This window comes from Vanessa cardui, chromosome 25 (assembly GCF_905220365.1).
Source record: "Vanessa cardui chromosome 25, ilVanCard2.1, whole genome shotgun sequence".
NCBI lineage: Eukaryota > Metazoa > Arthropoda > Insecta > Lepidoptera > Nymphalidae > Vanessa > Vanessa cardui.
Genome location: NC_061147.1, coordinates 8,901,685 through 9,026,124, shown reverse-complemented (window position 1 = coordinate 9,026,124; position 124,440 = coordinate 8,901,685). Strand labels below are relative to the sequence as shown.

The following is a 124,440-nucleotide window of genomic DNA, read 5'->3' as shown; positions in this document are numbered from 1 at the left end:
ATAGATTTACATTCTCAAGTTTTATAAATTAATTCATAACCTAAAAAATTCTAACAATAATCGATGAGTAAAACGTTTATTACTTAAAATAAGTTATTTCATATACAGTCAATATTGATTTTTATTTATTCAAACATGAGTTAACGTTTGCTTGTTGCGTATTGTAACTACACATTATTTCGTTTTTTTTTTTTGTATAGGATGGCGGACGAGCATATTGGCCACCTGATGGAAAGTGGTCACCATCACCAATAGACAATGACGCTGTAATAAATATTAACTATTCCTTACATCGTCAATGCGTCACCAACATTGGGAACTAAGATGTTATATCCCTTGTGCTTGTAGTTACACTGGCTCACTCACCCTTCAAACCGCAACATAAAAATACTGAGTACTGTTGTTTAGCGGTAGAATAATGAGTGGTTGGTACCTACCCAGACGGGTTTGCACGAAGCCCTACCACCAAGTAAAGTAAAATGAAAAAAGGATTGATGTCATTTGCGTTATTCACCGTAACAGTGGTCACTTTATCAAAATTATCTGATAAAATTAAATCGTTCATTCTTGATATGAGATTAATATTACGTTTCTCGATAATATCAAATATTTATCTTATCAATTTACTTAATAACATAACATAATATTAGTTAAGGGTGTTGTTGCAAATTCGCAAATAATCTCAAAGTACTATTTTGGCCCTTGGGCACTAAATACACACATACTAAGATACTAAACTTGGCCCTTTATTTTTATTTCTTTTGACTGGGTTTTGTGAGAGAGAGTATAAAAACAGGAACAAGGGATATATCATGAAAGGGTTATACTTCTCAACGCTGGTGGAGAATTGATGAATAAGGGATCTGTGGGTTGTAAACATTACCCTCTTTATAATAATAATAATCTTTATTTGAAAAATAAGCATTACAGTATTTACACCAAGTCGCTTATATTTACACTAATTACTAAACATTTTTTTTTTTTGTTTTAAACATTCTTACTAATTTTAATTAAACATACTACAAAGACAAATGAAATAAAATTTAGTAATAAAAAAAAATAAAATTTATAAACAAAATAAGCTTAAATCTATTTAGGAACTACAAAATTATTAATTAAAATTTAGGAATATGTAAATTTGTTTAAATATAGTATAAATAGGATCATAAAATATGTCTACATCTCGATAACGTATAAAGTTATTCAAAAGTTTAACAGCCCTAGCAGTGGGGCTGTTGCTAGCTTGGGCTGAATGCCACATAGGTGGGTAGCAAAACAATCCACGAGTATGTTGCCGTCTTCCAACACCACGCATATATTTGTCGGGAACATATAAATATATTGCTTCGCGTACAGCAGTGCTATCCACCCTATGTACTAAAATTAAATAATAAAATTTTATATGTGCGGAGTCTCGCCTAAGCTGAAGTGAATCTAGACCAACCATACCTGCCACAAACATTGAAGGGTATAGAAAAGGGCTTTACCACAGGGCACATGGGGCTCGTACCCAGGGCCTAAATATCTACTGAAATGGTGCCAAATTCATGAGTGCTCAAGGGCCCCAGCATAGCATGAAAGGGCTCCGCCTGTAATACCTTACCACCAGGGATCCCATTTGCCGGTATGCTTACATTAACACTTAATAGAGAACACGAAAATCTTAACCGAAAAATCTCTATATTTTAATCAACCTGAATAAACTTGCACGTATCAAATGACATTGTACCCCATACAAACGCGACGAGGAGTAGCCTCGTATAAATGCTCCAAGCTAATCTTCATAACAAATTTGACCAGCAGTTCATTTACGAGCTAAAGCTAGAACAGGATAGGTATTAAAATAAAACGATAGCATATAAGAATATATGTTTATTTTAGGCATATAATAAATTGCTCCTAAGCGTTTGTATTATCTATTGCTTGCATTCATCTACTCTATGACTATTATAATAATTACGTATGACATATATATAAAAATAATAATTGTAACAAATGAAATTCACCTTTATAGTTAGCACGATACATGAGCACAGATAGACAGTTGACAGTATAGGAGGTAAGTTCACGCTTCTATCCTTTCGGGCAAATGACAGTGGAAGAGTGACAAGTGATCGTCCAATAGGCGTCGAGTATCGACTGACGGACCAATCACGTGCCTCGACACCCGCGGTTTCATCATTACTCCAAGACCTAACAATGCTCTACTGCAGTATATATGTATTATCTATGTCCACTGCGTAGGTCAAGATTGTGTTCAGAATTAATGCCCGTTACTATATGTAATGTCGTCAGAGTTTCTATTGGGTTTTATATAGTAAAAGATTTGGAATTTATGTTCAAAAACTACCTGTTTTTGGTTTTACTTTGAACTTAAATGACATTTAATAACACATATTACAAATAACCACATAATTTAACTAGCATTGTTAAATACTGAAAATTTAAATACTTTTCATTTTACTAAAGTTTGACTAATTATTTCTAATACAAAATAATACTATTTCTAATACCTATTTTTTTAAGCCGAAGCATAATGGTAAAATGTTTGTATATTTTTTTTATTAATTATGTTTATATAAAGAACTATTACCTATTTCACAGCCTACTATAAACTATAAAATTAAAAAAAAGCAAATTATAAATTGAAATGAAAAGAAAAATAAAAAAAACATTATATACTAAAAAGCTTTATTAGAGTAATTAAATTTATTTATATAAACAAAACAAAGTAATAAAAATGTAAAAGACAGAAAAAAAATATTAATAACCAAACGATCGCTTAAATAGATACGATTTTTTCATTAGTATAAATAAATAAAAATCTATAAAATAATACAAGAAAAATGATAATATGAAATTTCTTGTAGAGGCGAGTACCTAGATATATAAAATTTTGATGCACCACAAAATCTTTATCGCTTAAATACTATATTACATACACACATACATTCATACAAAAATATATTTTACTTTATTATAGTCTGAAAAGATACAATGACAAGTGGGTTAAACATGATATTTAATATATATACCCATGAAAAATCAGATCCATTTATTTCTTTCCTAAAAGAAGTCATAAAATCAGGGATGTTATAGATATTCAAAACGGAAACTTTCGATGTATAATAAATAAAATATATCCCTAACTAGAAACTGTATAGATATACTTAAAGATTAAAAAAGCTATATGCATTTTAAAGATATTTGTTGTTTTTTTTTCAGCAATCGTTACAAATAATTAAATAATAAATTAAATTAAGACAAATTTACTTGGTGGTAGGACTTTGTGCAAGCCCGCCTGGGTAGGTACCACCCACTCATCAGTTATTCTACCGCCAAACAAGAGTACTCAGATTTGTTGTTCCGGTTTGAAGGGTGAGTGAGCCAGTGTAACTACAGGCACAAGGGATATAATAACTTAGTTCCCATGGTTAGTGGCGCATTGACGATTTAAGGAATAGTTAATATTTCTTACAGCGTCATTGTCTATGGGTAATGGTGACAACTGACCATCAGGTGGCCCATAAAAAAATTTAAAATCTTGTATTTTATAACCAATTCACACTCTTATATCTGTAAATGAAATTATCCGAAAGATAATCGGATAATCCGACATAAAATCATATCCATCCGAAATTCCATATCCATAACATCCCTGAGACAAATGTGACAAAGTTTTATATATATTAAGATCATTGAATCCTACGCTCTTTCGAGATGTCTCTTATAACTAAGTCAATTTTATTTGTATGTAGGTATCTCCGGAACTAATGATCAATTATATATTTTTTTCTTATACAATACATAATTACTGGGTGCTAGGGTATATTATAGTATCATTTTCTTTATTAATAATTACAGATTGATTTATGTTACATCAATGATATAAGATGTAAAGTAATTGTTTTGACTTCTCAGTTCAATATTCCTAGAACTAACTTCTCAGCATTAGTAATTTTTTTTAGAAATCTAATTATTTGTGGTTATCTGTGATGTATTGTGACCAAAAAGGACGATTATTTTTTCTAATTCGAGAGTCAAAAATTTGAGAGAATGACGTTTTTGAATCACAATGCTTTGCAATTTCAAACCATTTCGACAATCTTATATTTTTAGTCTGTATATTTTTATTTAATTAAAAAAAAAAATCGCACAGATTATATAGTGACTGAAAGTTATGTTGAATATACAAGTTTAGTTTCAAATTATTTATGTTAACCTTACTCAGTACACTCAGAACATTTTTTTTTTAAATAATATTAACGGTAAATCCTTCCAAAATAATGTAAACAGACGGAAAGAACTATTACATAAATATGATTAGAAAAAAAGTACAACTAAGTATTTAATAATAAACTAAAATGTATTAACGAACTATATATTTTTGTAAACAAAAAAAATTGTAGACAAAAAAATTGGATATAAGTTTAAAAAAAAAGATATTAAAGTACAGTACAGATTATATAATATATATTATCAGACTAAATTATCGTAAACTTACAAGACTACAAGTTGCTGTTAGAAATATATAAATATATATATATCCGGCCTTATTCTAGATTATTCTATAAAGCACTAACTAATGGCACTTTCTTTCTTTAATCACACTCGAATTTCAAACTAAAAAAGTTCAAAAACAACTTTGAAAAAAAAAATTACATGACGATTAAAAAGTGGAAATTAATTTTCACAACAAAACCTCTACCTTTTTTCAACTGTTTTCGGATTATAAACGGTAGCATTTTGAATATAAATAACTTTATAAAAAAGTAACTAAATGAACAATTATGTATGGTATATATATTTGACGGGTAATATTGATTGACCAAACCTTTCGACTCACAAAATTTATACACACACATACACAGTATTAGTGAGCACTCAAATGTGTATAAGAAATTGTGGGTAGTCCGAAAACTAATATACGCTTGGTCATAGACTATCTCTCGACATGAATGTACAAAACTAGCATCATAACCCATGATAGATGCGGCAATTAATTTTAAGCTATAGGATTTCTTATTAGGAGTCGCGTTGCCAATTTAATCCCAAAATTACCATTTTTAACTTCAGTAATCCTATTCAAAACAATTAGGCCTATCAATACCAAGTTTTTATTCCATTTAGACTTTTGTGTGGAAAGCTTTTGTAAAGTAACAGCCTGTAAATTACCCACAACTGGGCTAAGGCCTCCTCTTCCATTAAGGAGTGTTTGGAACATATTCCACCACGCTGTTCCAATGCGAATTGGTGGAATGAACATGTGGAAAAATTTCGATGAAATTAAACACATGCAGGTTTACTCACGAGATGAATTAGAAACACAACTTAAGCACATATATATAGTGGTGCTTACCTGGGTTTGAACCCAAAATCATCGGTTAAGATGCACGCGTTCTAACCACTGGGTGATTTCGGCTTTTGTGTGTAATGGTATATAATAAAAAAATATAAATATTATATTATAATAGTAACTATTGAGTTTCTTGGGGTTTTACTGTCAATTCTACAATCTAAACCGGTAGCTTTACCTTATATGTAATTATATGATTCAAATGTGTAAGAACTATCTTGAATGTAAAAAAATGACATAAAGACTGTGCCACACATTCGCAACTTTTATGCCATAGGCATTATGCCATAACAAAATATTGTTACAGCTACCATACTATATTGCTAATATTAAATCATATTGCTGTTATAGAGTCAGTTTATACATAAATTAAGACAAGTATATAGTTTATGTATATTCTTCATGTCACCGTAATCTTTTCATTGTCTGTGTATTTTAAAATACTTTTTTTGACTTAGTGGCGAGATTAGACATTTTTTGTTTAATATCAAGTGGAAAAGATACAATAAAGATTGATCGGTACGGTCTTACTGAGAGAAAATATTCTTATAGTAACCAAGTTTGATCACATTTGACAGATTAAGTGACAGTAGCAAACGTCACATTTTTATTTTGACATTAGCGGCCATATTGTGTCACAGATGTAATAAAGTTGATTTTTTAAAGTTGTTTTATTTATATTGTACTGTTGTTATGTATTGTCGTTTATTATATGGAGTAATTCAGTGTGGGTGTGGTGTCTATATCTGGTACCAGGGCGAGCGACGCACCCAGCGCAAACGGTACGCGCCTTGCTCTGTGCGAATCTTGATCGATGCTCCCTCAGCTGCTTTCACTGTTTCTTTCACCTGTTGTGACAAAATATTTTATATATAAGAGTCTTATATTAAAACTGTCACACTAAAGGGATTTGTTAAACCTTATTGTTGTGCAAGCTATTTTATTTTTTAAAATACACAAAACTTATACTTGTATATCATACTTTTCAAAATAATTTAGCTCAGTAAATTAACTTTACAATATTAAAACAAATATTTTAATTATATTTGATCAAAATAACACTTGTATTGTTTATTTTTAGGATATGACTTATTTACATTATGTTGTACTATACTAGAAACTTAACTAAAGAGTTAAGTTTCTAGTATAGTACAACACAACTTAGATGTAGCATCGGCAAATTCAATAAAAACTATTACTGCTGATTTATACAACCAATAGAAATAGCTCCGTATCGCGCCATTCGACACTATTTGTAGCTATAGATTCTCTCAAATGGTTCATCTGTCACAATGCTGTTATATAACTTAGAGGTCAACTTACACTTTGCATCAAGTTCTGCGCGTTGCCGACCAACATTTCCGTCGCCTCCTGATCTTCTTCGCTACCTATAAACATACACACATATTATATTATTATTAAACATTCAAAGCTCACTGACTATATAGTCCAGGAGCCAATAACCATTGTCTAATATCTCGCCATAGTATGTTCGTAATTCAAAATCCAACAACTGCTTTGACAAATATATGACCTCCGTGGTCGAGTGGTGTGTACACGAGGTCCCGGGTTAGATTCCTAGCTGAGTCAACGTATATTATCACTAGTTTTCTACGTTGTTTTGGGTCTGGGTGTTTGTGGTACCATCGTTACTTCTGATTTTTCATAACACAAGTGCTTTAGCTACTTGGGATCAGAGTAATGTATGTGATATAGTGTCTGATATTTAAAAGTTATTCTAGCTCAAATATAAGGTAATAGTTTTTTGGGACTTATTATGGTACATTTTAATAATCGCTGATATAGGCAAATATTTTACTCCAATACAAGCAATATATAATATTAATAATGTTCGCTTCCAATGTGATTTTTGATAATTTCTATCGACGGTCCTTTAATGTCTGAATTAAATAAAAGCCTGTTATTATGATAGTCAATTATCTGGCCACAAATGGAGTCTGAGAAAATGGTATTAATTTTGACACATATTTTTTTATATATAATAACCAATATGTAATATTTTTTGTGTACATAAAATTGCTCTATAACACGTTAATATATTTCATTGCTTTTCACATTATCATATTGTCTATCAACTGATTTTGATACGTCAAACTCAATATTTTGTAAAAGTCTTTTACTATAAAAGAGTTGCCTACTCCTGGTCAGTGATAATTATTTTAGCTGATTCTATTTAGATCTGTGGCAGTCTCTTATAAATATTTCTTTAGAGAAAATAAAATTTAAATATTAATGATATCTACTATACATATAATTTTAACTATAGTAGCGGCACGCAATGATGGCCGTTTTGACGTTTGCCCGCTCATGAAGTTTCGTATTTAATAAATAATTACATCAAAGGAGCAAATTATTGTTCTTTATACCTTCTTTATACCTGCAGTTAGTCATACAATTTAACGAATGTGATTTCTAAATTACAAATATTAGGATACGGCGAAGATAACTTTTTTTTTTGTTTCTTTTTTTGTATCAATTTATTTCTTGTATGCAATGTGTTCATAAAGTTATTCATTCTAATTCCAATTTTTGATTTAAATTGATTTCGTTCGAATATATTTACTTAAGCTTATTTTATATATTTTTTATTAAACCTCTTTAATCAGATACTACTTGCAACAAAAACCGGAATTAAATTACTTGCAAAAAAAAACAAAGATTTGAATATATTATATCGATAATAAATTTACATTTCACATCACTTTTTTAATGTGTCAAAACGGCCATCGTATCTTGCCGCTAGAATAATATTACAAATGCGAAAGTAAGTCAGTCTCTTGGTCTGTTGCTTATTTACGTCCAAAACACTAAACCGAAATTGATCAAACTCTGTATGAAGCAAGCTTGAGAAACGACCAAAGATGGGCGACAACTACTTTTAATATATAGCAAAAGGAATATCGTTTCACACCTTAGTCTAAACTGTCAGCAATAAGTAGTTAAATAAAATATGAGATATCTCTGAGGCTGACTATGAGGCACGTTAAATTTTACTTTATTAAGCAAAGCCTTACCTTTATAGTCCGGCATGCCCACTGGTTATGCGTTAAGCGTTATGGAGGCGTTGAAGAAATTAAATTATATTAATATGGCACTACGCATTATAATCAAATAAATAAAAATATATATTTCATTTATATTTATTAACTACAAAAAATATAATATTATAAATGCTGAAAGTAATAATTCAACTCAGCTTTGATATATTGTTATGTTGGTATTGTAATATTAGTATAATACTTGTAATTAATACTATTGTGAGATTTTAAGAACATACCCAAAGTCATACACACTTTTCAATAATATATACATACATAAATATATATTTAAAAGAGGATTGTTAGTTTAATTACGATATATTAACTCACCCTGGGCTCCTAACATGGTTGCTTTTACGGTAGATAATATCTTGAGCTGTGTACCAATCGTAGGAATCCTTTCGCATACTTGCAGCAAATTCTAAAAAAAAACAGCTTTTCTATAGACATTTATTGATCAAGTGAAATTGTTTAACTTCGCGGTTGATAGATGGCGCTAGGTGTATAATAAATCGCGCTGTCATTTGTTAGTAATTACTTCATAAGTAGAATGCTTGAATGTCATTGGTCGATTGATACGTCGTCAACTTCCGCCAACCAATGACAATTCAAATACAGTTTTCAGTAATTTAGAAACTTCAGAGATGTAGTGTAACGTTGACTAAAATCGTGTTTAAAAATATGATTTAAAAATAGCATATTGTCATAGAAGGCATGAGATGTCGCAGTGGTTAGAAAGCGTGCATCTTAACCTATGATTGCGGGTTTTAAGATTGCGTTTATAATTCATCTCATGCTCGGCGGTGAAGGAAAACATCGTGAGGAAACCTGCATGTGTCTAATTTCATCGAAATTCTGCCACATGTGCATTCCACCAACCCGCATGTACTGTACTGTACACCATCCGCTGCAGCGTGCTCCGCCAAAGGTAAGTGATAGCGAAAAATAATGCGTTAAATCGCAATCATATTTCACGGTTCGCAATATATCGATAGTTTACAATCTCACGAAATAGATAGTAATCTAACGATGTTTGCAATCTTACGGTGACATATATATGTCGGAAATGAAGTCAAAACCACAACTATTGGGACGCCAGCTCCATCTACAGGAGCTCGACAGAGTCTACGTCGTGGTAGTCGTCCGGGCTGAGCTCAGTTTTGCTCAGTCAGGCGGACAGCTTACTACTAGAAACTGTCTCGCGTTCTATATAGTGTATATAGTGAAAGTGAAGTGATTCAAACTCAAACTCAACAACATCCTAAAAATTCCCACTGCTGGGCTAAAGGCCTCCTCTCCCTTTGAGGAGAAGGTTTTGGAACCACGACGCTGTTCCAATGCGGGTTGGTGGAATACACATGTGGCAGAACTTCTATGAAATTTGTCACATGCAGGTTTCCTAACGATGTTTTCCTTCACCGCCGAGCACGAGGTGAATAATAAAGACAAATTAAGCGCATGAATCAGCGGTGCTTGCCTGGGTTTGAACCCGTAATCATCGGTTAAGATGCTCGCTTTCTAACCACTGGGCCATCTCGACTCATAACTCAAACTCAAATTCCTTTATTCAATATAGAAGCATCACACTTATTGATTGTCAAATAAACACTACCACCGGTTCGGAAAAAGGAACACCCTGACCTGAAAAGAACCGGCGAAAGAAACTCAGCGGGTCTTTTTTTTGTAATTTAGATTAAAATAAAGAAGTTAGAGTCAGTGTTATAATTAAGTGATAAGTCATTTTAATTGTTCTAACTGTTGTGTTCGTAATAACGATTTAAAATATAATCTTTGATTACCAATTGCTTGTTATCTGGACCAACACTTCTCAGCCCACAGTATATACTATGGATAAGACTCGAGAGATCGAAAATAGCGATAATCAGATATATATATTAACTTACGGTACGAATCCTCTTGTCCGTGCATTCGAGAGCCAGTTTCTTAGCGAGACGGGTAACTTCCTCCGAGGCTTCAGCGATCGCCTTGGCTGTTGCTATCAGCTCACGTTTACTGCCTGTATATAATCAACATAATTAATTCATTATAATTATATGTATAGTGTGGCTACACCCTTTTTTATTGTTAATTTAACAAAATTACATGCTTAATACGCATACATCAACATGCAAAATTAAAAAAAGAAATTAAATTTAAATAACGTGGAATCACTACATAGTATAAAATGAAGTCGCATTCCGCTGTCTGTCTGTTATTGTGTACGCTTAGATCTTTGAAACTACGTTACGGATTTTGGTTTATATGTATAATACATGCATAATCAGACAAACACTGTCAGTTTTAGAGGTTTCTAAAGTGATGTCATAAAGAAAGATTGTTTTTTGTTTCTTGCTGAAGCCAGTATTTGCAATATAGGCACAAAATTGCTCGTAGGGTTCACCCTACCAGATAGATCAAATTAATTTACCATATATGTAGGTCCATAACCATTTATTTTCCTTTACTTTTCACGATAAAAAATGTCTTATTTAGTAAGCAATTTAATGCAATTCAAAATTAAGCCTTACCCAATTAAGTGCCTCAAATTCATTGTGCATTTAATATAGATAAATATAGCTTTAGTGCATGTAATTTAAATAAATATTTTCGAAGATATGACGGATTTAAAATACAGAGACATTACACTAATCCTAGGCGACACAATCAAAGGGATAATTTTAAAATAAGGAGGTTACTAGGTGCAGTGATTGACTTACATACTATTTACATACAATACAATTACAAACAAATATTTATACAAAAAAATATAAATAATATATTACTATTTATACATAAGTTATTTGTATCGTTTTGTATGAACTGGATGGTATATAAATCAGTAACGTTACGACACAAAAAGGGGGGGATTGTATCGGATATCCACGCGGCACAACTACTACATATATCCAAAATCAAAATAAACTTTATTCAAGTGGGCTTTTACAAGCACATTTGAATCGTCATTTAACAATTAAGTGAAGCTACCACCGGTTCGGAAAGTAGATTCTATCGAGAAGAACTGGCAAGAAACTCAGTAGTTACTCTTTTTCAACATTTACTAAAAGCCTTTCTTAACATCAAAGCTGTAGAGGCATGACTAGCATCATATTATATAATGTGGTCACAGAGTAAAACTGAGTTCAATTGACCAGCCACAGAGTGTTTTAAAGCACATTCAAGATAGATTTATTTTGTATTGCATTACATATACATTACATACACATACATTGCATTGTAGAGTTTACTGTTTCATTGCAAGCAAAGAATAAATAACCATACGGCAATTAATTAATATATAGTTCTTAAATTTATTAAACTGTGTGCATGCTCTACTTTACAATCATAATGAAAATGGTTGCGCAATCTGTCAACAGCACAGACACTGAACTAAGGGAATTAAGCGCTTCTAGCGCTTTAACTGCTCTCTATAACTACATATAACATTTATGAAAATAAACTATACATTACTATATACTATATTTACAGTGTATATAACTCACCGCTTAGGTTCATAGCGACCTCTATCCACGAGAAGCAATGAAAAGATACACATCAACGATAGCATAATTAGCAAAGCTCATATATACACATATATATATAAATATACATATTTAATAACATCACTAGCGATAATAATTTTTGAGTTCACTAATATTCCTATTTAGCTCTCCCAAGGTTGATTCTTTGTATTCAGATCCTACTACTAACGATCCTCTATTAGATTATTGTATATGTTTAATTTACATAATTAATAGATTGTTTATGATTCCTTTACGTTTCGATACTACATATCAATTACTATTTATGATATGTGAGTTGGACCTGTGAATTAATTTCGAATAGCTGTTATGATACAAAAACGAAGTGTCCTAAAACTTATTTGTATACCTAATATTTATAGAATAGGAAAGTGACAGATCGTGTAGTATTTTAGCTTAGCGCCAACTAATCCCTTACAAATCTGATAAGACAATGCTTCATAGCGAAAGCAAATTGTACGTTATAATTCAACCGAACATTACTATGTTTTACTTGTGTACTAATTAAAAAGGTTACCGGATTTATTCGGAAATGTCTTGTATAGACCATTTTCTTTTTACAAAATACTTGTACTGACTTACTACTAAGTAACCAATTGACAAAACGTTTTTTTAACTCTTAGTTTAATTGCATAGATGTGACTGCAGCGTTAAAAAATCGATCGTCTCTGAGCCGAGAGACATGATCAATCCTTTACATAATTAATTATTTTCATAAATTCTCCAGTGTTACTAGATCACAAAGCCTTAAGGGTAACATTTAATAAGTTCTAGAAGCTTCTAGAAATTTCAATAATTTTCTTTGAAAATATATTCATTACAAAATTCAAAGTTTAAATATTTTCTTGTAATCAATTGATCGTATTGTAATCAAAGAGATACCCTTGATTAACAGTTAAATAATATTTAGAAGCTTCTAGAAATATAACTAAAGCACAAAATATAGACAGGTGTAGCGATAGCAGAACAAAAATAAACACAATGTTTTTTTTTAAAATATCAGTAGCAGTGTATGACACATAATATTTACAAATATACTATAATTATTTATATATTTATAATATATTAAAAGTAACCAAATGAAAACATTTTTTAGAATATAAATTAAATAACAATATTTATATTTTAGCACACCTGTACAAGTTAGCAATACTTATGCTGTTTTGTTTTAAGGATGAGTGAGCCAGTGTAACTTAAGGCACAAAGAACATAACAACTTCATTCATTTGGTTGGTGGCATATTTTTGATAAGCAATGGTTAATATTTCTTACAGTAACAGTCTATGATACTGACCACTTGACGTCAGGTGGCTCATTGGACAACTTGTAAACATATTTGAAAATGTTAAAATTACTTAATGTACAGTCCGCAAAACAGGTTATATGATCAAGGTCATATCATATATCAGTAGCTTCACTCGAGTGAAGGAGAATACTGACGATGTTATAACCAACAAGAAATTGAACCCTATGAACCAGTTATTCTTTTTTTATGGAATATGTTGGCGGACGAGCATATGGGTCACCTGATGGTAACTATCACCTATAGACAACGACGCTGTAAGAAATATGAATCATTCCTTACATCGTCCATGCGCCACCAACCTTGGGAACTAATATGTTATGTCCCTTGTGCCTGTAGTTACACTCGCTCACTCACCCTTCAAACCGGAACATAACAATACTGCGTACGGTTTTTTAGTGTTAGAATATCTAATGAGTGGATGGTACCTTTGTGGGCTTGTACAAAGCCCTACCATCAAGTGAATTAATTGTATAATTTTATTAGGTCTGTAAATACAAAGGTATTAACTGCCATACAAAGTTTGCCCTATGATTCTATAGTTCGGACAAAGGAAGCATACTACAGTAATACCATTTATACACGATTTATTCAAAAATGTTACCATGAATTGCTTTACTCAAGTAGACTTTTACAAGGACTTTGGAATTACATTTAACAAACTATATTAAGTGAAGCTACCACTGATTCGGAATGTAGATTCTACAAAGAAATACAATACCAAGTCATGTTAGTCAAATACGATTGCATAGGGGCAGGGGGGGGGTGCACTCACCCTTGGAGTCGGAGCGCACGAGGTCGGAGAGGCGCGCCATGAGGATGGCCATGCGCTTGGCCGCAGCGATGATCTCGTTGTCCTTCGACGACCACTCGCGCACCGCCTTGTGCAGGTTGTGCGCTGCCACCTGCCAACACCGCCCACCGTCACCATCGCACTCTCACTCTCACTCTCACTCGGGCGATCGCGATACAACAAGCGACTTGGTCCCATTTAATTGTGTAACCCGAGATACGGAAATTATTGAAGTGATTTCGATTTCAAAAAGATTATTTCTGGCAGTGATGCTATTTTGGGTGATGTCCTCCCAACAACAACAACAGCCTCTAAATTCCCACTGCTGGGCTAAAGGCCTCCTCTCCCTTTGAGGAGAAGGTTTGGAACATATTCCACCACGCTGTTCCAATGCGGGTTGGTGGAATACACATGTGGCAGAATTTCTATGAAATTTGTCACATGCAGGTTTCCTCACGATGTTTCCCTTCACCGCTGAGTACGAGATGAATTATAAAGACAAATTAAGCACATGAATCAGCGGTGCTTGCCTGGTTTTGAACCCGCGATCATCGGTTAAGATGCACGCGTTCTAACCACTGGGCCATCTCGACTCGTCCTCCCAATTTGAGATAATTTTTACTTTGGATGGCATCACTGCCCTCGATATTTCTATACAGGCGAGTCCTCACCAGTATGGGTTGGCTGGGGTGTGGCTGGCGGCGGAAGATGTCCTCGCCCTCGTCGTCTGTGTCGGGGGGCGGGGGGCGCGGGGGGGCGGCGCCCGACGGCGGCGGGGGGCGCGGGGGGGCGGCGCCCGACACTCGCAGCGCTGACAGCGCTGACAGCGCTTCGGGCGGCGCGGGGGGCGCCGGCGCCAAGCTGCGTGCCAGCGCTTCCTCCACGCCGCTGGCACCTGCGATGATCTGCACACACGGGGTCACACTAAACTCCACGCTCAAATCATTCCTCAACTTAGGAACATTTTTTTACTAGCATAGCTAGCCTTTCGTATGTTAAATGACATTAGCCCACCTTGTGTTACCTGTTACCGGGAGCCGGTATGGTCAACAGACAGCCCAATTTTGAGACGGACTTTTATTGTAACTAGATTTTCGCCGTATATAGTACGAATCAAGTCAATTCAAGTTATGAATCTTATTGTGAAATTGAATAATCTTTATTCACTTTCAACCATTTCTATATAAATACTCAATCATAGCTAATATATAAACTTTCAACAGAGGGTACTTCAGAGCGAATAACAGAACACACTTAGCCATACCGGCTCCCGGTATGTCAACAGTTGCGGCCAAAATGTGTTTATACCGGGAGCCGGTGTTTCAACAAACAAGAGAAAAAAAAAAAAAAATTGAGACAACATCACATACATTACTCTGATCCCAATGTAAGTAGCTAAAGCACTTGTGTTATGGAAAATCAGAAATAACGATACCACAAACACCCAGACCCGAGACAACATAGAAAACTAATGATAATCTATATCGACTCGGCCGGGAATCGAACCCGGGACCTCGGAGTGGCGTACCCTTGAAAACCGGTGTACACACCACTCGACCACGGAGGTCGTCAAAGCTAGCGTGCTAGCGTGTCGTTTGGGGGGGGGGGGGGTCAGACCTCGGCGTTGGCCTGGCGCCAGACGGGCGGCGCGGCGGGGTCGGCGAGCGCCACGCGCTTGGCGGCGCGCACGGCGGGCGGGATGGCGGCCTGCAGGCGCGCCTGCGCATTGGCCAGCGCGGCGGCGAAGTCGCCGTCGTCCGTGTTGTCGCGCTCGGCGCCGCCTACCAGTAGCACGCGATTGGCCAGCCTGCACGGACGCCGCTTGGCTAATTATTACAGCACAAATGCGCGGTACAAGAACACTTTCTTCGTGAATTACTTAACTTTACTTTACTTGGTGGTAGGGCTTTGTGCAAGCCCGTCTGGGTAGGTACCACCCACTCATCAGTTATTCTACCGCCAAACAACAGTACTCAGTATTGTTGTGTTCCGGTCTGAAGGGTGAGTGAGCCAGTGTAACTACAGGCACAAGGGACATAACACCTTAGTTCCCAAGGTTGGCGGCACATTGACGATGTAAGGAATAGTTAATAATTCTTACAGCGTTAATGTCTATGGGCGATGGTGACCACTTACCATCAGGTGGCCCATATGCTCGTCCGCCAACCTATACCATAAAAAAAAAAAACCTTACATTCAAATCCAACCAGCCTTCGAAATTTCCTAAAGACAATTACCTTCTCCGAAAATAAGTGTTATTAACTAGGATACGTACCTCGCAATAGCGGAGGTATTGTCAACCATCTTCTGAGAGTCATTGTTTCTGATAGCATCTTCACAGAGGTACGTGTGCTTCTGCATCAGTTCACCTGAAACAAATGTGGTTTGTAAAGTGATATAATTATAAAAAAATAAAGTAACATCCTGTTCAAGTCCCACTCCTGATCTAAGGCCTCCCTTCTCTTTTTGAAGAAAGTTTTAAACCAAACTACCTAAAAAAAATAAAGGCAAGAATCAAATAGGAAATCAGACAAATAAAAGGACCAATATAAAACTTACGAACACCTTAATCAAAAAAAAATACAGACGAATTGATAACCTCCTCCTTTTTGTAGTCGGTTGAAAATTAAGACTACTCGACTCTAACGCCCCTGAGCTCTGTGACCGGAATTTTCAAGCTTTTTAATTGTCGATTAAGAATTGATCAAATTTGATGAGATGAGTTGAATTTACTTGGAAATTTGTAATTGACAGATGATATTATTAATTTGTCTTCGGAAAATATCCAGCATTGCATGTGAAGAAGCAGTGTATACTTTGCCATTTAGTTACGGTCGATTGAATATGTTATCTGTGGTACAACTACCCCATACTAAAAGACGGTAGTAGAAAATCCAGCGAGGACACGGTTAACCGTTGGCACTTTGATGATCATAGCGTTGTGTACTTTCGCCGAGTGTGGGCGTATTCCGAAAGTATTTAAATAATCTGTCGAATATTTCGAAAAATAATTTTCCGAAGTGATAGTTAACTAATATTAAGTGTTTTATGATTAACGAGAGTGCACCGTAAAACATGTAAAAGTTATAAGTGTAAAGTTATAAGTGGAGTGCATCGTAATGAATCACGTGCCAAGTGAGGTTGATAAAGCCATCGAGGCAAACAAGCCAAAGGACTCCGGTTCACCGACGACCGAGAGGGACCGAGGACGCAGGAAGAGTGGAAGAGTCTTCCTGCGCCAGGAATGCGGCAAGCAGCGACTCTGAACCTCCGCGAAAGAAATCTAAACGCGATGCTCGGGTAACAGTCGATTCAAGGATCGACGTGTTACACGAATAGATCAGTTTCGTTACTAATTTATTTATGAAACAACAACGTGCTTCATCTTTAAACACGAATGTAACCGGTAAAACTAATGACGTGTTTGAGCAACCTGAACAGAGTAAGGGCGATTTCTTGGTCAATCCTTGTATTAGTACACCAAAATCATTAGATTTAGGTATTTGCAAAACTATTTTCGATGAGAAAAAAGTGTTAAAACCAGCCGACGAACAACGTTTAAAACATTTAACAGAATTACAAAATTTTAATTCGTCTACGTGACATCATATTCGATATATAAAAGTATTAAAAGACATGCTTGCATTCTCAGTTTTTGTAACTTTGACGAAATATGTTGCCCAAATAGAGGCAAAGATTTCCTGGCCTCAACGGAAGAAATTATGGCTGCAATTACCAATGCTTTATTATTCCAAAGATAATTATTACAATCAGGCCTACAAGAAATTGTTAATTGGTCTCACACTCCTACAGAAGTCACTGCTCAAACATCGTCAGTAAAATAAGCGAAATTTTCGGAACAACATCGCCATGTTATAAATTATCTGAACAAACATTACAAATTGTGTGCGGTAAACGAATGTATTGAAACAAGACGTAAAAGAAATTCCTGATAAAAATATTCAAACAGCCAGATTTTTTTCAACCGGGGGACTGGATGATAAAATTAGATATCTCTCAAGCATAGTTTCCTGTAGCGGCAGCAAAAACACACTGCCCGTTCCTTCGAATCAGTTACCTAGGTAATTTGAACGAAATGACATGTTTGCCTGGCCTCAGCGCGACATCTCTTCTCTTCCGTAATATGCTGGGTCGCGGAGACCTTGCGTGTCAAGGGATGTTGTGTACTAGTCTACCTAGACGACTTCCTCTTGGTCACTAAGACCAATCCAAGTTATGTCTTCAGGCCTCGGAGGCCGTGAGGCACTTGGAAGATCTGGGCTGGATAGTCAATTACAAAAAGTCGATCTTAACTCCGACAAAAGACCTAGAATACCTTTCCATCCGCTAGGAAATTTTAAAGAACGGGATGTCGTTATTAGTAATGACATTAGAAAAGAAGATAAACAGTCTCAAAGCAACCATATATATCGTTAGTAAGAGGTCAGATCACGCTTCGCGAATTACAGTGTCTGCTGGGCCAGCTCAATTTCGCCAATTTTGTCATACCTCGGGGCAGGTTACATTGTTGTCAAGCACAAATCTTGCTTCAATATTTCAAAAAGAAGAAAACACGGGAGAGAAAATTCATACCCACACGGTGTATCAAGAGATGAGGTGGTGGCTCGGCGCCACACTTCACTCTTCGGCAATACACAAAAAACCGGTTACTCATTCCCTAATGACGGATATTTCCGATTTAGGTTGGGGTGCCCATCTAAATGAGCATCTAATGGGGAACATGGTCTCCCCAACAACGAAGATGGCACAGCAATAGGAAAGAGATCTAGGCAGTAATGGCAGCTATCAGAGCAAACACTGCAGCCCTGTGCAAAACTCATATGCTCATCCAATCGGACCATCAAACCTTAATTGCTTACAGTCGGAAAGAAGGAGGAACGAGATTGTTGACACAACTTGGGTTGACATACGAACTTTTAACTCTTACAGACAGTTCAAGATAATTCTGTCGGCACAATACCTACCAGGAAGGTACAACACAATAGCAGAACGAGAAATTTGTCACTGACAAAAATTTATTGACAAAATTGACATTGTATGCACATAACGCCATTTTGATTTTCTGATACAAAAATTTAAATCAATAATATATCTTTCTATACATAAGCTATTATCTCACCAGCTGTCCGAACGAAGTCAAGTGGGTCGACGGCCTGGTCGCACAGGTCTCTGCAGCGAAGCACAGCGTCCGAGTACTGGTCACGGAGATTGTTGAAATGTTCCTCGGCAACCTGCGGGTAGGGTGACAACAAAACAGTCAGGACTGCTAACTTCCATCATTAAATAGGATGTAATGTTTGAAGTTTACTTGGTGTTAGGGCTTTGTGCAAGCCCGTCTGGATAGGTACCACCCACCCACATCAGTTATTCTACCGCCAAATAACAGTACTTAGTATTGTTGTGTTCCAGTCTGAAGGGTGAGTAAGCCAGTGTAACTACAGGCACAAGGGACATGACATCTTAGTTCCCAAGGTTGGTGGCGCATTGACGATGTAAGGAATAGTTAATATTTCTTACAGCTTCATTGTCTATAGGTGATGGTGGCCACTTACCGTCAGGTGGCCCATACGCTCGTCCGCCAACCTATTCCATAAAAGAAAAGTGGTACAAAAAAGAGTGACATTCTAAGTACTTTTTACTTTCAGGGTATTTGGGGAGGAATAAGTGGGTCCCACATATTTAAACACGCTGGCAAATTATATTCTGGGTGCATAATGTACATGACCATATTTCGGTCACGGCACCCAATTCTAAAGACTGGCCATATGAGTGAGGAAGATATTGCAGTGCACTCTCTATCTCTTACTTTCTCTCACTCTCACAAAGAACCAGCGTCTTTATAGAGGATATTTTGCCACTAACGAATATTATTTATTTGACAAATTCTCAGCAGAGGTTCTGTATTAAGAACTTGACACAGTACTTGGTCAAGTTCTTAGCACGTAGTGACGCTTACAATTTGATAAAACTCAGAAACATCAACAGAATCAACCGTATGAATTATTACAAGTTACAAGAATTTTCGTTTTTTTGAAAGAAAAGAGAAAGGACTTGTCCTCTCTTTCTTTCCAAAGCTTTTTGGTATAGACACGATATCGCCAAAAAATAAATATCTTACATCCATTTACCTGCAATTACAACGACATAATCTCTCTTCAACAAATTTAATAAGAATGGGGTATTAAACCTGGCATTCTCGTTAATAAATTGGTATAGAATAACTTAGTAGCTCACCTTGCTCTCGGGATAGTGGAGACGAATCTTCCCGGCGCAGATCAATTGCGGTGACAATTTTTCTACCTAAAATTAAAGCACAATATTAAAATCTTATCACATTGTTTTACTTTATAAAGTAAGTAACATTTGCATACAATACACTACATATTTTAGTTTTTTTTTTGTTTTTGTTGACAGTCTGGAAAAAGGACCATCTCATGGTGAGTGGTCACCACCGCAACAAACATTGACACTAAGGAACATTACTCAATATTACGTCCGAAATTCACCACCAATTTGAAGAAACTGCTCGACTATACCACAACAACAACAACCTGTAAATTCCCACTGGGCTAAAGGCTTCCTCTCCCTTTGAAGAGAAGGTTTGGAACATATTCCACCACGCTGTTCCAATGCGGGTTGGTGGAACACATGTGGCAGAATTTCTTTGAAATTTGTCACATGCAGGTTTCCTCACGATGTTTTCCTTCACCGCTGAGCACGAGATGAATTATAAAGACAAATTAAGCACATGAATCAGCGGTGCTTGCCTGGGCTTGAACCCGCAATCATCGGTTAAGATGCACGCGTTCTAACCACTGGGCCATCTCGACTGTAATTTTATTAATGTTTTTTTTTCCAATTTTAGAAAACTACTCCACTATACTATTAAAGTTATTAATATCGGGATATCTACCATGTTTTTTATTTTTGTTCGTTTGAGCTCGATATTTCGACACTATCCACTAATGTCTTCTTCACGAGACTGAAGTTTGCGGGTAGATGTTAAAAACTTCAAATGCGCAAACTTCGTCCCAAAATTAATAAGAAAAATAATCATGTTACTTTAAAAAAGAAAATGCTCCATTACACATTGGAACTTTAACCAAAGCCTAGCATACTTATACAGCATACTTGTATTGGGTTTTACTTGGTGGTAGGGCTTTGTGCGAGCCCGTCTGGGTAGGTACCACCCACTCATCAGTTATTCTACCGCCAAATAACAGTAGTCAGTATTGTTGTAGTAAGGGCGAGTGAGCCAGTGTAACTTCAGGCACAAGGGACTTAACATCTTAGTTCCCAAGGTTAGTGGCGCAGTGACGATGTAAGGAATAGTTAATATTTCTCACAGCGTCGTCTATGGGTCGTCGTTGTCTATGGGTGATGGTGACCACTTACCATCAGGTGGCCCATATGCTTGTCCGCCAACCTATACCATAAAAAAAAAAAAGGGGAGACTGACCTCCTGTGCGTTGTGTATGAGCTGGTCGGCCAGCCTCTTGTTGTGGCGCACGCCGGCCGCCACCATGCCGGCGGCGGCGGCCGCCTTGTGGCTGAAGGCCGACAGCGCCGCTGACTTCTCCTGGAAGTTTTGCTCGCGACCCGGAGTACCTGCCAGGAAAGAACTATTCTCACAAATCTTTCCCTTAAATTCCCTTCTCTCTCTCAAATCGACGGGTCCCAAGAACATAATCGTATCTGCGAAATTCCTACTTTACAGTGTGATGGCTTAATGTTTTGTAAAACTATATTTATGAATAATTTCGTTTGATGAATAAATTTCGAAGGTTTTTTGATCAATGGTCATTCAATCAAATCAAACAATCAAACACACTACCGTGTAGTTAATGTTATACAGGTTAATAATTAACAATAAAGTCGATTTTGTCTTATTTTTCCATAAGATTTTGTTCTTGGGACCCGTCGAAATGTTTATTCTAATTACTTTCTGAAATAATTATCTGCAAATAGCTAAAATATTAACCTTTTGTTATCTGTCCAATTTGGCATTTCAATTTTAAAGCTATTCATGTTTTAAATTAACTTTAATCCTGGCATTTAAATATATTGAGTAAAATGCTTTTTAAAGACCTTATTATCGTATAGCAACTAGGTTTACCCTTGCATGTATAGTGTTGAATATACAAAGAGGTTTGACATTATTCCGTGATGAGTAAATAACCAATAAAGAAGTTTTATGTTACCGCTCCTTTGGACGGTATCGACAAGGCTGTTGCAACGTTGAATAATGATTTGGCAAAAATCTGTGAATGGTGTAGATCTTACGGGCTCCAAGTGAATCCGAGGAAGTCACAGGTAGCTGTTTTTGGCAGTGTTAAGCTTCTGTCGAGGATTAAAGAAAAAAATCTACCTCCAATAATGTTTGATGGCCACATACTACCACTGCAAGAAACGGCTAAAAATCTTGGGCTAATTCTGGATGCTTCCTTCTCCTGGGTCCCTCAGGTTGCAGAAATAAGCCGTAAGATGTATGCCATCATTGGTTTTTTAAGGCGATGGAAAAATCTACTGCCAATCAAGGCTAAGATCAACTTAGCCAATTCGTTCCTGTTTCCAATATTGGATTATGCCGACGCCTGCTACACTGACTTAACTGAGAACCTTCTAAACAAATTAGAACGACTGCAGAATTTAGCCATTAGATTTATCTTTGGTCTACGTAAATTCGATCATGTCTCGCAGTATCGGTCTCAGTTAAAGTGGCTGCCAATCAGGCTTCGACGAAATTTGCACGCCTTATCTCTTCTTTACTCTTTGCTATATGTTGAACATACACCACCTTACCTGAAAGAACGCTTCAAATTTCTTGGGTGTGACAGTATACTCAACCTGCGTTCTAGTAACGATAATAAGCTTGTAACGCCCTGCAGCCGGACACAAACTTACAGTAGCTCTTTTACTGTGAAAACCGTCAAACTTTGGAATGCACTACCCAACGATATTCGGCAATCGAAATCCTTGTCCATCTTTAAACATCGCTTGAAAAACTATTATCTGTCCATATCCCAAGAATGTATGTAAGTATGAAATAATATGTAGTTTATAATTATGTATATATATTGATATATATTATATGTATATTATATTATTATATGTGTATTATTTGGATGTAGTTGTGTGTAGTTTATTATTATACTGCAATATTAGTCTACTTAAATTATAGTTATTATCTCTTAACTATTAATTCTATTTGCACTTACCTGTTCTCTCGTCTTAAGTTCCTGTCACCAAAGGTTGTCTGTGAGAGATCGCTATAAGCGATAAGACCGCCTTTGCGCACCATTTGTTGTTTTTTTGTCTCTCTATTACCCATTGTCGTGTAATGTGTTGTGCAATAAAGTATTTTAAATAAATAAAATAAATAAATAAAGAAGTTTAGTACTTCTTATTCCATATTTGAAACAAAACACCCAATAGTCCACCTAATATCAAATTCCGTTACATAATAAATATAAATAAATATTAGACAACATCACATACATTACTCTGATCCCAATGTAAGTAGCTAACACACTTGTGATATGGAAATCAGAAGTAACGACGGTACCACAAACACCCAGACCCAAGACATAGAAAACTAATGGTAATCTACATCGACTCGATTGGGAATCGAACCCTGGACCTTAGAGTGGCGTACCCATGAAAAGATTACCTCAGTTAAGATAAGTCTCAGTTACCTTCCGGTGCGTTAACGGCATCAGTGAAATGTCTCAGAGGAGCTGCAACGTCGATGAAGTCTTCGACCACACGGTTGACCACAGCGCGTTCCATACCGCGTTTCAGCGCGTGGAGTTTGTCCGTCAGTTGCCTGAGGACAATCAGGTACAGGATAGCGTTTCTTGAATAATTTCGGCCACCGTAGGATATATATGTATTTACATATATATCCTACGGTGGCCGAAAAATAATATACATATTTATGTATATTATTTTTTCAATACATCACAATAGAACATAGTGTGGATAGAACAACATATCACAATAGCGGTTCACAAAAAACAAGATAATTAATAAACGTTTGTCACGTGACATAAAACGCTCCTGATTGGCTTATATGTCCCATTATAATACTGTCAAGTGACGTCCCCATTGCTACGCCGAATTTTTAATTAGCTATTTTCGCCAAATATGTACTAGGAATAAAAAAAACTAATTTCACTGGTTATTTAAATTCTAATAAATAATATAGAATGGATTTTAAAACCAATTTTATTTAACAATTTTATTTAATTTGATTTTAACAGAAGTTACAATTCGGTGTTAGTTAATTCTTATGGCCTTTTATCATAATTAGATTGGTGTCAAAGAATCTTTTTTACTATATACATACATATGTATAACATGAGCCATTCCTTTCATCGCCAATACACCACCAACCTTGGGAACTGAGATGTTATTTTCTTGTACCTGTTACACTGGCTCACTCACTTTTCAAACCGGATCACAGCAATACAGAGCACTGTCGTTTGGCGATAGAATATCTGCTGAGTGGGTACCTACCCAGACGGGCTACATTAAGGCATTACTAAAGTACTTGTAAATGTGAATCGGTACCGTGTGATGGCGGCGGCCTCGTCGGAGCCGCCGAGGCCGCGCTGGCAGAGGTCGGCGAGGTCGTCGGCGAGGCGCTGCACGTCGGCGCACAGCTGCAGCACCTCTGCCTTCTCGCGCCCGTGCAGGTTGTCCGCTATCTGCGACACACAAACCCTCAACCACCTCAACGATCAAGGTCACAATTCTGTTTTATTATTTATTTGTTGTTTTTTTTTAAATGGTAAGTGGTTACCATCACCCATAGACAAGGACGCTGTAAGAAATATTAACTATTCCTTACATCGTCAATGCGCCACTAACCTTGGGAACTAAGATGTTATGTGCCTTGTGCCTGTATGTACACTGGCTCACTCACCGGAACACAACAATACTGAGTACTGTTATTTGGCGGTAGAATAACTAATGAGTGGGTGGTACCTACCCAGACAGGCTTGCACAAAGCCCTACCACCAAGTAAAACTAAAACTAGATGTAGCCAGCGGCTTCACTCGCGTTTTAGGGCGTTGATTGTCATGTGTCAGGCAAAAGACATAGCCTATGTCTTTTTGTGAAGTTCAAGTTTGCTTCATACCAAATTTCATCAAATTCGGTTTTATTAGTTTGGTCTTGAAAGAGCGACAGACAGACAGAGTTACTTTCACATTTACAATATAAATATAGATAGCTAAAGCAAACCCTACCTCAGAAAATCATCGTGACTTTGAGAAATATTGACCATTCTGTGAAATGTTCCTTATTGACCGGCCTACCCTGTGGCAACAACTCATGAGTTCTTGCTATCATGTATCATGATGCACCACGCCCCCGCAATCGAAGAAAACTGTCAGCAAAACTTTCACATTCGACCGAACTTGGCGCGCTTTAATCGGTCTTGGTTCGTGCGGCAGCTTCCATTGAGATGACCATAAACCCACGATACGTCACCAGTTATGAGTCCAACATCTCATTAGCAATGTTCATGCGATGCTGTTTTCGGTCGCAATTGAGCAATTTTGGTACGAATTTCGCGACGACCCGTCTCATGCCCAAATCATTGATAAAAATCGAATGGCACGAACCAATCGATATGTTTTCACAAAAAAATTGATAAACTTTGATCCATTTTTTTTGTAACAGGTAAAATTTGAAGACGATCCAAAACACGTGCAAGGAAAGCAGCTGTCAACAATTAAGTGAACATTCGAAATGGCCGAGCTTGTCGGCATAAGTGAGAGACATGAGTACCAACATAAAGCTACAAAAAGATCGAAATTCGAATATTTTTGAACACACCTCGTATCCACGACCACGAACACAGCGTCTACCGGATTTTGATACCCAATCACTCATGCCCACGAGTGCTTGGATTATTTGTATAATTAAAATTTAATTTAAATGAGTGTGAAGTTGTCTATTAAGAGCGAGATGACATTTAATTGAAGGTCTTCACAGCAACTTCATTATGTCACTTCATTAAGTCACCCTAAAAGCATGCATTATGATTGACTGTCATCATCTAAGTTGTATAACTTACTCTTTGTCCTTGAGAGATAATGCTGTTGATCGCCTTTTGTCCTTCGATCCTGGTGGACGGATCAGCGGCTGGGTGCAGTAACCACTTATGGGCCGTCTCTAACCTGAAAGGTTATAGGTAAGACATCTCTCTTTAACATTATAGTAACTCATTTGCGAGAAAGAGATGAAGCGAATGTTAAATCGATATCACGTGCGTATATCGTACAATGTTAAGTTAAACAAAGTAGAGTAAAGTAAAAACTAGATTTTTAGTAGGTAAGCTGGTTGCTTGTCCGCTGGTTTTTTAGTAGGTAAGCCTGGTGGACCTGGGCGCACTCGGCTTCCAGGGAACTGGGGAGACCCGCACCCCCCCCCCCACCTTCCATCACGTGTGGGAAGCGCGTAACGGGTTTTTCTAGCGAGATAAAAACGGATGCTTTCCTTCACCGCCGAGCACGAGATGAATTATTAACACAACTACGACATACGATTAAAAATATAGGAAACGACTTGTGTTGTGTAGTCTCGTATAGCGACGACCTCCATGGTCGAGTGGTGTGTACACCGGTTTGCATGGGTACGCCACTCTGAGGTCCCGGGTTCGATTCCCGGCCGAGTCGATGTAGATTACCATTAGTTGTCTACGTTGTCTTGGGTCTGGGTGTTTGTGGTACCGTCGTTACTACTGATTTTCCATAGCACAAGTGCTACAGCTACTTACATTGGGATCAGAGTAATGTATGTGATGTTGTCTCATATTTATTTATTTATATGCTTAGTAAATTTCAATGACGTATTTTACTATAATCTTCTAATATGTCTGAGTGTTAGGAGTATACATAAGCTTCCGTACCTGGCCGCTATAGTCTTGCCGCCTTGCTTCTCCGCCGCTCGGACGCCCTCATTCACGATATTCTCCACTTCGTTTATTTGATTGCGTAGTTCAGAAGCGAGATTTTGAGCCTAACCAATAAGTAAGTACTACTATACAGGCTGTTCCGTATTACCTTTATTTCTTGTGTATGTAATACGATTTGTGAAGTATTCTTGTATTGATTAGGCTCAAAATGTACATACACAAGAAATAAAGGTAATACGGAACAGCCTGTATAATAAAATTATATTATACAGGCTGTTTAACTTAAGACTTAGTTTTGTTTATTTCTAGATTTATAAAAGTTAAATTGTATTTTACAGATACATTCTGAAATTGAAATGGTGGAAAAGGGTAATTACTTATTTTCTATAGAATCTTATTTCCGAACCGTTTTATTCAATAGTAAAATTAAACATTTTTCCAAAATGCTTTTATGAGCCTATTTAAACAAAGAATATTTCTATTTTCTACCGGTTCGGAGTTCTTGATAATGGGGTCCAGTTATGGGGTAGTTTTACATTTTAAACATGTCCTTCATCATTGAAAATTAAAACAATCATTAAGTACGGACAATGACGTGACCCGTTTGGATTTTAACCCTTCGGTTAAGTGTTACTAATGATTACTTAAAATCAGTTTCATATTATCAAAATTAGACCAATAAAAACTTTATTTAACATAGTTGATTTAAGATTAATGTATATATATATATATATATATATATATATATATATATATATTATATTCATACCTTCGGCTCCATCCCGTGTCCGTACTGGCGCTCGTCGCACAGCATGTCCGCGTTGATGCCGCCGGAGCTGGAATCAGCAACGGATTACTATAATGCATGCACGTGAAGTATGTGTCTGTGTTTGGACGTGTGGGTATCGGGTACTACGCTAAGGTAATGTATGATAGCAGATAGATAGATTTTATAATGTTGTCTTAGATGTTCGCGATTATTTCACATTGAAATAAAACTAAAACTACCGCCAACAATTTCTTTACATATATGTAGTAGTAATATATAGTTGTAAATAATATTTCTTTTGTACTTCAAATAGACAAATGTCACCTCAGTCTACCCGTGACCACGAACACTGTAAAGTGCTCGAAACGTTGGGATGATAAAAATAATTAAATCCGTTAAGACTAGCTTTATTACAAAAGTTACATTTAAGTTTAGATCAGCACGTCCGGTGATCTGTCTGGCTAGGTGGTGTTGGGTGTATAATGTGATATATATTTTCATCAGAGTCTGTTACTCGGTGGCGTCAATCACAAGGGTTGGGTCGATGACCCCACTTCGCACAGTAGCAGGCAGTCGGGAGTCAGAGTAGTGTGTGTGTGTGTGTTACTTGGTGGCGTCTATCATAAGGGGTCGGTGACCCCACTTCGCACATTAGCAGACAGTCGGGAGTCAGAATTGTGTGTGTGTGTGTGTGTGTGTGTGTGTGTGTGTGCGCGTGCGGCGCGTACCGCGCGGTGTGTCGCAGCAGCTGCGCCTGCGCGGGCGCCACGTGCTCGGCGGCGCGCTGCGCGGCCGTCAGCACGCCGCGCAGCGCGCGCTCGCCCGCGCTGTTGCGCGACGCGCTCGCGTCCTGCGGGGGGGGGGGGGCATTAATGCACATCATTTAAATACGCTACATATTACGTATTCAATAACGTCCTGCGGGGGGGGGGGCATTAATGTACATCATTTAAATACGCTACAAATTACGTATTCAATAATCAACACGATGCAATAAATCATCCCGTATTATCGATGATCTTTCCCATTTATTTAATTCATAGAGGAGCGGATGGGTAACGACTTTTTTTATTTTAATTTTACTTTTCAAATATAATAACATTAACAACTTTACACAAAATCGCCAAACTTGTCGACAGTTTGTTGGCGAAAGAGACGCTCTTACTTAACATCTATGTTACCGCTTATTTTTAAGTTTACTTATTTCTTAACAAATATAATAATAATAATGTATATGTACACACACACACACACACACATACTCACTCTCACGCACATATACATTCACACAATTAATTCTACTTACATGTATCCCAAATATCGCATCCTCATCATAAATTGATCAAGGAAATAAGCACACGGGCACCAGAATTTTAATGATAACTGATAAGAGTATTTTCATTGACTCACGTTGAGAAACTCGTGCGCCGCTGCAGACTTATTGTGGATCATACTTTGCAGCGCTTTCAGTACCGCGATATTGTCCTTCTCACCTCCGTCCTCGACGTACGATGTTAGCTGAAGCACTCTAATAAAAAAAAATAATCATATCAATTATCCAATCTATTTTTAGCTGTTTGTGTTAAATTACTAACATTATTTCACCATTCCCAAATTTAGCATAATAAGTAACATCCTATCCCTGGGAGTACTGGGATAAGACCCCCTCTTTAAAAAGTTTCGTAGCAAACTTTACCACGCTTTTCCAATGCAGATCGATGGATACATGTGGTAGAATTTCACCGAAATTAGACATATACACGCACCATTAAGCTTTCCTTAACCGCAAACGATACGGCTTTGATCTCGCAGTCATCGATTTTAACCACTGAGTCATCACAGCTCAAATAAACATATGCTCAATGGATAATCCTTAGCTATAATATCTCTCAATGACATTCATTAGTGCAATTCATTAGTGTAACTATGTCTGTCTGTTTATCGATCTTTCACGACCAAATCGCTGATTTGAATTTGATAAAATTTGCTATGAAGCAAACTTGAACTCCGAGAAAGAACATAGGCTACTTTTTGCTTGATACATGACTACTACTAGTTTTAAAAAAAAACCACAAATATTTAATGGCCATTTGCACGAGAGTGTACTACAATAAACAAACACACAATAGATAAACACTTACCGTATAATTTCGTGTATCTCGTCAGCCATTCGCTGCGCTAAATAGTTTCTATTTTCGGCGGCGTCTTCAATGCCTTTACCTCCTGGAAATTTACAAAAAAATGTTTATGGTATAAGTTGGTGGACGAGCATATAGGCCACCTGATGATAAGTGGTCACCATCACCCATAGACAATGACGCTGTGAGAAATATTAACTATTCCTTACATCGTCAATGTGCCACCAACCTTGGGAACTAAGATGTTATGTCCCTTGTGCCTGTAGTTACACTGACTCACTCACCCTTCCAACAGGAACACAACAATACTGTGTACTGTTATTTGGCGGTAGAATAACGGATGAGTGGGTGGTACCTACCCAGACGGGCTTGCACAAAGCTCTACCACCAAGTAATCTTAAATTTTTGTACTTATTTAATTTTAAATTAAATCAAATAAGTACAAGACTTTCACAGACTTTAATTTAACAAAAAAACACATATTTTCTGGCTTTCAGAATACAGTTACTGAAGTCATATTAAAAGCATACTTGGCTTAACAAAGGTACATAAGGCGCAGTGATGTGCTTGAACTTATTACACTGGCTAACCAGGCATTTGGACAATATTGCTTGAAGGTAACTGTTGTATCAATAACTGTGATTAAAGCGGCCAGTGAAAATCACTTGATTTTTATTTGTTGAAAATATGGTCATATGTATTACGAACAATGCGCTTTGGACCTACATATATCGGTTAAATTGGTCCCAAACTAAATTGGTACTACTAAATTGTACCAATCTAACTTGAATTAATATTGACTGCATCACTTACATTGGACCAACCCAACAATGTCAACTATATTGGTTTACATTTTGCTCTAAAAACTTATGTAAACGTTTCTTCAATTCGCAATGGAACATTATAGGCTTCTAGTATTCTTTACTATTTTGACGGTAAAATAGGAACATGATAAACAAGGAAGATTTAATCAGCATTTCTGTATTTAAAGAACAAATATTTCCGGAAGTTTAGTACACGACCTACGTTGTCAGAAAGCACGAAATTTCATGCTGGTAGAACTTTCTTCAATGCCGTTTGGGTAAATACCACCAAACAAAGCAAACTGATAATATACCGCACAGAAAAACTCGTTATATGTTAAACTCCGATTTGAAAGGCGAGTGTACAATGTAACTACAGGCACAAGAAACATCTTAGTTCCCAAAGTTGGTAACGCATTGGTGTGATGTAAGGTTTGCTTAATATTCCTCACAGCGCCAATATCTTTGGCTGGTGGACCACATACCATCAGAAGGCACATTTGCTCATCTGTATACCAATACATTACAAAAAAGGAAAAAGTGTATTATAGTATTGACTTCAAGACAAGTCTTTTAGCTGCGATCCTTCATTAACAACACAAGACAAAATTAAGACAAAAATATTATAGTAGGTATATATAGATAGGTATAGTACGACAAAACATAGATGCTGCATCGGCAAAATTCGTAAAACCGATCAAATCCCAACTAAGTATGCTAACTTAAATTATCAATATTTATTTCTTATGTGAATATGATCTTTAGACAAACGTAATAACCTGTAATATCATATGACCTAATGTATTCGCAAATTTGATACGTCGACATGGTCAACCATTCTCGAGTCGGTTCAAACTGACTCTAGATTCTATAAACGAATAGTGTCGAATAGCGCGATAGGGAGCTGTTTTATTATTGAATCGGCAGTAATCGGTATCATTGCATTTTCCGATGCTACATCTAAGTTGTGTCATACTATATGTATATATGGCTCACCCTCGGACAGTATGTGTATGTATATCTTCATGGAGCAGATGAGTACGGGAGCGAGCCGCTTGACACTCTCCAGGCAGCGAGTGAGGGTTTCCGCGTGAGGGGGGTGCGTTAATTCCGCCGCTCTGGAGGCGACCTACATGCGTTATTGGGATTACATTAACGTTTGATCGCAGACCTGACGCTTATTCAATTCTATACTTACTTTATGCCTATATACTCAAACTCAAATAAGTTTATTCAATATAGAAGCATTACACTTTCTTATTGATGGTCAATTGAAACACTACCACCGGTTCGGAAAAGAAATTACCCTGACCTGAGAAAAACCGGCGAAAGAAACTCAGCGGGTTTTCTTTTTTTTTTTGTTTGTCTCATATATTATATAAATAAACAATTTAATATGAGATGAAATAGCCAGGAGACGATCGTTTCATTCCCAAGGTGTGCTATCGATCATAAACTCATAGTATAATTAAATAAACAAATAAATATTAGACAACATCACATACATTACTCTGATCCCAATGTAAGTAGCTGAAGCACTTATATTATGGAAATCAGAAGTAACGACTGTACCACAAACACCCAGACCCAAGACAACATAGAAAACTAATGGTAATCTACATCGACTCTGCCGGGAATCGAACCCGGGACCTCAGAGTGGCGTACCCATGAAAACCGGTGTACACACCACTCGACCATGGAGGTCGACAAAATTAAAATATTGATATTCAATTTTCCTTTTAGGATATTGTTCGCAAATCTTCAAAAAAAAAACGTCCAATTTAGCGTCACTTGAGCTCTGTCGTATCAACATGGATAGGGCATCATTAATATTAGCCTCTTAGACCCTTGTGGCCTACACAGAGTCAATTCAACACTAAATTCTCGAAGTGATATGGTGTCCGAGATAATGTCATTTTTCAGCCGTCAATTGTTAATCACTAAATTAAATACACATTTATTATTTTCACACAGTTTGGACTTTTCTATGAACGAAATCTACGCGTTTTTGTCCATCTCACTCATCTGAAAGCGACATAAGTAAGTTCTATAATATTAAATAAGTACATACATCAAATTTTAAGGAGCTATATTTCACGTAATATTATAAATGTGAAGTTTTGTGAGGATGTACATATGTATGTTTGTTACTCTTTCACGAAAAAATCTACTGGAGGGCTTTGGTTGAAATTTTACAGATTTGGTTGTAATGTAACTATACATATAAAGTACCGGTGCAAAGCCGGGGCGGGTCGTTAGTGTTATATTGCATCTTGGCGAAAATTAGGCATTATTCAAATACATTATTTTCATTACTAAAGAACATCACATCGAAATTGTTTAACTAACCTCTCTAGCGGCTTTCGATAACGCAGGTGAAATATCTCTCAAGAACTGGACCAGGTCTTCCATTGTATCTATCACCTCTGCGACTCCTAGATAGTCTAGCACCTGCAAGAAAAACAGTCACAAGTCAGTTCATAATACCATATATAATTGTAGTAAATACATATTTTTTGCATTATTTTAAAGAGCTTGGCCACACAAATGACTAAGGCATTCTATAAGTATCAGATATTTTAAAAATCGTCGTATTAATAACACAAAAGCTACCTTTTTGCATTCTTTGACAATTTTCCTAACTTCCGATTCATCGAAGCAGAGAAGTAAACCCGACGTTCCTTGAAGGATACCGCGGGAACCTTCGATGAGTTTTTTCCTGAAAACATCCAAAACTTATATTACAAAGACGAAACTAAGTTAAAACAGTCAAACTAAGTTTCAGACGGACCAATACTCCAAAATAAAACTATCAGTATCACTTCACACACAAATAAATGCTTTAAACAAAGCTGTATTACAGAATACATATAAAAGATTCCAAATACAGAAGTGTAATACCAAAGATCTTTACATGCACGATAATTATGTTCATCAACGAATTGACCAACTATTTACAAAAGACCGTTTGCCTTATTGCCTTCCAATTATAAATAAAATGATTACATTACATGAAACATTTAGTTGAAATGATAATCCAAAAAAATTGCCACTCACCTGGCAGGTCCAGAATAAGGATCTGCCCTGAGCATATCCGAAGCCTGCTGTAATAGCGTGGCTGCTCCTTCCACTCTCCGCAAGGCACCCGGCATATCGGTCCGGAGCACTGCATCATCAGACGATTCGATTGTTTCATGGCCCACCTGTTTAAATCTCGATTTATGGATCGGTTTCAAGACAGCATATCGACGTTCCATTAGAACTTTAGTTAACGACACTGCGCTCTCATTACTTCAGAATATAAACTTTATTTATAAAATCACAAATAATTGGGAGCGTCTATTTGACACAGATTCATATTTTTTTCAAAATCACTACACGAATATGATCCAAATATACGGTTGTTTATTTCCCATACGGCAGAGTATTTTTAGCGCGTCTTACTCCGCGATACTTGAAGAATATACTGCAAGCGAATAAATCCTATTTGTTCTACTTACGTCATCTTAACTCTGAAAAATACTCTTGTTTACTTTTATAGAAAAGAATAGTAGACAGATCTATGCCTTAATTTTTTTATCTGTGACAAATTGTTTATTTGTTGAACTAAAATTGAACGTTTGTAGGGTACTTGCGTTTCATCATATAACGCAGAGATATTTTTTTTTATAATCCAAAATGAGCAAATCCCTCTTACCTTAGAGGGCTATATCAATTTTCATTTTTTAGCTATAACAACCTGTGTGATGATCATTGTCGACGTATACCGAATTAGGGATACATCCACGCCGCTTTTGTGTTTTGCTCACAAATTGGTAGAGCTTTCCTCAGGGCAATGAATGTAACCTAAACCACCTCCACCACCGAAGGTCTGCAAAACTAATTCCATTTTGTTCACAAATCATGATCCTAATTTACACTTTTCCAAACAGAACATATGTACAAATTCTTGACACCAACATTGAACAATTATAGCAAATCAGCTACTAGCCTGATATCTACATACTTAAGATATTGCAGACTTTGTAATAAATATTATCTAATAATACCTAATTAAAGTAACATACCTTGACTAAGTTATTAACAGCCAGCGACACGGCCTGCACCGGCCGAGCCAGGTCGGGCATGGCGTTGCCATCTTCTGCCTCTTCATGAAGTATCACCAGACGAGAGACCTGAAACAGAGAAGTCGTTGAAATATTGATAAACGTAGAGATAAGTTTAATTCTTTAAAATTAATGACTTTTGCTGATAATATTGACAATGATTTGGCCGGCTTCAGCCAAAGCAAGCAATCTGAAGAGACACCAGCTAAAAGACAATATGGTACATTTGACATATAATAGTCCACAAAAATGGATGCACCAAAGATTTTCTCAGTCTCGTCATCCAATGGGATAGCGCATCTTGGACTGGACCGGACTGGTAAGGGTTCACGCGCCGGACCATTCAGCAGATCCAAGGCACGGAAGTGTAAACTCTTCCAAATAACAATGGGCTATTAGTAGACATTTTTAGGCGGAAAATGCCAATGATTTTTATTATATGGTCTAAGGGTTTCAATCTAAATTCTCGGGATCTGGGGCATTATTTTCTGCCACTACACCAATGAATCAGTCAAATTTTGATACATCTTGAAAACGGTTAGTTTCATGACATGAGCATTTTTCAAATGCTTGAAAAGGCCGATTAATTTCTTCTGAAGGTAAGTCAATATTATTTTTTTATATCAAAGTATTTGGTCTTACTTTGCAGATTTAACAAATCAAAAACATGACTGAAATTTAATTATTTTCTGTGAATATTTTTAAGCATCGTTATTTTCCTGGTTCATGCTTGACACATTTATCTATTAAATTTCTCTGGCAAAGGCTGCCTTTTAACAGCATTACTTAATTATTGGTGCAGCTATAACCTTATCCTCTGATAAATTTTCCCTGGCATAGTCAATTAAGCCATTTTCAGTATCGAAAATTAAATTATTTATGTAATCGAATTGAACTTTCAGCAAATCTAATCAAATTAAAATATACTTTATTTAAGTAGGCTTTTACAAGCAGTCTTGAATCATCATTTTAGAAAACTGCATCAAAAGCTAGCACCGGTTCTGACTGTAGATTCTGCCGAGACCAACCGACACTTAACTCAGTTGTTACTCTCTTGCAAGTTGAATACAAGTATATATACAGGGTTATTGGTAACTCGACGTATTCCCGTTAGGAGGTGATAGGGGTGACTATTTGCAATAATTTGAACCCCCATATGTGTCACTAGACACGATAACTCAAAAATTAACCATTTTTGAGTTATCGCGTTTTTTAGCTTTTTTCCAAATTTCTCAACTGCAACTTCAAAAATTTATTTAAACAATATAAATCAATCTTTTTCTTCCTTTTTATAAAAAAAATGATTAAGTACTGGATATTTTTCATTGTTTAAATAATAATTATCTGTCCAAATTTAAAAATGCGAGAAAAAACTCTCGATTTCAATTTTTTTTTCTCAAAACTGCCTTAATATCAAAAAATATCAGTATCGAACTTGGTCTGCAGATTATTTTAAAAACATGCCCGTTTTCTATGCTTTCCAAAAATGTATAAAAAGTAGGAATTTATTTCAAAGCAACCGAAATAAAATGACCAGAGAGGACGTTTGGGGAAATTCGTATTCGAACATAAACGAATTCGTACTAAAGATCGCTCTTAAAAATTTCCACAAAATTAACTTAAAATAATATCCAATAAACACATATATGTATATATATATTATCCGTCATCAAATAATCAAACCCTCCATATAAATAAGGTACAATAAAACATATTAAAGGAATAGAACTGAAGCTAGAATAGAATATTTGTTCTACATAGTTTACTTAACAATAATACGTCAAAAACAAATTCGATTTTTAAAGTTAACATTTCACTCGCATCGCATGCAAAGGACTTTCTAGAACAATTCCTTCCAAGTAGCAGTTAGGTATGTGATAGTATGATAGTGTGCATAATTATTCTCGATAGAATCTCGTTAACGCAATGAGTCATTACTGTCAACGACCTTGCTATCGAAGGGCGAGCTCCTTACGAGACAAATATAGTCATTACTGAGGAAACAAATCGCTCCACAGTCAGCAAAGATGAAATAATATAACTATATGTATCTTTATAATAAAAGCTTAGACATTGATTGGTTGGTCTACTGATTGAATTTGTAAGCAGATCCAGATGTGCCTCGATTAAACCCCGTATAAGTATTATTGAAACTGAGATGAGATGGCCCAGTGGTTAGAACGCGTGCATCTTAATGGAGGAGGAGGCCTTATCTCAGCAGTGGGAAATGTACAGGCTGTTACTTTACATTCTATTACTACTATTGAAACTCTTTTGTCCAAAAACTTCACAGTTGTTTGGAAGTTGTGTGTAAACTAAGAGCAGAGATGTCTCTGTGTTCAGAACGCGTGCATTTTAACCGATGATTGCTGCTTCGGATCTAGCCAAGCACCACAGAATTTTTAAGTGATGAATTTGTGTTTATAACTCATATCTATCCTCCAACAGGTAGTGGAGCAGCGTGATGAAATATTTTACAATCATAATCCTTAACCTAATAGTGGAATATTTACAGGCTGTTAAAAACCTAGGAATACACGTCAGCCGTTTAGGTATCCGGTAGTGTGAAATTGCCTTCCTATTCGATTTCGATGGATCTCACGAAGACTTGGACTCTCAGCCACCGTGTAAAATCGGGGATCCAAAAGATTATGTTTGAAGAAGAATAACTATTAACGACCTCCACGGTCGAGTGGTGTGTACACCGGTTTTCATGGGTACGCTACTCTGAGGTCCCGGGTTCGATTCCCGGCCGAGTCGATGTAGATTATCATTAGTTTTCTATGTTGTCTTGGGTACCGTCGTTACTTCTGATTTCCATAACACAAGTGCTTCAGCTACTTACATTGGGATCAGAGTAATGTATGTGATGTTGTCTCATATTTATATTTTTATTTATTTATTAGAATGAAAAAACTAAAAATAATGGCACTTAAATAATACCCCGTTGGCATATACAAGAAACGAATAGTTTAACCGATAGATAAGATTGTATACGAAGCTCAACACAAGCGACCTTATACGTTTCATACAAACGGGAAGAGCTTTGAAAGCTTTACTCATAAGTAATGTTTGCTTTGTAATAGGACTTTGTGCGAGCCGGTCTGTGTAGATCATATCAACCTACCGCCATATAACACTTAGCAATACTGTACCAAAATCAAAATGCCTTAAAGTTTATTTAAAAACTAGCGTGCGGCCCGGCTTCGCACGGTTGCAATGCTAATACTAAATATACTGCAGACTGTCTTACAATGTTCACAGTTTTTCAGTAATTCTGTACTATATTGTGCATGTATTATACGTATAAGCCTTTCTCTTGAATCAATCTATATATTAATAAAAACAGCTTCAAAATTCGTTGTGTAATTTGAAAGATCTAAGCATGCATAGAGATAGACAGCGGTAAAGTAAATAACAGCCTGTAAATTTCCCACTGCTGGGTTAAGGCCTCCTCTTCCATTAAGGAGAGGGTTTGGAACATATTCCACCACGCTATTCCAATGTGGGATGTGGGTTGGTGGAGTGCACGTGTGACCGAATTTCGATGAAATTAGACACATGCAGGTTTCCTCACGATGTTTTCCTTCACCGCCGAGCACGAGATGAATTATAAACACAAATTAATCACATATATATATATATATATATATATATATATATATATATATATATATATATATATATATATATATATATATATATATATATATATATATATATATATATATATAGTGGTATTTGCCTGGATTTGAACCCAGTTAAGATCCACCCCTTCTAACCACTGGCAATCTCGGCTTTATATCATTATTCTAAATGTAATGATTCATGAAGTCGTAGTTTCTTTATCATTATTCCCAATATAGACAGCTGTAAGCGACTTCATTTTATACTATGTGATGATTAAGGGGACTACATGAGCTAAATGCAAGTTTTAAAATGCCAAAAAGTATATAATCCAATGCAATAAACCAAATGAAAAAAATATATGTTAATCTTCAGGATAGATGCTAGTTATTAATTGTGTTGAAAACATGATGTAATTAATTTGGTACGATAGAAAAAAATCGCAAAGTTACCTCTAAAAAAGTCTTTTTTTGTTTTTTAACTACACTTATATACCTTCAATAATTTTGGTCTTTTGTCAGATTATTCTACAAACAATATACTAAAAATTTATTATCTTAATTATTTAGTAAAATCAATAGATTTTTTTTTAAATCAGATTTTCTTATTTTCGACCAAAATGCGTAAGCATGTGTGCGTGAGCGCCTCGTACAGACACTGCCGGCCGAGGCCTGTTGCTATACAGACGTGTCGCTCTTTTCAGCGCATCGTTGCGAATAAAATCTCGTAGATTTTATTTTTGTGTAATTTTAATTGTAAATTAATTGTCGAATATTATTCTTTTATGTTAATAAATATATTAAGTTAAAATAGTCTAGTTGTAGTTAGCCATTTATTTTTTTGTTAAGTTATTTTTTATAAAGTTTAATTTTGTAAACATGGGAAATAAAGTACAATCTGTGAAGAAAACTAAAAAACGTTCATATAAATTAAAAAGTCGAACATATGATTTGGAAACATTTATTAAAAACAATGCAATTAGTTCGCATAGAATCAGATTTTTCGACAGATCTTACAATCACCATGGAGTATTTGGTCAATGCAAGCAAGTCCAAGAAGAATGTGCGGGTTCGATCCCCGCACTCTGAACTAAAATTTTATTATTTTTAAAGGACTATATTTAAAAATATATATATATTTTATAATTATTAAAATTTAATTCCTAACAACTATGCATTTATTTTTTCAGAATTAAGAAAATCGAAAAAAAATAACACGGAAGCTATTTCTATTACGTTAGAGTTTAATTTTATCAATTTTGTTTATAATAGGAAATATAGTTATGTATGGATGAAATTTAATAATAAAAAAAAAAAAATACAAATTAGCACATCACATGAATATTTAGTGGTGCTTGCCTGGGTTTGAACCCGCAATAAGATGCGCGCGTTCTACCCACTGGGCCATCTTGAAATATGTAATTGTTGTGAACCAAAGAACTAAAATATTTAGAAATGTCATACACGTAATTCAATATTTTTTAAAGATTGGAAATAGTATCAATTGAAAAATTTTAGCTCGTAGCTTCAGTGAAAGTGGGTGACATATTGATTGCAAGTATCCAAGATATTTTAATAACGAACGACGACGAACGAATAATTAAAAAAAATATTTTAATAAAAAAATTTAAACGAAATTTATTTGTTTTTTGTTAAACCAAAAATAAATAAAAATATTTGAATTTAATTGAATCAGTTTTATTTCAAATATCAGTCAAAAACAATACAAATAATTCTAATATCCAAACTATTTTTATGAGATTTATGACTAAACCCACTGTGATTGACCGAGTTAACCAATAATTCTACTAAACCGACTTGACGATTTTATTTTTATAGTAACTTTTTGATGCTGACTTTTTTAACTTAATTTTTTTTCTTTGTGTACCGATATTAGTAAAACGAACAAACTCTACGCTTTTTGTCAGTGTACAAATTACGAAAAGTTCCAATTTTATTTAATAAATCGCTTAACAAACTTACAAAATTTAAAAATAGGTACGATTTAATATTTTGTATTACAACTAATTGAATTGATACAGTAAAAATTAAAGAAAAAACTGTTTAAATTAACTATTTTTTGTACATAAAATAATAATAATTTAAGTTTAATTAATTCAGTTTAATTTTATCATAATTTTTTAAATGACACAAAGAAATTAAAATAATTCTGTTGTCCTGTCTATTTTTATGAAATCTATGATTGATAGAATTGATAGAATTGACTTCGCTTCGCTTTCGCTCGGCGCGGCGCGCGGCGGTTCGGCGCCATCTATTGGAATATTGAGGCGTAACCTCGCCGCATCGCTAAGCGTAGTTCGCGCGGGGACATGCCGTTTTTGTCGTTAGTGTAAGTGTGTGCGCGTGATTCTCAAGGGCAATTAGCTCCTGTAGTCCCCTTAAGAGCCCGTATACTACACTACTAAAAATGTATAGTTAAAAATCAAGGTAAATTATAACAAGGATATCTGAATCGCATGTGAAAGCGATTGTTTTAACATTTCGAAGTCGTTCATCCACGCTAGAGCCGGTACAACGTTACGTGCATCATATCTCGACATTAAATACCCCCTCGGCGCTCCCCTCCCGTTTGTTTAGCGCCTCGGGCTGCAGACTGCTTAACTAACGATTACACAAACCACGTTGCTTTTTCCACCGCGAATTTTGCACTGCCAATTTTATTTTGAGATATTTTTACGGTCAGTTTTTACGAATCAACTTCGGTTTTCTAGTATTCATTATTATTATAAGAGCTTTATTTAATTCCACACAAAATTGTAATTCAAAAAATCAACAAAATATGTATAATACAACAACATGGAAAAAAAAGAACGATCTTATTTAATTATTGAGCATTTCGGGTACTATTGTATTATTGTGTGGGCCCCCTACGGGTAAAAGTCTCCTCCAAGGAAGTCCATCTATCTCTATCCCTGGCAATTACCATCCATTCCTGGCCAGCCGCTGACATTAGCTCATCTGCCCATCTTGAATATGGCTGGCCGCTTGTTTAGTATTCATTAGTTGATATCAAATATCTGTACTTATAAAAAATACGAAAGTAATAGTATATCTGTCTGCCTTTAAGTCTGCTTTACAGCCAAACCAATGAACTGAATTTGATGGAATTTTGAGTAAAGCAAGCTTGAACCTCAAGACATGGGCTACGACCATTCCAAAAACCCTAACGAAACTGCGGGTGATAACTAGTAGGGTATAATACGGACATAGTCATGTAGTTTAGAATTGTTACTCTTTTCCAACATTTAAGATATAATGTTACATAATTAACTAAAATACAATTGTATATATAGTATAAGCCGAACTTATTGAGGGTAGTTGGCGTACTTTCCGACTCGTATAAAAACGATCGCTCGATAGACTGCAGGTCACTTTGTCATCAGTCGTCGGTCGGTAAGAGTGTCAAGTCTCAATATTTTTAATTAAATTAGCTATTAAAAATATATACTATATATATATTTTTAATTATTTTTCCTTCTGATTGCTAAAAATAGTATATCCTGCCTTGAAGTCATCGGGTAATAAGCACGCTTTTTATCATCTGTATAATCTAGTGTTTCAATCAATTGCTTTATTTATTAACGTATTTTTTTAAATGGATCAGCAAAGTCAACAATATCTTTTTTTATGGTATAGGTTGGCGGACGAGCATATGGGCCACCTGATGGTAAGTGGTCACCGTCACCCATAGACAATGACGCTGTAAGAAATATTAACTATTCCTTACATCGTCAATGCGCCATCAACCTTGGGAACTAAGATGTTATGTCCCTTGAGCCTGTAGTTACACTGAAATAATATCTATGAAATTTTATTAAAGAAAAGTATTCGAACTTGCTCCAAGAAGGATTTATTGACTTCGCGGAGTCGGAAACTGGGCTTTATAAGCTTATCCTTACGTCTCATGTATATACAATAATTATCACTGATTCCATCAAAGTGATAAATTTTACTATGTATATACATAACATAGTTGTAAATCTCTCAATCCTGTGCTCTATATAATGTCATTAGACGTGAAGACATACAAAATGACATACAAATTATTATTAGGTCCTTACATATGAAATTAGTTTAATCTGAAATATCACCTCTTTGGTTAAGAATTCCAAATTCAAATTTATAAATTCATTTAGCTGGTACGTTTGAGTTTAGAAAACAGTCATTTGTTTTTCCATATTATTATTTCTTTAGCGTTGCTTATTAACGCACAATGGAAAACAAGAAAAATCGGTATATTTACGAATACGAGTTCTACCGTTGCACCAGTGCTGCAGAAACAGCTCGAAATATTAATGATTTACAATTCTCGTGTCGCAAAAGAAAGCACGGTAAGTTTTTGGTTTCAACGTTTTCGTTCTGGAAATTTCGACATACAGAACCAACCCCGTGGACAACCGAGACCAGTGAAAAATGACCTAAAGTAAATAAATAAATATTGGACAACATCACATCTATCACACGCGGCAGCGTGTCAGCCAAGTTCAGGTAACAGAACTGGCGAGTAGCACCGTGTGTAATTTTACACGAACTATTTGGAGCCACTTTTGTGGCTTCAGTCAGACCTTAGTCTACACTACATTATTCTAAGTTATAAGGAGAAATGTTATTTTATGTAATATAAAATTAATTTCAGGAAAGATAATGGAACTTGGCACCCATTTAGTTCTCACTTTTTTTGTCGTTGAAGTCAAAAACCAAGGTATATTTCATAACACTGAACTTGGCTCTTATTTTTCATTTATGTTTTTGATGGGATATATTACTTCAATCCCAATGTAAGCAGGTAAAGCACTTGTGTTATAGAAAATCAGAAGTAACGAAGGTACCACAAACACCCAGACCCAAGACAACATAGAAAACTAATAAAAATTTTCTACATCGACTCGGCCGGGAATCGAACCCGGGACTTCAGAGTGGCGTACCCACGAAAACCGGTGTAAACACCACTCGACCACGGAAGTCGTCAAAAGAACTAATATTTCCTATAAACTCAGTTAAGCGGATTATTTTAAGCAGAGGTCTCATGATAAGTTCTTAACCATACCAGACTCAATAACTTGAAATAAATCAAACTAATATTATAAATGCGAAAGTAACTCTGTCTGTCTGTCTGTCACGCCAAAACTACTGGAACGATTTAAAAGAACTTTAGTTTACAAATAGTCTAGACTTTGAGAAAGGGCATAGGCTACTTTTTGGGAATCAAAGAGGTAAGACTTCTTTGTATACCAATCGTCAACGTAATATTTTAAGACTAATTTGTAAACATATTCATATTCTACGCAAGCAAAGCCGCGGTTAACAGCTAATCACTACATAGTATAAAACAAAGTCGCTTTCTCTGTCGGTATGTCCCTTTATATGCTTAAATCTTTAAAACGCAACGTGTTTTGATGCGGTTTTTTTTAATAGATAGAGTGATTCGAGAGATAGGTTATTGTATATGACATATTTGACAATATAGTAAAGAAACACTTTAATTTTTGGAAGTTTGTAATGTGACGTAAAAAAATAAAGTGGCCCAGTGGTTAGAACGCGTGCATCTTAACCGATGATTTCGGGTTCAAACCAAGGCAAGCACCACTATATATATGTGCTTAATTTGTATTTATAAATTATCTCGTGCTCGGCGGTGAAGGAAAACATCGTGAGGAAACCATGTGTCTAATTTGATCGAAATTCAGCCACATGTGCATTCCACCGACCCGCATTGGAACAACGTGGTGGAATATGTTCCAAACCATCTCCTTAAAGGGAGAGGCCTTAGCCCAGCTGTGGGCAATTTACCAGGCTGTTAGTTACTTACTAAATAAATAAACTATAAAGTATATTTAGTATCAGTATTGTACCCGTCCGAAGTCGGGGCGGGTGAACATATATTGATGACCAATGATGTTCTAGTAAACAGATATGTCATTAACGCGCAAAAAGTGAAGACTAGAAAACGTCCTAATTGAGACGTTTGCCTTTAGTCGTTTTACGTAGTAATACGTTATAATGCATCATAATTACGTAGTAATACGTTTTGCGTAATTAAAACATCTAGTTATCCCTTTTACTTATTGTTTATATCAAGCTATCCTTTTTACTTGTAACGAAATGTAAAATGAACGGTCCCCGGCGCGGCACACTTTTTTCTGTTGATTAGTCTGGGTAGTATGGGTATAACATATCTGTTTATTAGAATATCATTGTTGATGACGTAACTGCGTAAATATTTGCTCTCATAACACAAACGACCTAACGACTATCGTGATATTATGACAATTTGAATTTATAATGCTCGGTATGTCATTGATACTCGATATTAATACATAATAGTTGACAGATTGTTTGAGCAAGCATTCTCAACGCTTAAAGGCCTACCTATACATATATTAAAGTTTGAGAGTCTGTTTGTAATATTGAAATAACCGCTTTTAACTACACCACACATAACATGCACCACATAACATACACCAAAATATGTTTTTTACAATTTATTTTCTGTCTGTTTGTTCCCACTGATCTCTGGACCGGCTGGACCGATTTTGACAGGACTTCCACTGGCAAATAACTGATATAATAGGGAGTAATTTAGGCTAAAATATATATATATTTTTAGTATGTTCAAAAGGCGTCCAAGGTTGCGGGCACAGCTAGTACCTAAATATAAGAGTCCAATACCGCGTGCGGCCTTCGCACGAGAGCCTCCCACTGACGACTTAATACCACAAGAGCTGATTAATACAGAATTTAAGAGATATAGTTAAATCTGCAAAAAATAAAACGCGCTCGAAGTTGAGGGCACAACTAGTTACAAATAATATTTTTACTTGAGACTGCCAATTTATTGAGAAAGAAAGTTATATAAGATCATCTGGAGTTGCGCATTTAGAAACAACTACAAAAGAACATACTGGCGACCCGCCCCGTCTTCGCACGGGTATATTATATGTATCGTTATATAATGACCAAATAAAATAAAATCATTATAAATTGTAGCCTATGTGTTATTCTGTATAATCTATATAACTGTAAAAATTTCATCCGAATCTGTCCAGTGGTTTTTTAAGTGAAAGAGTAACAAATATCCGTACATACATCCTCACAAACTTCCGAATTTATAATATTAGTTGAATTAGTGGGTTCATATTATAATGAGTCCTTTTTTAAATTTCGACCACAGATAATAAATTAAAAAATATATATAGATTAAATTTATGACATGTAATCAATATTCAACAATAATCAACCCACGTGCTATATATCTGGCAGGCGTCGTTGACGTGTGTTGCGCGAGCGCAGGCGCCATATAAGGTGCGCGTACGCAACATGCCGTATAGGCGTACATCAGATTCATTCACGAGTTTTTATACGGAATTGTGTCACGTAAGCTTCCTATAATTAGTTCATTTACCATTTATAAAAATAAACCAATCACAACTGTCGGTTATTAAACGAATCAATGGATCTGGAACATAGTATAATTTATTACCTTCGTCTGTTAAGAAATTGTTATTTCAGTGGGACGAAAAGGGCCATCGGAACATAAAGGTAAATGTTAATGAAATGTAGCTATGTATTGACCAAAACAACAATACTAAAATTGTTCAGTTCTGAATGAGTGAGTCAGTGTAACTACAGGCACAAGGGATACAACATCTTAGTACCCAAGGTTGGTGGTGCATTTAATATTTCTTACAGTGCTAATGTTTAAGTAGGCCCATTTGCCATTAACTTGTTTAATATAAAAACAAAATAACATTGATTGAATATTAAATGACGACGCAAACAATCTACTATTGTAACACTATACACAAGAAGAGTTATCATCTATAATACTAGTCATTTCTTTCTTAGAATTAATTTTAGATGACGTTAATAAAATCCAACTCACTAAGAAATGCCGACTGTTTACAAATTTAAGATACAATACTCTACTTGTAATGTCAAATAACATAACGGATTATTTTTATGTAACAAGTAGGCGGACAGGAAAATGTGCCACCTGAAGGTGAGTGGTCACAGCGCCCAAGGGAATCAACGAATCGAAACAATTGAATATAAGTCGTATAGATCAATAGTAAAAGATATATTTAGATGACAACAACAACAACAACAGCCTGTAAAATCCCACTGCTGGGCTAAAGGCCTCCTCTCCCTTTGAGGAGAAGGTTTGGAACATATTCCACCACGCTGTTCCAATGCGGGTTGGCGGATTTAAATATGGCGGTATTTGAAATTAGATACATACAGGTTTCCTCACGATGTTTTCATTCACCGCTGAGCACGAGATGAATTATAAAGACACGCATCAGCGGTGTTTGCCTGGGTTTGAACCCGCAATCATCGGTTAAGATGCGCGCGTTCTTACCACTGGGCCATCTCGACTCTTAGATTCTTAGACTCGATTTAGATTAACCTGACACCCATTTGATACCCATCACGGTGCATGAAAAACTGTTTTTATTTTCTTTACTAGGACTCTCTAAGCACCATTTTATTTTATTGAACTGCCATTCTGACGTCACATTGCTATAACCATTGACTAAGTGCTTTCCTAACGGTATTCTCGTCATTGGACAAATTATACGCTATGTAATTGAAAGATTTCCTAAAACAAAGCATACGCATACAGCTTGTTCGTCTTAACCCTCATTTTGGTATGTAGGTATATGTATATACAATCAGATCAAAATAGAAAACACTTAGTTCCGTAGCTCCTAATGAAATTTGGACATGCACATAGCAATTATACTTTTAAAAGTTCAAAAATGAAATAATATCCCAGTAATAGGTATTGCCTTCAATTAAAATATCAATGACGTAAGTATTAACTAAACCAGAAAATCATACATAAATTAAGTCTTGTATGTACATTGTTCAAAGCAAGAGGCGTACGTGCCTGAGAACAGTAAGCTTTCGGTTTCAAAGCGTAATCACTTTCTGTAGAGGTCGTTTTAATCTGATGTGTAGCTCTTTATGGACAAACTAGTTTCCACGCGTGTGGGAGGGGGCAGGTGTTAGTACCCTCTATCCTTTTCTGTAACCTAACTATGTTTATGCAAAATTTCGTGACAATCGGTGTGACTAACTCCGTGGTCGAATAGTGTGTGCGATTTTAATGGATAAGCCACCACAAAGTCCCGGGTTCGATTCCGGACCGAGTCGGTCCGGAATCGAATTCGGTAGAATACGTTCATTAGTTTTCTATGTTATTATGGTCTCGGTGTTGGTACCGTCGTTACTTCAGATTTTCCATAACACAAGTGCTGACATTGGGATCAGAGTAATGTGTGTGATGTTGTCCATTATTTATTTATAAACTGGTTACAGTTATTTACTTCTTTTATATCGTTAATTTTTACTGAGATTTGTATCATAAGGTAAAACCGCCATCTAGTGACAGAAATCGAAATCACAATTTGTGAGTTACTTAGCCGAAAATAGAACGAACACACCAACTAATTGAGGCAACCACTGATCATGTTTGAACTTCGTCTACCCGTTAGGAAAGGCCCGGGTAAAGTCCTGGATTGGTCCAATCTGATAGAATCCCACTGACTGTCGCCGCAGAGCAGAGCAGAGTTTCAAAGGTGACGTTTATACTCGTGATGGGTTATTTCCAGTATTATGCGAACGCAAAGGTTTAGTGGGTAACATTACCAAATAATCCCATACAAAGAACCACGTTCCTTTTATTTGAATAAGATAACCATACTTATCATTCAAATCAAATTCAATTTATCTTGTAAAATTACATTCCAAGAATATTTTAGGACATACCATACGTCAATTTTGATTACTCAATAATTAATCGTACATTTCAACCCAAAATTGTATTGTTGAATCAAATGCTGGTTTAAGTTACACATTCGTTTAGAATTTGAATCGATACAATACGAATTTGGCAAGAATTCAAAATGTCCATTGAAATTTCACCGCGAAAATCAGACGTTAACTTTCGAAAGCGGAGTTAGTTTTAAGCCTAACCTATTTATTAGGCAATTACTTTACCTATACAATTATGTAGAGGGATAAATAAATAAAAAACAATGATCACATAAAGATAAGTCAATGTATTATAATTGCATTAGACTACAGTATGGGTAACTCAGCGATTTATACTTTTCGTAATTTATTTTCCATCGACATTCCGTATTCAAGAATTCTCTGAACATACTCAAGTAAAAGAGCCGAGATAGCTCAGTGATTAGAACGCGTGCATCTTAACCGATGACTGTCGGTTCAAATTCCAGGAAAGCACCACTGAATTTTCATATGCTTAATTTGTGTTTATAATTCACCTCGTGCTCGGCGAAGGAAAACATCGTGAGGAAACCTGCATGTGTCTAATTTCAAATACCGCCATATTTAAATCCACCAACCCGTAATTGGAATAGCGTGGTGAAATATGCTTCAAACCTTATTTTCAAAGGGAGAGACCTTAGCCCAGCAGTGGTACATTTACAGGCTGTTATTGATCCATTTGTTCTACCTATACCATACCAAAAAACAAGTATGATAAGAGCGTAAAATTCTTACCAAGACTTTTCAAGATAAAATTCCATTTAATCCTAAATCTTCGTTCCAGAGTTCAAGACAACTACAATCACGGCATTTGTATAAGCCGTTAGGGTAAAGCGGTGTATTGTTTATTCCGTGTCACTAGAAATGCGGGGCAGAGTGGCGTTTATTGATTGATAGGATTAGTTGCGATTGTGTTACGGGTTTATTTCTTTCTTATTTTTTTTAATTAATGCTGATACAAAATGACCCTACGTGACCCAAAGTTACATCTGTAAAACTATACCAAAGATTGCGAAATCTCCGAGGTAGCATCGCAGAATTTTGATATGGGCATATTGTGCATGTGTCAAATTTATATGTTACCAGTTGTCACCCACAGCTTAGCCTGCGTTTTAGGGGTTGGTTATCATTTGTTAGCCAAAAAAAGTAGCCTATGTCTTTTCTTGGAGTTGACTTCGCACAAAATTTCATCAAATTCGGTTCATTGGTTTGATCGTGATGGACATCCAGAGTTCCTTTCACATTTATAATATTAGTATAGATGGTCACTAGACAGTATTGGATCAGCGTAGCAATAAAAGAAGTCTTTAGCCAAGTAGGTGACCATTAACGACTCTTTTACTGATTTCCAAAACTGATTATTAAATTTAAATATAAATAAATTGGAAATTTCTAAACGTGACAGAACATTTGCTTGCGTGTTATTGTAAGCGACAGGTTCCATTAACCATTTAACGTTACTGCAGTAAAGTCCAAGCCCTTGAAGACAGCGCCTTAGGCGCGGCAGACGCAGTGAAAGGGCGCGGCGTACCCTTGTCCGACCGCAGCAAACAGCATTAGACGACATACATATTTTCATTTATAGAACCGCAATACTGTTACGATATTTGATTTTTTTATCAAGTGGATAGTTGATTGGTTTAATTTTGAATATCGAAATACACTTAACTACTGAGTTTCTTGCCGGTTCTTCTAAAACTAGTTGAATATTGTAAAGTAACAGCATGTAAATTTCCCACTGCTGGGTTAAGGCCATCCCATTAAGGAGAGGGTTTGGTATACATTCCACCACGCTGTTCCGATGCGGGTTGGTGGAATGCACATGGGGCAGAATTTCGATTAAATTAGACACATGCAGATTTCCTCACGAGATGAATTATAAATAGAAATTAAGCACATATATATAAAGTGGTGCTTGTCTGAGTTTGAACCCGCAATCATTACAATGCACCCGTTAAGATGCACGCGTTCGAATCATCATCCAACTTTTCCGACCTTGTTAAAAATATTGGTTAAATCAAATTCCTATATTCAACATAGAAGCATTACACTTACTTATTGACACTATAACAAAAAAATCGGTCCACTCAGTGAAACGTTGTGAGGTAATAAACATTAAAAGTACAGATTATAAAATAGCCACGAGGCCATCGTTTCATTTCCAAGGTTTGCATCAACCATAAACTCACTAATTGTACATTTTTAGAATTTTCACACACGAGCATTCTTTGCATTTTTTGTTTTATTTGGCAACAGAGGCTTTTTGACGCTTTCTGGGATCTTGTTGCAAAACTATGTATGTGTGTATACATTATCTCACAGCAGAGTTATTAATATACTATACATGCTATATGTATAAAAAAGTATTTTTCACAAAATCATTAATATTATTCCGTAAATAATCAAACAGAATATAAATAATTGAGAAGCAACATTTAATATACTTATGTATTTCATGAATTATCTTACATCTTTAATTAATTTTACTTTAGGATTTAATATTATGTATAACACTCTCTGGTCAACTTACTATATAAAAAAAAATTACAAAATTTTATTTAACGCCATATGCTTAGTTAATAGTTAATTTGTCACTCATTTTCTATGGAACAACAGCTTTAAATCCTTCCAAGGCACGGAAAGTTAAACACTGAAAACTTCAAGATCGAAGACACCTACTGAGCATTGTTCCGAGACGGTTTGGACCCTCCTTGAGAAGCTACTAATAATCCATTAGACTATCGAGACACTCGATACAAATAGTAACTGCATCAGAATACTGATTTACAAATTCCCCTGCAGTGCGATTTGGTAAGAACTCACAGCATACACTCGCAAGATTTTAATAACTTGCATACACTCAAATACTACTTTGATACGTGTCCTTTTTATGTAATTATGTTAGACAAAGAGGCATATCACGTTTTATTTAGCTCGACCCTTACGGTGTTTATTTGTTCGTTTGGGTAAAAGCTATTCTGCCTAGTACTAAAATATTTTTGAACTAAAAGTTCAAAATACCTAATTGTTATGGCGTGGGCTGCTTAGTTTACCTACCAAGCAAAACACCAGGGGTGTTAGTGTTCTTTCATGAATCGCCATTCCGCCGCTGACATAGTTCATGTTATGACGACCACCACCATCAGAGAGAGTAATGACCGGGACCACATACTAAGGTTAATAGGTAAGTAACTATTTACTTATTTTCTAGTTTACATTGCACATTTAGACAACACGTTTAACTTAAAAGTTTTTTACCGTTTTTTATTAAGTAGAGATTTTTTAAGTTTACATAGATTTACTATTATTCGTCAAAATGTTAGGCACCACTACAGAGTTTTAGGTACAATACAACACCATAATAATCGACAGGGAAAGTGAACATTCTGAAGTTCGAGGAACAGGCCTACTGTTCGACACAACAGTACACAGTTTAACTTAAAAGTATTCAAAGTCAATGAACTAGATTATAATCACAATTAAGGTAATCCTTTACTTGTTTACCACGTCAGTCCCATACTAAATATTGTTCTAAATTTAAACGAATACAATTAAGAATAATTTCTGAACTAACATTCGGATTTGAAAAATAATTTTGTTGTCCGATAGGGTAATTCCTATGGAACGTATAGGAATTTAACGTCACGCAACTTGGATCAGATGAGGAATATTTATCGCGAGTGAAATCGCACGAAACGACTTGTATACGATAAAAAATGCATGCTAAACATAATCTGTATACATGGCGATAACATACCAAAGATAAACGTACGATTAGTTGTAATTTAATATGTAATTATTTTGTTTAATTTTCATTCATCCTCGTCATTATCAAATTTACACAATATAAGTTTAGGTTAGGTTAGGTTGATTCCTCGAATTCATTTTCAAATTAAAGGGCGCAAGACGTAAGGGGGTGACGGTGATATAAGTCTTTCGAATGGGGGAGTATTTGAGGGCGTTAATACGACATGATTACGAAGTGTTACGCGTATATTGACGATGACTCCACTCAAATGTCATTTGACTTTGGAATTTTATGTTATTTTCAACTTTATTTCAAAGTCGTCTTGTGAAGAACAGGGTGAGATTTAGGGGATGGCAACCCCAATAAGTGCCCCAGGGCTTCAACAAGAGAGGGCACATAGCATAAATCCATAGAATAAAAAAAAATATGAACGGAAGTTAATGATTCAAAAAGAAGATATAGAAAGAATAGAAAAGGTCACCTGTAAAAAAATTATTAAATAGCCTGATTGACTGAAATTGTTTTAATGAATTTGTATATTAATAATTAGGGGATTCCACTCCATTTTTGCCCAGACCCCGCCCCCTCCTTTCATGCCCTGATACTGCAGATCACTAAAACCCTGACACGAAATATATTACATTATTTCCAATTAACTGGCTTAATTAGCTCAATGATAGTATTCTTTATCACACACCCTGAGAACGTCCGGGAAAACCTTGCACAAATAAAAAAAACACATGAACATCGTTTGACCAAAATACTAACAAATACACACACATACAATAATATAAAATATAATTCTAAATGGGATTAAATTTACATACAGTAATCACATACTATTAGCTATAGATTTGACAAAGAGGTCTTATCAAGAGGTTACAGTTGATTGGACCAGAAAATAAATCGAAGATTGCAATGACAATGACGCTGTAAGAAATATTACAATCCCTTACATTGTCAATGTGCCACCAACCTTGGGAACTAAGATGTCATGTCTCTTGTGCCTCTACATTGGCTCACTCACCCTTCAAACCGGAACACAACAATACTGAGTACTGTTATTTGGCGGTAGAATAAATGATGAGTGGTACGTACCCAGACGGGCTTGCACTAAGCCCTACCACCAAGTAAAAATGGTTACTTGTTTAGAAGTCGTCACTTCTAGGCACGCGAGCTTTAAAAAATATTCACCAGCTTACATCGCCAATCACCTTGTCAACTAAGTCACTTGAAACTGAAGTTAAACTGGGTCACTTCCTCTTTAAACCGAAACAATGGATATTAATTAATGTCAATAACAGAGTCTAATTGAAATCAATAATTACTGCTGTTTTGGGGTAGAATATCTGATGATGTATGATGAATAATACATACCTGTCTGAGGCTTGCACAGAAGCCCTAACCCCATGTAATAAGTAAAGTGTTTATAACACATTTCGTGCTGGTATACCTGGATAGGCTTAAGGATATGTCATAAGGAAGTATGTACAGTCGGGGTAAGAAAAGGTACGTCACGTAAAGATCTATTTCCGTGTGCTCAGTATGAGCGATAACCTGCTTTACCGATTGAAAATGGCATATTGCGTCGCAATGATTCCATGTTTAGATCCAAAAGGTGAAGCCAGTGTAACTACAGGCACAAGGGACATAACATCTTAGTTCCCAAGGCTGGTGGCACATTGACAATGTAAAGAATAGTTAATATTTCTTACAGCGTCATTGTCTATGGGTGATGGTGACCGCTTACCATCAGGTGGCCCATATGCTCGTCCGCCAACCTATACCATAAAAAAAAGTAATAGTTTAAGACTTGATAAAGGAATGAATTCGAAAACTGACGAAGGTTTTCTTACTTAGACATACACACTTATTGAAACGTGTGATTGTACAGGCTCCCTAGATAAGAAAAAGTACAGACGATCGTTGCCCATCAGTGGAACTTCAATGATTACTACATAAACTAATAAATGCTTGAATTTTAATTTAGTGTTGATAATGCTTTAATAAACTTGGTTACTCATATTGAGATATCATACAAAAAAATATTGATCAAATAAAGTAATAAACAATTACAGCTTTGTATATGGTAAACAAAATTATGACATTTAATAATTTACTAAAAGTATATAAAACAAAAATGTTAGACCGAGCTGTAGGCCAAGGTCGGTCATAATGCGACATTTCTTTGAGGTCAGAAAAACGCTAAAGGCACCCTAAATCCATTGAAAACATTATAGTCTACTCATAAAATTTGGTTATCCAAAAACGACGCCATTTGGTGCCTTAAAAATAAATTAGTTTATTGTAAAAAAATATATATTAATGTATTAAAAACTATTTGCGTTACGTATACGTTTAATTTTACTAGAAAATCGGCAGAAAAATAAGGATTATTGTAAATAATTTGACTATTCAAAAGGGGCTTATAAACGTCTTAGCTTAAGTAAGGCATTTTTACTTTTAATTATTACATAAGAAGCGGCAAAGAGCTGCGGACATAGAGCAGTGTAAACATTTTTTTTTTAATCAATGCTAAGTAATTCTTGACAACAAAACGCGTACCGTTATTAGCATTCGTAAAACCACCCATTTGACCAAAACAAAATATACTATAAATAGACATACATACATACTTTTAACATACATACATAGGTATTGTTAATTCCAAATTAAAGCATTAAGAATAAAAACTTGCTTTAAGATTACAAAGTCATTACAAAATGATAGAAATATATTACGACCTCGTTTAAAAAAATTAAGTAAGCTAAATCAAATAAACTCGTTACAGTTCTATGTAGGCTGTACTGACTGAGTTTCTGAGTTCCGAACTAGTAGCATTACGTTAATTAAATTCTATAAAAAGCCGATTCAAAAGCGCTTGAACAAAATATAGTCAGATATTTATAATGTAGATACATAGTGAGCTGAGATAGTTTTGAAACTAATGTATTCGGGCCGAAGTTTATAGTTTACTAGCGACCCGACCCGGCTTCGCATGGCTGCAATGCTGATACCAATTATAGTAGAGTAGAATATATAGTAGAGAATGTTTAAAATATCAGTCTTTCTTTACTATATTGTCCACGTTTTGTATTCAAAAACCTCCTCCTCGAATCAGTGTACCTATTAAAAAACCGCATCAAAATTCGTTACGTAGTTAAAGATCTAAGTATACCTAGGGACAGACAGCGGTAAGCGACTTTGCTTTATACAATAAAAAAAAAGAGACTGAGACTGTGTTGAAACAAATTTATTCAGGTTGACCTACGACATCCATCCAACGTGCTTATAGTTGTCTTAAATTTTTGCGACTATTACACATTTAAATTAAACTAGTTATTACGGATTTTAATCGCGTATATACTAGTCTACCCGTGACCACGAACGCTGTAAAGTGCTCGAAACGTCGGGATGTCCAAAATAATTAATATACGCGATTAAAATCCGTAATAACTAGTTTTATTTAAATGTGCTTATAGTTTATTTCGGTTTCAGCGGTGAAAGAAAACATAGTGAATAATACTACATGTGTATACAAACACCTGCATTGAAGCGTGATGGAATAGAACCTTAGCTCATTAACAATACGTTAGCTTACTTATAATAGCTAAACGTATTGATTACGTCTTAAGAATTGAAAACACTTTGATGTGTTTTCAATTACATTCACATTAACCATTCGGCTTGCGGTCACAAAACCCACCTGTATCACGCTTACACAATCACGTGTCACGGTATATACAGGGCTGTCAAATATCCGGTTATGACCTGTATTATGCGGTTTGTTCCGACCTCCGAGTGTAATTTCAAAGTAAGACTTGGTCAACAAAGGTTCTAACTAAGACTACAGGTTTAAACATTTAGATACTTTCAGTTAATTCTAGCGGATTCTGGCTCAGTACTTAGAGTCATTATAAAAATGCCTGAATGTAACTTTCTATCACCTGATTACTGGTTCAATTCAAATTACCCTGTAATAATATAATACTAGAAATGTGCAAATATTCTATCTGGAATTGGCAGCCCTATCATACGATGACACTGGCAACATTTTCACTGGTCCAAAGCGTGGGAGCTGACGAACAGATGGCGAGAAAAATAAGGACAAGGGCGACAAAAGCAACGTCAATGATCTCTACCTTTTAAAAGAACACATTTACATTCAAACCTGTTGTTTCGATAAAAATCAAAATGAAGAAAACCTGGATCGAAAGGTAAAAATTGGTCCATCATCTTGGTATATCTAATATACATATATCTCACTGATCAGAATTGTACGCAGTAGATACTAGTTACAAACCTGACGTATTAAATAAAAAACAGTGTCAGTTAAAAGGAAATCATTAATTAAGTACTTGTAATTTAGAAATAAATGTAAGATTGGGATCGGCGATACTCGAAAGACTAAATCTGAAGAAGTAGAACAAGATAAGTTAGATTCGATGCTTTGAGATATAGATATTAGGTGACAAAATTAGAATGTACTTTGTTCAAGTAAGCACTCAATAGGTAGGCACCAATTCGTCATTTTACAGGATTATATTAATCCAGCTTCTTCGCGCTTTCACTCGCTTCAATCGTTGCTGGTCTGATACCGTGATTAGCTAAAAGTATAGTCTATGCCCTTTCTTACTTATTTTCTTTAAAAGTTCGAGTAAGATTTTAGAATAAGTACATTAACGAAGATATAGCTATATTCTCCATGCTAATTGTAGCAAATGTATAGGTTACAAGAACTTATCAAAAGCAGAATTTCTAAGACAAACACAGTACTATTATTTAGTATTAAAACAAAGAGCGCTTTATATAAATATGTTGCTTGAAAGGGGATGTCCGGGTGGTAAGGAAATGGAGGAAATTGCGACAAAGGAAGACACAATAAGCTCAAGTACAAAGCTGTGTTAAGGAACAGGAAACCTACAATAATACCAAGCTTAGCCATAATCTCTAAAACGCAAAACATGGACAATCTTATATAAAGTATTCCAATAATGTAAGTTTTTAAATTATTATGAATAAAATGTTTATAAACAATCATTAAAGTTTGCTTAGCTTCTAGCTATTGAGTCATGTTTAGTCACAGAATTATACAATTGTAATAAATACTTTTTGGTTGGAAATTTTTATTTATAAAAGTAGATAATTTTATCTGCCGAAATCCATCCAAAACAGTGGTAGTATTGAATTATTTAGAAGCCGCTTGAAACATTATTTTCTCTCACAAGCTAACCCTTCATCTTAACCTTACTTCTCCCCATGTCTTATCTGTTTTATTTTATACACTAAATTAACATCGATCTGTAAATATGTATGTATATGTATTTATATAGTATATATAAATAATATACGTAGTATATGTATTTTGTGCATTGTATTTTTATGTATGTTTATGTATTATATTTTTATCTATGTATGTTTTTATATTTTCATTTTTTATATTTTTCTATATATTTTCTATACTAGTCTGCACTATCTTGCCCGCTACATAACTCCGTCACTCACCTCCATAGGTTGACTGGAAGAAATCTCTTTCAGAGATAAGTCCACCTTTGCCTGTACTTATGTTACTGTACAATCATTGTATACACATATTTTAGTGCAATAAAGAATATAATAATAAAGAATATTTTTATTACAAGAGAATTGGGAATCTGGTTTGAAAAGGATTACAACAAAAACTGGATAGTATGAATTACAATATTCATATTTTATATTCGATGAATGATTAGTACGAAGCAAATTTGAACTCCAAGGAAGAACTTGGGCTACTTTTTGCCTAGCACATGACCTCCATGAAAAACCCCAGTAAAACGCGAGTGCAGCCGCGGGCGGCAACCAGTTAAATATAAAGCCTTTTTGCAAACCTGTCGACACATATTCTATCGACAAGTACCGATAATCAGTATTTTTATGTTCTAGTTTAATGGTTGAATATGTCACTACATGTACAGTCAGCGTCAAATAATTAGAGACGCTTAGGGTATTCAAATAAATAGACGCAATAATTAGAGACGCTTAGGGTATTTTTAAATGTTAAAAAAGAGTAACTACTGAGTTTCTTGCCGGTTCTTCTCGGTAGAATCTACTTTCCGAACCGGTGGTAGCTTCACTTAATTGTAAAATGACGATTCAAAAGTGCTTATAAAAGCCTACTTGAATAAAGTTTATTTTGATTTTGATTCAAATAAATAGACGCAACCAGAAAGGCAATATCGGTACAAACAAAGTTTCCTTATTATTGTCAACAATGTACTCGCTCAAAAGGTCGACACGTTTAAAATGTCATATAGATCGTGTCAGCAAACCGCCATTAATATGGTTACAGCCATCTCTTATAAATACTTTCTCTACTCACTCTTTACTAAATACTTTTTCAGTCTTAATGTTTTTTTTTTTTTTTAAATCTTAATCATTTATTGCTTTACACAATGTTGTTAATGGGTATTAAGGTTATTATGAGATCATCATTACTTATCGATCAGCAGCATAGTAGTAGTCTCATTAGTCGTTCTCGGTTCATTTGTTTACTGTGGTCACTGATTCACTAAAAACAATTCCCCTGATGCTTTAGACAAGCTCAAATTATTTTAGATGAGAATAAATTAGCCTAACGATATTTTATACACATATTAATATTAATTTTTGTTACATATTGGACAATATCACATACATTACTCTGATCCCAATGTAAGTAGCTAAAGCACTTGAGTGATGGAGAATCAGAAGTAACGACGGCATCACAAACACCCAGACCCAAGACAACGTAGAAAACGAATTAAATTATTCTACATCGACTCGGCCGGGAATCGAACCCCTTGGAGTGGCGTACCCATAAATACCGGTGTAAACACGACCGTGGAGGTCGTCAAATCGTCGTCATCATTTGTAATTCAAATATGTTTTCTTCAAAATTTCATGATCACTAGTAAAAAAAAAATAAGTAAAGTAACAGCCTGTAAATTTCCCACTGCTGGGCTAAGGCCTCCTCTTCCATTAAGAGGGTTTGGAACTTATCCACCACGCTGTTCCAATGCTGGTTGCTGGAATGCACATGTGGCAGAATTTCGATGAAATTAGACACATGCAGGTTTCTTCACGATGTTTTCCTTCACCGCCGAGCACGAGATGAATTATAAACACAAATTAAGTACATATATATATAGTGGTGCTTGCCTGGGTTTGAACCCGCAATCATCGGTTAAGATGCACGCGTTCTAACCACTGGGCCATATCAGCTCATTGATCATGATCACTAGGCACACGGTGATTCTTTTAAATAATCATTAATAATATTTAATACTAAAATCCTTTAAAGTAATAAAGGCAACACATGTATGGAAAACAGATATCAATAAACATGAGCTGGACCCGCTAGCAAAGCTGAAGCACAAAGACGGTGCACATTAATGATTCGTCACGTTTATTCGTTAGTTTTTTATTACGAAAACGCTTCAAACATGATCTAACGAAAACATGACAATATTGATGATAAAGGAACGAAATTACTGAATCATTAAGCAACTAGGGACCCGCCCGGCTTCGCACGAAATACTGATACTAAATACATATACTACATAATTTGTTAATCGCATCAAAATCCGTCATGTAATTCTAAAGATACATAGCATACTAAGCATACATAGGTACAGACAGCGGTAAGCGACTTAGTTTTAGACTGTGTAATGAAGATGAAATACCTAAACACTTACTTCTCAAACATATGCAATTTCACCTCATTTGCATATAATTGATGGGATGCGACTCAAATTGAGGAATACAGAAAACAAATTACATTACTTTTTGAGATAAAAATGACTTGACACATACATATATACGTAAAGTTTATTTTGTTGTTAGAAATTGTGGACTAGGAGGCTATCCTAGGGTTCAAAAGAGCACCATTTAAATCAAAATCAAATCAATTTTATTCACGTAAACTTCACAATGACGCGGGTTTTGAATCGTCAAGAATTAAATACTACCACCGTTAATGAAAGCAGCTTCTAGGGAGAAGAAACCGCAAGAAACTCGCAATTTGCAAATTTCGTTTTACAAACTCCAATTGTTTTGACAGTACGCTGCTTAGAAAGTAAGTACAATCCTGTCACTTCAACAAACACCATTCAAGTATCTACTTCGGACTCTTGATAGAATCTACACTCCGAACCATTCCGAAGTTTAGTTAAAATGACTTAAGAGCCAATATCAGAAAACATTTATTTTGAACTTAATTGATTAACCCATAACACTAATATTTATATACACCATAGGCTATATTTCTATTAGACGTCTCGTCTATTTTCAGTTATTTAGCGCACAGTTGCAGTTCTATTCTCGACTATTCCTGGTGGATCCGACCGGTCACTGCGGCCATTTCATATAATTGCCCTCGGAGTTTGCGGAATAGCGATTACATGCACTTTGCATGTTGAGAATGAAATGCTAAAACGTCGTATGTACTATCTTTTTAAAACAGGCAGAGAGTACAATAAAGTTTCTCATTTATTTGACTTATGGAACTAGACTATCATTACATAGTATAAAACAAAGTTGTTTACCGCTGTCCCTATGTATGCTTAGACCTTTAAAATTACGCAACGGATTTTTATGCGGTTTGTTTTAATAGATAGAATGATTTGAGAGGAAGGTTTTTGTATACAATACATGGGCAATATAGTAAAGTAACGCTGATAATTTTACAAGTTTCTAATGTGTTGTAAATAATCAAAGTCTGTAGTATATTTAGTAGGTATTAGTATCGCACCCAGATCAAGCCGAAGCGGGTCGCTAATCTTCTTATAAAAGGCATTTACAAATAATATTAACTGAAATACTACTATTACAAAGTTAAGATTTGTAGCACAGAGGAAAAAATATCATTTCTTGAATATTGGCCAGAACAGTTAAATTCAACATTAAGTCATAACCTTCAACAGCAGCAATCTTCGACAAATTGATGACGAAATATGAGTCATAGCATAGGTCATCACAGGAAACACTCGCTAATCAATATAAAACATAGTAAAATAAATCCCAGCTATTTGTCAATATAATAATGGCATTAACATCAGTGGCTGTCTGTGGGCGATCCATCGGTCAAAAAATAACGCAACAGATTACGAAAGTTTTTTAACGATTCCAGTTTTAAATTTAGGCGCCAACGGCAGCGGAGATATCGCTGAAACCAAGAGGCCAGTTATGAGTCAACGGACAAAATTAGCGATGTTATGAATTGTATCACCTGCTCTTTGTTTTGTTGAATACGAGAATATTGATAAATATATATATTAGCTTATTAATAATGAATGAATGAATGAAATATACTTTATTGTACAACATACATACGGAAAAAGAAGTAAAAAAAATAATAGTAAAATAAATAAATCAACAATTAAGAGTGTTGTACAATGGCCGTACTTATAGCTAATTAGCCATCTCTTTCAGACAACCCAAAATAATAGTCTATTCTGTCCATGTTGTGTAGCTATGTAATGAAGATACACTTATGAATTAAACAGAATTTTAATTTTACTATATGAGACAAATTGTAACGTCTTGAAATTTTTGATACACATACGCTAATTAAAAATGGACTACAAGAAGAGGAAAAGAACGATATAAGTCAAGAAATCTTTTGCACAAAATTACTAACCTAAACCTATTATCAGGAGGGTGAATGAAAAATTTTTATCTATGTTCTTTGCCAAAAAGCATAACAAATTCATCTAAATCGATTCAGCGATTTAAGCGTGAAGTGGTAACAAATGGGTAATATCTGTAGCAGAAAAAATACTCAGTAAAAAATTCAAATTTCAAATTTGTAATCATCATAACACAATGTATTTTGTACCAATCTATTTCTATCTACTGATATTTCAAAAAAATGCTGTTCAGAAGACCTTTTTGTGAGAACAAACTCCAAACTCATCGTATGACCTGATCGTAAAATGTAAGAGTAGTTTATGTTGACTTAAATAAACATAACATTCATCAAAAGAGAATACAATATTATCATGACAATTGTCAACATTTCACGAGTGAGAAACGAAGTGAATTGCAGAATAGTATCTACTTCAAAACTACTAAGACCCAATTTAGAAGACGTATGTCATACTGATCAAAACTGGAGTTGGACCAATTTACTAATTTAAAACAGAACTCTCTCTAATTGGCCATAATTTTCGCATATACGGTGCTCTTCCAAAGTTCTCAATTTATAGGATCGTATTAACGTGTCTTCAATTGTGAAATTAATAAACAGATATAGGAGAAAGAATAGGTTCAGTTTCACCAATATTTTTCAACACAGCTATGATTACGACCTTGGTTTCGACACACGAAGGGCAGTACACAAATAGCCTGGACAGTTTCATCACCGGATGTAAACCTGTAGTCACTGTTGCGGCTCTAATTACTGACACTATGGTTTTAAATATTATATTTATTAATGTATCAAGTAACCTAAATGACCATTATCTTGTGGTAAGTTATACAATTAACATTTATGATTTTATCAGTTTCAAAATATATTTACAATTTGTCATTTATCATTTGAATGTCTGCTCAAGACAAAAGGATCTATTAGTATATTTATATATTTATATTTGTAAAAAAATACATATTTTATTTATTTTTTTATTTTATGGAATAGGTTGATGGTAAGTGATCACCATCATCCATAGAGAATGACGCTGTAAGAATTTTTTATTATTCCTTACATCGTCAATGCGCCACCAACCTTGGGAACTAAGATGCTATGTCTCTTGTGCCTGTAGTTACACCGGCTCACTCACCTTTCAAACCGGAACGCAACAATACTGCGTACTGTTGTTTAGCGGTAGAATATCTGATGAGTGCACCCACTCACTACCTGGGTAGGTACCACCGTACCTACCCAGGTGTGCTTGCACAAAGCCCTACCACCAAGTAAATTAATAAAACAAGCATATCATTCGATACAAGATTATAGAGATTACAAAAAAGCTCCATGCTTTTTACGAATACTTGTAAGCTTCCATATATATAGACAAACTTATATAACTTTACATAAATTTGTATTTTAAATGTTGGGAAAGAGTAACTATTGAGCCGAAGCTAATTTCACTTAATATAGTTCGTAAAATGAAGATTCAAAAGTGCCTATAAAAAGCTAGTTGAATAAAGTATATTTCGATTTTAATAACAATTCGATAGGGTTGAGTGCAATAGATCATCAATAAGTAAATGTGCAACAATATAAAAATTTTACCTTCCAATAAAATTTGTATTATGTTTCCTAAGACGTCCGAAGTCCATTATGAGAGTACATCGTCTGATTTCCGCTGCAGGTCGCTAAATTTCATGACTTCCGTTTCCTACTTACGCCTACGGCGCCCCCTATACTCCTTTCTGGAACTAAACTGACAAGCAAATACACGCCGCCAAATTTGTCATTGTTCGGCTCATAATGGATGGATGTAGCCCCAGGAAGACCTTTCCTGGACTTCGGACGTCTTAGGAAACATAATACAAATTTTATTGGAAGGTAAAATTTTTATATTATGTGTTCCGTTTGACGTCCGAAGTCCATTATGAGAGACTTGTTTGTTATCTCCTGGTGGCTTGTATTTGTAATAAAATATTATTTAAAACGCAACAATGTGATTAATTATTATTTAATTGAAATATGGCATTAAGTAAATAATTTAAATTCATTAAAGAAAATCATATAACTTTAACTAATGAATTCAAATAAACATAAATCAAATAATGAGCAAGAGATTTTTTAGTAGTTATCTCTGCATTTGATGTATTAATAATATGTTTTTGATAGAACTTCTTAAATGAAAGCTCATGTTGCCAGTTAGTTACCTTTACCTAATATGTCATTAATGTGGTAATTTTCTACCCAATTTAAAGATGACATTGCTGCTCTAAAACTTCCAGCTGATGTTTGAATACCAGAATCAGCTTAAAGACCTTTTATCCAACCACGATCATCGCTGCAGTAGCTGGTCTAGTAAGGCCTCAGGTTGTTAAAAATAGATTTTTTATATTCCCTCTGATTTGCCGTGTCACGTGCACTAGAGAACATAGCCAGTATACTGCATCGATGTTTCGGTCAGGAGCAGCCACGAAAGTCCAACTTAATTGTTGATATGAAGATGAATCGGTTTTCGATCCAAATATGGGACGCAAGGTAATGTAAAGTACATTATCTATAAAATGGACACTTTCAACACGTAAAAGAGTAAGGTCATGTACTCTGCAGCCCGAAGCTAACAGCAAAATAGTGACATGTGTCTGGATATTTGATATAACACACTATACAATCTGTATTATAATGCTTTAAATAGCGAAATTAAAATTCTTGCATCCCATATAGGTAATTTTGGAGGTGAAGGTATTTGCCAGGAAAATAGATTTGAATTTCACTATTGGGCTTGACACTATTTTTATATCAGATATAGTTTCACAAACGGATCCTATAACTGATTTATAAATTAGAATGGTTCGATGACAGATAAATACAGGTAATCGAAGTATCTAGCTCCATTTGCTGGTTCATGTATACGAGAGATAATGCTATTTCCCTGACAAAATCTAACCTACTTTTTCAGTTAGGGGGGCGCATGTCCTTATCGAAGACTCTCTATTTTAATAAATAATAAATATGAGACAACATCAAATACATTACTCTGATCCCAATGTAAGCCGCTAAGCACTTGTGTTATGGAAAATCAAGAGTAACGACGGCACCACAAACACCCAGACCCAAGACAACACAGAAAACCAATGGTAATCTACATCGACTCGACCGGGAATCGAACCCGGAGCGGCGCACCCATGAAAACCGGTGCACACACCACTCGACCACGGAGGTCGTTAAGCTTTTTCTCCTGCGATGTCTCCGTCAGCGCGTCTCACCAGAGATAAGACAAGCTTCCAGGCGTAGACTTAAGCAGGCAGTATCATTGTCAATGTGTCCGCCAGACTGTTGCTCAGATCTCTGAATTTTAAAGGTCGAGGCCAAAAAGGCTTCTTCCACTTGGGTGCCACTATTTTGTACTGACCTGATGCTGAGTTGAGGTGGCCTAGCACCCTGGGTATCAGATTGGACGGTGGAAGCAACCATGCCAGTCGATCGTGCCAGGATCTGCTGAAGACGTCTTAAAACAGGCGTTTGCGTCTAGCAAGTCTAGAGTAACATAGTTTGTTACTACGTGTGCTGTCCGTAACGCGAATATAACTGTCTGGTGTTTCCCACAGATTGAACAGCCTCGTGGTTGCTTCTTCTGTGAGATGCCACTCGGAGCCGGCGTGATTTCGCGAGAGGTGGTCAGCTTCGGTGTTGTACAGTCCCGGTAGGTGGAGAGGGAGAAGTACAACATTGAGGTGGTCGGCTTCAGTGTTGTACAGTACCGGTAGGTGGTGAGGGAGAAGTACAACATTGAAGTGGTCCACTAGAGCCAGCCGATTTTGAGTCAGATCTAGCAATTGTCGTGACCAGCTTCCTCCCTCGTTCTTTTTATAGAAAACAACTGTTCTGTTATCGCACTGAAGAATTATTCTCGAGTCTTGGAGCGAAGTTGTTCTGGAGGATATGGCTGCTCTCACTGCGTACATCTCCTTCAAATTGCAGTGCCATTCGGTCTGGTGGTGTTCCCATGACCCTTTTATCATTTCGTTGCTTATAAGGGCTCCTCATTGAATGTCCAACGCGTCAGTGATGACGTGGTTCGTGGCCATTCTCTGAGGATGAATGGGTGTCCTCTGACTGATGTGCTCTAACCTCCAGTCCAGCTCTGTACGTACCTCGTCCGGATACTGCTTTGATAAGCTAGGATACCCGAGGATAGCTTGTTGGTGTGGTACTGCAGGACTCGGCAATGCAACCTTCCCCGGTGGGTGATGAAGGTTGCAAAGTTGAGATATCCTATGAGGCGTTGCGCCTGCATTAGGTTCCAACTGCCGGTCGCAAGCTGCACGCGCAAATTCTGACGAATTTTCTGTATTTTTCTAAGGGCAGGGACTTGGTGTTGGATTTTGTATCCCATACAATTCCTAGAAAGTTTATTAATCTCGCTGGTGTCATAATTGAATCTTCAATTGATCCACCAATCTAGGCTGCTCAAAAACGTATGGCCATCTTTACTTGAACTCTCAAAACATAGAGATGTTTTGAGAGTACACCAGGACAGAGGTCCTGGTGTACAAGTACATAATCATCTGAATAGATATTAGTCGAAGGCCGTTCCTGCGAAGTATTTCGGGCGTCCAGTGTGTTACTGAAGCAAAAATCCGCGATACGCGGTGCAGCTAATCCGAATGACAGACAAATCATCTAAGGGGACGACCCTGAGAACTGATCCGGAGAAACCTCCTGTGCTGTTCTTTTATCGGAAGATGAATAAGCCTGGGTTAAATCCAGTTTGACCATCCAATCCCCATGTTGTAAGCAATCGGGGACTTGTTGATGGTGGAAAAGATGAAAATGTCTCGGTTTCATGTAGTGATTCAACCGCCTTGATTGGTCTTGGGAATTATAGAAAATGGAGATATGAAAGACTGCGTCAGGGGAGCGGGTTCTAAACTTAATTGAATTAAATTCTGCATTTCGATTCACTTTAAATGTGATGTTAGACTTCGAATTTTTATACATCCAATGTCGGAAGAACCAATAGAGATGTTTAGTTGAATGTGATTCCTGTTATTAATTTTACCACCTCTTATTAATTTTAATATTACGTTAGGTGAATTTTTATGTCCCCTCCCCCTCAACAAATATGCTGAGGAGTTTGGATGGAATTGAAAGAATTGAAAGAATATAGTGAGAAATTGTCTTATAACCAGAATAATTATTAAAAAGTTTGTTTCAATTTTTCAATAATAATCGAAGAGTTAAGCTGAACGTCCGATGAATTTGACCAGTCAACGAGGCTTTGTAAGGCAGTATTAACGTATTCGTTTTGTGCCAAAAAGGCATTAATTAACGGAGCAACACCTCCGTTCCATCTGGAACCAACGTAATGGACTAAAGTAGTCCTCCAGACGTCGAAGTTCTTCATTCACTCTTAAGTCAATAAAAACAGGAAATTTTGTCATCACGTGAGTGAATTGCTTTCGGTACAGAAGATTCTTTTACAGTAACGCTTAAATATTCAAAACTACCCGCCTCTATTTCTGGCGCACGTAAAAATTTTTCGTCAGTATATGCCGAACTTTGAATATAAGTTGAAGCTAGATTAGACATGTTAGTCTTATAATTTGGCGCATAGAAGAATGAGGGTGGTATCGCCGGTTTACAATTAGTATAATTCTAAGTTAAAATATTATTTACAAGACTTACCAATTGTTGTGACAATAAGTCAAACCTCTTATTCAGATCCCGCGATCAGTCACGCTTGTGACGCTCCCTTGGTGGTCCGTCGTATTCATTTTCCGACGAATCCGATGAAATATCCGAAGAATTCGAACTACCCTCTACACTTACACTTAACTTTTTATTTTGATTTTTCAAGAAACGGAAGACAAACAACACTTGTTTTAAAATAACTTTCTACTTTAAATCTCGAAAGTTGATTATAATTATTTAACTTTTAACGACTGCTCGTTTGGAAAAACGACGCAACAATGACAAATTTGGCGGCGTGTATTTGCTTGTCAGTTTAGTTCCAGAAAGGAGTATAGGGGGCGCCGTAGGCGTAAGTAGGAAACGGAAGTCATGAAATTTAGCGACCTGCAGCGGAAATCAGACGATGTACTCTCATAATGGACTTCGGACGTCAAACGGAACACATAATATCATCATAACATATTAGAACCCTATCCACAATGTCTTCAGTTACGTCGAGGCTCATAAATCATTGTCCATTATGCTGATATTCCCGCTTCCTGTCTGGTATGAGCCACTTCATTTATAAAGAGTACTTACGACCCATGAAAATAATTGCATAATTGATTCATGAGCGATTGTCTCAGTTTTTATCAAAGATCGAAATGTATTTTATTTATATTATTCGTTAGTTATTAGTGACCACCAAAGAGTGCAAGAAATATTAGCAAATCATTACGTACAGTCAAAGTAAGAAAACCTTCATCAGGTTTCAAATCCATTCCTTTATCAAGTCTTAAACTCTTTCTACCTTTTGGATCTAAGCATCCAATCATTGCAACTCAGTTTTTCTCGATCGGTCAAACAGATTATCGCCCATATTGAGCACACGAAAATGGATCTTAAGGTGACGAACCTTTTACCCCCAACTGTACATCGCTGTATACTGAAGGCGGAGTGAGCCAGTGTAACTAACAGGCAAAGCGGAAAATATCTTTGTTCCCATTGTTGGTTGGTCTTTGTATGGTTTTGGTATTGGAGTTACAATTTTCACGGCGCTAATCTATGGACAGTGGCTACCACTTACCATAAATTGTCACATTCGTCCATATGACCATCAATAACAATGGTATATATATAAAAGAAATCATTTATCTTTGGTTCAAATCTATTCCATTGAAGTTCTATGTTTTTAGTATGTTTAGTAGAAATATTATACAGATGGCGTCATAGTGATACAAGACCGGATTGATGCGGTATTTTGAAAGCTTTGCCAATGCACTTTGTCGGATGTATAGTTATTAAAACGCTACCTTGAAAACGAAACAGGAGGGATTCAATAGAGAATCATTGTATTAGACATTGTACCAAGTCTACTTAAATATAAATTAAATTGTCCTTTGGATTAATGTTTCTAACCAAGATCCATCATATTGAACCGTATATATTTTAAAATTGGTAGGGTTTTCGGTTGAGTCTGGTGGGATGCAATTATCACTCATCTTACCGCTGAACAGCAATGTTAAGAATTATTTTATTCCAGTTTAAAACTAACAGAAGGTTAAACAGAACTTTAAACAGGGACATAACATCTCAGTTTAAGATATGTCTTGAGCGGCAATCTATCTGTACATAATAGTGACTGTGAAAATTTTTTAAAGTAACTGTAATAGTATCTGCACAATTTAATCATTGAATCTCGCACTACAACATTCAAACTTTTACATCGGCACGTATGTTCGGTTAGTAAGACATATTATTTTGAAATTGCTATTAAAGTTTAATAAGATATAATTTTACAAGCTTCTTATTAATATACCATATGCTCATTCTCTTGTTTAATTCACATTTATCTATATTTGGGACAAACATGTTGTGTGTTTAATATTGTGTGATATAAAAAGTGAGCAGCCTAAATGTAAAATATTTAATGGGCATCATTCACCACTTTAATTTGATATTTTTAATACTTTATTTAATAGTTAGTTAGAATGAGTCTATATTTGAATAGACATTTCAGTTGATTTTTGTTCTTTTCGAGTTATTAGCTGGTTCGGTGAACCTTCCATTAAATCTTATTGTTCTACACCTGTTATAAAGTCTCAACATTTTTCTGTAGATCTAGTTGCAAGCTCTTTCAAACAAATGTCTATAACTGTTAAATTGTTTTTTTTTTTAATTTATTTTACCTTACCTTACTTAAAAGTAAAGAAAATTTGAATAAAAATATATTCATGAAAAATAAAATTTCTTTAAAACCTTATTTTCCTTTTACAGGTGTGCAGATAATATAAACACATAATATATGTTTACAAATGAGTAGCTTCAGGTTATGAAGCTATACCCTTGAAAAACTGATAAAACTTTACCTATGGCACCCATATTATCCCGGGACAAAACTATCCACATACCAAATTCCATTTAATTCAGTTCAGTGATTTAAGCTAAAATAAATAAGGAGAAAAACAGAGTAACATTGGTATTAATAACATTAGTGTAAATAATTAATATTTATATGACAAGATAAATTAACATATAATTTAATCCTATTGACAAGTAACATCTACATTTTTATAATTCTTAATCTCAATTGCAATAATGAACTTTAGTCTAACTCCTTATATGCTATTCTGTGGACAACTTAAACCACTTATACACGAGTCTGTCAATGCCAAATATAGTAATTTCGGCGTGTTTACCAGTCAGTTCTTTTGCGTAGATGACATAATTCATCGGCGCGATAATACAAGCAAACGTAAACAATAAACTTTACATTACGGCTCACACCTACACACTTTATCTCGATATTCTCCTTTATTTAAACTTGAAACACTTTTCTTATTTACTGAATCTTTAACAAATCACTTCCAAACCGAAATTCCCCGTGAAACAAATCAACCTGAATAACTCTGTTTGTTGAACTGGCTTTTTATTGTGTGTAAAATGAAAGTGTATCTTATATCAGGTTAATTTAAGTTAAATCTACTGAGAAACTTCTAAATATAGTATGACTCACCTGTTGAGCCACCGGCTCTAAAATGCTCTCGATTATCTTCGTATGGAACACCGGCATGATTTATGGTGTTAATACATATATAATATAATAAATTAAACACAACACGGCATTCACAAAATAATAAATAACACAAAAAACGCGAAACACAACCAAGCCTCGACCGAGACAGAAAAATACTGTGTCAGATGGTGTGTCATGTGTAAAAAAAAAATAATACGTCAAAATACCAGCGTCAAAAATAGAAAATGATTGGAACTGTCACTGTCATTTATATATATATTTGATTGCTTGGAATCTAGCTTATCTGCTCAACAAATATATTAAACAGAGAAATACGAAGGACGTTATTTAAAATTAAAATTGATTTCCAAATAATTGTTCTAAGAAGAAATTACAACATTAAAAATATTTTATAAATAAAATCAATCAATATAACTTTTTAGTTAGTTAGTTATTTTGCTATTTTATTTTCAATTACGTATTAAAATCAGCATAAAAATGAAAATGACAAAATTGAATGTATCCATAGTTTTACTAAAAATTTAATCAAAGGAGGAAAGTTAATAAAATACAATTTGTAATAAATTATTTATTATCTTATAACTAATTTAAATTAAATATTCTATTAAGTCTTTAATACGTGCGAATAGATGAATATAAAACAGTAATTTAAACAATAAGATTAATCGATAAAATTCAAAGAACATTAACATAACATAACTTTCAACGTTTTGTAAATTATTTACAATTTACCTATTACTACTATCTAAATGTGTTAACCATATTTTTTTCTTCATCTATGAATAGATTTCAAGAAAGGTAACTACTTAATTCATAATGAATGTTTTTGTGCAATTGTATTGTACGTACATTTTGGAGACGACACGTAATACTTATTAATAAAACAGCACAATAGTATATTTTTAATATGACATTACCAATTACTCTCAGGGCAATTTTCTAGCAACTCTAAAAATATTTTAATCGAAAAATTTGTCTGGGCAAGGATAAAGAAAGAATCGAGTCGTTTATATTATTAGTACTATAAATTATTTACATAATATACTTTTTAAAATTGCTTGAATAACGTCTAGTAAAGTCATTTAACCGATTAATTCGTGGGTCACATCGCTGCTCGCCCCGGTACTGTAAGTACAGCCACAGATTATTATACATTGACAATATATTGACATTACTAGCAAATATTAATACCATACAATGGAATTTAAAAATTAAATATATTCAGTAACAAATACCTATTATATTTTCTTAATGTTATCTATTATCAGTTATTCATAAAACCCGTAAATGAACTTGCTAATTATAATAATCACAATAACATTTACATACAACAATTATTAACGACATTAAAAATTACTAGACACGTTGTGATTTCGATAGGTAATAGTTTTAGTTTTATTCGTAAAATAGTATATTTAATCTACGCCTTTAACAGCAGTGAGCAGACATTTTGTAAAAAAAAAACTTACAAAATAACGTTGATCGTTTTATTTAACTAAGATTATTTAATCGTAAATAAATTAGTAATTAAATTAATTTGTTTCATGAGAGTATTACTAATTTTTGAGTATTTCATCGTGCAATAGCTTTTGTATTTATGCAAAATCAAGAGGTATTAGAGTCAGCTTTGTAATTATGACATTAAAATATTTTTTACATAGTTACATTATTTTGTTCTAATTAAATGTTTTTAAAATAATTTTACAATGAATGATTAATTATAAAACTGAGCTTATTAACTAACGAATTTCGTAATGACTATATTAAAAACTGACTAAATATCAAGAGTCTTTTCACTTTACGATAAAGATATTAACCGTACACAACATTATGATGCATTCTCATACGCCATAATTAATGGCGGATTTGCGGTTTTTCTGTCGAACTATAGTAACATCTGAATTTACATTTACATAAAACTGCCAAAAATAAATCACCATGGCGCGTCCACTATGCTTCGTATACATGGCACCGCAGCCACATCAAGCAAATTACAGATAACGCTGTGACCACTTATTTATTTATTTTATTATTCTGAAAAGCAGAAACAAGGCATTCGCATTCATTTCATATAGATACAATAAAGATAATGAAATTAACATGAGCAATTTGTGACCCGTTACTGAAGCAAAGCCATGTAAATGAAACTTAACATGTCTTAAAAAAATTTAAACGAATAGAGTAAAATTTATAGTCATAGTATACTTTTCATCCTCACTTACACATAGACACACACTCAAACGCAAAAGCACTTTTCCTTCACAATCTATTGGGACTGCATCAAATTGTCACAATAGGAAACAGCACTTGAATTTATAAATACTCCACAATATCGCACTTAATTGATATATTAGGACAGCTGACTCCATAACTGAGATTCAGGCCATGGGGTTGGCTCTTGTGCCTCTCAGTTAGTAGCTTATGAAATATTGGTAGGATAGCGCATTCAAACAACTCGGATTCTGAGCTGGCTGTGTACATCTTCCTATCGACAGACTCCTGACGTTTGGAGTCGCTACGAGAGTAGGTTGCTGATTTGCGCTCGTCCCTTTTGTTGGGTGATTCTGAAAATTAAGGTATCGTTATTAAAAATTTTAATCATCAGACAAAAACATCGATACTAGTTAGCCAATCAATAGGACTATTCAAGAAAGCATCATTAGTAAGAGTTTTCATATAATTTAATTTATGGAAACCAGAATGTATCAGATACTTTTTTATGTCATATATATGCGTTTATACACTACAGACGCTATAGGCCCTAAAATGTTATAATTTGTTTAAATCGCCTTTAAAACAAAATCTAAATTCAGGTAATTTAATTAAAGTGACAAGTTACACAATAAACTTCAATAATTTAAGGATAATAACTAAATAACAAAAGTTAACGTCGTAAAGTGTTAATCGTATGTTGCTATAATAAAGTTATACTCAAACAAATTACCAGTTTTATGTCGTGATGCAACGTTTGGACTGCTCTTGTAATGGTCGGGTCGAGTTTGTGCGGCTTGGGTAAGTTTCGGCGAATCCCCAACACCTTTCGCTCTTTTTAGTGGCTCTGCTTCTTGCCTCAACCTCTTAGACGGAGACTCTTGGCCTTTCGTAACTCTTATCGTATCAGGATCTTGTACCAATCTCTTCGCTGGTGACTCCTGCCTTTTAGATATTCTTATGATATCTGGATCTGGCTTTCTGTCCTTAGTTTCTGCCACTTTCCGTTCCATTTCAGGAACTGTTTTTTCTTGAAGCTGCATTTTGGGTACCTCCTCGTGTTTTTGTGGTGTTGTTTCCATTTTCTGTAGCTGTTCTTCTTGATATGTTCTCATCTGTTTAGGAAAATGTTATGAATACACTGAGAAATAAATTAAACAAAGAGTTTTCATTACTAGGATACGTACCATTGCAGTAGATTGTCGTCTTTTTGTTTGTATCTGATGAGGCGGTGTACTCACTGGCTGTGGAAATTCTGAACCTCGGCGCTAAAACCATAATATATTTACAAATTTAGCTCATAGTAATAACGTAATGTAAACAAATACTTTTGTATTAGTATGAAAAGTTTCATAGTAGACGGTTCGTTTGTCTTTTTTTGTTACTTCCACTGGAATAATTACTTATAAGATGGTATGAGAAAAAATCCCATTTAAGTCTTTGGACTTTCATATAGAATAAATATACCCCACCTATTCCCAAATCCATACAATTACTGATAATCAGTTTATTTGATGTACTTACTTTCGACAAGCGATCAGTCATTCGTAGAGTTTCCGCTTCTCGATATCCTTCGGGCGTCGCAACTCTCGCTGTTGAGCCAACTAAAGTGATAACCAATATTAAGATTAATTATTAATCTACATTTTAAGGTAAGATATATACAGAGTACTTTAAAGATACTTTAGCAAAGGTCAGACTAAATTGGTGTAAGTTGTAAAATCTTCTTTAAAAATTATATTAATTTCTAACGACCCGCTCCGGTTTCGCACGGGTGCAATGATGATAAATATACTACAGAATTTGTTTATTTACGACATCACATTAGAAACTTCAAAAATTGTCAGCGTTTTTTTACTATAGTGTCCATTTATTATGTACAAAAACCTTCCCCTCGAATCACTCTTGAACATACATAGGGACCGACAGCGGTAAACGACTTTGTTTTACACTATGTAAAGTTTAAAAATTTAAATAACCTTACTTCATGAAAACATCTTTTTACTGTCGTATCATTTCATCTTCTAATCAACTTATTCATAGTAACGTATTAGTTATATTTAGTTGAAACTCACCGTGATTAATGGAAGCATTCGAAGCTCTTCTATCCGTGCTTCTGCTATCTGTTTCCCTGAAAACCATTTCAATATTGTTATAGTGATAAAGTCAAAAACATAAACATTGGCTCTAGTGTGGTCGAATTTACCTGTGATGGTGGGGTGATGATTGCTGTCGACTCTTCTCTGAAACACTTCGTTGCATTGGAGAGTGAGCATGACCTGAATTTATATTTAGTTTATTTTTTTGTACATTTCTATGGCTCTAAAAAGTCGAGCTGAAGTATAAAAACAGATGGCTCATTGATTTAAAAAAAAAATTCTACACGAAAATAAGACATATTTCTTAGTAACGTTAACCAAAATAAGTCTGTTGTAATGTTGTTGTAATGCAATGTTTACCAAATTTGAAGACTTAAAATCTCTAATTTTACTTACTTGGTGGTGATTTCTGACACGTGTACTGGAAAGTATTCGTATCCCACAGATCACTTTGAACAACTATGAAATTTTCCTTTTTTCGTTTCTCTGAATCTTTCCTTTGACCTAAAAGTTATATTTTCGTGAGAAAACTTATCGTAGAGAATACATCATGGTATTCGTAAAATAATTTATATTGTAAATGAAGTCCCATCAATCCTTAAATAAGATACTTAGCCAAAGAAGAAGCCTACTAGTGATTTAATGACTTTGTGTATCAATACCTCACATCTTAAATTTTTAGTATGGTACACCACATCGATTAAAAAAAACATAATTTTAATTTCTACTACCAATTTCTGCCAATGCAGACTAATTCGCGCCTGTAAATTGTTCTATAAAAAACTTAATATTCATTCATGCCCGTGATAACATTTTGCTACCCCATTCTGAATTTAATGATGATAATTGATTGTGTCTGGAGAGTATTAGTTCTCAATAAACTATTGATCGAATAAAAAAGCAATTTGGTCAGCAAACAGGCCAAATAGCTAATGTTTTGTATTCTCGTTTACATAAACAATTATATTTGTGTAAGATCTTACAGGTCTTTTTCCTCTCCGCAGAAGAATAGTCAAGGTCGATATCCAATATGTCCTCGGGTTCTTGTTTTGGCTTGTACAGAACAGGCGGCTCTCGTTCTTCATCAGGAACAAAGAACAATGTTGAATTGAGAGTTATATTTAATGTTCTAAATTGTGATACTTAAATAGAATACTTTTTGATTCACTAAGCCATTTTGGATTTGTTGGAAGATAACTGACTCTTATTATTAAGGAAATGTCATAGCCATGGTTTTTGCCGTAATATCTATTAAGCCAGCTCCTGGCCAATACCTCGCTCCGGCCCTATATTCCGATATTGTAAAGGACATTGTTTACTTATAGGGCACCAGAATGTGTTGATATGTATTGAGTTGTATTTGAGCATCTTATTAAGCCTTTGCTCCTCTGTGATTGATTGGGAATTAGACAAAATCTGTCGACATAGGTTTTTTAGAACAATAGTTCAGGCAGTTTTTGTAGTATTCCAAACCGACTGGTGTCTATAATCTGCCACGAGATAATGTGTCTGTTCTTAATTTTGGAGGCTATAACAGGTTATCGATTGGCTTTAAAATAAATAGTATGCTGACCGTGTTTCTTGTCCGGCGCGGCGTCGTCGGCGGGCGCGTGCAGCAGGTCGGCGAGCAGCGCGCCCGCGCTGGCGCTCGACATGCGGCGGTGCGTGCGCGGCGCGCTCTTCACCTCGCGCTTGCTCTCTTGAGCCTTCGTCACTTTCTTCTGCATCTCCGGTGTCTACATACATTAATTTATTAGGAACATTAGTTAAGATGACAAATAATATGAAACAACATCACATACATATATTATCTGATCCAAATGTAAGTAGCTAAAGCACTTGTGTTATGGAAAATCATAAGTAACGACGGTGCCACATACACCTAGATCCAAGACAACATAGAAAACTAATGGTAATCTACATCGACTCGACCACGGAGGTCGTCAAAGTTGGAAGCGCTAAGGAATAAAATTGATCGTAATTTTGATCAAAAACCAGATATAATATTATGTGATCTGATAACTCTTATCTGACCTTGTTAACCTTAGGCGTTGCCGCCTTTGTGTACATTGGCTCTTGGACTTTGGCTGGCACAGATTTAACAGTTGGTGTATCACTTGGCTTCAATGCTGGAATCGTTTTGGCTTCTGCTTTGGCCGGTTCCGATATTTTAGGCTTTGTAGGCTCCGGTTCCTTGAATGTATAATAATAAAAAATATGTTAATTATATTTTAAATCAATATATCTAATAATTTGATAATATTCAGTAAATGTTAAACATTTTTTTGACAGCCTCATTGGGTAATACTTATTTAGAGCTTGAAAAATTTTGACTTTTCTTTTTGCTTAGGAGGGTAGACCAGCAAATGGACCACCTGATGGTTAATGGCCAAAAAAGACTTTAGTTATTCTAGCTCTATGAATGATGTACCACTAAGTTCATCGTTCCACATACTTGAACCTGAGCAGAGTTACTTCGTAAAACTGTAATCTATTAGAATAAATTAGCAATATAACCTCAGTAGACCATCCATACGGTAACTTGGCCAGTTGATCTTTCTCAGGCACAGCTTTAGATGATGGTGGACTCGTGTAATCCAAGTGATTCTTGAACGATACATTCTTTGTTTGTTCCTTTCTGGGTTCTTTAAGCACTTCCTTTATGGGTTCCACGGGCGCTGAAGGTTTGGGTCTGAAAATTATAAGTCGCGTATTGAATTTTAGTAGCTGTTGCATTACAGAATGCATACTACGCTTCTGCTTCTATGAATGAAAATAAATATTTTCTATTAGTAATTTCAAAATAACCGCCCTTTTTATAGATAATAATAATTCCACGTCATAAATTAAATAGCTTTTTTTTTAAATCTACTGTACAATGTTTGTTTCAAAGTTAGTTCTACTTGAAAACGATAAAATACTTGCTTGTCATTGCATGGTTGAGTCTGCATACTAATGTATTCAGTTTCTGCACCAGCTGATGCACTGAGACTGCAAACGGATGTGATGTCACTGGTTTCTGCAACGCGAACAATTGCTAAGTAGAAAATCAAGAAAATCAGTGACTTTTCCAAAAAAGTCAGAAAAGCCAATTTACCTGGGTGACTAAGGTTTTCTCTGGGCACCGGCAATCTAGTTCTCAATGTGCCAGGTGATTTCGAGTCTCGGACTGATGACTCAGAACTGGCGTCACTTCCTAGCTTGCTGAGTAACATCTAAAATATGTGTTTATCTAGTTAAATTGATTTCAATTCTAAATAAGCTCATCACTATCATCCTCAACAACAGCCTGTCAATATCTGGACTAAGCCCTCCTCTCCCTTTGAGAAGAAGGTTTGGAACATATTCACCACGCTGTACCAATGCGGGTTGGTATAATACACATGTGGCAGAATTTCAACGAAATTAGAAACATGCAGGTTTCTCGTGGTGTTTTTCTTCACCGCCGAACACGACACGAATTATGTAACAAAATATAACCTCAGAAAAACGTAACATAATAATACACCTCCTATTTAAGAATTAAATAATTGTAATACAAAAGGAATGCTTCTCGCTAGCTACAAACAATGGTCAGGTTAGGTCAATATCACCTGCAGCTCGTTCTCCTTGGCCTGCAGCGTGCGGCGGTAGCGGTTGTTGTACTGGCGCAGCTCCTTGAGGCGGCGCTCCAGCTCGGGACCGGGCTCGCGGCACTCGTGCGGCGCGGCGGGCCGCAGCGTGGCGCGGATGCGCGCTCCGCCCGAACCGCCCGAGCCGTTGCGCCGCAACTCCACCAGCTATGTGCAAACGACATTACAGGATTATCATTGCGTTAAATGTTACTATATGACCTAAGCACGCCTTATTATATTGATTTTATTCTTGCTTTGCCATCTCTCATATATAATTATCTTTATTTATTTTAATATTACAACAGAAACGGTTACATCAATAAATAGAGTCTTGAGATTAAGTCATCAGCGTCATCAGTCGCATAAACAAATTATTGAAGCTACAACCAGAACACATGGTTAGGTTAGGTCAGTTTGATTTACATCGTCTACTCAATAAAACATTGTCATACCAAACAAGAGCCATAGAACCGCTGTTCTCAATGTTAATGGCGCATTGACGATAAAAGTAATGGCTAAAATGTCTTATGGAGCAATGTCTATGGGTAGTAACAACTTCCAACGAGTTGGCATGATTTTTAGCGCGCCTACCGACGTTCTTAAAAATATTACCTCTAATAATATACGTACTATTACATACCTTAGGCACAAAAACTAAGCACAGAGTAGCCGTAGTGCAGAAGATGATGAAGATTGCGATCAATACAAACAATGCATCTTTGTGGTCAGCTAATACCTGAAAAACAAAAAATACTCAAAAAACTGTTCGTTACAATCTGCTCTGTGTGATTCATTCGACACCTTTGATAAGTTTGTATTATTTAGGGATTAGATCTAACATAATATGTTACGTCATCACTGTATTCTCAGAACAATTTTTTAAACTTTTTATTTGACCGTAACTATTTATACATAATCTTTCTGTTCCATGGAATGACGGTAATACTACATTTTACTATTTTTTAAAGTATTATGTAGACTATATTTTCATCAGTACCAAACGCGGATCTGTGGAAAATCGGATATATCTCAGTAATTTGGTGCAAGAGAAATAATACTTTGTACTAAAAAGGTGCTTACCAAAGCTATAGGAGCACCCATGATGCACATGATGAGCACATTGTAAACGGACAGACCAATGTGCTTTGAATCATTCAGAGCCGGTATGGAGACGTGTCTCGTTTCCCAAGCTAAGAACGCGCCGAATACCTACAAAATGTACCAAAACTTTTATTTAGAAGATTAACTATGAAATTAATAACTTTAATAATAAAAATAACCATGTTAATTTAAAATCCTATATAACTATGATAAGGTATGGAATCTACAATTATCATACCTATTTCACTCAATAAAATGATTAATGTTAGCCATAAAAATATTTTGGAATCAACTTAGAAAAATAGCAATAAGGAACTTAAGAAACTTCGGAAAAATCTGAAGATTATGATCTGTATTATTGTTCCAGCAAAAGACACCCTTAACCAGCTAGAAATGTATAAACTTTTAAAAATAACAAAAATGAGAGACAATGAGAGAGAAAAATTCTCAGAATAGTAGGTTAGCCAGAAGATAATATTTTTTAATCATTGTCACTTACCAATAGTAGTCCCTTATAAGCGTAGATAGCTCCAATGAATATGGGCATGCGTTCCGATTGGCAATACTCATTTTCTTGCACAATTACTATATCTTCGCTTGTTGGATGTGGCTAGAAAGACAGCAGTTTAAATATGAATAACGTTACATTTTTATGTTGTTATGTTACTAAATCAACTAGGAAATTAACAGTAAAAAGTAAAAATACCTGGCTACTAGTACTAAAAAGCGCGTCTTTTTGGTTACCAATCTATACTAATATTATAAATGTAAAATGTTTGTTGCTCTTTCACTACCAAACTACTGAATTGAATTTGATGCAATTTGTTATAAAGCAAACTTGAACTCCAAGGAAGGACATAGAATTTTTTTTTGCCTAACACGTGACAATCCAACCCCAAAAACGCTAACGAAACCGTGTGCTAAAACTAGTAATTAATAATTGACTTGACAACACTTTCTACGTAACAAAAGAACACAAATGTTTTGATACGAGTGTAAACATAGTCACTTCAAATCGATAAACTGTACTGCGAGCTTAACACTAGGTGTTACTTACGTATGCCTCCATCTGCTTAGTGGCTCTGTAGAAAGGATCGGATATCTGCCAAGTAGTCATGATGGCTAGGTCAATGCACAGCAGCACGCCTACCACCATGAATAACTGATAGTCTTTTATCACCTGTAAATATATTAATGAGTTAATACAGATTTATTATCATTAACAGTCTTTAAATTTCCCACATATGGTCTAAGGCGTCCTCTCCCTTTGAGGAGAAGGTTTGAGGCATATTCCTCCACGCTACTAAAAATGCAGATTGGTAGATACAGTTTCCTCACGATGTTTTCCTTCACCGCCGAGTACGAGATAAATTGTAATACAAATTAAGTACGCATCCTAAGCCATTTATAGCGAATATTGTATTGGCTAATTGACAGTTTTGTTTGTCTGATGGCCCGATTTCAACTCAGGTTCAAACTGAACATGAACTTATTGAGCATTTAGTCGATAAATTCGTTTTCTGGTTGCGTCAGATTTTCTATTCTATCGGATTATTAATGACAGAATAAAGAGTGCGCCTGAGTTTACACAGACAATTATGCACTATAATATGTGTGCAGTTGTCAAGTGGATTTGGCCATCATAGCTGAAATGGGTCAGGACTACATCATCATCATTGGCTAATAAAAATCAATCGAGAATATAACCACTTATTATTCGAACTAGTATAATGTTAAATCAAAAAATACAAACAGTTAAGAAACAATATTTTAGTAACCTTTTTATTAAGCTTAACGTCGGTAAAGATAGAGTGAACACGCCAGGTCTTAGAGAACATTGCACCAAAAGCCAGGCTAAAGCCGGCCATCAACAGCCAAGCTCGCGCCGTGCAGATGTATGGAAACGCGGCTGTAATCGTATAATCATTACTTGAGCAGATTTTTTTTTAAATAACAAAACAATCAAATAATATTTTGATAAATATTAAAGCTAAGATACATTTTATGTATATAATATGATTTGTTTACTTAGACGTAATTTATACAAATAGGATAAGATTTTTACTTTACGTAATTTGAACATGCAATATTCGAATACAAGTAATAGCATCAAGCAATTTCGCTGTGAATTAAGATATGATTGATTATGTAGATGCAAATTTCAAACAAATTAACGAAATAGAAGCGATAACGTCAAAGTACTTACAAATACTGGATGGTAAAGCTATGAAAAACACAAAATTATCACATACCACCAAAAGCGATGGATAGAAGGAAAATAAACCAAAACTTGGAAACATGCTGTCGACTCCGACGACCTAGAAAATCGCCTAGGTCTTTCTCAGAATCAGTCTAAAATAATGAGGGGGTTAGTTCCCAAAATTTGGTTAGCGGGTTCCATTCTGCCCGGGGTCGAAGCTCAAGCTGGGTTTGTAGCAAGCTATTACCTCCACGTGGTACTTCCTGAGAAAGACCTAAGAATGAATGAACTGAATGAGATCGTGAACGTGACGGAGTGCCAGCGACATGCGAATCGAAAGTGCTATTTATTTTTCTATTTATTCGAAAAAGTTTAATTTAATGAATAATCGAAATTTGATTGAATGAAAACTTTCGACCAATTATATTGTTAAGGTTACCTTCGATCCGATAAAAGATAGAGAGAACACAAAGATAATAATGAATGACAATAGAATTAACATTGATAAAGGCTCAGAGAGAACAGATGATGGACATACCGATGCTGCTGAGGCTGGAGTCGAGCCCGAGGAAGATCACGCTGAGGTAAGTCAGCATGCATCCCACGATGATCAAATTGTTGAGATGTGGGGATGACATTTTTATATACCTAATATGGAAGCAACTTTATGATTAAGTGTCAGAAGAAAATACGACATTATTGCCATTTGATATGTGTGGAAAAGGAATTTAAATCATCATCGATGTATATTAAAAGCAGGAATTGACGGAGTCACTCGATAAATATCACACATCAGTTTTTTCGTAACGGCAGACCTCTGGTTCCGGTAGTGGATGTTCATCGCGAGGAAGGCAGTGGCGAGCAGGATCCCGAGGACGGAGCACGACACGAGCACCGAATACAGCGTAATGTTGACTTGCGTGTGCTCCACCAGCCGCAGCGTACGGTCCTTTGGAGGGTTCCTTCGAACAAAACACTTTACTTGTGCTGGCTCGTTTAGACATGTACATACATTTTAACTATCCCATCACTATCGACCATTTACAGTAGCAATATTTTATATCTATACATATAATAAAATTGTTAGTGTCTGTTTGTAATTATTATTTGTGTAATTTTATTAAATAACCGCTTTTTACTAAATGCATATATGAAAAATAATATATTTTACAATTTATGTCTGTCTGTCTATCTGATTATTCCGGCTAATCACTGTAACAGCTGGACTGATTTTGATGATAATTTCACTAGCATAAAGCTGATGTTTTCTTCCTAAAATTCTTGATTGTTACTGAACCCATTGAGGCAATTTTTGTAATGATATTACGAGATTTTACTATTATTGAATTAGAAAATTACCATTTTTATAAAACCTTAAACATTTCGTCAAAGCTCCATTGATACTCATATTTTTTTTTTTATATGTCGACACTTACTTCCCAATCCATCTGAAAGGTTCTCCACTGCCCAGGTCGAGACGATCTCGTTCAGCACAGTATTCTCCGACTTTGACCTCACCTACTTCACCCTGAAACTGCTTGAGCAGGATCGATGCTTTTCGCTCGTTGTCATAAAAACGAACTGGTCCCTGAAATTTCCATTTGGTGAATGTTACGGTTCATCAAAACGAGATATTTACCACATTTTTATACGGTTTTTTATTTTTATTTGATGGAGTTCGATATTTCGACATTATCTACGAATGTTTTGCTCACGAGACTAAAGTTTGCGGGCAAATGTTTAGTAAACATGTAAGTAGTATACACGTAACAGAAGTCTGAAGAAAATTTGCCACACATTTGTCTACCAAATTATACTGAAGAAGCAAGGCGGTATCAGCTCCAAACCTATTCAAAAACGAAAGACGGTCTCTGCCTAGCAGCAGGATATTTACTGATTGTTACTCTACTATTTAGTATAATAGATACACGTTAAACTTACAGTAACTCCTTCAAATGTGACATTGCTCAATGCATCCAGGAACAGTTGCTCCCATTCCTTGTCTCTATATCTGAAATCCTGTACAGTTTTCTCTTTATATTTCAGCTTGACTCGATGCGCTACAGTTTGAATTGCTAACGCCATTGCCCATATACCTATAAGAAAAATATTTTTCCAATCATCAACGCAGAACAAGATCGTAAGACCGGAAGCAGTTGCCTTTATAAATGAGTGAAAAAAGAGCATTTGTATCAAATGTATTTTTCCGAAATTGTAAAAATAACTGACTCGACAGCAGGCGAATGCTCGTCAATCAAGAAGCATAGGTAATGTTTAAAATCAAATATACTTTTAGACCGCCATAAATGTCAGAAAGTTAGGACACATTGACTATCATAATTGCATGATTCAAATCATTGCAATTTATCATAACCTTACAGTTGGAATCATTGGTACGCTTTTAGTTTATTTTTTGCAAAATAGGATAGAAAAGCATTTGTAGCCTGAATCATTACTTACCATCGTATGTGTAACCATGAAATCTGGAATATTCTATTCCCCTTCTGCGATCATATTCCACTTGGTAATCTTTGGCCGTCTACAAAGATAAAATAGGAATTAGAATTATCATCTCTTTATTTTTTATGGGTCGTTAGACAATATTATAATTCAGTTTATACTGAATGTATACATCAAGGTGCAACAATGTACTTACGATTCCGGAGACAGTGGTCTCGCCGGTCGTGGACAGCGGCAATAGGTCAGTGAGGATGGCGGTGTCAAGCGCGGCACCCAGCTCTCGTCGCGAGCAGGGTGCGCGACGTGTCCACCACTTGCTACTGTAAGTGCCCAGCAGTAGCCACGTGTAGGCCCGACCGTACATTTCGAGTCTATAGGACATTCAAAAGTTTACTTAATTGTTGTCTTAAATTTTCGCGATTATTAGACGTGGTCACGGGTAGACTGTACCTACGAACGCTGTAAAGTGCTCGAAACGTCGGGATGTCCAAAATAATTAATATACGCGATTAAAATCCGATCTAACTAGTTTTATTTAAAAGTTTACTTAATTTATAATTTCCTAAATGTTTGTACAAGACTGGAGAGATTTTAGGCATAACAATAGAGAAAGTGCAGATTATGAGCTGACTTTAATAATTTCTCGATCAGCGTTCTTAAAAGGTTGGAACCAGACTATCGAGGTACCAACTTTACCTTCTTTTCTTTTACCAACAAAGTGCTCGTAATGTTATAGCAAATAATAATATGTGTATTGCCGAACCATTTTATTGGAGGATTTTAATGGAATAGGGTTTTATATGGCTTCTTAAATAGCCATTTACAATCATGATATTAAAAAAATGATGATCAATCGACATAACTAGAAAGATCTTGGCGAAGTTGTTGTCGAAACTTTATAAGTACAATTAAAGTGAAAGTGTAAAGAATAACTTCGTAATATAATATCTACTTGGAAGGTGTAGTATGGGTTTGTTGTAGGTGGTAGGGCTTTGTGCAAGCTCGTCGGGGTAGGTTACCACCTTATCATCAGTTATTCTATCGCCAAACAACAGTACACAGTATTGTTGTTTTTCGCTTTGAAGGTTGAGTGAGCCAGTGTAACAACAGGCACAAGGGACAAAATATCTTAGTTCCCAAGGTTAGTGGCGCATTGACGATTTAAGGACTAGTTAATATTTCTTAAAGCGTCATTGTCTATGGGAACGGTGCTTATATGCACGTCCGCCAACCTACACCATAAAAAAGTGGAAGTGTTGTCATATAAATAAAGATTTTAGTAACTGAACTGTTTGGAGTGCAATATTAGTAGAATTAAAAGATCTATTAGCAGTTTATCTCTTTCTTCATCGATTAACACTAACATGAATTACCAATTTAAAGTACATGTAAAGCCTCAGGGCACGTATACTTACTTGTACGCTTCGCAAAATATTTTCAAAGCCCACGTTTCATTGAAGTTTCCGAGTATGATTCTGATGTCTTTCTCTTTTAATTTCGACAGAGCTGTCTTCACTTCTGTTGCAAAACTCTGAGATTCATCCACTAAAAAGTTTGCCGAGTCTAGATCTGCTAAAAGTCTGTTATGTGCCTGAAAATAAATTATGTATATTGTATACACGATTATAATGATCTAATTACTGTAATTACGTAGTATACATGAGGAAAGAAGGACTTTAGGTTACCGTGTTGGGTGTATAAAGAAGCCTAGTATTATTGTCAAACAGTATAATCAAGGTTATATGAGAAATACACGCTACTTTAAGCCTATAAAAAAATGTAACCCATTAATTAATTACCTTATAACTGTACCCTTACAACATTTTAGTAGCCTAACAATTTGGGCATTAAAAATTGAGGATTATTTACGATGGATACAAATTTACAAGCTTGAATTGCGTATTTTATTTTAATACTAGTTGTCGCCCGCGGTTTCGCTGGCATTTAGGGGTTGGTTGTCATGTGTTAGACAAAAAACGTAGCCTAGTAGTCCTTAAAGTTCAATTTTGCTTTACACCAAATTTAATCAAATTGTGTTCATTTGTTTGGTCATGTAAGTTCGATAGACAGACAGACAGAGTAACTTTTACATTTATAATATTAATATAGATTTAAGTGTAGTCTAACATCGTTTGTAAAAAACACAACTACCCTCTATAATGAAATAATTTCTTACCAGCGCATATCTTGGTTCATTCTGGTAGATAGTACCAACTCTGGTCCAGTTGAAATGTTCCAGCAATCTTATCCGAGGCATGTTAAACGCATTCTCTGAAGGTACAATTCGGAAAAAGTTGGGAAACGCCTCTTTTGTGAACATGGGGTGCGTATCTGCGTATGACAACTGTGAAAGAAGAAAAGGTATATAAATACAGGACCTACTGGGGTTTTAAAGTATGATCTCATTTTAATTCAAAACGGTAACACTCATATCATGAAATTTTATCCTGTACCCTATATTTTAATAAAATAATTGCAATTGCCAAAAATACAAAATATCCGCTGCTTTCTTTCACCGGTTCTTCTCAGGTATATATGAGTAGATAGAGTATAGAGAGTATTCCTTTTTCCGATGGTAGTGTTTTATTGCTTCTACTTTGAATAAAGTTATTTGATTTTAAGTTTAAATTGTAAATGTCATTACCTGTGTCAGATGCCAGTGTTTGGAGGCCTTAGCGATAGGATCAGTAACGTGAGTACACGCCGCTCCAAACAGCATCAACTTGTGCGGACCGCTGTGCATCATGTCGAAAAATGACTTCACTCCCACGGCCGCGTTGCACTGTTTTACAATCAAAAGTTACATCAAAATGAACATAGACCACATGATAGTCAAAAAAAAAATGTTAAATGGATATTATTTTAACTAATATTATTGCCATTATCGGCCAATATAGTGAAATGGTAGTTTTAGATAAGTTGGAGATTACTGAAACTATAATTTATATTTAGGGACGTATTATATGGAATTCTGTATTAGATTTATCCAGTCTGCACAAAGTTTGGTGGATGATTTCCGAAGTTTAATCTCAAGGGAAGTGTAGAAGTTAGTTCAGAACTTTGGCCTTGTGGGACATTACGTGTACACTTTCTAACAGGAGATAGTCCTATGGCATTAATGGTAAATCTATCTCTGATTAGCCAATACCAATCACTAGTCCAGTAAATCCAATTGTGGTTATAGAACATTGGACTAATTTCTCACCTCTGTGTCACAGGAGACGTGCCCTAGCATTAATGGTAAATCTATCTGTGATTAGCCAATACCAACCACTTCACTAGTACATCCAATTGTGGTTACAAATGGAATAATTTCTCACCTCTGTGTCATTCCACCACATATGCAGTCGGTAGTTACGGAGCACTGAATCATGCTCGTTGACGTGATCTAGCGCCAGCTTCACACTCGGCATCACGCCTCGACCTACAGCGGTTTTAGCATAGCTTTGGTACTTAGCTCTTAAGACTTAGCTATCATTTAATAATCTTACATTGTTAAAGCTATGTTCAGTAAAATACCAGCAACTAAAATGTTTCTATTTATAATAACTAGCTGTTTGATTTACTGCAATTTACTTTACTTATCTATTAGATACGCGATAGACAGCAACCATCTTTCAGTTTCTCAGGTTTTTGATATTCGAAACGTTAATTGTTTTCTATTTCATGTTAAGACAACTAGTGTGACTTTACGTATTTATCCAAATATATAAACAACGACCAACTCTTTGGTATAGTGACTAGCCAAAGTACCATTGGTGCTCTTTGGGTGTAGATCGATGCCGTAATAGCAAACGGCATGATGCTCTTTTGTGCCATCAATCGCCAATACTCATGTGCGTGCATATCGCGTATACTATTTACTAGTTAGGTACTTTATATTAATATAAATTAAAAGCAAAATTTGATTTTCTTATTTGTTTAAGCCGTTTCTGATCATGTCGGATTTGCAGACCCTTGGAATTATGAAAGTTGTGATACATACATATACAGTGTACTTAACATATGTCCTGAAAATTTGGCTATAAGTCTCCTGAAAGAAATGCCACCGCGGCTAAAATCCGGACATCATAATGGAAATAGAAATGTGTCATAAGATTTTGATGTCTTCTAATCTAAAATTAAGTGTTACTTTACACGACTTTATAAGGCTTGACCACTTTTATCACACTAAATAATAAGCTTACTATTTATCATGAAGCTACCAAGCATTGTTTTAAAAGCATTATCTAAAGATACCAGTGTTTGAATTCTCCACCCCCTTGCCAAAGGGGAAAAAGCCGGCGATGTAGACATCGGTGCGGCGGTTCAGGATGGCATCCAAGTTAGGCTTCTGAGGGACGCCGTTGGCGATGCCGAAGATTAGTAGAATTATGAGACTTTTCATTTTAACAGCTGTAAATAAAAATAATATGCAAGTCAAAATCAAAATCTAACTTATTGCCCTTTTGAATCGTCATTTAATAGACTATAAGTGGAGCTACCATAGTTCGAATACAGATTCTAATGAGAAGAACCGACAAGAAACTCAGTAGTTACTATTTTTCAACGTTTAAACTTACAGACAAAAGTTGATGAGCAAATTACAGACTAGAGATGTTTTGACATTCACTTGGTGGTCCTGCTTGAAGGTAGATTGAAGGAAACCACCCACTCATCACATATTCAACCACCAAGCAGAAATAATAATTATTATTATGTTCCGGATTGAAGGTTGAGTGAGCCAGTGTAGTTACAAGATCATTACATCTAAGTTCCCACGGTTAGTCGCATTAGTTATAGTCGAAGTTTCTTTGGTAACTTTAGGCGGTGGTACCTTTTACCAGCAGGTTACCAGAAACCAGTTCTTATAACAATTGAAAATAAAAATCTATCTCTTTTTAACTCTTCCGCTAAACAGCATTAAATACGATTGAAACTTATAAGCATTTTCGCATAACCATATTATTTGCACATCAGAAGGACACCTTCTGATAAAAATTCCATGAAATTTGCAACGTAACGTGACTTACTGGACCAAAGTCTCCGAAATGAGACTCTATTTTTTTCCAATTTTTCCTTTTGATATTTTTTTCGTCCTCGAGAACAATAATACTTTTCTCTTATCCAGAAATCAAGGCAATTCAAATAGAACTCAAATCATTTCCAATAAAGAGAATTTTAAACTATCAATATAATCATTAAAGCCTTACAAGAATTATTTTCCAAAATAGTTTTAATTATCCAACTAGTTTAAGCTTCTTAATCGTTAATAATCTTAATATAGAAAAATCAATCTCTAAGTAGCTTACCTGAAATGTATGTTTCTTTAATACGTTTATAAATAATAATCAATTTTATTTAACACAGATTATAAACCGTTTTTTCGTCACAAAATTATTAAACACGCAGAATTATTTTTACACAAAACTAAAACACACTTTATGGAAGTCATGACGCCTCACTGAAACCACCTTTTCAGACTTGTACAAGATTAAACTGCCTTACCACAAACGTCAAAGCAAAATGAACTATAACAAGTGTTATTAAAGCTCTTTATTGTATCATTCACAAAACTGATGTTATAATGTTTCTTACAAGAAAACGACGTAAAAACTAAAACTTAACAATTTAAAATCAATTTTATTCACATGTAAATAAGATTCAATTACGTTTGTCAGTTTTATTATATGAGCCTTAGTTGCGTGAATCGGATTGAGCAAATATACAAAATTAGGCTTTGCCGGGGCGAATCGATAGAGGGTGGGTTTTCAGTGTAGTGTTGTGCATTTGGCTGGGTACTTTATCGATACAATTATTATACAAATATAATTTTCAGAATTGATTCAACAACATTTTATGGTAACAAAACTTACGACTACTAGGTACGACAAATTAGTTATAGAATGATATATTGATGTGAGTTGACGGTAACTATTTTATGAATTATTTTATGTGAGAACAAGCCATTTTAATTTTGAAAACTCTTTTTGGTATTGGACGTATAGGCTTAGGCATATCATTGTTAAAATCGAAATTGATACAATGGAATTCTAACAAGATTATTTCGTTGTTAATTTGTCTGCCCATCGAGACTTTTTTCTATGTAAAATATCAGTCAAAAATAGTTGAAATTAATCTTGTAAGAAAATAAAAAAAACCAATGTATCGACACTTCACATCACATTAAAAACTTTTTCCGCGCTTGCGCAGTACTTAGTTGGAGGTTGTTCGTTGATTATAGTTTTATAAGAAGTAATAATAACACATAATATTTTTACGAACAAGTTTTTTTATAAATTAGCCTTACATTTAAAACATTTTACATGCATATACACCATTATTAGATTATTATAATGAAATATTGAAGTGCATTAAGATGTTTTTTAATATTTTTAGAAAAAAGCTTATTAAAAATAAGTCTAAACGATTATTAAGTTTAATTTAATATTATGAAAAAATATTTTGTGTGCATACAACAATCTTTAAATATATTGGGAAATAGTCCGCTAAGCTTAACCTAAATTACATCTCATTTCATAGAAAATAAGTTCTAAGTTTGTTTAGCAATTACGATAAAATATGACGTTTCCTTATAGTACCTTGCCATAGTTTGAAACCTGTTCCATTTTCACTAGATGACATTATCAAACAATATATAAATTCTCTATTACGATATATATTTTTATTTTAAAAAAAGACATATGATTCAAAAAAACATATATTGTACTTGTCGATTCGAATGCGGAAAAAGCAAAGCCTTAATAAGTTATTATGTTTTATATTATTCGATTTTTTGCGTTCCGATAAACGTAGTTGTAATGAAATTTGAAAAGTTCCACATATGCGGTGTGACGCTGACAACACCGTCAGGGATACGTGGCCCGTGGTTCTATGCGATTGATGTGTGTTGTTTATATTTTTTATTATCGAATTTCACCAAAAAATTGAAAAGAAGCCGTAAGTATACATTGCTTTACTTATTATCTATCACCTCGTATAAAAGTAGGACGTCGCATCATTGTTTATCTTCGCAAAATGAATAATCAAAAATGAGACAGCAGCTGTCAAATAATATCGGGATGAATTCTTTGCAATTTTCTAAAATATAAATGTTATTTGCATGTTTTCGTTTTTAAGTTAAATGCCTTTAAATAATATGTCTTAATTGGACTTAAACTCAGCACTTAGACACTATAGCTCAGTATGGTATAATCATCGATTATATTTGAATACGATTCGTGAATAAGTTTGTATTAAATTCGTTATTTTATCCTTTTATTCAATTACTGCATATTTTCAAACGAAGTTATTGGAAGTTTTAAAAGATAGAAGATAGAATTACGAGTCTAAACTGTACATGTAGCTACTTTTAATGTTATTGACCTATTTCTTTGATTATTATCAATTGCTTGTAATATTTGTTTTTATATGTCATAACAGTTGTATTTCAATTCATGATTATCTTTTAGTAATTTCCATATAAACAAATTTATCACAAATATCATATACTAAAATATCTTGCATTATTTTTATTAAAAAATATAACTAAAAAATTAATAATAAAGTTAATTGTTGTGTCATGTTAAAGCTACAATTTCATTTCAAAAGATTAAGTTTGTATATTCGATAAAGAGAATTGGTTTCACATAAAACTTGAAAGTGAACTTGCTTAGAGAAATTATTTTATAATTGGACCATGTTGTGCAGAATGTTCCGAATCACGGAAACATTAATTAATCTCTGTTAATAACATTGGAAATAGAGATAGTTTTAAAGTTATATATTTTTGTAGTAATTTTTACATTATTCAGTTTTCATAAATTGCTGTATTTTCAAAATTCATTTACATTTTGTGTAAAGTGATGAAACCTTTTGTAATTAAATTATTAATGTCTAAATTGGAATTTGTCAATAACATTTTACTATTTTTCCTTATACCGTTACAGTATTGCTCTCTAATCAATCAGTAACTTTTATTTTTCTTCATCCTTATTTTTCTTCTTTTTTTATCCTTATTATTCTGCAATCTTTGGCAAGAGCTCTTCAAAATGAGACCATAACCAATGTTTAATTTGCAGCCTTCGTCCCATAATCACTGGGACAAAAATCGGCTTATGCTTTTGAGATAGTCAATACATAATATTATTTCTGCCGGTTAGAAAATTACTGTCCAGCACTATCCATTTGTTCTAGCCTACGTCATTTAATTAATATTACAGAGTAGGCTAAAATCTCTGAAACTAACAATATGATTCATGATTTTTTATTTCAGTGGTAGAAAAGGTATTTCTCTCTACCATAGGTTACAAATTTTATAATATACTTTATTCATAAAATATACCCATGTTAATGCAGGGTGGCTGGCTATTTCATCTCATATTAAATTGTTTAAATAATATATGAGACAAACAAAAAAAAAAATAAAAACCCGCTGAGTTTCTTTCGCTGGTTCTTCTCAGGTCAGGGTATTTTCTTTTCCGAAACCGGTGGTAGTGTTTCAATTGACCATCAATAAGAAAGTGTAATGCTTCTATATTGAATAAAGTTATTTGAGTTTGAGTTTTGAATTTGGTGTGTTCCTCATTCAGTAATACTCTCTCAAACAATATGTCAAATCAAAGTTATGCATATTTATTATACCTAATTTTTAATTGTAATATTCATTAAAAGATAAAGAAATATATCATAATTTAGTATGGTTGGACTATACACATTTAATTAAATAAGTAAATGTTTAACTATATAATTATTGTATACTACATTGACATTAAGTCAAGATTCTGTTTTAACGATAAAGATGTCTTTTGTACATTTTTTTTGTATTGTATTTTATGCCAAGTCATTGGTGTAAAATAAAGAGTATTTATTTTTGTTGTAAACCTTATCAAATCCAATTTCCGTTCTTTAACAAAAATGTTTTCATCATTTGAAATATCAAATAACAATGTCAGTGTATTTACTGTTAATTTACTGATTACAAACCCCAAATTATTAGTTGATTATTCATATAGGATTTCTAAGGACCAATTGCCTTAAATAATACCCTAGGATAACCAAGAAATAAATACTAATTCAGATTTCCTTTTTTAGGTTGCTCTTATAATTCATTTTATGCTTAGACAAAGATATTAAGAGAAATGAATATTTGTATTTTTGTCCTCTATGCATTGATAAAACATTCATTCGATCATGATCTAAATTTGAAGAGTTCTTCTGTATTTGCTTCACTTATTCTCACAAAAGGCTCCTGACCCAAAAAAAGTGATATTAGTATTTTTGATCATATATATGTATATGTATTTTCAATATAAACATTCTATGTAGACCGTTATTCTCTGTCAAGATGGTTGCCTTATTTATCTTATATCAAATAATTAACGTTGACATTATTTCTTTTCAGATTGCTAGGCTTCGTTCATTATGATGAATCCACAGTACCTGCCCCCAGGGCAGAATAATAACGCACCAAATAATCCACTTGGCTTCCCACCAACATCTCAAGACTACAATGGTGTCCAAAATGCTAACATTTATAGCCAAATGCCACCTAATGGACCTCAGATGGATATGTCTCAAAAGATGCAGAACCTTAACATTAATGGACCACAAGGCCAATCCAATATCCCCACATCCCAATTACCACCTGGTCAATATCCTCCTTCAAACTTCCCACCAACTTCCAACTTCAGTGGTCAATTGCCACCTGGTATGAAGCCCCTAGGTCAGCAAAGCAGACCTCCAGTAAGCAGCGCTCCACAGCAATTTCCACCATCAATGAATCAAACCGTGCCTCATTCCTCTGCACCAGGTCAAGTACCTCAGCCGCAAAACTATGGTCAGCCACCAATGCAGCAGGCTCCACCTAACTCTCAACCCCAAGGACCACAGAGTTCTCAGCTTGGGCCTCCACCTTCCATGGCAAGGGGTGGACAACAGCAAATGTCTGGACCTCCCCAAGCGGGCTACCAAGGTCCGCCACCTTCAAGCCAACCTGGATCGCAACCACAACAAATGCGAGGTCCACCTCAACCTGGAATGCAACAGCCTAATTTATCTGGACCTGGTTTTTCACAAAACCGCGGACCACAAACTGGAGCTGGTCCAACTCAACAAGGACAAATGTCAGGCTTACCTCCACAACCAATGCCTGGACAGGGAACCCCATCAAGTCAACCTAGCTTTCAACAATCTGGTTTGACATCTAGTCATACTGGATTGCCTCCTCAACCTAGCATGACACAATCAAAATTATCTCAGCCAGGTCCACCTAGCTCACAAGGTGGTATGACCCATCAACCAGGTGATATACTTAGTCAACCTGGACCACCCAGTATTTCACAACAACCGATTGTAAGTCAACCTGGTATGCACTCTCAACCTAGACTACCACAGCATCCGGGAATGCCACCACAACCTGGAATGCAATTACAGCCTGGAATGCAATCACAACCTGGAATGCAATCACAACCTGGCTTGCCACCACAACCTGGTATGGGATCGCAATTTGGCATGCCACCTCAACCGGGTATGCCACCACAACCTGGAAAGCCACCTCAATCTAGCATGCCACCGCAACCTGGCATGCCACCGCAACCTGGCATGCCACCACAACCCGGTATGCCACCACAACCCGGTATGCCACCACAGCCCGGTATGCCACCACAGCCCGGTATGCCACCGCAACCTGGCATGCAGCAGCAACCTGGTATGCCACCACAGCCTGGAATGCCATCACACCTTAGTATGCAATCGCAACCAGGTATGCCAACACAACCTGGTATGCCTCCGCAACCTGGCATGCCACAGCAACCTGGTATGCCGCCACAGCCTGGTATGCCCCCGCAACCTGGTATGCCACCACAGCCTGGCATGCAACCGCAACCTGGTATGCCACCTCAGCCTGGTATGCCCCCACAACCAGGAATGCCCCCACAACCGTCTTCACAATATAATCAGTACCAAACAATGCCCGGCTTACCACATATGCCGCCACCACTGAGCCAGCAGAGACAGTTCCCGGCAGCCCCTGGCGCTCAGCCTGGATACAATGCCCAATATTCTGGTAAGTTCAATATATCGACGAAGCCATATCACAAATTCACAGATTTTTTTTATATTCTTAAATATTAATATTTACAGGTATGCCACCAATACCACCACAACAACAGCAGATGGGTGCACAAGGCTACCCGCCCTTCCCGGGCCAACAGCCAAGCTACAACCCGCAGTATCAGCAGCCGCCACAGAAGCGCCTGGACCCTGACCAGATGCCTAGCCCAGTAAGAGAAGTTTTATTCAAATTCATATTGTTGCTAACTTCACTACATTCAATACTTGATATAACGGGCAGAAAGATTTTAATGGTTCATCAATTTAATTTTTAAGTTATTTTAACTGTTCAGTCTCCTTGTATAAAGTGCAAGTTAAACCACTTAACAAAAGGTAAGTGGAAGTAAATAGTACTTAAGTTATCTTTATTAAGTTTCCAGGTTTTGGTAAACAAAATCAAAAAAACAATTTCAGTAAAATCTCAAACTCAAATTCCTTTATTCAATATAGAAGCATTACACTTACTTATTGTTTGTCAAATAAACACTACCACCGGTTCGGAAAAAGTAACACCCTGACCTGAGAAGAACCGGCGAAAGAAACTCAGCGGGTCTTTTTTTTGTTATTTTTTTTTTGTCAAATTAATAGGATACATAGTAGTATATGATTAGAAATAACCAGGAGGCGATCGTTTCATTCCCAAGGTGTGCTATCAAACATAAACTCGCTAATTGTATAGTAACCTTTTGCACACAAGCGTCCTTAACAATTTTTTTAAATTTGGCAACAGAAGCATTTTGAACGCTTTCTCGGATCGGATCGAACGGATCCTGTTGTAGAAGCGTATACATTGCCCCACAAAAAAGTTACTGACTCTATGCAGTCGAGTAACAGGAGTAACAAGATTGTGTTTGTTCCTTGTACCAATGTTATGAGAATTACATTTTCTCATAAAAACATTAATATTTTTCCGTACATACAGTACGGAAAAATATTAATGTTTTAACATTACAAAATATGTATTTACTTTTGATTCTTTATGATAGTCTTGAATTACATGTAAACTTACCACCGCTTCGGAAAGTGATTTCTGCCGAAAACAACCAGCAAGAAAGTCAGTCCTTAGTTTTATCCACCTTTTTAATTACATAGTTCGTCAGTAAACTAATTTTATCTTAGAAAACTTATTAATATCATGTTTTAAATAGTACTTATGTACTAATACAGTTTGTTGCCTTCATTACATAATGTTATTAACAATTTCATTCAAAATTGTAGCAAAATATTATATTGCAGATAATCTTATTCTAGATTTTTTGTTGTATGTATGTATATATTTTGTTATTAAAGTACTGTGTATTGTTTATGGTAGATCCAAGTTATGGCAGATGATCAGCAGAACCGTGGAGGAGTTTTTGTCACCAACGAGAAGGGTCTCGTCCCACCCCTGGTCACGACAGACTTTATTGTTGACGATAAGGGCAATGCCAGTGAGTATTAACTATTATTATTATTCCAGCGATTCGCCCCGGCGTCGCATGCCTGTAATGCTGATATTAAATGTGCTATAGACTTTTCGACATCAAATTTAAAATGTACACAAAAATATCAGTGTTTCTTTACTATATTGTTCATGTATTATATAAAAAAAACCTTCCTCTTGAATCATTCTTTCTATTTAATAAAACCGCATCAAAATCCGTTGCGTAGTTTTAAAGATTTAAGCATACATAAATATATAAGGACGGAGAAAGCGATTTTGGTTTATATTTTATTAAACATTTTTTGAGATGTTAGACACTGTTTATGTTTATAATTTCTTTGAAGTATTTCATTTTTGTTTACTTGTGTAAGTACTATTTTTTAACATTGACTTGCTGGACTCGACTTAGCTCACTTTGAATTCATTTACGAGAAAACTTCAAGGATTGTAGCTTTTGTCTTTAACTTCCCCTCAGAGTATGAAAGAAGATTGAAGTTCAAGTTAGCTCAGATAAAATCTTGATCCATCTATAATAATAATTTAATAATAATTTATTTATTTAAGACAATAACAGTCCACTTGTTAGTAACAATAGCAACTTAAAAACTATGCAAAAAAAAAACAATGACAAAAAATAAAAAAACATGAACACAAAATCAAAACAAAAGAATATCTATTTCATTAGCCTTACTTGACTCACCACTACGCCAATAAAATGCTCTAGCATTGGCTCGGCAAGCTTGGCACTGAATATCTTCAGACTTTTGTTATATATAACATTACATACATTATTTTAACTATAATTTATCATATAACATTTATAAAGTTAATTTATTAATGGTGTTATATAATTACAGGTCCGAGATACATAAGAAGTTCAATGTACAGTGTGCCCGTCACAGCTGATCTCTTGAAACAGACATCAATGCCATTCTGCTTAGTTGTAAGTATCAAGATTGTTTATCGATTTTGCACTTCCATAGTCACACTCTATAGGCTATTTGATAATACGAAAAATAAAGTGTCAATCATTGTAATCGGTATATATTATGAGTTTAAAAATGTTTATTTATACGAAAGTAGAAAATAATAAGTATTCTATTGAAAAATCCATAAATCAAAATGCATTTTTTTAAACGTTTGTCACGTGACACAAAACGCTCCTGATTGGTGGGTTTTATTGACGTCACTTGCTTGTTCACCTCGTTTGTAGGCAAATGTGTATGTGGATTATATGTGCCACAGATTACAATACAGGCAAGTGACGTCACCGACCACATTGCAGCGCCATATTGTCAAAATAGCACGCGCTATTTAAATGTAGAATTTTTAATTTGATATTTTTCGGCAAATAAGTAATAGAATTTAAAAAAAAAGAAGCTACTTTTACTGGGTTCCTGTGGATTGAATGGATTTAAAAAACCAGTCAAATAGCCTATTCTATTATATAGATAGTATTTATTCAGTAATAGTGTCATTGATTAATTTACAATGTTTGCAGATTTCACCAATGGCCGAGACAGTGGGTACGGAACAGGAGCCCCCGGTACTTGACTTTGCAGCCCTAACGGGCTCTCCGAACATGGGCCCAGTCAGATGCAGTCGTTGCAAGGCCTACATGTGTCCGAATATGAAGTTCATTGATGCTGGTAGACATTTCAAATGTGCTTTCTGTAAAGCAACAACGGAAGGTGAGTGATCTTATATTAAACTCCATATCATACTAGTTATCTGCCAGTGAAAGTCCCGTCAAAATCGGTCCAGCTGTTCCAGAGGTTAGCCGGAACAAACAGACAGACAGATAGATAGATAGAAAAAATTGTAAAAATGTTATTTTGGTATACATACTGTGTACATAATATGTACATATGCATTAAGTGAAAAAGGGCTTTTTCAATATTACAAACAGACACTCCAATTTTATTATCTGTATATAGATTAGTCTATAATTAAGTTAGACATAGTTCTAACAATTGTACGATAATTATTGATTTTGATTGCGTAACTAAGTGAAGATAATTAAATAATTAGCGGTCATTTTCAATGGTACAACACTATAGCGCACATGTTTGTGCTCTACCACAAGATATATGTCTATTAATTGACTCTGACCAACAGTTATGTTTATCAATATTGGTTTCTGTAGTAAAAAAATATATATCAAAAAATAAAAAATATACTTTATTCAAGTAGGCTTTTACTCTTACAAGGATTATCAAATTAAGTGAAGCTACTATCGGTTCGGAAAGTAGATTCTACCGAGAAGAACCGACAAGAAACTCACTATAGTTTGTTCGCGTTAAGAATGCAGTGAGTTGTCATTGTTTACCGGCTTTACTCCGCCCCCTGACCAATCAAATCTTTTTTAACAGCAGGGTGAAGGTTTATGCATATTTGTGTTAAAATTCCAACAAATTATATTTGTTTTAAAGACTAAGTATAATGAATTTAAAAAATACACATTAAAATAAAAAATCGGATCGGGGTGTTTAATCAACAAAATTCTTAACAATATATACAATCGTTTGCGAATTTTGCCATCGCGATGTAGAAATTTACATATTTTGACATAACGTCATTTAGTAGCTATAGGTTACATTAATTATTACGCGTACAGCTTGAATAAATTAAATATAAATATATAAATAAACAAAATTTAAATTATAAAAATAAAAATATCAGTTAATAATTAATTAAATGTGAACTTGACTTTGTAATCTGAAAAGATTTGATTGGTCAAAGGGGGCGGAGTCAGGCCGGTAAAGAATGACAACTCACTGCATTCTTAACGCGAACAGACCTAGTCTCTTTCAACATTTGAAAATACAGTCATGTTAGTTAAATACAATTATATATGAAATTTATATATCCTGCCTGGAAGACAACAAGTATTAATTCCACGCTCTTTAACAACAACAAAAACATCAGCCCGTAAATTTCCTTTCTGGGTTAATGCCCTTCCTCTCCCTTTGAGGAGAACGTTCGGAACATATTCCACCACGCTGCTTGGTGGAATACACATGTGGCAGGATTTCTATGAATTAAGACACATACAGGTTTGTTGAGTGTTGTATGTGGGTGAGTCGAGATGGCCCAGTGGTAAGAACGCGTGCATCTTAACCGATGATTTCGGGTTCAAACCCAGGCAAGCACCGCTGATTCATGTGCTTAATTTGTCTTTATAATTCATCTCGTGCTTAGCGGTGAAGGAAAACATCGTGAGGAAACCTGCATGTGACAAATTTCATAGAAATTCTGCCACATGTGTATTCCACCAACCCGCATTGGAACAGCGTGGTGGAATATGTTCCAAACCTTCTCCTCAAAGGGAGAGGAGGCCTTTAGCCCAGCAGTGGGAATTTACAGGCTGTTGTGTGTGTGTGTGTGTATGTGGGTATGTATCAGTGAGCATTCCGCAGTGCCGATGGAGTACACGCAGTACATCAACAGCATGCAGCAGTACGGGCGAGTGCCGGCCGAGATGGCGCTCGGCGCCTACGAGATCGTCGCCACCAAGGAGTACTGCCGGGTAACGACCATCTAGTGGCCACCATGACCATTCTTGACTGTTCTAGGGTTCATATAAAGCTCTTACTACTATTGTGTATTTACTTGCTGGTAGGGCTTTGTGCAAGCCCGTCTGGTTAGGTACCACCCACTGATCAGTTATTCTACCGCCAAATAACAGTACTCATTATTGTTGTGTTCCGGTTTGAAGGGTGAGTGAGCCAGTGTAACTACAGGCACAAGGGACATAACATCTTAGTTTCCAAGGTTGGTGGCGCATTGACGAAGTAAGGAATAGTTAATATTTCTTACAGCTTCATTGTCTATGGGTGATGGTGACCACTTACCATCAGGTGGCCCATATGCTCGTCCGCCAACCTATACCATAAAAAAAATCTAATATTACACATTGTGTGCCAGCCAGATAATTATGTTTATTTGATAATATAAAAGGTTTTATTGTATATAATGTCTTATTGCTTGTTTATATGGCAGAATCTATCTAAAATATAGTATTGTTTCTAATAAATGAACATTTCATTTTCCAGAATAACACCTTACCGAATCCTCCAGCGGTCGTCTTTGTTATAGATGTCTCGTACAACGCAATCAAAAACGGCTTAGTGCAGACAATTTGCGATAATATTTTGGACATTATTGAGGTATGTTACGTTTATGAATATTAATATTTATCACATGGTAAGGCTTTGCTAGCCCATCTGGAAAGGTAGTGGTACCTACCCAGCTTGGCTAACGACTTATTATACCGCCTAGCAATAAAATGTACTATTGTATAGTAGTACTAAGTATTACAATAAAATGTATTTTATCAAACCAGAATTACGTAGATTTTTTTTAAATATAACGCTTGTATGGGCCGACATAGTCCAATGGTTAGAACGCGAGCATCTTAACCTGCGGGTTGCGGATTCAAACCCAGGCAAGCACCACTGAATGTTCATGTGCTTAATTTGTTATTTAAGTAATTGTAGACGCTGAAGGAAAACGTCGTGAGGATCTAATTTCATAGAAATTCTACCAGACGTGTATTCCACCAACCTGCATTGGAACAGTGGCGGAATATGTTCCAAACCTTCTCCTTAAAATTTAATTTATTATTTTTGTCTCATAATTCAAATGGATGCAGTGTTATTAGTTTAATAGTAATAAATATTAAATTTATTTTAATTTATATGTTTGCTATAATTTATTAATTTTTGATTATTATATAAATAAGTACTACACTGCATTGATATATAATTGATATGAGAATGCCGTGTACACATGCATAGGAATGTAATCTAGCTCAAAATTGTGTTTTCGTAATTTTAATGTATGTTTTGATTGTATTCTATTTGTGTACCTATGAATAAATAAATGAATAAAATGGAGGAGGCCTTAGCCCGGCAGCGGAAAATTGGAAGGCTGTTGTTGTTGTATATACCAATAGTGTCCTTTGATCATATAATGTTAACATATTTTTATTGCAGGCGATGCCCAAGGATGAACAGACGGGCAAGAGTTGGACCCGAGTGGGTTTCATAACCTACAGCACAACTGTACACTTTTATAATATTAAGGTATGTACACATTACTTGAATTCTATCGTGAGTACGCCATATTGTAATTTTGAACTGATTTATAAGTGACATAGGTTATTTTTTAAATATTATACTACAATATTTACCTTTAATTGACATTTTTTTATGCTTTTTTCTGACATGTTTAATAATTGTTGTTCTATTTCAACTTATTTACCTCAATGATTCATATATCTAAACCTTCCCTATGATCTCTCTGCTTATTAGTGAACACCGCAATAAAATCCGTTCAGTAGTTTTGGAGTCTATTGCGAACATACAGACAGACAGATGCGGTGGGGAGGGGGACTTTGTTTTATAATATGTAGTGATACATTCTATATGTTACAATAACAGTAAGGTAGAGAGAGAGGCAGGCTAGGTGAAGCCGGAAGGGGAGAGAGGGGAGGGAGGATGGTAGAGATTTTTTTAAAAGGAAACTAGTTTCAATTATTCAAATCTACTTATGTATATTAATACTGCATAAACAAATCGCCATGGATCTATAGCCTTAGTTGTATAGAGAGCTAGTTTGAATCTCCTGACCTTTTGCGTTAATTTTGATCTCCCCTTAAAGAACAATCTGATATTTTAAAAGATATTGGTAAAGATTAGAAATATGTAGCTTCAAATTTGGGTCTTGTTATTATTTTTAAATTTGTCAAATCAATGCGGGTAGTTACACTTTAGCATCTTACTTTATTTTATTTCCAGGGCACACTGGCTCAACCACAAATGCTGTCAGTTGGTGACGTAGGCGACATGTTCGTACCCCTCCTAGAAGGCTTCCTCGAGAGACCAGAAGACAGCGGTCCAGTCCTGCAAGCTCTGCTGCAACAATTGCCAGTCATGTTTGAAAACAATAAAGAAACCGAGACAATATTACTACCAGCTGTTCAGGTAATTATTTCACATAGTATAATATATTGATGATCATCAATAATTTTGTATATGCACTAGAAGTAAGGATAAGCTTATAACGCCAAGTTTCCGACTCCGCAAAGTCAATTAATCTTTCTTGGGGCAAGGTATCCATTTCTATAATAAAATTCCACAGACATTTTTAACTTTGCCGTCTCGTAAATTCAAATCGTTTATAAAAAATACATTGGTGAAAAAGGCGTATTATTCGATACAAGATTTTGTAGATGATAAAAAAGCGTGGAATTAATACCTGTTGACTTCCAGGCAGGATATATTAATTTAATAATTGTATTAACTTAAAAATTAACTATAGTTCTTGCAATCTACGAGTGCGCGTCGCCCTTAGTTGTATGAGTGACCAATCTGTATACGCGTCAATGTAGGCGTAAAAGCGACCGTGCGTACGGTTAGCAACCAAAAATTCATTATTCAAAAATCAATAAATTAATTATGGATTTTACCTATTTTTATATTTTAAATATATTTTTTTTACTTATTTATTAGGAGTGGTCAAAATGAAAAATAAACAAAAGCGTTAAAATAACTATTAATTTACATTAATAATAATAAATAATTACAGGTAGAAAATTAAAATATACACAAAATAAAAAGTTCGTTCAGTTATTATTAATAACAAAATAACAACAACAACAATAGCCTGTAAATTCCCACTGCTGGGCTAAAGGCATCCTCTCCCTTTGAGGAGAAAGTTTTGGAACATATTCTACCACGCTGTTCCAATGCGGGTTGGTGGAATACACATGTGGCAGATTTTCTATGAAATTTGTCACAGGCACGTTTCCTCACGATGTTTTCCTTCACCGCTGAGCACGAGATGAATTATAAAGACAAATTAAGCACATGAATCAGCGATGCTTGCCTGGGCTCGAACCCGCAATCATCGGTTAAGATGCATGCATTCTAACCACTGGGCCATCTCGACTCCCACTGGGCCATCTCGAATAATAACAAAATAATTTAAATTATATTACTATTTTCATCAAACATTTCTATCCTATCGCTGTCATCATTTTCACTTTCATTGTCGCTGTCATCATCTTCACTTACATTTATAATAAACTGGAAATCATAGTCGAAATACTTCATATATTCTGTTTCAATTTTTTCAACGTGCTTGCATGTATTTCGCCAGGTGGTTTGGTCTATATTATTTATGCATTCATCTATTAAATTTTGAACAACGGTCATGGTTTGGCCTATATTTTTTGAGGCAATTTGGTTTTTTATAATACCCCATATATTTTAATCGGGTTAAGCTCTGGGTGATACGGAGGGAGTCTTAAGATTTCGAAACCTTTTTTTCTTATAAATTCATCTATTTTAAATGTTATAAAACGGTCCTTGTTCTTTTTAATTAGATCATACACTTCTACTTTTTTAAAACGATTATCAAATGAGATGCCATTCTCTGTCAGCCACTTTTGTATTTCCCCTTTACTGGAATTAGAGGTCGGTATTTTGCTGCTTCGAGTATTGTGATAAGAAGCGTTGTCCATAACAATAACTGACTTCTCAGGTAAGTTTGGCAATAACTTTTCATTAAGCCATTTTGTATAATTATCATGATTCATGTTTGAATGATAATCTCCTGATGTAGATGCAGCTTTGTAGACTAGCGAAGCATTAGGCACAAAACCGTCGCTGCTGCCTGCATGCACTACAATAAAGCGGCTTCCTGTGCTCAGTTTCTTTGAAAACTGTTTATTGCCTTTGGGGTCATTGTTTTGAGGCAACCAGGTGTTTTGCCGCACGTGAGAAGTCAAAACATATGTTTCGTCAGTGTATACTATAGGACGACCTTCCGAACGATACTGAAAGATCTTTTTTAAAAAATTTAATCGCCAAAGTTGAATTTCATGTCTTTCTTGTAATGCTTCTCTGTTGTTCCCAATTTTTCTCCATTTGTAGCCTAATTTCTTTAATATCGAACGTAATGTATTTAAGCATCCATCAAACCCAATCTTTTCTCTCAAAACTGATTGCAATTTTGATAATGTTAGTAATTGCTTTTCTACAATATGGAAATTTTGCACAGTAGTTCGAATGATTTCAAGATTCATGTTGTCTAAATTAAATTTAATATTTCTCTTACGTCGTTTTTTCGTAGGTGAAGTAAAACTTGCAGAAGTAGATGGCAGCTCTTTTTCTTCTTTCAAAATTGTAGTTACAGTTCGTTCACTAAACCCTGTAGCTTCAGCGGTACGTTTCCGTATATTAGCCAAAGGACTCAAATCGCAATGATCCATATTGTTCGCTTTCATAAAATTATACTCTCCTTGAAGAAAGTGGTACACGCGGGCAATAATGGCGCGTCCCTGCAAATAGTAGTAAAGTTACATATTGGTAACTACAAAAATATCAAAAAACAATTATAAAAATAAAAAAACTTACCTCGCTATGAATTATTTTACGTTTTCTTTCACATTTGAGGTTTGACATGCTGACCGTACTCCGTGAACAATAGTGACGCGGAAACAATAAAGACAAGTTACCCGAGTGAAGGCTCACTCGCTACTGATCGCTCTGTCGGTTACACACACTAACGCAATTATGTGTTTACGGTTACAAACACAAATAAAGGCCACGCGCGCTCGCAGATTGCAAGAACTATAACATGACTGTATTTTTTTAAATATTGTAAAAGAGTAACTACTGAGTTTCTTGCCGGTTCTTCTCGGTAGAATCTACTTTCCGAACCGGTGGTAGCTTCACTTAATTGATAAATGACGATTCAAAAGTGCTTGTAAAAGCCCACTTGAATAAAGTATACTTTGATTTTGATTTTATGTAGGGCTTCATAAACCAGATCTTATCAAATCAATCAATTCATTTCCCATCATATATTTATATGATCATAAATAGCTTACACCTCTCATGGTGTTTGATATTCTGTTAAGCGCTTATGGTTTTATGAGTTAAATAAATCAATCAAATTTTCCATTTAAAATGAATACTCTAAATTGACAACTTAAAGATAAAAAGAAAGCATAAAAAGCATGTTAAACAGTTATGATATAAATATAAAATGTAACAACACAACAAACAACAACAGCAGCCTGTAAATTCCCACTGCTGGGCTAAAGGCCTCCTCTCCCTTTGAGGAGAAGGTTTAGAACATATTCCACCGCGCTGTTCCAATGCGGGTTGGTGGAATACACATGTGGCAGAATTTCTATGAAATTTATCACATGCAGGTTACCTCACGATGTTTTCCTTCACCGCAGAGCACGAGATGAATTATAAAGACAAATTAAGCACATGAATCAGCGGTGTTTGCCTGGGTTAGAACCCGCAATCATCGGTTAAGATGCACGCGTTCTAACCACTGGGCCATCTCAGCTCTAAATTTCTTTACAATTAAAAGTAAAGTTTTTGTCTACCAAAGGGATTTTACAGGCTTTAAATTTACTTAACTATTTAATTACAGGCAGGTTTAGAAGCTCTCAAAGCAGCCGACACATCCGGTCAGCTTCTAGTGTTCCACACAAGTCTTCCAACTTTCAATGCTCCGGGGAAACTCATCAATAGGGAGGATAGGAAACTGCTCGGTACAGATAAGGAGAAACAGATATTATGTGAGTGTTTGTTGATGTTACATTTACTTAAGAACTATTGTCGATGTTCATATAAACGTGAATATTTTGTTATGAAGCCCTTTTTATTCGACTTGAGATATTTTCTTACTAAAAATCTGTTATGTGTTTGATATAAAGTAAGCTCTTTAATCAATAGTATTGAATTTTTTTTTTTTTAACAACAACAATACTGAGTACTGTTGTTTGGCGGTAGAATAATTGATGAGTGGGTGGTACCTACCCAGACGGACTTGCACAAAGCCCTACCACAAAGTAATAAAAGTAAATTAAGTTTTGAGACAATGCTATACGAAAGTGGATTCGGGATAATCCAAACGTATTCACGAAATGTATAATAGTTTAAGAACTGCCAAAGTAATATATTTCAGAAGTAGCAATTTTCATGTTATAAAAGTTGGCCACTAAGTACAATGGTATTTAGCCATTAAGTAAGTGTCAATAAATAATAATCTAACTTACTTACTCTCATTCGAAAGGAATACGAAATTTGGGTATATTTAGTCAATCAGTGATAATGATCCGTTCGTGTTTCCCACAGCGCCGCAGACGACGGCGTACAACGAGCTGGGCCAGGCGTGCTCGGCGGCCGGCGTCTGCGTGCAGCTCTACGTCTGCAACAACTCGTACGTGGACGCCGCCACGCTGGGCCAGCTGCCGCGCCTCACCGGCGGGCAGCTGCACAAGTACACGTACTTCACGGTGAGACACGCCCCCCCACACACCGCCCCCCCCCACCCGTGCGCGAACTAACTGAGACACACTCCCCCCCCACACACACACCGCGCCCCCCCCACCCGTGCACGCACTAACTGAGACACACTCCCCCCCACACACACACCGCGCCCCCCCCCACCCGTGCACGCACTAACTGAGACACACTCCCCCCCCCACACACACACACCGCGCCCCCCCCCACCCGTGCACGCACTAACTGAGACACACTCCCCCCCACACACACACCACGCCCCCCCCCCACCCGTGCACGCACTAACTGAGACACACTCCCCCCCACACACACACCGCGCCCCCCCCACCCGTGCACGGACTAACTGAGACACACTCCCCCCCCACACACACACCGCGCCCCCCCCACCCGTGCACGCACTAACTGAGACACACTCCCCCCCCACACACACGCAGCGCCCCCATTAACGCCCCGCGTGCGCAGGCCGACACGGACGGCGCGCGACTGGCGTGGGACGTGCGGCGCGCCGTGACGCGCGCGTGCGCGCACGACGCCGTCATGCGCGTGCGCACGTCGACCGGCGTGCGCGCCACCGACTTCTTCGGGCACTTCTTCATGTCCAACACGACGGACGTCGAGCTCGCTGCGATCGGTGAGAGCAATTCTTACTATACATAACAATATTAATTCGGTTTTGTTTTATTTTTGTATCGTAATAATATAACGAGCAAGAGGTACCGGATTTGTCGTAAACGTTTTTTCGGTCTGAATGCGAGATATGGAGTGCCTGTTAAAGCCTCACATTTTTATGTAAATATTAATAAAATAATATTTAAGTTTAAAATATTATATAATATAAAATAAGAATAAATAAGAATAACAGTATAAAATGTATGCAATAAAATAGAATGTCACAAAAACATGTCACGATTCATCCTGAATCGCGCTAGTGAAGTTGTCAACTGAATCTTCATATATGTCATGGGCGGTAAGCAACGGCAGCTCATTTCTGAATCGCGCAAGCGTTGTGTTCGCGGGAAAGTATATAAGGGTCGCCCTGTTTACATACTGAGGTTTTTCTTTCAAGTGTGAATAGAGTCAGTTTACCTTGCAACGGTTGTTTTACTGAGTGTAAGTAATCCCGTAGTTTAGGTGGCTTTTATTGGATGCGTGTCGAACAGTGCCGGATGCATCTAATGCTGCGACGTATAGTACGACACAACTTAGATGTCGCATCGGCAAAATTCGTAAAACCGATCGCATCCGAATTGAATACGCTATGCCAAATTATCAATATTTATTGCTCATGCGAATTTGATCTTTGCACAAACGTAATAACTTTTAATATCACATGACCTAATATATTCGTCAATTTGACGCGTCGATTTACATGCACTTGCTTTCTCTGACGCGTGAATCTGTAGCGAAGAATAGCGTCGAATGTTGCGAAAGGGAGCTATCTATGTCTATTGATTACATAAATCGACAGTAATCGGTTTTATTTTCATTCCATTGCATTTTCCGATGCTACATCTAATTTGTGTCATACTTCCAGACTCGGACAAGGCGATCGGCGTGGAGGTGAAGCACGACGACAAGCTGACTGGCGAGGAGGGCGTGTTCGTGCAGGCGGCGCTGCTGTACACGCACCGCAGCGGCCAGCGGCGCCTGCGCGTGCTCAACCTGGCGCTCGCGCTGGCGCAGCAGCTGGCCGACGTGTACCGCTCCGCCGACCTGGACACGTGCGTCAACTTCCTCACCAAGCAGGGTGAGTGTCCGCCGGTGCGCCCCCCGCGCGTGTGGGTGGGGAGAGCAGAGATGGCCCAGTGGTTAGAACGCGTGCATCTTAACCGATGATTGCGGGTTCAAACCCAGGCAAGCACCGCTGATTCATGTGCTTAATTTGTCTTTATAATTCATCTCGTGCTCAGCGGTGAAGGAAAACATCGTGAGGAAACCTGCATGTGACAAATTTAATAGAAATTCTGCCACATGTGTATTCCACCAACCCGCATTGGAACAGCGTGGTGGAATATGTTCCGAACCTTCTCCTTAAAGGGAGAGGAGGCCTTTAGCCCAGCAGTGGGAATTTACAGGCTGTTACTTTACTTTTTTACTGGTGTGGGGGCCCACTGACCGCGTCGTGTTGCAGCGGTGTGGGCGCTGCGCGAGGCGGGGCCCCGCGCCGTGCGCGAGGGGCTGACGGGCCGCTGTGCGCGCTCGCTGGCCGCCTACCGCCGCCATTGCGCCTCGCCTTCTTCCGCCGGACAGCTCGTGCTGCCCGAGTCAATGAAGCTGCTGCCGCTCTACACAAGCTGCATTCTGCGCTCGGACGCCGTCGCCGGAGGTGAGTGCGCACGTGACCGTATCTTAATTGACGACGATGGTCGAGTGGTGTGTACACCGGTCTTCATGGGTAAGCCACTCCGAGGTCCCGGGTTCGATTCCCGGCCGATTCGATGTAGATTAACATTAAATCAAAATCAAAATAAACTTTATTCAAGTAGGCTTTTATAAGCACTTTTGAATCGTCATTTTACAATTAAGTGAAGCTACCACCGGTTCGGAAGTAGATTCTACCGAGAAGAACCGGCAAGAAACTCAATAGTTACTCTTTTTTAACATTTAAAAAATACAACGTCATGTTAATTAAATACAATTATTTCAATTAATGTATCCTGCTTGGAAGTCAACAGGTATTAACTCCACGCTTTTTTATCATCTACAAAATCTTGTATCGAATAGTATGCTTTTTCTACCAATGTATTTTTAACAAACAATTTGAATTTACTAAACGGCAAAGTTAAAAATTTCTGCGGAATTTTATTATTAGTTTTCTATGTTGTCTTGGGTCTGGGTGTTTGTGGTATCGTTACTTCTGATTTCTATAACAAAAGTGATGACTACTTACATTGGGATCAGAGTAATGTTTGTGATGTCTCATATTGTCTCGTATTAGTTATCAGCTCCTTCATTCAGTTCGATTGCAAAGTGCGGCCTCGTTCGCAGGGCCCGACCTCACGTGCGACGACCGCTCGTGCGCCATGTACCGCGCGCTGACGGCCGACGTGTCGCAGTCGCTGGCCTACACGTACCCGCGCCTGCTGCCTCTGCACACGCTGCCCGCCGCGCCTCCGCAGCCTCTGCGCGCCTCCATCGACAAGATGACCGACCAGGGCGTCTACTTACTAGGTACCCTACCTCCCCGACTTATTCCAAATATGTGTAAGCTTTGTGTTAGTAGTTAGTAATTAATAGTTGAGTCGAGATGGCCCAGTGGTTCGAACGCGTGCATCTTAACCGATGATTGCGGGTTCAAACCCAGGCAAGCACCGCTGTTTCATGTGCTTAATTTGTCTTTATAATTCATCTCGTGCTCTGCGGTGAAGGAAAACATCGTGAGGAAACCTGCATGTGACAAATTTCATAGAAATTCTGCCACATGTGTATTCCACCAACCCGCATTGGAACAGCGTGGTGGAATATGTTCCAAACCTTCTCCTCAAAGGGAGAGGAGGCCTTTAGCCCAGCAGTGGGAATTTACAGGCTGTTGTTGTTGTTGTTGTTGTAGTTGAGTCGAAGGAGGTTTACTCAGTAAAAAAGATATTATATATTTTTTTAATGACATAAGAATTGTCAATTAATTTTAAAATATTGATTTAAGACATTCATGTTATAAAAGTATTTATTTTTATTAATTAATGTTCATTTGGTCTCTGTTGTTTAAAAATTAAAGCAAGAACATCGCAATTGTCGATTTATAAGGGTGATGGGTTTTTCAAATTAAGCAATTTGATTCATCTAAAATAGAGTTTAATTTTGTTAGTAACAAATAAATTTTACAATTAAAAAAAAATACAATAATAAAAGCTGAGTATTACAAACCTAAAATAGAGAATTTTACAGTTTCAATGTTTTTACATTCATCTGTTCTAAGGTAATCAAATCTATTTGAGAAGGAACGCCCTTGAACGCATTAGGTATTCGATACGGATGCTGTTTGGCTATCAGCAAGTTTAATGTTTGACGACCTCGATGGTCGAGTGGTGTGTACACCGGTTTTGAAGGGTACGCCACTCTGAGGTCCCGGGTTCGATTCCTGGCCCAGTCGATGTAGATTACCATTAGTTTTTTATGTTGTTTCGGGTACCGTTTGTGGTACCGTCATTACTTCTGATTACCATAACACAAGTGCCTCAGCTACTTACATTGGGATCAGAGTAATGTATGTGATGTTGTCTCATATTTATTTAAAAGTAAAAAAAGTAAAGTAAAGTAACAGCCTGTAAATTTCCCACTGCTGAGATAAGGCCTCCTCTTCCATTAAGGAGAGGGTTTGGAACATATTCCACCACGCTGTTCCAATGCGGGTTGGTGGAATGCACATGTGACAGAATTTCGATGAAATTAGACACATGCAGGTTTCCTCACGATGTTTTCCTTCACCGCCGAGCACGAGATGAATTATAAACACAATTAAGCACATATATATGTAGAGGTGCTTGCCTGGGTTTGAACCCGCAATCATCGGTTAAGATGCACGCGTTCTAACCACTGGGCCATCTCAGCTCGTTACTTCTGATTACTATAACACAAGTGCCTCAGCTACTTACATTGGTATCAGAGTAATGTATGTGATGTTGTCTCATATTTATTTATTTATTTAATTTAAGTATAAATTTTCGTGCGTTACAGAAAACGGTGTGCACATGCTGATCTGGGTGGGGTCGCAGGCACCGGCGGAGTTCGTGCGCGACGTGTTCGGCGCCAGCTCGGCGCAGCACGTGGAGGCGCGCGTGTGCGAGCTGCCCGAGCTGGACACGGAGGCCGGGCGCTCCGTGCGCGACCTCGTCAGCTCCGTGCGACGCCAGCGCCGAAGCGCCATGCGGGTGAGTCGACACGCGCACCTCGGAGTCGCGGCCGAGCGTGTGGAACCTCGGCACACTCGCTCGGTGACGTTCTTTATTTATGTTTAAAGTTATAGTTACTGATATAGACAAATATTTTTTGTTCAAATGGAATGTATATTATTCTTTGGAGTTGTGTAGAGCTACTCTTCACTTTAGCGGGCTTTATAATTTCATACTGGGACTTTTATACCTTGCAATTGTAGTTTGTATGGGTAAAAAAGTTTTAATTATACCTATTTAGAAAGGAATCCACTTCCCCTAAGTGACCGTACTTTGTAAATATAATTTGTAAATAAACAAGATAGCATGTATGCATGTTTCGTTATGCGTGTGCGTGTGCGTGCGTGTGCGTGCGTGCGTGCGTGTGCGTGCGTGCACGCTCTGAGGCGCCGTGTGTGCAGTTGTCGGTCGTGCGCGGCGGGCAGGCGCATGAGGGGCAGTTCCGCCGGCTTCTAGTCGAAGACCGAGGGGTCGACGGCTCGGACTCCTACGTGGAATTTCTGATGGCCACGCACAAGACTGTCCAGAAATTGCTGTAGGTTTGGTTCGCGGGTTTGTTACTCTGGGATTATATGCGCTTTGTCTGGGAACGAACACGACTGCGCGATCTAATTACTCGATTTTCATTAATTTTTATACCGCTCCGTGTATCCGATTTGAGTCTCATTATAAATACAGTGTCTTGCAGAAATGTACTAACCCAAAAAATCACTAATGAAGATGTTAAGATTTTTAAGATAAAATCATTGTTGAATCGTTATCATTTTTGTTATGCTTGTTATTTTAAAGATATAACGTTATTATGACTAAAATTTTAATAACTTTTATAAGTTCTCCTGTGGGTGGTGCATTTTCGCAAAACACAGTCTAAATGGCTTTGTGATTGAAGACTTCGTAAAAGTAAATAATCTCTGCTCAAGTCCGCTTGATCTTTATTCAAATACAAACTATGTCCTATATCCATATAGTATATACTTCGAACGTAAAAGCGAATTATAGCTGTGGCTTAATCAAAATAAAAGTAATATATTCTTGCTGACGCTACTTCTGGCTTCTGCCAACAAATTGTCTTTGGTAGTTGCCATTGTGACGTCACTTTGTAATAAAAAACCGCGTTTTGATCCGTCGTCGCATTTGTGTTCGTCCCGTTTGAGGGGAAAGTTTGGGCCAGATCGTAATCATTATTCGTAATGGTAATCAAAATTCATGACGTAATGAGTCAGATCATGGTAACTGCGTTTTTTATGGAATTGGCTTAAGGGAAATTCACCAAGAGACCATCAAATGGCTGGAGAGATTTGCACTACATATTATAAATAAAGTCTCCCAACACCGTCTGTATGTTCGCGATAAACTCCAAAACTACTAATCAGATTTTCATGCAGTTTTTACTAATAGACTGAGTTTCATAAGAAAGGTTGAAGTATATAATTTATTAAAGTTTTTGTGTTATTTACATAAGTTGAATTAGTACGACAATTGGTATAAATGTCGGGAAAAAGCAACCAAAATATATAAATAAGAGGTAAAAAAAAATAAAAAACTCATGTTCACCTCTGCGAAGCGAGGACGGACCGCTACTTTGAAAATATTCAGTATATGTTAGTCGTTGCTTATAATAGCGTTCCTTCGATATCATGCGATCTAAGTCATATAAATATAATTATATTTTTAAAACATATAGGCAGATTAATAAGTTTCTTAAATAACATTTAAATCGGAAGTGCACGAAATAGTTTATTGCCGGCTAATCTACGTTCAAAATTCCGCAGATATCTCGATCACAAAATATGTATACAATCAATGGATTGTATACATATTTTGTACATAAGCAATGGCTTAATTGTTATTCATACAAGTGTAAAAGAATTTATGTTTAGAAGAAGGCGGAAGGAAATAATGTCAATAACAACTTTGTCCTTGAATTGATAATCTGTGGTTTAAAAATGTCAATATTGACGAAATTGTTTGAAAATAAAATTAGTTTTTATTTAAGTAGAGTAATAGTGATTGTATTTATAAATCGAGATGATTGGTGTTAGGTATGTATACCCCCCTTTTTTTATAGTTCAGTGTATTAAGGATTTGATCTTGGTACCCCTCGATGTCCTTAAATTTAAGTCACTATCACTTCCGCGCTGCTATTTGTGCAGATTGGTATGTATACCCCCTAAATATACCAATATTTTAAAATTTTTGGTTGTCTATCTGTTTATTCGGGCTAATCTCAGGAATACCCGGACCGATTCTGAGGGGACTTTTACTGGCAGATAGCTTATGTAATAAGGAGTAAATCAGGCTACAACAATACTTTTTTTGTTCCATTTAAACGCTGACATAGTCGCGGGAACAGCTTATATAATAAAACATTACATAACTATTAATTAAGACCAATTGCTAATAGAATAGAACATGTAAAATTAACGTTTGCGTATATGTATCCTCCTTCAATAGCTATTTATCAATGATTTGAACTGTGGTTATATTCATAATGGTCATAAGTATTAATATAATTAATATTATTTACAGAGTTGTTGAATTGTTGTAAATAAATCAGTTTGAAATTTTGTGTTGGTGATGGGTTGGAGTGTTAAAAAAATGTGCATGATTCATTTAATATGATATGCTTATCTTTTCATATGTATAAATGTTTGGAACATTTCTATCTATCATTATCATTTGGGTGTAATTTTTCGGTTTTATTGTTTTTGTATTTTATTTATTATAAATCACTGTTAAGTACACTTTAATTATATGTTTTTTTTTATATATAATTTATACTTGACTATTCTCTGAGATTAGCCGTTGTGACCATATAAAAAATATAATCGTATTTGATTCAATCTTTAATATTACTAAAATAAGTACTCCCATATTTAATAGGCTATTTGATTGGTTTTTAAAATCCATTTTATATTATTTAGTAGAGGTTAAGGAACCCACTAAAAGTCGTTTTTTTTTTATTTCTACTACATATTTGCCGAAAAATATATTAAAAATTCCATATTTAACTAGCGCGCCAAAACGCTACTTGCACAATATGGCGCTGCAATAGGGTCGGTGACGTCACTTTCCTGTATTTTAATATGTGGTACATATGTGACTTTACCATAAGCCCGGCCAGTCAGGAGCGTTTTGTGTCACGTGACAAACGTTTGAAAAAGTGCATTTTTATTTATGGATTTTTGAATAAATTAAGTATTATTTTCAACTTTTGTTGATAAATAACCATTTTTAAATTTATAATATATACTGATTACAGTAATTGACCCTTTTTTTCGCATTGTCAAATAGCCTATCGTATTAGTTTAATTACACAGTAACAAAAAGAAATCTGTGTATAATCAGATATAATCTTGTTATTCTTGTATACGCAGTTTTATACTTCGTCATGTCTGAAATGTTGAATATTGTTTCAGTTAACGGTAATGCGCCAACACGACAAGTTGGAGACGGTGCTACGTCACTTCCTTGTGGAAGACCGCGGCGTGGACGGCAGCTCCTCATACGTGGACTACCTGTGCCACATACACAAGGAGATCAGGTCGCTGCTATAGCACGACTGACTCGAGACCACAATGTTTAACGACTTTTATACGCGCTTCCTCCAACTCCTCACAGATATATAAGCTGATTGGCTAACGCGGGGTCACGTGTTCTATAATTCATTTGACACATTTGCCAGGTATGGTAAGTGATATCATGATCATATAACGCGTGCGAATAAAGCGAAGTTTTATAAGTGGCTGACGGTGACTGTACTTATCCAGTTGGTACGGCTAGCAAAACATGTAATATTATTTATTTGTAACCTATATTAATTATGCGATGAGATTATTTAATTGGTGCTTGTTTTTACGCTATTGAATTAGGTTATGTAAATAAATAAAATTGATTGATTATAATACAGTAAGTATATCTTTTATTTCGAAATTTAAACTGATTTGTGTTTTTGAACTGTTTTCCTAACCGTACAGAGAACAAAAGAGATGCATATAGTGTTCGAGTGAAATGGCATGAGATTGGCCCCATTCTTAAACCTTTTCTCTATTAGCACGGGTTTGACCGTAATGACGTCACCTAATCTGTTAAGTCTCTTGTTTGTATACACTCATAAAATTATTAAAACTGTCTACAGCCAAGAAAATGTGTCGGAAAATCTTGTTTAATTGTATGCAAAAAGACTGCATCGAATAGTCTGATATTAAGTTGGTGTATGAGCACTGTGTGTGCACGGAACATAAAAGCGCCTACGTCCTCGGTTGTAATAGAAATAGTTTTATGTAATAAATGTGATTTTACAGTTGATATTCGTTTATATTTGTGTATAAAGACGTACATTGATTTTATATCTGTCCTTTTCTAGCTTATGAAGTTAGATTGAGATGGATATTTTGTTGTTTTGTTGACGAATAAATTACTCTGATTCAAAGATCAAAAATTTGTTACATTATTATTATTATTATTTTCCGAAAACAATTCGCAATATAATTGTGCTTATAATCGTTTGTGGTGTTGGAATTATTATTTAGATTTTAACATTTATCAAATAAAATCTTTTTAAATACCTCGACGACGACGACCTCCGTGGTACGCCACTCCGAGGTCCCAGGTTCGATTCCCGGCCGAATCGATGTAGATTACCTTTAGTTTTCTATGTTGTCTTGGTCTTTTTTGTGGTACCGTCGTTACTTCTGCTTTTCCATAACACAAGCTATAGCTACTTACATTGGGATCGGAGTAATGTATGTTATGTTGTCCAATATTTATAATAATTGATTTATTAAACAATAAAATCGACTTCAACTTTAATTACAAGTATTATCGTAAAGCCTGTGAAACGAAGTACTGTCTCTACCGCCGTTTGCCAAAAGATAAGAATAAATTTATAATATTTTAAAGTTCCAAGTGTACTTTTAGCGTATTTATAAAGTCGTTAAACATTGTCAACGCGTCGTCGTGACGACACCTAACTTGTTATAATAATTCCGTATTGTGTGAGTTATATATGTGGATAATATATTATATTATTTTATATCATGTACGTTGAGGTATGTTATACGGGCTGTTGATAAAATTAATTATATAAGTGTTAGTAAGTACGTCTAGTCTCCAGTTTTTGAATTCGATTCAATTGTTTTGTCATTCATCTGATCGCTGATTGGTTGATATGTACCGATGACAAAATAAACGACCAATCAGCGTTGAGTATTTTCTTTTATTTTGATAGCCTAAGAAACTGGTGATGTTTCATAAACATATTATACTTGATAGTTAAGGTGACTTAAAACCAAGTAGTAATCTGTATGAAAGACGTATATAAGACCTTATTTACAAACTAATAGTTGATTTGATGTTTGTATGTGTGGATGAAATCTTACAGTTGAATTAAAACCAATTCTACTGAAAATCAAAATATACTTTATTCAAGTGGGCTTTTACAAGCACTTTTGAACCGTCATTTAACAATTAAGTGAAGCTACCACCGGTTCGGAATGTAGATTCTACCGAAAATAACCGGCCAGAAACTCAGTAGTTACTCTTTTAAACATTAAAAAAAACAATCGTGTTAGTTAATTACAATCAAATGCATGTAATATATCGTATAATGATTGAGGTTACATTTGTAGATCATTTTTGGTACTGGTGACAAAACAATATACTAAATAAGTAATTTAGGGTTGTGTGACGCTTTTAATATCAATAATGAAACATCTAAGATATATCTATCTCTCTCACACAACCATAACTTAAATGTAATATATTTTATTGATAGCCTCTGTAATGATAAGGACCTAATATTATACGAGGATTGAATAGTTTTGAACTTCAATGTACATTATCTAGAATAAATAAATATATATTTGCAAGTGTCAAATTATCTAAGAACAATAAATATTGTGAATGATGCAGTTGGTTATGAAATTTCAAACTGTTTGAACGACCAAGATGTATAAGATTATATAGAAAACTTAATTTATATTATATTTTTCTATTATGATAATTTAATTCAGACAAAATTTCCTTCGTATAAGTATATTCACACCGCTATGATTTTATGTTATTTTGAAAAATTATGTATCACTGTTTATTTTTATTGTTCTACGCAATAAGTATATGAAGATTAGTCCGTTAGTATGTATGTATACTTAGTCTTAATTATATAGTTAACTGATTTGATTGTAACGGAGTGTAAATAAATATATTGGCATTATTGATATGGTCGTTTTCTTTTAGCAATGTGTGATTTTTGTGGAAGCTATTTATATGGTCAAGGGTACTAACGCTTAAGCATTCGTTTTTTAATTGCTAGTGCAATTTCAGTAGTTCGGGATGGCCAAAATAATATTATCGTTTTACAATGAAGCTCCCATCTCTCTATCTTTTGTTAGAATGCCACGCTATCGTCCAATTGTTTTCTAATGAGAGCTCCATCATATTTAAAATAAGAAATAGTGTTACATGCCGGTATTATTTGCTATGCCATATTAAATAATATTAATTACAGTTTTACAAATTATTGATCATAATTTATCAATAATTTGTAACAATTATAATAATAATTGTACATAATGAAGTAAATTCAATAGCCCCCTCTATATTCATAATATGACTGTTTTGCATTACAACAAAACAGGTATCATATGTTGGAGAAAACACAGCAATGAAATGAAGAAGCAGTCCTTATGATTCTGTATACTTTCTTACTACCATAGATAATTAATCTAAAATACCTTCTATTTCTGGCACCAGAGGGCGCCATAAGTACTTTTCCCGCCATTGTAGCTGTTAAGCGTCATTGCAGTCTTCATCATCAGCAAGCTCCTTGTATCATTGCTGTGTTTTCTCCAACATATAATACCTGTTTTGTTGTAATGCAAAACAGTCATATTATATGCCTCCGAAAACACAGCAATGAAATGAAGACCTGTTTGATATCTGCTGGTGATCAAAAATAACAAACCACAAGAATGCAAAAATGAAAGCAAATTGTTAAAATAGGTCTTTATACTCCTCCAATTACCTCTCTCTAGTATCTCTTGAACTGGTCTATTGTCCAACCATCCCCGAGAAGCTACTGCTGATCTTATGCTACCTGGAGAAGCATCAATCTTGGCTAATCTAAATCCTGACCTTATCCATCCTGCAATCATTGTCTTAGATGCAGGTCTAACAACTCCAGATAATGAGATAAAAAGTGATTCAACTGTTTTATCTTGGTCCCGTCTTGACTTTGAGATCTCAATCAATTTTTTTATATGAGTAACTGGGCAAATCTTTGGTTCTTGATGCCTTATTAGAAGCCAGCCTGATTGCCTATGAATGCTTGTATCCGTTTTTGAACCAAATCTAGGCCAGAATGTAATAGTATGGTCAGTTTCTACAAACCCTTGGTCACTGAGTTCTAGCAGGGTCAGATCATGGAGCCTTCGACCCGAGGCAAGTAAAAGGATAAGTGCTGTTCGTCTGCTTTGTTCAAACAAAGAGTTGGTAACCTTAGATGTCTTTAACCACTCCAACAGTATATTAACGTCCCACACAGGGGATTTAGCCTTTAAAACTTGATTAATAAAGAAGTTCTTTGATAAGCTTTCTGTTGCTGCACAGTATGTTGCCACAGCGGACTTATGTAATAAAATTGTACTGTATGCAAACTTTTCCTGAAAATACAAATTATCCAGAAATCTGGCTACATCCTTACCCTCAGGTCTCTTACTTTGCACATTATGTATTCTACTCCAACGTAGCCACCTCTTTAACGGTGCACTATAGGTATTTAAAGTAGCTGGACGCCAGCTCTTACTTAACAAAAGTCGTTACTCGTTACTCCATTCGGTTATCTGATCCTCCCACCCATAATCTTCCAAGCCTGAAGCTTTAATCTGTCCACTTGAGGTGGGCTGATCCCTGTTGTCCAGTCTATTAAAACTCTCTGGAGATTCTCTATTTGCAGAGGAGGAGCTACTGCGCGGGATTGCAGGTCCGGGAACCAAAAGCATTGGGTCCACTGGGGCACTACTACATAGTATATCCCCGCTGCGCTGTTGAGATGTGCTAAGACTCTGGGTATCATGTTTGGAGGTGGGAATACTCATGCTGTTTGAAAGATCCACTTTTGGCTGAAGGCGTCGCAAAAAAGAGCCGAGCCATCTCTTGAGTTTAGAGTCACATACTTTGGTACAACAGCGGTCTCTTTTGATGCAAACAGATCTACCTCTGGAATCCCCCAAAGGTCAAATATTCTCTTTGTGGCTGGTGGCAGCAGATGCCACTCTGGTATTGGTCTTCCTCTTGACAAGCGATCTGCAATGCCGTTTAGGTTTCCTGGCAAGTAGAATGCTGTCATCTGTATATTGAGCTGACAAGTCAGTTCCAGAAACCTGGTTGTTAGTCCTAATAGGTTTATTGATCGGGTTCCGCCCTGGTTCCGGATGTACGCTACTAGGGTTTTGTTGTCCGATTACATTCCAGAATGTGTGCATTTTGTAACCGTGAACTCTGAGACTTGATCACTGCAAAGACGTGGAGTGCCAGTTTCTTTGGCTTGGAGCCCACCTTCCTGACAGATACTGATCGTTTAGACTCGCTCCCCAGCCCGCGTCTGTGGTTAAGAAATGAGTTACCTGTCTCTTTTCTAGTGAAGTTGAACTGCTCTCTACTGCATCCAACCACCACCTCAAGTTTTCTCGCACACTGGGAGTCAATACTCTCTTTGGGCCTTTCCCAATAAACTTTTTTAGAAAGAGTTGTAACCTCCGGCAGTGGAGTCGGCCCTGAGGATTCGCGTGGTTGGCAAAGTTTAACATGCCCAATATCTCTCTTAACGAGCAGCTGTCTCGGCGCAACATGCCTCTCAGGCAGTTTTTTATACTTACAAATTTTTGAGTTGGTAAGGCTATTGTCCGTTTTTCAGTGTCCCAGATTAGACCTAAGTACTCCAGCCTTTGTGTGGGATTAGTAATGGATTTCTTGTAATTTATCCACCATCCCAAGGACTCCAAGATAGCCAGTGTTTCCGCAACCTGTGCCAATAGCTTGGATCTGTCCTGACAGGCCAGTAAAAAATCGTCCAGGTACACAATGAGACGTATACCTCGGCCACCTCTGAGGACCTCGGCCACCCAGTTTGAGACTGCTGCAAACGTACGGGGCGCTGAGGACAGGCCGAAAGGTAATGCTGTCAACTGGAGGAACTCGTCCTTGTATATGACACGCAAAAATCTTCTGTGTGTCTCCGCGATACACAGATGAAAATACGCCTGGTGGATATCGATCTTGGCTAACCAGTCGTCCCCCTGAAGGAATTCTATCACATCTACTTGTGCTATTAAATGGAAATGTCTCGTTGCTACATATGAGTTCAGAGCTCTGAGGTCGAAAATTGGGCGCAGTCCAACATCTGATTTCCTGACTAGGAACATCTTTGAATAGAAACCCGGGTCTATAGTTGAAGGTTTTTCTAATACACCCTTGTTCTTCAATTCTTCTATCATTTGAGTCGTTTCTGGGGAAACTTTGGTTGCTAGACATTCCAAAAAATTACTGGTAGGGTATTTCAGAGAAGGCTTCTTCCTGAAAGGTAAGCGGTGATTTGCTATTGACCTTAAAATAAACTGAGTTGCCCCTAGTGCCAACCATTTCTCTATGGAAAATCTTAGGCAACCGTTAGTGAGTCAATTTTCTTTAGATTTAGGATTTGATCCCTCTGTATTAGATCGATGTTGACGAAAGGACCGACTCTTCTGTTGCACTGAATGTTTGAATTTCCTATCAAACTTCTTGTTTTTATATTAATTGCTAACCTTCATATTCTGAAAAATATGTTCTCCCCGCTCTGGGTTCTTCCTCTGGTTATTGAAGGCTAAGGTTACTCTCGTAACACTAGTTATTTTTTATTAGAAAATTAATATCGATATTTTGGGGATGTATCATTTATCACTAATCTATCCTTGTCTGAAAAATTATTGGGAATTAGCCCAATGGGATACATTTCCGTCTTTGTGGAAGAGGTTTTAAGCAAATGACAACACTTGGCTCCAATGTAGAATTTAATTTAAATTATTTATTTATTAACAAGGAAAACATCGTGAGGACAACTAGAAGTGTTTGCTTTCGTTCATAACTGAACACGAAATTGATTATAAGCACAAATTTCGAATTTTGAGACCGACAGCGCAAATGCTGACATAAAATTTGTCAATTCAGATGTCCCATAGGATAGAACGCGTGCATCTTAATCGATGATTTCGGGCTCAAACCCAGGCCAGCACCACTATATATATGTATGTGCTTAATTTGTGTTCATAATTCACCTCGTGCTCGGCGATGAAGGAAAACATCGTGAGCACTGCATGTGTCTAATTTCATCGAAATTCTGCAACATGTGCATTCCACCAATCCGCATTGGAACAGCGTGCTGGAATATGTTCCAAAGAAGAGTCCTTAATAAAAGAGGAGGCCTAAGCCCAGCAGTGGGTTATTTATAGGCTGTTAATTTACATTACTTTAGATATCCCATAAGGCTGCTATCACATACTATTTCTTCTATTAGTGATTTGCAAATGTGCAATATTCAAGGTGACCTATCACCCAAAACTATACAAGGCGCAAATATTGGCTCCACATGAAGTATTGCTCTCAACTTTGGGCGAGAGTATCCCAGTACCAACTTCTTCCATTTGACTGTAATTAACGTAGAGTGGCTTGAATAAAATAAAAATATTGATTCCTTTTCAGACCATTGTCAATATGTCAAACGAAAATGATATCCATACAAAACAGTTTATTCCATGCGATTTAACCCTTATTCAAATAAAGGTATGTATATTAGACTTTGGAGGAGGGCGCCACTACGACACTGTCAACATCGTACTCGTTATAAAAAATTAATTAAAATTATTTAAGTGCTCCAAAACAAATTGATACGTTCAAAACATAAAACCAGTGCATATAATACATCGATCAATATATAAATCACAGTGCATATTCAACGAACTTTTATCAAAAGTGCATAAAAACATTATATCTAGTGCCATTAGAAAATCGTCAAGATACCAAGACCCATATCATAATTCGAGTGCGAAGTAATAATGGAACATGTGTACGACAGGACTGAAACTTGAACTACATTAAAACAGTGCGTAATCCTAAAGTATCAACAATAACCTCAAAAGTGCTTAATAATCATCATAACAATTCCTTTGTTCTAAATCATCGATTTCCACCAGCGCCATCTATTGCGATCCATCAGAACTTCCTAACCAGGTCCAAGTACGACGCGCACTCCGTTATCTCACAGCGCTTACACAATTCGATCGCCAATATACAAAGAAGTACTTGCCCGTCCTAATAGAGGGCGCGAAGTGTATTGTAAACAGAAATGGAGGAATTAAAAATTATGTTAATCAGCATGCAGCAAGATATAAAGCAACAAAAACAAGATATGTTAGAAATGAAAAAGGATATTAAGGATACAATAATCAACAGCCTCAGTGAGAAGTTCAATAATTTAGAATCGAAAAACGAGCTTTTGGAGAAAAAAATAGAAGAGCAATCAAATAAAATTAACAACCTAGAAAGACAATCTCGATTCAGAAATCTAGTAGTTTCTAGCGTAGAAGAGATAGAGAAATCTTACGATGAACTGGAAAAACTGGTAATAAATATAATAAATAAACACATAAAAATTTCATGCGACACTTACAACATAGAGACAGTTAGAAGGCTGGGTAAAAAGGGAGTTAAAGTTAGACCGATAGTAATAACACTTCAACACCTTAGGTTTTAAAATAAAAATTAAAAAAAATAAACACAACCTTCAAAATACTTCCTATTACTTAAAAGAAGACTACCCAATTGAAGTTCTAATTAAACGTAAAGAGCTACAAATACAACTACAGAAAGAAAAGGATGCAGGAAACACCGCTTTTATAAAATATGATAAAATTATAGTATTGAACAACAAAAAACCCCAACAAAAGCCATCAAGCAAAAGAAACCTATCAGAATCCCCAGAGACGCTCCACCCTAACAACCAAAATACTCTGTATTCTAATAAAAACCCACTCAAGAAAAATAAAGGGGTATTGACGAACTATATAATACAAAAGCCTAAACTAACCCTCGCTCAGAAAGAACCAGCTCAACGCCAATCGATGACCTCAGACCAAAACACAGAATAGCAATTAAAATCGGGCCCTTTTCCAACCTCTTATCTCCCAGCACGGCCGGTCACCGCGGGAGAGTTCGACCAAAACCCCCCAAGAACACTTATCAAAACTAAAAATACAATCTACATTTGCACCCTCAACGTAAGATCATTATCTTCTGATCATAAATATATTGAGCTCAAAGCTGCACTTGAAGATATTAAACATGATATAGTAGGATTAAGCGAAGTTCGCCGCCTAGGAGAAAAGACGATCGAAGACGATGATTACATTTTCTACTACATTGGCCATACAAAGGGACTATACGGAGTAGGTTTTCTAGTAAAGAAGAAATACAAAGATAACGTCACGAAATTTACTGGGATTTCCGAAAGAGTATGCGTACTGGAAATCAGAATAGAAAATCTGTGTATTGCGGTAATCCAAGCACACGCCCCCACTGAAAATTCACCACATGAAGAAATTGCCAATTTTTACGAGGACTTAGCGAAAG

The 124,440-nt window shown here is 35.8% G+C and overlaps 4 protein-coding genes across 4 annotated transcripts; 1 reads left to right on the top strand and 3 right to left on the bottom strand.

Annotated features, from left to right (window-relative positions):
- Window positions 1–5,899: 5,899 nt before the first annotated feature.
- On the bottom strand, window positions 5,900–70,524 carry LOC124540436 (vinculin). The gene is made up of 25 exons (XM_047117991.1): window positions 70,335–70,524; window positions 34,774–34,881; window positions 33,764–33,909; window positions 33,320–33,425; window positions 33,056–33,157; window positions 31,703–31,835; window positions 29,907–29,988; window positions 29,176–29,293; window positions 28,494–28,615; window positions 27,766–27,832; window positions 26,991–27,100; window positions 26,157–26,259; window positions 24,644–24,780; window positions 23,767–23,897; window positions 21,531–21,679; window positions 20,306–20,371; window positions 19,191–19,302; window positions 16,326–16,419; window positions 15,668–15,857; window positions 14,722–14,955; window positions 14,033–14,162; window positions 10,320–10,432; window positions 8,746–8,836; window positions 6,680–6,744; window positions 5,900–6,204 (listed from the first exon to the last, which is right to left on the bottom strand). The coding sequence occupies exons 1-25, from the start codon at window positions 70,389–70,391 to the stop codon at window positions 6,097–6,099; spliced, it is 2,874 nt and encodes a 957-aa protein (XP_046973947.1). The 5' UTR covers window positions 70,392–70,524; the 3' UTR covers window positions 5,900–6,096.
- A 455-nt stretch (window positions 70,525–70,979) lies between these two features.
- Window positions 70,980–89,557, bottom strand: LOC124540386 (gamma-aminobutyric acid type B receptor subunit 2). The gene is made up of 31 exons (XM_047117887.1): window positions 89,332–89,557; window positions 88,280–88,435; window positions 87,361–87,464; window positions 86,685–86,822; window positions 86,217–86,384; window positions 85,456–85,631; window positions 84,237–84,411; window positions 84,041–84,119; window positions 83,522–83,676; window positions 83,017–83,168; window positions 82,396–82,542; window positions 82,119–82,228; window positions 81,159–81,289; window positions 80,438–80,560; window positions 79,880–79,990; window positions 79,360–79,488; window positions 78,920–79,015; window positions 78,259–78,444; window positions 77,763–77,880; window positions 77,591–77,684; window positions 77,183–77,357; window positions 76,700–76,858; window positions 76,239–76,401; window positions 75,649–75,807; window positions 75,062–75,169; window positions 74,773–74,845; window positions 74,642–74,697; window positions 74,091–74,170; window positions 73,754–73,834; window positions 73,300–73,681; window positions 70,980–72,919 (listed from the first exon to the last, which is right to left on the bottom strand). Exons 2-31 carry the CDS (start codon window positions 88,425–88,427, stop codon window positions 72,669–72,671), a joined length of 4,227 nt encoding a protein of 1,408 aa, XP_046973843.1. The 5' UTR covers window positions 88,428–88,435; window positions 89,332–89,557; the 3' UTR covers window positions 70,980–72,668.
- Window positions 89,558–90,872: 1,315 nt separating this feature from the next.
- Window positions 90,873–115,690, top strand: LOC124540437 (protein transport protein Sec24C). Its single transcript, XM_047117992.1, has 18 exons — window positions 90,873–90,979; window positions 93,423–95,084; window positions 95,162–95,301; window positions 96,444–96,561; window positions 97,412–97,497; window positions 98,056–98,245; window positions 99,974–100,083; window positions 100,610–100,723; window positions 101,552–101,641; window positions 102,356–102,541; window positions 106,014–106,161; window positions 106,721–106,881; window positions 107,351–107,519; window positions 108,423–108,635; window positions 109,020–109,214; window positions 109,877–110,059; window positions 111,563–111,756; window positions 115,197–115,690. Exons 2-18 carry the CDS (start codon window positions 93,443–93,445, stop codon window positions 115,332–115,334), a joined length of 4,077 nt encoding a protein of 1,358 aa, XP_046973948.1. The 5' UTR covers window positions 90,873–90,979; window positions 93,423–93,442; the 3' UTR covers window positions 115,335–115,690.
- Window positions 103,634–105,195, bottom strand: LOC124540433. Its single transcript, XM_047117988.1, has 2 exons — window positions 104,978–105,195; window positions 103,634–104,901 (listed from the first exon to the last, which is right to left on the bottom strand). Exons 1-2 carry the CDS (start codon window positions 105,023–105,025, stop codon window positions 103,810–103,812), a joined length of 1,140 nt encoding a protein of 379 aa, XP_046973944.1. The 5' UTR covers window positions 105,026–105,195; the 3' UTR covers window positions 103,634–103,809.
- Window positions 115,691–124,440: the final 8,750 nt, after the last annotated feature.

Coding starts and splice junctions, on each gene's coding strand:
- LOC124540436 (XM_047117991.1), bottom strand. CDS start 70,391: ATGCCGGTGTTCCATACGAAGATAATCGAGAGCATTTTAGAGCCGGTG. Junction 34,882..70,334: donor TAGAGCCGGTGGCTCAACAG/GTGAGTCATACT, acceptor TCTCTGTTTCAG/GTCTCTCGTCTGGTGATACT. Junction 26,260..26,990: donor GGCAAGACTATAGCGGCCAG/GTACGGAAGCTT, acceptor ATAACCTTTCAG/GTTAGAGACGGCCCATAAGT.
- LOC124540386 (XM_047117887.1), bottom strand. CDS start 88,427: ATGAAAAGTCTCATAATTCTACTAATCTTCGGCATCGCCAACGGCGTC. Junction 84,412..85,455: donor ATATTTTGCGAAGCGTACAA/GTAAGTATACGT, acceptor AATGTCCTATAG/ACTCGAAATGTACGGTCGGG. Junction 78,445..78,919: donor GCTTAGTTTTTGTGCCTAAG/GTATGTAATAGT, acceptor GTTTGCACATAG/CTGGTGGAGTTGCGGCGCAA.
- LOC124540433 (XM_047117988.1), bottom strand. CDS start 105,025: ATGTCAAACCTCAAATGTGAAAGAAAACGTAAAATAATTCATAGCGAG. Junction 104,902..104,977: donor GTAAAATAATTCATAGCGAG/GTAAGTTTTTTT, acceptor TACTATTTGCAG/GGACGCGCCATTATTGCCCG.
- LOC124540437 (XM_047117992.1), top strand. CDS start 93,443: ATGATGAATCCACAGTACCTGCCCCCAGGGCAGAATAATAACGCACCA. Junction 96,562..97,411: donor TGACGATAAGGGCAATGCCA/GTGAGTATTAAC, acceptor ATATAATTACAG/GTCCGAGATACATAAGAAGT. Junction 100,724..101,551: donor ATATTTTGGACATTATTGAG/GTATGTTACGTT, acceptor TTTTTATTGCAG/GCGATGCCCAAGGATGAACA.